Below are 105869 nucleotides of genomic sequence, written 5' to 3' on the forward strand. Positions count from 1 at the left end.
TGAACTTGTAAAGAATGAAGTGATATCAAATAGAAATGTCTCGAAAACGGTGGAAATATGAAATAATTGCCAACTGAGTAAAACTTCCGGCTATGCTTTCTTTTTAAGAGTAAAATATTGCCTATCTTATAATCGGACGATGATATATCGGATTTCAACTAAACTACTATTAAGAAGGTATTATTTCTTAAGAACCTTTAGATGCAAAAAATTCCCATTAAGCTCTTTAAATAACTATTGAAAGATGGACTTGAAACTGGCGACATTAACATATTATGTGCTGATTGCCTGACCGTTAAACTCGGAGCATGACTAGAGCTGCCATAGGAACCAAATAGTAGCAATCATGGGGAGAAATTATATTAATCAGCTAGGCTTTAAGCTCCCTCATGTATGGCTTGAGTTGAGCCTAACACATGGACTTTGATTTTTATGGGTGACGTGGACTACACATAGGCCCTTTTTGAGAAACACTGCAACAACCTTCTCTAATACCAGTCTGAAGTTTCAGAGTTTTAGCTCATATGTGGCCAAGCTAGGCTTTAAACTCCATACATGAGATTAATAATCTCAACACTGATCATTTGACATTCTTTTTTTCTTCTATTTTTTATATGTCATAAACAGCATAACACCTCTTGTAGAATTTATTAAAAAAAACCTTAAGAAGACGACTTGCAATTATTCAACTCCATGAACAAATTACTATTCACACTCATTCATTACCTCCTTCAACTCCATGACACCACTTTGACAAAGATAACCCCGACAAGCATTTCGACACGTTCTCCATGTATACCATAGTCTTGACTCTCTGCGAATAATACCTAAATCATAGATTTAAAGAGGTAAATGTGTATATTAAAACTAGATAAAAACATATGGGACTGAACAAAGACAATAATAAGCGGGGCTCTTACTTGATCACGCTTAAGAAGTTTGGCGTCCATAATTCGATATAATAAAGTCGGTGTAAATAGTACACAAATTCTGCAAGATAAGCCCTTAAGTTAAAAAGCTAAAAACAAAAGCAAATTCCCATTATGCACAAGCAGAGGTATGTAAATACCGAAGATCAAGAAACGATGCAACAACAAGAACACGAAATGCATTACTATTATTAAGCTTTGGGTAATGCCCATATAAATATGCCAAAGCCAATGCAATCGCTTCCCTGTTAATGTTATCATCATCAACTAGCATCATTTCTCTTTCAAAGGTAAAATTACAAAAATAAAGAAAGAGCACAACTACAAGCTGGAAATCTGCCCATTCGCAGAAAAGACCACCAAATTTACTAGATTTAATTTAAAAATATTATAAAGGGAAAAAAAAATCATACCTTTACAACAAATCGTAGTATAACACTGAACCAAGACTAGAAAGCTACTAAACAATTCGTGAATCGCAGGATTACTACACAATATTGGAATAAAACGAAGAAAGAAAGAGGTTAGTTTACTTAAAAAACGAAATTCATTAGTTTTAAATGAGAGCAGTGAGAGAGCACAAGCGTTAAAACCGTAGGTAATAAAAGGAAGAAAAAAGGGAAAGGAGTACTTACGACAGCAGTGGGAAAGCACGAGCATCGAAACCCTAGATTTTAAGAGATTTCAGAGAGGGTTAAGAGTGAGAGAGAGAGGAGCTTTTATTTTAGTTTGAAAGTTTTTTTATTTTCTTCCCATAATTTCCCTCGTTCCCAAATTTCTAATTTTTAGTTTATTTTTATTTTTTTTTTACATTGTTAACGTTTGCCTAACGATAAAATCTCGCGACCAAAAAACATAAAACCGTTAGGAATTAATTCAAATCTCACGGGCAATTAAACTAACACTTTATCATCATTCCTCACGGTAACAAAGTAGTAGGAATGCACTAACGGTAAAAAACTGTTACAAATTAAAAAATGTGTGCGTTACTAATATCCTTTTTTGGTGTAGTGATACCAAAGATAAAAATAGACCCACACCATAAATGTGAAACTTGTGTAGAATCCAAATTGATCAGATCATCCTTTCATTCCATTGAAAGAAGTATTGAACTTCTAGACTCAATATATACAGATATATGTGATCTTAAGTACGTACAAACTAGAGGTGGTAAAAAGTATTTCATTACTTTTATTGACGATAACACTAGATATAGTTATGTTTACTTGTTGAGAAGTAAAGATGAGGCAATTGAAGTGTTCAAACACTATAAAAATGAAGTTGAAAATAAACTAAGCAAAAAGATTAAGGCTATAAGGAGTGATAGAGGAGGTGAATATGAATCACCTTTTGAAGGTTTATGTTCTGAACATGGAATCATTCATCAAACTACGACTCCTTATTCACCTCAATCAAATGGTATTGCGGAACGCAAAAACCGAACTCTAAAAGAGATGATGAATGCTATGTTGTTAAGTTCGGTTTACCCAGAATTTGTGGGGAAGCTTTGCTTTTTCGCTAATTACATTCTCAACAAGATTCCTAACAAGAAGACGCTTAAAACACTATACGAAGTGTGGAAAGGTCATCAGACTTCCTACAAATTCTTAAAAGTGTGGGGGTGTCTTGCTAAAGTGGAAGTCCCTAAACCTAAGAAGGTGAAGATAGGACCCAAGACTATTGATTGTGTATTCATTGGATATACAAACAATAGTAGTGCATATCGTTTTATGGTTCATAAATTAGAAATTCAAGATATACATGTTAATACGACTATTGAGTTAATGAATGCTTCATTCTTTGAAAATATGTTTTCGTATAACATGTGTATAGAGCCAAGTTCAACAAAGAGAACTTTAGATGCTACAATTAGTAACCATCCTAAGCTACACAAAGCGAAATTGAGGAGGAACCTAGACGTAGCAAAAGGTCAAGGACGTCAACGTCTTTTGGACCTGATTTTCTAACATACTTGTTGGAAAATAATCCTCCAACGTTCAAGGAGGCAATGTCATCTCCAGAAGCTACTTATTGGAAAGAAGCAATAAATAGCGAGATTGAATCCATAATACAAAATCATACATGGGAATTGGTGGATTTACCACTAGGTTCCAAGACTTTGGGATATAAGTGGATATTCACAAAAAAATTTAAGACTGATGGATCAATCGACAAGTATAAAGCTAGATTTGTGGTTAAAGGCTTTAGACAAAAGGAAGGATTAGATTATTTTGACACTTATTCTCGGTTACAAGAATAACTTCCATAAGGATGCTAATAGCAATAGTATCAATACATGAATTTGAGATACATCAAATGGATGTAAAGATGTCATTCTTGAATGGTGAGTTAGATGAAAAAATATACATGGAACAACCCGAAGGGTTTATTGCTCCTGGACAAGAAAGGAAAGTTTGCAAGCTTGTTAAATCCTTATATGGATTAAAAGCAAGCACCTAAGCAATGGCATGAGAAATTTGACAATGCAATGTTATCAAACGGTTTCAAAATAAACGAGTGTGACAAGTGTGTCTATGTCAAAACACTCAAAGGGATGTGTCATTGTTTGTCTCTATATAGCGATATGCTAATTTTGGGTAGTAATATGGATGTCATAAAATCTACCAAACAAATGTTGTCTAGTAAGTTTGACATGAAAGATTTAGGTGTTACTGATGTTATCCTAGGAATTAAGATCTCTAGGGCCGGAGGATGAACTTGTTCTATCACAATCTCATTACATTGAGGCGATTCTTGAAAAGCTTAAGAAATATAACATCACACCAAAAGGTCACCGAGTTGGCGTAAATCTTCATTTAGCCAAAAATATTGGAGATAGCATATCTCAACTAGAATACTCTTGTATACTTGGCAGTTTAATGTATGTCATGAATTGTACACGGCCTGACATAGCATACTCTGTGAGCAAGTGACACTCACTCCTTTTTGTGTGTATGGTGTATGGATGATGTAGATAGATGATGATCGTTGAACAAATAGAAGCGTATCAAAACCTAATTATCCCTCAATAAGTAAAGGATGAGTAGGGTATCGTTCCACTTTTAAGTGTATGTTATGTGAAGGACAGGACTGGAAAGGAGGTTTAAGGGATTAAAAACTATGATTATAGAGATTTAGATTCTAATACTAAACTAAACTAAATTAACTAAACTACTGAGAATTTATAAGAGAGGGAATTCAAGATATTAGAATCCACCAATACTTTTAATCTATGACCTTCTGCTTCATGGTTGTTCTTACAAGTAGACTACAATTAGGCAATCGAGCAAGTGTTGATGCCCTTTTGGACGAAACATCGTTAACAATTAACTCTACTTAAGGTTGTTCCTATGTTTATGCTATTAATATCTTCTTTCCTTTTATGTAAGCTCGGGCAGCCATTCAATGTATTACCAAGAGCAACATCAAGGAGTACTTCCTAATAGGGCGGCCATTCAATGAATCACCACTTAAGGCAAACACAAAGAATACTTCCCCTAGGCAGCCACTCCTTGAGATACCCCTTCTAAGGCAACACAAAGAATACTTCCCTAACTCTAAAGAACTATACTACTAGAAGAAAAGTAAAGAACACTAACATGATATTAATATTGCAAAACATAAACCCTATTCTATACTTTCATCCCCTGGTGTGGGCAATTGAACGAATAACTACAAACATAAAGAACTAACCTGATTGAAGAACACAATGAACCAGAAGAATCATTAAACCTTAAGCACTGGCTTCATCTCCTCCCTTGAAGGAGAAGATTAGCCTTCCATAAAGAAGAAAGAACACGAAGAACGAGAAGAAGAAGAGTCGAAGAACATAAGACTAGAAAGACTAATTTATTAAGACTCAGCTAGTTAAAACCGATCTTTTATTATTAATTTCTCTCTGCCTCAAGTTCTGGAGACAAGAATATAAGTGAATTGACAAATTACATGAGGCACTTAGGTCCTCTATTTATAGGGGTTACAATGAGCTCTAGAAGCATTCCAAACCGCCATTTGTTTCCTAATACAAATAGACTTCTTCCAGAGTCCAACTTCATCTCCAAAACTGAGAAGGAATTGGCTACAGTGTTGATTCATGCGTCTGGACACACTATTCATGCATCCCAGACTTAATCAATGCGTCACGGATGCTTTCGATATATCGCCCCCAGACTTGATCAACGCGTGTCGGGCGCTTCGATCTATGCATCCCAGACGCGTAAGCCTATTTTGTCTCTTCTGCTCTATCATTTTATCCTCTTTTGCGGGCTTTGGTCTAAGCAACAAATCCTTTGGCCTTGGGCTTCCAAATAGGCTTTAAAATAGGTCCAAGTCGCATCTTTAATAGCTTCAATTCCTTGGCCTTTTCCATGATTGTCCACGGGCTTCCCATGTGATCCTTAATGCTCCGTATTGCTCTGTTTTACCCCATTTTCTCTAATATTCTACAAAACTCTCTTTTTCACCTGTATAATCTTAAAACATAACTTACAAGCACTATTAGTCCACTAAGATGGCTAAACAAGAGGCATAATCGAGGGTTAAATTGCACTTTTTGAGCACTTATCAGCAAGCTAAGTCGATATACAAGTAATCCTGGCAGAGATCATTGGACTGCCATACTAAGAGTTTTGGGATACTTAAAGTATACTCAAAATTTTGGTCTGCACTATACAAGATATCTAGCCGTTCTAGAAGGGTACTGCGATGCTAATTGGATATCTGACACTAAAGACTTACACTTGGAGGTGCAGCTGTTTCTTGGAAATCCTCAAAACAAACGTGCATAACGAGGTCCACTATGGAATCAGAATTCATAACATTGGACAAAGCTGGAGAAGAAGCAGAGTGGGTTCAAAATTTCTTAGAGGATATTCCAAACTGGGCTAAACACGTGCCGGCGTAGGTGTGTATACACTATGACGTACCTAATCTGCTATTGGTAGAGCCGTTAATGAGTAGCATGTATAGCGGGAAGTCTCGACACATACCGCCGAGACATAACACCGATTAGACAATTGCTCTCAAATGGAGTTATCTCAATCGACTATGTAAGGTCAAAAGATAACATTACGGATCCACTTTACAAAAGGTTTAACAAGAGAGCAAGTTGAAAGATTATCAAAGGGAATGAGCTTAAAGCCTTTGAGATAATCAACCAAGAGTCATCATAATGGAAAAACCAACCTAGTTGACTGGAGATCCTAAGATCTAGATTCAAAGGGTCAATTGAATTATGTTTGTGACTCAGTTAGCACTGGAGAGTAATATTATACTCTAACCCATTCCTATATAAGACAGTGTATATCTGCCGCGAGACCCAGGATAAGTCAAGCTTTAAATGATTTACTATATCTTGGAAAGTTATGTTATCCAAGTGGAGTATTGCGGGGATACTCTTTATAGAAATCACCTATGTTAGTGCGAAGTGGGACCGCTTTTATGAGAATTTTAAAGGCAAATGTCTCAAAAGCACTATCTAAAACAAAAAAGTGTTCAAGGCCAAAATGAACAAAAACGTGAGAACCAACAGTATTCGAGAAGGTACTACGTGAAGATGATTGTCTAGGTTTATACAAACGACTGACAGTTCAAGGACATTAATTGAAGTCTATTGATCGTCCAATTAAATCCGATCGTCTTTCACTAAGGCAAGTTCAAGGCCTCCCATGCTACTTGACCTGATGCGATATGATATCTTTTCATTTGTAAAAGAACAGAAATCCAATGTTTATGATAGAAGAAGCCAAATTTTCATTCATGTGGGGGATTGTTAGAAAAATGAATTTGCACAAATCCATTAAAATATGAATGAGTAGTTTGCCTCCCAAGTTACCCCACTTGAGATGAAATGAGTTTTTCTTGAAATAGTACGTAAAGTGAGAAAAACATTTTCAAAAGGATGCACTTGTTCAAAATAGTGCATTATGCCGAAAAGGTGCGACCTTTTGAAATGTGCATTGGTTCAAAACAGTGCATCATGCCGAAAAGGTGTGACCTTTCGAAATAGGCACTAGTTCAAAATAGTGCTTTATGCCGAAATGGTGTGTCTTTTCGAAACATGTGACTTTTCAAAGAGTTGCTTACTTTTTCCCAAGAGTCACTATGTTGTTTCGAAGAGGCACCACTCACCTATAAATAGTGGATGAATTTGGAGAGAAAGACACACTAGATCACACAGAGTTCTGATCTTTCTCTTCTCCCTCTGTTCTTAGTTAAATACTATGTTGTGTTCGCTGATTTTATAGAATTGAAGTGCTAGCTTTCTATAAAAGGAAATCCGTTCTATCTTGGGAGATAGTTTCCCATCAATCTTCAAGCACCGTGAGGTAGGGGTGGGCAATGGGCCGGGTCGAGCTAGCCCGGCCCTAAACATTTAAAGCCTTTCAATTATTGGGGGCGGTCCGCCTCTAAAGTCCCCAGGGGGCGGGTCATAAGTCTAAATTTCAAGCCACGACCCTACCCTAAGCCCTCTTTAATGGTTTAGGGCGGGTCGGGCCGGGCCTATATATTTTCTTCTTTTTCTTTTGCATCGGTTTTTAAAACTCATTTATATTACAAAAAATTTAAAAGATTTGCAAACTCAAAGTCCCACCACTTTGAAATTTGAATAACAACCAATCTAAAGTAATAATTCTTGATAAGTCTAACAATTTAAAATGCATATCCACAATCTAATAAACTGAAGTACATAGAGACTCATATTTATATTTCAAAATTACGGTTAAAATGCACAAGACACATTTTGGAATGAGCTTTCAATCGACATAAATCCGTTATTTCTTGTACTCAAATCTCACCAAAATTACATTTAACATTGAAGAACACAAAGACAAATAAGAGTATGGAATGAGTTTTTACTGACGTCAACCTATTTTTCATTAGGCTAGTGCCCAGTGCTCATTATTGTTCTTGGCGACTAGGTTAGACGGGGAGTTGTGAGGTGTACGTGAGTTGTGAGATAGAAACAATTAGGTTTACAAGTTTTTATGATATAAGACAAGTTATTAGAAGTACCCATACGGTAAGTGATAAATTACAAATGATAGTGTTATTTTAATTGAAAATATGTAACAAGGAGTTGGATAGTTTTAGTTGTATATTTTATAGTGAAATTATAACTAGGGCTTGGTTAGGGCTTAGTTAGGGTCGGGCCTATATTTCAGAACCTTAGCCCTGACCCTGCCTTAGAAGGCATTAGGGCCGGGTCGGCCCTGCCCTAAACTCTGTGAGGGCTTTAGTTGTAAGGGCTTTATAGGGCTTAGGGTCGGGTTGGTCAGGGCCGGGTTAGGGTCGTTAGGGCCAAATTCTCACCCCTACCGTGAGGGGGAAAATCTTTCTTAAGGACATAGTGTATCTACATTAGGCTCGGATTTAATTAAGAAGTACAAGACACTTACAAAACAAAATGTTTGTATAGTTTGGTAATTGGTAAAGAGTAAGTACAATTAAGTTGTATATTCCTAACAACACCAACATAAAAATCCCAGCAAATCACCTAGAATTGGAGTAAAGGTCTTGGCTGGTACACCCTCTTCGCTGCAAGAGTGAATGTAAGAAATGAAAGCTTTTCACCCAAAAAAATGATGAAATCATGAAACCATGAGGAGATATCTGAGAGCAAACTGTAAGCATCAGTGACAAATAATATTAATATACGTAGTTACCTGGAAACATAACCCAACATACTTACCTTTTGATTTCTAATTATTATTTTCATCAGTACAATAGGAAGTCCAGTGAGGACTTTGAACACCAAGTCCATATAATCCTTTACAACACTCTTTGCAAGAGTCACTTGCACCTCAAATCGGGAACATCACATCATTAGTGATTAGTGCAGTACATTTGGATGTATAAACAAAAAGGCATACAACTAAATCAGGACAAAGAAAAATCAATTGAATTTGAAGCTAGATGGATTGGCATTAGTACAACCTTCAATGAATTTGAAGCAGTAGAAAAACTGAACTTATACCATTTTGCAACTTGAAATAAGAGTTTGTAAAGTTTCGATCAAACATAAAAGGTATCCTTCAAGATAGTGTCCTTTATTAAACAACATTCTTAATGTATATGTAAATTTTCAAGTATTTCTCAGCCACTTCACTCTAGTATGAATATAACATTATTGACAATATTTCAACTTTTAACCTTTGATTATAATCAAATACAAGTCTCTACATATAACACTTTTCGTTTGATGGACACGTGTTAATGAAATATTCTAAAGTGTTTGGGAAAAAAAAAAAACATCCATGACACCGAAAAACATCCCAAGAAATCTTGCATTTTCATTGACTTCAACTTAGCACCATTACAACTAATGGTTATAAATAAAGAAATAATGTCATTTATTTCAATCTTGTATTTTATGACTTTATACATGCCCATTAACAACGTGAAGCGAAATACAACACACTCAAAATAATGTGTAAAATATGAAGAAATATATGAATTGAAAGGAATGGAAAGAAACATACTTAATCTCTTTTTGCAATTGAAATAAGTTTCCCTTGATCCAACACACTTATTGGATATGGATGGGGTCCTTTCACCTGCACATTCTCTATATGATTTCTTTCCAACCTAATGTAACAAACCAAACAAACAATCAAAAAAAGAAAAGGAAGGAAATTCTTATCAACCAAGGAGATATCATCAGTCTTTTGGGAGGGTTGGCAACTCAAAAGTACATCCCATGGACATTAGTAGTACTGTTCGTATACATCTATAGAAATACATGGATGTAAGCCAGATTATTTTAACTTGATAAAGCTTAGAAGTTAGACAAAACAAATCTAGAATGCTATTGGCCAACTACAGTACTTGCAGCAACTCTAATTAAGAAAGTGAGTAAATGCCAATTTATTTTCTAACCTGTACAATCTCTGTTAGGGACTGCATCATCTGTGTTGTGCTTTTGTCCCATCAAGGTAGCGCTTCAATACTTGCTTGTCTCCACCTCTAAAAACTATCAGTAATATGAAATTCCAAAGTATTAGTATTAGTATTAGTAGGCTTGCTACAATTGAAGTTTATCACCAAATAATTCAAATTAATATGTATATTGATTGGAATTATAAGGCAAGAGTAGAGAAGATTTTTTTTAGTAACTAATTGAAATACATTACTACTCAAGATACATTATATTGCATGTATATTGGTTTGAATTATTTGGTAAGAGTAGAGAAGATTTTTTTAATAACTAATTGAAATACATTACTACTCAAGATACATTAGATTGCATGGTTTTCAGTTAGTGCAATAAAAAACGATAGCACGTGAAGAGAATCTAAAATTGAATTTACCAATATACCAGTCAAATGCATATAGACCACCAAAAAAAGAATATACCAGTCAAAAGAGTACGAGGAAAATTACATTCAATAGAACTTCCATAGAGTCTGAAATAAGAGTGCACACCCTCCACTATTTTGAACAACTGGATAAATCAAACAAAGAAGATGACTCTATTTTATAGACATAGCTTATGGGTTGCCCCCTTGAAAGTACGCATATTTTCTACGTAAACACGGGCATAAGAAAAACAAACTTTCTCAAGGAAATCTAGCTATCTCCCTACATTTCGGTAAAATTACAAATTCTTGTTCTTTCTTATATCATATGTTTTGCTTTAGTCTCCACCAAGCCCCAAACTATCTAGTTCAAAAAGAAACCAAGAAGTTCTGAAATATGAAATAAAATATTGAATTAACACAAAGAACAAAATATGATTAAAGAAATTACCGAAGATAATTGAATGACTCGAGTGAGGTTCTGGGAAGAAATTATTTTGCAATGGAGAGTGATTTCAATCTTCAATCACACCACTTCTTAAGATGGATCTTCCCGGACCCCATACTGTTAGCATATTAACATATAATAAATAGGTCATTAATGTGGCTATTCATGAACCAATCTTATTCACAACGGATTCGAAGAAAAAAAAACATAGAAATAGATGAAATCAAGTGAAAATCATTACCTTTGTTTTAGCAACCTTGAAACTTGAAGTCTTCTAGTTGGAACACACTCAAAAATAAACTTCCCCTTTTTTAATTCCAACATTTGCTCTTGTTCTTTTTTAGATTTGAGGCAATCCTTGGTTTGTTTGATTTTGAGAGAGTTTGGGGTGTCTGACGTTGGGTTGTGGTTTTGTTTCTTTTTTGGTCGTTAATTACTAAAATAGCCCCTACATACAATGAAATAATGGCGTAGTTTTGTTTTCCTTTTTCCTTAACACATGAAAAGACAAATTTGATTTATATTAAATTAGAAAATATACCACAATCAGGATTATTTTGGTAAGACGAAAAGTATTTATTTTTCAAATAGGGACTTTTTTTTTTAAAAGTTTGGCTGATGTGGCTCTCTATGAGCATCGTGGGAGAACGAATATTAATGTAGGTAGGATGGTAATTAGACTTCAGAAAAAAGCAGTTTTGACCCTTCAACTTGGACATGATTATTAGTGGAGACCCTGAAGTTCCATTTAGGCAATTTAAACCCTGAACTTGAAGAACGCAAGCACGTTCGTTTGGGACACAAAATTCTAGTACCTGAAAGAGGATGTGGCAACTTATTTTCATGTATGGAATTTAATTTTAATGACGTGTAATCCAATCAAATTGAACCAGGTGATCGGGCAAGCGCTAAGGTGTCCTTTTAACCCACATCATCACTAGCTAAACCACATACTCCTCACGTGACACCCACAATCCCACAACATTACTCTCCAACGGATCTCTGTAATTAACTCATCTCCCATTTCTCTCCAACGATCCTCTTCTCCATTATAAAAAACGAAATTCTCCAAGTTTATTTCAATTGAATAGATTTTCTCAAACATTGAAAGTGTGTTTGTTATATTGTGTCTTTAATTGAAAGTGTGCGTAATTGTCTAATTCAAAATTGTTTTTTTTAAGTCAACTACAAATGTCTGTTGCTTCTGAGAACTCCGTCGGCGAGTATTGCTTTTGTGGGTATCACCCAGTGATGAGAGTTTCAAGGACATCACAAAATCCAGGGAGGAGATTCTTGGGATGTCGATTCTATCCTGCAAAATGTGGATTCTTCGATTGGATCGGTCCACCTATTGTAGCTGAAGTTGACCTTCAACAGATTGAACAACCGAAATTTTGGAGATTGCTCGGTGAGGGAAGATTTGATATTAAAATGTGGATAATTGTAATTCTCTTTGCTTACTTTGTCTGTACTTGGTTCAAGTGAAATCCTTTGTTTTGTTTGGTTTCTTTTTTGTTTGGAATTTGTGAATGGAAATATTTTATGTTTGTCTTTCAAATTCAATCATCCAACAACATTCATATATATAGATAAACCACATTAATAGATAAAAAGATTAATATATCAATTGAGAACAACACTACAACATAGACATGAAAAAAATGGAAAACAGAGCATGACAGGAACACATGACGTTCACTCACACCATATTACTACATCTCAAGAACTCCCAACACTTTCAGATACTTCATCATCATCTTCAGCTAATATGGGTTGCATGTGGTCAAGAAAGTTCATTTGATCAACATCTGGGTCACCAGTAATAGTTATGGTGAACTTAGTAACTGGTCTCTTTGATGATTTTCCTTTTTCTTTCTTGCTTGCATTGTTTCTATTTTTCTCTTTTGCTTTTTGCTCCTTTTCCTTCTTTCTCTACGAATGCAACTTCTTGCGATGCCTTACCCTTGCCCTTTCCACTATCCATGAGAAATGGTGTGAGTGAAGGTGCTTTTTATAGGACTTTGTTGATAAGGTATATATGGGAATTGCAGTGACTTAAGTTGTTGGAAAGTGCTTATAGCACTTTGGAAAAAGGAAATATCTGAGATCCGCTTATAGCACTTTAGAAGTTAATGGGTACATCTATTCACGAGGTGTATGCTCCCTGTTTTGGTCCCCTATGCAAGCCTGAAAAGGAAATAGTACATATCTAAAATAACATGCACACTACCAAAAATAGCTTGTTCTTGAATACTACCAAAAATCGATCACATGCATACTAGCAAAAATAGCTTGTTCTTGTCATTATAGTGACACAGACATAATGTTCATAAACATACATAGTTCCTTCAAAAAACCAACAACAAACACATAGTTCCCAACTGTGTACAAATAGTTATCAACTCTTATTTCTTAGGCTTATAGCCCCTACCACTAGGCTTCATTCCCAGTGCACGTTTATGTGCCCTGGTATTAAGTGAAACAGCTGGAGCTTCACTCTCTTGTGCACTTGAACTTTTTGATCTGGTATTCTTGGCTGGACTTGAAGCAGTATTAACTTGTGAAAAACAGTTGCTTTCACCTTGGATGCTCTGACTTTTCTTCCACTTGGCGGATTTGATGCAGTATGTGAAGCCAAAATTGGAGCTGCAGTACTGCTTGAGTGGGTCTCTCTTGTATCATTCAGATCTTTGCTATAGTACTACTTGAGGGTGCACTTGGGGCCTACACATGAGAAATGAATATTGCTAAGATACATGGAAAACACTCAATCATGTGGTGGTGAGACATATTTACCTTTTCCTTCCTTGATCTTTTTGGAGGTTTTGCTAGAGCCTTTGGAGGAGCAGTGGTGTTCTTTCCTTTTGCTTCTGACTCTCTTGTATCATTTGTTCTAGATGGTGTTGCAGTACTGGTTGAGGTTGCACCTGGGGCCTACACATGAGAAATTAATATTGCTAAGATACATTGAAACCGGGTTAACTTTCCGATCAGAAGAATCCTTGGCCAAGACCAGGTTATAGAACTAGAAAATAGCAAAGAGGTTACTTTAACTTTTAAATATGAGCGAGCAACTTTTTTCTGTTATTATTGCGGTCACATAGGCCATGATTATAATGAATGTGCTGCGTTCCTTGAAATCCCTGAAGTAAAAAAAGATGAAGGGTTGAGTTCAAGTTAAAAGCTTGCTTAGATGGTTTAACAAAACAAGAGCAAGAGCATACAAGTTAGGGAGAGGAATCCAAGATAGAGTTATCTTGGAATGGGATCCAGAGAAAGAAAGGCAAGAGAATGGAGTTCTATGGAGAGAGATAAATGAACAGAGAAATTTACAAGATCTGAGGAACAGAAATAAAAGTCCCTGGATCAAAGCGCCGGTGAAGGAGATAGATCCAGGGCAAGCCACGACAAAAAAGTCCATGGAACAGGACAAAGAAGGTACATTCAGCAAGGTCCCTACAAGCAACAGGAATCAGGGGAAAGAAATGGAAATATCGAATCAGGAAAGGACACCTGGTGAGGAATCACATATAAATATACATGGGGACCAAAACGCTATTACCGGAGTAAGAACACCTAGAAAACTAGATGATATGGAGATTATTCAGCCTATGGAGGAGCAGCTAGCAGCATGTGAGAAAGAACCAGCTGGACAAGAGATGTGGGTGGACTAGTTAGATACAAACCCAATTTCTATGGGCCCAACCATGGATAAAGATGTTACCATTAAGCCCATGGAACTTAACACGAGAGACAAACTGGAGAATCAACCAGAAAAAAAGCCCAATGACTCAACAAATATAGCAACAACCCACCAGAAAATAGAAAGTGAAAATGACATAGAGCTTGACCAAAAGCAACATCAGGTGAGTAGCAGCACAGACCTTGTAGATGAAATGCAACTGGAAATGCTACAAGAAACACCTATTGAAAGACAAGGAGTGTAACGCCCGTATTTTTAAATACGTATTTTTCTATTTATAAATTAATTAAATTATTTATTTCCAAAATTCGTCGGACCGGACTCGGGATACGTGGGCCTGGTTTTGGGCGAAGTCGGTGTGTTGGGCTTGGGTTTGGACCAAGTATATAAACACTTTTCTAGAAAATAGGGTTCATAAAATAATAAAAAAATTAAAAATGGAGGCAGAGATAAAAGCTGAATTCGACGGAGGTGGAGCCGACGGTTCCGGACTACTGGAGGATTCGTCGGGTTTTAATTGGTGAAGTAGCTATTTGGCTATTTCACGGATTTATGGTTTTCGTGTATCGGGTATATTGTTTAATGTTTATGTTTTATATATACTGCTCATGATATTGCTTTATTCGGCGTCATCGTGTTTTGTCGATTTTGAATATCGTATTTTGAGCTTTTAGATCGCCGAGCGATGGAAGCGTGGGTACCGGGTTCTTTGTTGATATAGTAAAACTTGTTGGGGTCGTGGGTTGATATCGGGCTGTCGAAGCTCGCCGTCTCGACAGCGTTCATGGCTGCCGATTGAAGCTCGAAGCTCCATCAATGGCGGTCGCGATTTCGGATCTAGAATTAGGATGATTTTTGGATTGTATGATTTTCGGTTTTTCGCATTTACTAAAGTTGTAGGGTTGTTGAAATGAGTCAAAACCGCTTAGGTTGGATTAAGGTGGCCGATTAGGATTTGTGGTGGCGGATTTTGGTGGTGGTGGAGGAGAGAATTGGAGAAGATGATGCCTTTGTTGGCGATTTCGGTTTGGGCCTTGGGCGAAAACCTTAAGTTTTGTTTTGGGCTTTAGTCTATTTTGTTAGTTGGGCGAAATTTCAAAGGTTTGGTTTGGGGCCAAATTTCTTTTATGTGGCGAAATTTTGGTGGGAGTTGGGCGAAATTTGATTAAATTTTAGGACCACATTAGTTAGGTTGGGCAGTTTCTCTTGGTTTTGTTTGGGCCCAATTTAATTAAGTTTTGGGACCGGTTCTAATATTAGTCTATGGCCCGTTTCATTTGTATTTTTAGACCGAACCCCTTAACTGTTTTTGGGCCCGTTTCTAATATTGCTTGGGCCAGTCCATAGGACTTAAAATAGATCCAATTGGGTCAGGTAAAATAAATAAGTGGACTTTTAGACTTTTCGGGTTAAGGTTTGGGCTTGGCGGTTAGGTCCAAACCAGACCGCGGGTCACGGAGCCCCGCAAGACTGCCTCTTAGCCATGAACCATGGCTATGACTCTGAACCTGTCAAACACGGAAACGCCAATTTGACTTTGACGGTTGACTTTGACTTTGACCATGACATGTTGACTTTGACTTTGACTAGGACAGTTTGACTTTGACCATGACATGTTGACTTTGACCAGGACAGTTTGACTTTGACCATGACATGTTGACTTTGACTTTGACCAGGACAGTTTGACTTTGACTAGGACATGTTGACTTTGACCAGGACATGTTGAGTTTGACCTTGACCATGAGGTGTTGACCGTTGGCTGTTGACTTTGACCGTTGACTTTGACTGTGAAATGTTGACTTTTCCAGTTTTTCATATGTTTGTTTATATGGATATATATAGTAATAAAATATTGTCCATATTGTATAACTTTTTGTTTGTCATTATCTAATTTAGATTTGGCGTGAGTAGTGTAAAAGATATATATATATATATTGGGCTTGGACTATGGGACATTTTTAATTACTACGTTTTATGTGTATATTTATATGGACATATAGTAATAAAATCTTTGTGGAAGCTAGTATATATTTGGTGGTCATTATCTAAGAAAGATTTGACCTTGATGTTGTGTATTTTTGACGCGTGATGATATTGAGATGTTGGGAGACATTATATTCCTAATCGTTATAATAAAATGTATGTGATAACGTTGAAGCATTATGACATGATATCATATGTTGGGATATTTATATTAATGCAATATCTTGGAGAAATGTATATACACTCCATTATTTTATATGTGAGATGCTAATATAGCATTGGTGAATATTTGCCACGGGGAGTGTGGTGTAGTGCAATAAGATATTGGCGTGAAAGTATGAAATATGGTTATGAGATATATTGAGATATTTCTAGAGATTGTGGCTTAGTGCAATAAGGTAATTGACACGCGACGTGATATAGTATAAATGTTTATGAGTCATAGATATATGACACTTGAATAAATTACGTAACGAAAATCCTAGAACCTGACTACCACAACTCATGTGATTTGCCCCGGGGTTTGATTAAAATTTGAATGGCCGGGCGACCTTCCGGGCGTTTGATTAAAATTTGAATGGCCTTTCGGCGCCCTCTCCGGCGAACCGAATAGTGGTTTGATTATTCCGTTAAGCAAAATAGAGCGATGATGCATAATATTTTATGCCGAATAGTGGCGGTGCTTACATAGATTTGGCTTCCGTGTGAGGATTTACGGTGTCGCGGCATCCCATTTCGGAGGTGGTTATACGAATGAGTGGCTCATTATGTAAGGGAGGCATGTGGATGTACATGTTCGGGCGTTGGTTTGCGATTGTGGTAGCGGAAACTAGGTAAGACATAGATCTGACGTGATTTTAGGGACACACAAAGAAAGTCTAAACTAATATAATTATGACAATATGTTGGTAAATAATATATCTCTAGATAGATGATTGTATATGTTTTTGGTTAGTAGTTTAGTTATAACCTAAAAGCCTCGTGGAGGAACTAAATGCCTTATTTATGATGCGTATAGTTTGTTGTGTGGTTAGTGGGAAGTTAAGGCGCCTCAGTGGAGGAACTACCTGCCTAGATTATTGTACTTAAGGATGTTGTATTAGTCGTGGAAAGTTAAGGCGCCTCGGTGGAGGAACTAACTGCCGTAGGGATTGTGTATATATATGTATAATTATATGTTATATTTTAGAGCTACTCACACCAGCATTGTTTATAATGCTGACCCGATTTGCATGTTTGCTTATCGGGGGTGTTCATTCAATGAACATAGTTGATAAGTTTTGACAGGTTTAATGTTGAAGAAGATTGGTTGCGGCTTGTGGTTTGCGTTAGCGTTGCATCTCAGGATGTGTCTTGTTTTTCTTTGAGGTGATATAGATTTTCAGTTGAGATAATGTTATTTGCATTTTCATTTGTAAATTATTTTTGAAAAAATGAATAGGAATTGTTGTTTAAGTTAAAAAATTTTATTGGTTTTAATTATCCATATTTAAACCTGTTTATGGGTTTTTGGAGTGGAGAGTCGTCACACCTCGGAGATCGAAGAGTCGGGGACAAATAATGTTTTTCAATTCACGTCGAAAATTCGAGTGTGACATGATTTGGTATCGAGCATTTGGTTAGCTTAGACTAGGGTGAGTCTAGGTGATTCTCGGATCGTGGTTTATGGGTAGTGTTTAAGAAGTTTTATTTTCAAAACTATTTCCGCTAGTTGTTTTATTTTTTACAAAAAAAAGAAGAGATATAGAAATAAAGAGAGAGTCAATATTTTTTTGATTGGTTTGTATGTGTGATATGTATATTTATATTAGTTACTCTGGTGGAATGGATAGTAAATGATTTTATTTTTCCTTATTATATGAGGAGTGGTTATATGTGTAATATATTAATTATTAACGGATTTGATCAAAATGATGTGTGTTGCTATAGTGTGATTTTATTGTTTGTGTTCATTTTCACGTGGAGTATGGATTAAGTACGACCACATGTCTGTGAATTTTGTATTGGAGTGTTATGTTATTATTCAATAAACTATGAGATACTTTAATATATATTGAATGAGCTGTATTATCTGGTGGTTTTGTGATGTACTGAGTAAGGAACTAATCGCCTCGGTTTTGGAGGAACTATCTCGCCTCACTCGTTCACGTTAATGGATGAATAGTATTTTAAAGTATAAGAGATTAATCTGTTAGAGAGGTGATTAGTTAGAAATAGATTGAATATAATAATAAAATATCGTGTATTCTTTTTGAGATGTGTATACCTGTATACACGCGTGTATTCTTTTGAGACGCGTGTATACTTGCGTACACGTATATTCTTTGAGATGTATATACTTGCGTATACACGTTGTTATATTATTGAATATAGGTGAACTATTACCGTGCGTAGGTGATGATTAAAATTGTTTTACCAAGAAAACATGCATGTGTAGGTTGTTTTCTAAAGGTCACGTTATTAATGATTAATTAATACAATGGTGATAATTGTTTTTACCTAGATTGGAATTTATGTAGATGATGTCTTAATATAATGATGATCGTATTTCAACAACAAACGGATTTTTATTTTGTCTTATAAGTGTGTCGTGCCTATGAATTATGACATGATTGACTAATATCGTTAAATTAGTTTCACATGATTTTGGCATATTCGAGTATTTATTCCTAATTGTTTTGTTTCAGTCTATATGATTTTTATACATGAATATGAAAAATTATTTTTTGATACGTGCTATATTTGATCCAGTTGCAAGCATGAATTAGGATTCAAGGGTGGTTTTAAAATTTAATTTTCTGAGAGCATGACTAAAATAAATATAGAGTTTTATTGTAGTATCAATGACATGAGTGATTTTTGTTTTAAGTGTATTAGGACACTGATTTTCTTTTATGCATGATATAAAAGACTCCATAATATTTTATACCGGGATGAACTTTCTCCATATTATTATTGATTAGTTACGTAGAATATTATTTTTTTCGTAGAGTTTGCTACGTGTCAATAAACTGCATGCTAAAAAGATATGATATATTTGTCTTGTGTTTAAGTGACAGTAATAATTTGTTTTAATATAGACAGTTAAACTGTAATAGGTTTTGTAATGGCATGAGGACATATATTCTGAAATTATTTAAAAATAATTAATACCAATGTTATCTTGTTTAAGTTTAATCAACGTGCATTATTGTATAGGTTCTAAGTTAATAACCAACGTTTTTGTTCGTATAGCTTTACTTTCGAATCTCGGGACGTGATTCTTTTGAGATGTGTATAGCTGTAACGCCCGTATTTTTAAATACGTATTTTTCTATTTATAAATTAATTAAATTATTTATTTCCAAAATTCGTCGGACCGGACTCGGGATACGTGGGCCTGGTTTTGGGCCCGAGTCGGTGTTGGGCTTGGGTTTCGGACCCAAGTATATAAACACTTTTTCTAGAAAATAGGGTTCATAAAATAATAAAAATATTAAAAATGGAGGCAGAGATAAAAGCTGAATTTCTGGAGGGTGGAGCGCGACGGTTCGGACTACGGAGGATTCGTCGGGTTTTAATTCAGGTGAGTAGCTATTTGGCTATTTCACCGGATTTATGGTTTTCGTGTATCGGGTATATTGTTTAATGTTTATGTTTATATATACTGCTCATGATATTGCTTTATTCGACGTCATCGTGTTTTGTCGATTTTGAATCTGGTTACCGAGCTTTTTAGGATCGAAGCGAATGTAAAACTGTAGACCGGGTTCACCGTTTTGTTGATATAGTAAAACTTGTTGGGAATTGGGTGGGTTGATATCGATTATGTTCCGGCTCCGTCTTCGGTTAAGCGCGTTCATGGCTGCCGATTGGTTTAATTTCGAAGCTCCATTGGTGTTTGATGTTTGGCGATTTTGTTGGATCTAGAATTAGGATGATTTTGGATTGTATGATTTTCGGTTTTCGGTTTTGATTTACTAAAGTTGTAGGGGTTGTTGAAATGAGTCAAACCGCTTAGGTTGGATTGGGTGGCGATTAGGATTTGTGGTGGCGGATTTTGGTGGTGGTGGAGGAGAGAATGGGAGAAGATGACGCTTGTTGGCGATTTCGGTTTGGGCCTTGGGCGAAACCTTAAGTTTTGTTTGGGCTTTAGTCTATTTTGTTAGTTGGGCGAAATTTCAAAGGTTTGGTTTGGGGCCAAATTTCTTTTATGTGGCGAAATTTGGTGGGAGTTGGGCGAAATTTGATTAAATTTTCGGACCACATTAGTTAGGTTGGGCGGTTTCTCTTGGTTTTGTTTGGGCCCAATTTAATTAAGTTTTGGGACCGGTTCTAATATTAGTCTATGGCCCGTTTCATTTGTATTTTTAGGCCGAACCCCTTAACTGTTTTTGGGCGGTTTAATATTGCTTGGGCGATCCATTGGGACTTAAAAAATAGATCCAATTCGGGTCGTAAAATAAATAAGTGGACTTTTAGACGGGTTCTAAGGTTTGGGCTTGGCGGTTAGGTCCAAACCAGGACCATGGTCATGAGCCCCTGCGACCTTTGCCACTTAGCCATGAACCATGGCTATGACTCTGAACTGTCAAACACGAAAGGTTTGAATTTGACTTTGACGGGTTGACTTTGACTTTGACCATGACATGTTGACTTTGACTTTGACTAGGACAGTTTGACTTTGACCATGACATGTTGACTTTGACCAGGACAGTTTGACTTTGACCATGACATGTTGACTTTGACTTTGACCAGGACAGTTTGACTTTGACTAGGACATGTTGACTTTGACCAGGACATGTTGAGTTTGACCTTGACCATGAGGTGTTGACCGTTGGCTGTTGACTTTGACCGTTGACTTTGACTGTGAAATGTTGACTTTTCCAGTTTTTCATATGTTTGTTTATATGGATATATATAGTAATAAAATATTGTCCATATTGTATAACTTTGTGTGTCATTATCTAATTTAGATTTGACGTGAGTAGTGTGTAAAGCATATATATATATTGGGCTTGGACTATGGACTGTTTAATTGTACTACGTTTTATGTGTATATTATATGGACACATATAGTAATAAAATGCTGTGGAAGCTAGTATATATTTGGTGGTCATTATCTAAGAAAGATTTGACCTTGATGTTGTGTATTTTTGACACGTGATGATATTGAGATGTTAGGAGACATTATATTCCTAATACGTTATAATAAAATGTATGTGATCACGTTGAAGCATTATGACATGATATCATATGTTGGGATATTTATATTAATGCAATATCTTGGAGAAATGTATATACACTCCATTATTTTATATGTGAGATGCTAATATAGCATTGGTGAATATTTGCCCACGGGAGTGTGGTGTAGTCAATAAGATATTGCACGTGAAAGTATGAAATATGGTTATGAGATATATTGAGATATTTCTAGAGATTGTGGCTTAGTGCAATAAGGTAATTGACACAAGACGTGATATAGTATAAATGTTTATGAGTCATAGATATATGACACTTGAATAAATTACGTAACGAAAATCCTAGAACCCCGACTACCACAACTCATGTGATTTGCCCTTCAGCGGGCGATTAAAATTTGAATGGCGGCCGGGCCTTTCCGGCGTTTGGTTAAAGTTTGAATGGCCTTCGGCGCCCTCCCTCGACCGAATAGTGGTTTGATTATTCCGTTCGCAAAATAGAACGATGATGCGCTAATATTTTATCTGCGAATAGTGGCGGTGCTTACATAGATTTGGCTTCCGTGTGAGGATTTACGGTGTCGCGGCATCATTTCAGTGGTGGTTACGCACCTGAGTGGCTCATTATGTAAGGGGAGGCATGTGGATGTACATGTTCGGGCGTTGGGTTGCGATCATGGTGGTGAGTGGAAACTAGGTAAGACATAGATCTGACGTGATTTTAGGGACACACAAAGAAAGTCTAAACTAATATAATTATGACAATATGTTGGTAAATAATATATCTCTAGATAGATGATTGTATATGTTTGGCTGGTTAGTAGTTTAGTTATAACCTAAGGAGCCTCGTGGAGGAACTAAATGCCTTATTTATGATGCGTATAGTTTGTTGTGTGGTTAGTGGGAAGTTAAAACCTCGATGGAGGAACTACGCCTAGATTATTGTACTTAAGGATGTTGTATTAGTCGTGGAAAGTTAAGGCGCCTCGGTGGAGGAACTAACTGCCGTAGGGATTGTGTATATATATGTATAATTATATGTTATATTTTAGAGCTACTCACACCAGGCATTGTTTATAATCTTGACCGATTTGCATGTTTGCTTATCGGGGTGTTCGATTCAATGAACATAGTTGATAAGTTTTGATGAGGTTTAATGTTGAAGAAGATTGGTTGCGGCTTGTGGTTTTGCGTTAAGCGTTGCATCTCGGGATGTGTCTTGTTTTTCTTTGAGGTGATATAGATTTTCAGTTGAGATAATGTTATTTGCATTTTACATTTTAAAATAACTATATGTACAATGTTTATGATTAAATTATGCATTTGATAATGATTATTTAAAAAGGTATTCATCAATGTGTCATGAATGACCCGCTGGTGTTACGATGTGTATTTTTCAATCTATGTTCACCTAGCAGATTCATTTCGAATGTGTCATGAATGACCGTTAGTGATATGCGATAAGTCAGCCTCCAATATGAGGACAAACTGTATTTTTCATCAATTAGACTTCAATGTCTTAAATAAGGTTTGATTATGAACTAAAATTTGACTAGTCGAGATAAATCCCGTTATTGTGATGTATAACCTCGCTTTGCAGGAGGGTAGATTTGCTAATCTTGCATGCAGGGGGACATAAATATCCTACCCTAAAACGACGACACCGCTTAAAGATAAGATGTATCAAACTCATATTTAATTAAATTATCATATGTGTATTTAATAAGTAGAATGTAAGTGGTATTTATATTGTGTTAATTTTAGAAATGGGAATGACAAATCAACCTATATGAGTTTTTGAAATGTATTTTTTAGATTTAAATCTTACTTTGGAAGAAACTACGCACCGCTTTGGAGAAAACGGACCAATTTTCTTCCAAGTTGAAATGATTGTAATAATTTTTATTTGTGAATGAAGAGTTGTTTTTTCGGTTTTAATTTGATATATTTTTTTTATATCGTTGTTTAGAAATGGGTTATTAGTGGTTTTGTTTCATCCCTGATTTTTGTAAGATGGGATAGAGGTGAAGATAATTCTTTATTTTAATTTTTCTTGAAAATTTTAGGTGTGACAAGAGGATTATACTATAATAATACTTCCAATACATAAGGCTTAGGAGTAAAAACATTGATTAGATTCTACTGGTGTGACTTCCCCGAGAAAGTTTCAAGCTAATCGTTTTATTTCTTGGCACTTCGTATGCCATGGATGCACTTTTGAACTTAAAGCAAGATGCTTGCCTTGAGTGCAGTGATTTGGTTTGCTGGAAGTCATCGACATCAGTTTGCTTACCTTTTTTTTTTTTCTGAATCCGACTTGATTTTTTGTATTAAGGCTGTATGGAAATTCGATGCTTTGAATTCGGAAATTCGTTCATTCTTTTTACATTCCAATCCGAGCAAAGCACAACTCTATGGAACCACAGACTAGCAAATCACTCGGTACTAGAGTCTAGAGGTGATTGTTCGTTCCAACTCTAATGGGGTATTTTGTTACTGTTATCCCAAATTTGAAGCCCGTATCTTGGTCCAAGCTATGTTTTGCTACTTTTTACATTTTGGGTTGGTCGTAATAAGGTTTCAGGTTGTGAACAGGCTCAAAGTTTTAACTAAAATGATGACAGTAAACTGGGCTGTAATTCCAATGCGATGTGTCAATTTTAAATTTAGGCATCGATCGCTCCCAAAGAACTCTCCATTGCAGCTGATGACAGAAACCCTCCACATTGTGTACATCAAACATGCAAATTTGCACACCTGTATGTGATTACGTGGAACAAGCAAAGAGACTCCACTTCGAAATAACATTTGGAAAACATGTACGCGCCAATTTTTTTACTTTTATACTTGTAGCTCGGAGGCTATAAATGTGCACTGGTCTATGTCAATACGTTGTCTGTTTTGTTTTGCAAACTTGAAGTGCACAATTTACTTTGCAAAATTTTCATTGTCATCATCTACTTAAACTTTTATTATGTGAAATGACCAACACACACATACAAAAAGAACCTAAACACTACAGTCTACTCTGCTTTGGAATTTGAATGCACACTCTAATTTTGCATTGATATATAGTTGAAGCCTTGAAGGTAATTTCGTGCAAATGAACTAGAAAAGCAGACTGCATGTACATTAGTTGAAGGCAATTTCGTGCAAATGGACTAGAAAACCAGACTGCATGTACATTAATTGTATTTGTACTTTCGTTGCACAAACATCTTTTTATTTCCTTTGACGATTAAGGGGACTACGACATCCCTAGCTTTCGATAATAAACCTATGATATAGAGTACTTAGTCCATCCTCTATTACAATGTTGCTAAGTCTTTTATCAAGAGGAGGATAGAATATCAACACATAGCTAGAACTATTACATTCATTCCAGTAAAAGGAGGCTAGATAATCAGCAGCCTTATTAGTCTCCTTCTAAATATATTTGAATTCAACATATTCAAAAGCAAAAACCAATTGAAAGATGGACTCTAGCACATTCATGATTCATATAGAACCATGGAGGTTCCTCCACTCTCTTGACATCTTGTACAACACAAATAATTTTGTGCTATTTCCACAATTCCACTTGTTTATAATGCAACATCTTGCAAGCTTGTAATCCATCCTTAATGGCTAACAGTTCTTGGTATACCATTTCATAGTAGTAATGGCTAATAGCAAGTTTTGGTTAACAACAATAATGAGATATTATAATAATTATCTGGATGAAATGCGGAGAAGATTGTTGAGTAGCGTGGAACATTCTAAAATTTCGTTCATGGCAAATAGCACTGGTCGACTGTATAGTAGCAAACATTAAGGCCCAAACATAGCAGGCTAGACCGCCTCCCATTAGTATTTTTAGTAACAACAAAGAGAATGATAAAACACATATTTTTTGCACCAATCCGTCTTGGGTCTGAATGCCAATCACACAAGGAGTGTCTCGGATGCACCCACTACTTCTGACTATGTGTCTCAGTTTCAAGAATGCTATCTTTAGCTTATTATCCCGCATCAGATGATTCCACGTCCCATCAGCAATAAGAGAGTCAAGACTCAAGAGTGCGTGGCGTCTAGCCCTCAAGTACATTTGCAATTCTGTGCCTTAAATAATAAATTGCAAAATTACCAGTTACTATGCAGCAATCATGGTTCCCATGAAAATGACCAACCCACATAAAGCTGTTTGAGGAAACGACACGTTTAACATTAAACTAAGCATCGGGAACACAAAAATCCACGTATCAGACCAGTCAACACCCCAACCGTTGGATCCTTTACATCTCAGTCACGTGACTTTCCAGAAAGGAGCCTTTTCCGGACGAATTGCTTGCCGTACTTATAAGTTTTGCCAATCTCCAGATAGCGACACCACTAAAATTTGATTTCTTTGGTACGGTGACGATGTTTGAGCCAATGAGAAGGCGACACATATTGCTCACGAAATGACCTGCCAGAGCTAATATTCGCAAAGCTTATTATTCGTATCTGATTAAGCTGACGTTTTTGTAATGACGTCTTACCCAAAAAAAATTAAAATAAAAAAAAGGTGAAGTTTTAGCAGGGTTACTATGACCTTTTGATAAGGTGCGCTGAATTTTGGATTTGCACTCATGCGACTTTGAAATAACGTGTCATGAAAAATAATACGGAAAGAAGCCATCATTTTGTATTTATTTATTTTTTATAAGCAAAAATGGAGTCACCCAACAGAAATAGATTTTTTTTTTTTTGGATAAGTTATTTTTATTAAATTGGTCAAATATACAAAAATGCCAGCCAACACAGGCAGATCACTGAGAGAGAGGACCTCAGTTACAAGACCAGCAAGCACTGACGGAAACAAATAACCATGTAAGTACTACTCTCTTGAGCTCCTCACCTCACGGTGATATCATACCAATGCATAACAACGGGACTAACACTTACAAAGGTCAATGAGGGATTTTATCAAAACTCGATCCCCTAGATGCTAGACTATGAGCTAGATTATTTAAGTTTATCGAAAAAAAAAATGAGCTAGATTATTTAATGATCCACTGATATATGAAGTTTTATAGTCATCCAACTTAAAATAAATATCTTGAGCAAGAGAGGTCGCTCTCTATGATAGCGGTCATGATCGCTTTTCCATGGCAAAAACTAAGTTCATACAATCTGTCAAGATCATCAATTTCTTGACCCTTCATTTTCCTAACTAGCTCTATTAATCTGAAGATGGCATAGCCTCTGTCTCTTCTGAATCTCGAGTACTATCGTGTCCTGATTTTAGAGAAATGCAATTTTTATGAGAATGAAAAATTAATAAGTTAATCCTAAAGCTAGCTACAAAAATTAGTTAAGAAACCACCGTATATTTTGAAATGAATGTACAAAAACTTTGAGAACAATTTTTTTGAAGCTCATTTTCTAAAGTTTTTGGATCTTGGTACATTTCCCTAAGGGTCTGTGGCAAGGATGGAGATAGTTTGAAAATCCATTAAATTACTTATTTTTTTGTGATAACCGTGTGTCTAGGCCGCCTTATGTGCACCTCGACTAATCCCTCGGACCTAATTAGAAATTCACCCAGGATCTTTGCCTAGTAGTCTTGAGGGAATCGAACTAGTGACTATTGGAGAACAAACCCAAGACCGGACCAATTACACTACAATAAAGTGGAAAAATTCCTTAATCTATAAGGCTTCACCCCTCCAAATTGTTTGAGGATGTACTACTACCCCCTCATATACCTTGCCCCCTAACCCAAATTCCTGGCTCTGTCCTTGGTTTGTAGGTTAAAAAGTTTTTTTAGGAATATATATATCAACAAACAAAAATTCTATAACTATTTAAGCTTTTTTAGAGTCATAGATTCCTAGTGTACAATAATTTATCTAAAGGGTTGTGTCTTACTTTACCCATAGTTTGGGATTTTGAAATTATTGAAATTTCGATAATCTAGAAAACCAAAATATTCCATTCCGTTCGAATCGTGAACACTGGTCTTACCACTGGATAGCCCAGATCGATACAACTTTTTCTCACAAGCTTCACACGTACTTTGATGTTTTGAAAACTATAGATCAAATAAACACCGAAAGCAAATGTGTTAATTAGTGAGTTTGGCCAAAATAAAATATGCTGCACACCTGTGCTGAAATTTGTCAAATTTAATGGAAGCTGTAGTATACATTAGTGGGATCATGTTGCTTGGCATTTTAGCTCGAGACCTTAAATCACGGCCCGAAAATGAGTTGTTTATTATTAATTTTAAGAAAAAAAATTTATCATCTTTGGCTGATTGCCCTATGAACTTCTGCCTCAATCACTCGAGCAACTCTTTCAATTATTTGTGTTTCTTTTCCTTTCTTCTTTTTTGTCCGATAAGACCGAATTCATTTTTCTATTTGTTGTATGTTTATATGAACATTATTTTATTCCATTTGTGCTTATACGAACATTATTATATTATTATTCATTTATTCAAAAAATTTAAGTAAAAAGCACTGAATTTGGACGAGTATCTTGTATTGGACTTGTTTCTCGTATTCTTGTTGCATTGTCACGATTTTGATTATTCAAATAAATAAACCGAGACAAGATTCACACGTACGTTGGTAAATTGTCCTTTTGGGTAGGGCTGGTCATCAGGGTTGATGCTCGTGATCAATTCGGTGCTCGGCTCGTTTTGGGCTAGGCTCGAACTTCAGCTCATTTAAAAATATGACTCAAATATGAGCATGTTTTAAAACTCGAGCTTGAAATCAAATAGCTTCATGACCTATTCGAAACTACTTCAGATTTTATATAATTTTGTTAAAATATAGGATAATTGTTATAATAGTGTGTTGAATTATAATAGTTTATCACATATTAATTGTAACAATAGTGTATTCACCTTATAATACTTGTTAGATAGAGGTTCATTGTTATTTTAGTGAATTGTAATCATACTCACGTATATCGTCAGATTATCTCTCCATATTATTTTGATATTTAGTAAGTATTATATATCTATTTTTGCTCACTTGTATCTAGAATATGTTCGAATTCAAACTTATGCACAAAACAAATCAAATAAATATTGAAAACTTGTGATGGAGTTCGAACATATAGCTCTGAACCGTCCGTCAAGATCCAGACTCGAGAGCTATTCCGGATACTTAATGAGCCAACTCGAGCCTCGATCGAAAAATTTGAGCTCGACTCGAGAAACACATGTGCTCGACTTGACTCGCTCGATGACCAGCCCTACTTTTGGGGTGGGGTATGAATTGAGTGTGATGTTTATGGGAATTGACTGGACTAAAACATTCACCAATTGCTCGCAGTTGCATGATTATATATTGGAAACTCTTATATATTTAAATTAAGGCAATTGAAATGGTATGACCGCATGATATAGAGTCGTTGTGCCAAACAACGTTTGCAATCAGTTTTTCAAACAAATCAGAGATGGGATTGTTCGATTGGACATCCTCTATAATTGTCTTTTGACATTTGCGGTGAAAAGAAGCTTAAAATTCACATTGTGTAAAGATGTCTTGGTCAACGAAAAATTTGTACTTTGAAGTATGAGAATGGGCTGAACGAAAGCATTTTGGGTAAATCCAGGTTAACCATACTAACCTTTACCGAAAAAAAAAAAAGGTTAACAAAGTCTAAGAGCTTCTTTCGTCAACTGTCACAACTCACAACTCATAATTAATGGGCTTATTGCCTAATGTAAAGTGAAGGTTCATAATAATACTGAATTAAATACGAACGTACTTGTGATGGAAGCATGAAAGTAACTGACCTAGATTTGTTAGATTAGCACAAAATGCTTACCAAACTAACGACGGATAAATGCTACTGTCAAAAATCGTCTGAAGACTGAAGTGTTTGGAGAGTTTAACAATCAGCAGTGTGACATTATGGCCTACACACCATACACAACATGTGCTCTTTAGATTTAGTGTTCACGTTGTTGGATATTTGGATCTTATTACTAGGTTCTTATAGTCCAATGAAACTCGACCAGATCAACGCCCAGTCATTTCCAAAATCTGGACCTATCAAGAGGTTTCAGTTCTTGTTTAAAAAAAAAAAAAAGAATCACCCCATTTGGTTTCTCTAGAAGTTGGAATAAGTATTGTAATCTAGAGATTATGATCATTAATAGGGTAGTAGTAGATATGAAGTTGAGAAGAAGAAACCTAAATTTGCAATTTGCATAAGACGCGTATACATTCGTTTTCTCTTGACCAAAAAAGAGAGTATACATTCGTTTTTGGGACTATGGATTTGGATATGCAATGACACTTGTAGGGCTGTATTACTGTAGGTTGTGTCAAATTTTATTTTCTTGTCCCTTTCAAACTAGTATTGCTAAATATCCTCGGCTACAGCTTTTCACTAATCTACTTTTAGGATAACAGATACAGGAAACCCCAGGGAAGCTCTATGTTTTGCGTTTACAGTGTTAAACTTGCCTACATCCTCGAGAAGTCGAGATTTACCAAGTGGCACTTTCATAACCTACTCATGGCACACTCAAAATAGTGAACCATTGGGGTTGCTTTTAAACCCACGAATTCATACTTATATAAGTCATCTGCTAAAGAAAAATTTGTTTACTTTTCATAGGGTATGTAGCATGAGTCTCTATGAAAGTTTGAAGCAGATTTATCTTGTTTTAGTCTCGTAAGTCGTAACAGTCATTGATCATAATAATGTACTTGTGAAGTCATCCTCCAAAAATAAATCTAGACCTTGCAAGTAGATAAGAATCTTATCAACTAAAATAATCCACAAGGGATAGATTGCTCACATTTTCCTTTGTATAAATATGCATACAGTATACCAATGGATTTGTGGGGACCTTATTATTGGCGTGCACATTTTTACATTGTCAAACCACATTAAATGCTGCATTCAGACATTTCCAATCAAAATTGCTAATTTTGGTGCTTTGGTTCCTATCTATTTAGAGGTTAGGCACTTCATTGATGTTAAAAATGACCTATGTATAGGACCACCAAAAGGAACTTAAATGCAATTGACCTCTTATGGTTAGGCTTTAGATATTGTTCTAGCACTCAGCATTTAAGGCTTCAACCCAAAAATGTTGTATTTATAGCCATCTTTGCGCGTTTTGGCAGCCATGGACAGAGAAAAACAGGGTGTTTTGCCTGTCGATATTTGTAACACACTAACACGACAGTCCAGAATCCAGACAATCTAGTTGGAAGAGGTCGTTTGAACAATGGTTTCGGACTAAAGATGTCATTAGGCAGCCGTGAGATATTTTTGAGGAACTTGATTCATTCGCTTATCTCAATCCTCAAGTACACTGTTTCTACGAAGGATGGACCCTTTTCTATGAGGCAACTACACCAAATCCACATTTGGAGTTTTGGACTCAAAGAGGGCACCCTCAAGTAATGCAGGGGTGGCTCAACCCAAACTGAAGTCTTAAGCGAAGATAAAATGTGAGGGTTTTCATTCCCAATTATTTGTTGCTGCCTCCAAAACTAATATTGTTGGTTACTTTACTTTCTTGCATGGTAAAATGGTGTATATTCAACACAGATCTAGAAGGACCGGCCATTAAAGAGGTTGGTGAAATTTAATAATATGTTATCACGATTCATGAAAGTCTTGAATAATGCAAGGACAAACATCTTGTGTTTTGTTTTCAGTGGAGTATCCGGATTCTCTATTCCTAGTACTAGCTAGTAGCATAGGGCATAGCTCCCATTTTTTTCACCAATTGGAACATCTAAATGATCTAATTTCCTTTCAAAATGGCAGATGATATTTAATTAAAAATTGGTTAATGTGGCCAAGCCTGAAACAGGACCTGGTCCAGCAATAGTCCAAGCCGCATGGTGAACAGAAAACATTAACTGTCGTCCATCACTGCACGCTTAAGTCTGGATCCACAGTAACCATACAATTAATTTCTTATATAATTGTTTTCTGTCTCAATTAGAGAGAAGAAGCCCATTTAGACTGGGGATGCAATCATGTAAACATAGCTATTAAGTCCCAAAAGTTGTACTCAGTCCTTCTCTACTCCTCTCTAAAGTGTGATGTCCCTGGTGAATTTATAGTAGTCCTAGACATTTTACAAGAACTTTGACATTTGACAATACATGAATACAATGCAATCCAGTATTGTATATATCACCTTGTTTTTTGCAAGGTGCCATTTTTCCCTTATCCAAGAGGTCTTGCATCTTACTTTCACGGACAACACAATTTCTTTTGTTCGTTAGTCCCAAATAAACCAATGAAGTAGACGATTTTGCCATGTTTTTTTTTTCTGCCTTAAAGATAAAAAGATACGTGCATCAACGAGAATTGGGATCAAATGTGAATATCGTTGTTTGAGTTTGACTGTTGACTAATTTATTTTTAGCTTACAAACAAGTCAATAAAGATTTGTAGGCCACTTCATAATCACCTCCTCTAATCTTATTAATTAACGTTAACAACAATCTTAAGGCGGGAGAATGACACAGAAATTCAAGTTCTTGCAGAGAAACCAAAAACACACGCGTACTCAAAACACATTAATCAATGCAACAGTTCTCAATATAATAAAAATTCATAAGTTCACCGTACACACTCTTCAGCTCTGGCTTTCATTTATTACTCAACACACCCCAACACTCCAAACTTGAAAAAAAATTCTCTCCCCTTTCTTCAACCATTTCCATTACCACCATTCACAGAGTTTTGATTCAGTACACCTGAGATGTACAACACAACTTGCTCCTCCCCACATCCAAACCGTCCATCTTTTGAATCAGACGAAATTTCATACTTCCTTCATAATCTCCTCAACTCACCATCTTCAACTTCTCTACTAACTTCCCAACTCCCAAAACCAGCCAGTCACTCACAGCATCTTCCTCTTTCTTCTTTCCATGAAGATAACAACCGTCCATCTCAACTAAACACTAGTACTAATGTTACTGATAATGAAACTGGTAGTGTTTCTTTGAAAAGAAGAAAACTTCCTATGATGGAAAGTGATTTTGATGATTTCGACTGTGAAAGCGAGGTAAATAACATTCTTTTTTACCATTTTAAAGCTATGGTGTTGTTTATATGTGAATTTGAGTGTTTTTTTGTAGGAGGGAGTTGATGGGTCAGAAGGGCCATCTTCAAAGTCAGCCCCTTCGAGGAATTCTTCGAAAAGAAGTAGAGCAGCTGAAGTTCATAATTTGTCAGAGAAGGTAATGATTGTTAGTTATGTTTTATGAAATTGGTGGTGATGATTTGGATTGGATGGGTTTTTTGTTTGGTTTGTGACAGAGGAGGAGAAGTAGGATTAATGAGAAAATGAAAGCTTTGCAGAATTTAATTCCTAATTCTAACAAGGTAACACCATCTTTTACGCGTTTTGGTTTTTTGGTAGAATTTTCGATTTTGATGTTCTGGTTTTGGTAGACTGATAAGGCGTCTATGCTGGATGAAGCTATTGAGTATCTAAAGCAGCTTCAGCTTCAAGTTCAAGTGAGTTGATTGTTTTTAGTATCTTTGAATTTCATGTTAATGCTTGGATATTCCTATTGCTGAATGCTAATAAAGTCGTGTTAACATCTTTGTTTAAGAGTTCTATGATGATTTTTATTTTAATTAAAAAAAAAAAAATGTATTAGGTGATTGACCTGGAAGAATTGGGATTATGTTGCAACTTTAGTTGGAAATGTTTATTTATATATACATATATAGACCCTTCTTTCTTTGATGCAAAATCAAATAATACTGAAAATCCCAGAACAAATTTGTGGGTCCTAAATCCTAGTAGTGGTCATTAGGGCCTCTTTAACCACAAAATAAATAATTGAATAACTTTTGGTTTGCAATGTTTAATGCTTCCAATTCCAACAAATGTATGCAGTTAACTGCAAAATTTTGATAAAAAACCGTCTCCATTATACCAAAATATGGTTGGTTAGCCTTGTGCACATAGAAGACAATGATTAGGGTACATCTTTTACTGCTTTGCATTATGCCAAGAAAGGCCTTTCATTTTGGGTAAATCAGGTAAATAATTAGTTCTGTATATAACTGTAGATGAATTCAAGATCTTATGAATCAAAACTTCCTTTTCGCATAGTCTGAAATTTTATTTATATTTGAGTGAGTGTACATGATAAATATTAGTATACCATTTTGGAGCTTATATACATTAAATTAGCCTGGGGCTCAAGCTGAGTGATGAGAAATATATCTAAGCAATGCTCCAAGTATATCTATACAATGCTCTGAGTGGTCTTCTAACCTTGTTTACGCTTTTCTCCCCCTCCAAATTATGTATCTTTGTTTTCTGAATCCATTGAGCTAGAAGAACATCCCATCCTACAGGCATATCCAAAGGACACTCTACTAAGATCCCGTTTGAAGCAAAAATTGTTTTTCTTAGTTACTAGAGGAAGTGAACTTCGTTAGTTGACCCCCACACCCGAACCAGAACCTTTGGGAGGCTCTAGAACTGTGGTACTCTATATGAGCTTTCCTACAATTCTTAAAAGCGTGTATGATATGCCACAATGGCAGTTGAGATTGAATCTTCCATTCTACTAGAGAAACATATTTGTAGAATCAATTGTAGTAGTGCTGTTTGAGTGATACTTCATGAACCCATATCCAATTCGAGAGTCTTCAGATATTACGATGAGTGGCTAAATTCAATAAACCTTTCAGTTGACTTTAAACTAGTTAAGCAAATATTAAGACAACCTTGCTCATTTTTAAGACGCCTTATGAAGTTTTTTATCGAGATAGTGACAGCAGTACCAGAGTAGTTAATGACAATATTGAGAGGTCTTTGTTGTTCACATTACAAGGATACCTCTTGAAAGAATAATTTGTCAATATAAGAACATATGCCATCCTTTTTTGTGAGGGTGAAATGTGAGTAATCTCTTTTAGTGTGAGAAATATTAAGAGCTCTTTCATACTTGATACCAGACTACTCCTTTAAAAGGACAAAGTGCATACTCATGTTTAGATGACTGGAACTATTATATTGAACTATTGAAGCTTGAGATGACAACCTACACAGAGATTTCTTTCCTTCCCTGTCAATCTGTCACTAAATCTGGAGATGAATCTTTTAGGCTAAGTTCCTTTTTGTCAAAAGAGCTAGTAGTCAGCAGAGATCATATGATCCCTGCCCTTCCGCCTTCTGTAATCCAAAACATGTAATTGACCTATCTACCCAATATTTTCCTAAGAGACCATATCATCAACATATGGATGAAAGGGTGTCGAACTGGAGCAATGCACTGGAAGATTCCACATGGTGCACTCACACACCTCTGGTTGACAAAATCTGAGGTTGAGGAACTTCTTCACGCTGGTAACCTATTGCCCATCCAAGGAAGGGTGTCATTGGTGAAGCATGCAATCTCAGGTCTCCCTTGCAGTGTGCTGTTTTATTAGCGGTGAAGGAACCCCTGACCAGCGCCCCCAAAAAGCAATGTTTTCCTCACAGTTTAAACAGGTTTACAAATTGACAAAGTATACTAACTATTTTTAAATATATTTTTGTTTTTCAATTGTTGGACCTTGGGTGGCTATGGGGAGAGTATTAAGCGTGACAGTATGGGATGGATTGTTACATGAAATTCAAAATATAGCTTGATCATTTACTGGCTTGAACACCCTTGATAGAAATTTTTTGGAGTAGAAAAGGTCTAATGCTATTAATACATGGCAGTATTTATATGTAGTTTGATTGTGTCATGATTTGCACTGCACCTATTAGCTACTTGGGGTGGTAGTTGCATTGAGTAGGTACACGAGCTTAGCGATTGATGTTTAACATAGTTGACTTGTTTATTGTTTGCTCAATTACTTTTTGTTTGGTTTTTAATCCCAATTGATTGTTGATTACTGGACAGATGTTGTCAATGAGGAACGGGTTTAGTTTGCATCCTATGTATCTACCTGGAGTACTACAGCCTCTGCAGCTGCCTCAAGTGGGCTTCAATGAAGGAAATGGATTGCCTCCTCAAATGACAATGCCTGCAAACCCGGAATCCTCAACTCAAGCTTCCTTTGGTCTATCCAACCAATGCACAACCTCAAACCAGCCAATAGTAATGCCAAGTATGAAAAATATCATCCCTTCAGAGAGGTCATATGGTTTGGATTCATCAGTTCAGGGTCACCAAGGCTCCTTTCAATTGTCTGCAACTCCTGAGGTAGGTATAAACAATTTTTCGGATACTGTCATATAAAGCCTTCGGTAACACCCATTTTTTGTGATGTAAAGGAGATGTACAGTGCAAATATGTTACGCCAACAGCAATTATATGCTAGTCAAGCTTCACATCATCCACCAGGTTGGTCTTCTTAGCCACTCGGTTCTATTTGGTTGAAAGGAAGAGCTTAGGAGTTTCTAGATTTTGATGGTCTCATGTATCACACACACACCCCCCCCCCCCCAACATGAATAACGCTGACACAAGAAGTACATTACTTGTGCATTTTCCTTTCGGACAGCTTAAACGTTTGAAGCTTACAATGCCTAATGCATTTCATTTGGGTGCCCTTTATTATTTTGGGTTTTCTTGATAGATTGATAATCCATCGCAGCTAAAATACATTTACAACGATCATGTGTCACAGGTAACAATAAGATGAAAACCATGACTACAGCGTCAGTTCTAGAGCACGGCAACTGTGTGGAAGCATCTTTATTGCAAGGGGAGATATCGGAAGGCATGCTTTCAAAGGGTGTAGATAATAGCCACACTCTTATCCAGCACTTGCATGGGTAAGATAATGTTGTAGACAAATATTTTTTTGCTGTGTTGATCAGACTATTTAATGCATCTTTTAAGAACCATTGTATTTTAATTGTACTAGCTTACAGTCAGGACTAAGTTTATCAAAAAACCAACCTGCAAGATGAGGAATGGGCTGAAGTTGTGAATCTGGCCTTCAAGATTTGATTAACTAATACAGACTGTTGTAAACATAACATCATTTGCCCATCTCTTCAGCTCCAGTTGCTTGCAATAACTTGGAGTATGTGTTTTGGAATCAGGAAGCTTCAAAGCAGAAAATTGAGATATGGATTCAAGTTTGTAAAGTAACTTGAGTAAAGTTAATTTACTTAGTGTAGTCTGCATTGTTTGGGCCAGTCTCCATTGTGTAGAGTTGTGTTGTCAAAACAGGTTCGACATTGTCTCTTACCTGAAACTTTGCAAGCTATCTATTTTGTACTTCCTAACAAAATGAAAAACATTGTTGCTACACCATTGATTGGTTCTGTTTTTAAGATTCCTTGTTTGCAAATAATTGGTTCTAATCGTATCAAATGGTTGATGCGAGAGTTTGGGCGGGACAATAACCCGAATATGTATCAGGTGTAGTTTTGTGGCTGATAGGCCCTGACTGTTAACCCACAGAAGTGAAAGACTAATAATGCAATTGGCATGCAGCAAATTACATAGAACCATTTGATAATCTTGAGGCTGTTCCGTTAGACTATTCAACACGTATACAATCATACCTGGTCACCTGGATAAGAGCATGGTCACTGGTTTATTAGATATAAACTATTGACCTGTGAAGGATTTCTTCTTTTAAGGGCATGGCTAGATGTTTGGATAGAAGCCGACTCAGAACTGCTGTTCATGCATTTGGTACACAATAACTACCATGGCCACTCTCATACAGATGGAAAAGGATCCTTCAAAAGATTTAAAAAATTGCCATCACCCCAATCTGGAGAGAAGCTAATTTTTCTGCAGACACAGCTGCAACGCTTGGATCCAGGCTCACTGATAGCCCAAGTAGAATTGAAGATGGAAGGCCCAATTGGATAACAAGATGGGAACATCCAGATTTACACTACTATAGGTTCAGTTAATTTTGATTTCGTTAATATTTGAGCACTGTTTAGTTGATGAACAAGTTCCAAATTGAGTGAGGCGTGAATTTGTCACAGCCCACTATCTTCGTACACTTCCAAGTTCCAAGTCTAACATATATATATGTCGCTTATCTAGCAAATATAAAAGGTAATTGATTTGTTTAATAGTACTATGCCTTAACCACTTTTCAGGGCATAACAGTGGCTACAGGTCAACATGAATGTATCATACATCCTTCATCCTTAAGGAGTATGTTGAGTCTAGCGCAACTATTGGACGAGTGAGCCTGCTTCATTTTGGAGATGATTCTAGTCATCCCATCGCATGGTAAATATGAACTCTTATGTTACTAAGAAACATTAGCTTTGTGACTGGTTCAAATTTGGGTAACCCAAGCTTAGGAGTTGGGAATATTGTGACTGAGCCTGCGCTGACCTTCCAACTAGCCCCCGCACCCTTATTCAGAATCGAGACCAGGTGAGTGGAGCTCAAAGTGTGGGCGAGGAAGCGAGGCCGATGTTGGGCTGGGGAAGCCACGTTGTAGGATGAAGCAGAAACCGCGTTTGGAAAGGTGATGATTACAAAAACGTCAGCCCACCCGAAAGAGAGAATCTGAGTCCGGAAACACAGAATTAAAGATGCCTCACGACAAGCATCCTATTTGTTGTTTTATTTCACTCTGCACCAAAAGCCAAAAACGGCTCTTACATTCAAATCATTACATTCTGTCTCCCTCTCTAACAGATAGATAGTTATTCTCTCTCCCTATGGCTCACCAAACAAACCTTTATTTTCGATATACAGAATATTGGACTTTCAAAAGAAAAATGTATACAGGATATAGAAAATATTTATGGGACAAATTCCTTCAAATCAGCTTAGCAGCTAATATGAATTTTCATTCTAATAAAGTTTCAACCAAGTCCTTTTAAAATGAGTGAAAAAAAATTCTCCAGATTAGTTAGACTGGATAGAATTAGGCATAGCATTCATATGAAAGTTGGAGTCCACGCGTGCTCCAACTATGTTCGAAAGCCGGGCTCTTTGATATTGATAATATTACGCGGTCACTATAAGTTCTAGAATTAAATTCTTATAAGAATGAAGACTGATACTACTCAATATATATCATACATTCAGACTCATACATTCAGTATCGAAACCAAAAAAAAAACATTCAGACTCATACATATGAAGGTTGCATGTGTGTCTATACAGCTGTGTGGAGTAGCACAGAAGGCAAGCATGGCAGGTTAAAGATATGGTAGGAGGCGTTTTCAAAAGGACAGTGGAGTTAGTTTTAGAATGATGATGATATCACAGAGCAAAGAGCTCGAGTAGCTTTTTGGAATCTGCAAGTCTGCAACGTCAAATGAGCAAGTTACAGTCTTACTTCTATTTCCTATTACAGCACACAAGAAGTTACTACTAATAAGAGAATGGATATAAACTCGGCTTATGTAGGTAAGCAGTTTCTAGTGTGTGTATCTGTTGTTTGGATTTCTTATCTTAAGATCAAAAAGAAAGTAGTGAGAAAGGGGTAGAGCCGCAGTTTTGAGTGCCAGATATCTTAACTGCCAAATCATGACAAGCCTACGTTTCTTAAATCGGCAAACATTGTCTTTCATACCCCTTCCCCTTGCACTCGAATTTAATATCAAATTCCAGTATATATATGCTACATATATACACTTAATAGTTTGCTTCACATTATAGCTTCTGCAGTTTAACAGCTTAACCTTGCATATTTGGTATGCAAAACTTTATCATTCTAAAAGTTGATTATGATGTACAGTATATGCATTCCCTAAAGGAAGTATATTTTTGTTCTAAATCGTAAGAAAAACATTAAAAGGCGACAATTCTTAAGAACGATACTTACTAACTAACTAAAATTATTTCAAATTTCTCAATAAAATTTCTTGTCAATCTTAAGATAAAAGGGAATCTTTGTTGAGAGTAATTGAAATATCAATATTCGACTGCATACAGTTCATACTAATCATTAGTACCACTGGCATTGTCAGACTTAGTTGTCAGTCTCTGGTGTTTTAAACGGATGAAGAAAATGTCTGAAACTCCTCAAAGTATAAAACTTAAGATTCTTTTACGCTGTAAAATTTAGTTTGAATGAATTTAAGGAGAGTATTACAATTTTCTTTTCAATATACATTATACAGCCAAATAATGTATGACATGAACACCTTATATCCTAGATCAGAGCCTTAAAATTTCAACTATTTTTTATTGAAGCTAGGGCACAGTCAATCTGAACACCTGATGGAAGCTAAGATTGAAGAAATTAACAACAATCATATCTCACAAAGTTGTATCAAGCGAAGACTCATTTAAGAATGCTTTGCAGCCAAAAAAATCTTATTTATGAAGGATTAAAGGGAATCCCCTTTTAGTAGTTTTGGAATTGAATTGTGTTATTTAGTTAGCCAAATATGTGAAGGGACCTACATAGAGAAATTTATGAGAACGCGTCGCTATCGGTTTTTGTAATGAAGCTAATAACGGCATTGTCTTATGATTGTATTTTGGGCTCTTTCTTGCAGTCTCTGCATCTCAACAACACTTGGCCACCTTTTTAAGCAAAACGTTCCCTCAAACACCCTTCCTCTCTTCTTAAGGCCTATAAAACCACCACCCCTATCTCTCTCTTTCCATCACTCTTAGCTGTTCTATCTTTCTTCAAAAGTTGAAATAACTATGAGTGATGAGTTAGGCCAAAGTAATTTTTTGTGGGAAAGCAATTCATGGGCTTTCTCAAATTCAGATAATTCAGGTGGTAGTAACGATCTAAAAGGCAAAAAATCACTACTTCCAAGCTCAAACAGTCTGACACCAACGCCCACTCCCACGCCGACAACCACACCATCAACACCGGCGGGTCCAAAGCGAAGCCGTAATGGGGATGCAAAGAATGGGAAAAGTAGTGGTGGCGGTGGTGAGGGTGGGGGTGAATCAGATCATGAGATACATATATGGACTGAGAGAGAAAGGAGGAAAAAGATGAGAAACATGTTTTCTAATCTTCATGCTTTGCTTCCTCAACTCCCTCCTAAGGTAAAACAAAGATAGAATTTCAAGCTTTAGCATAGATTCTGGTGACTCTATGTAGCAGCTCTCTATATTGCTGCTTGTTTTCAGTGAAAAAAGGGCTGTCACTTTCTTTGTGATTCCTAGAAATATGCTACATAACAAAGAGAATCTTCTGACTTGACACATAAGATATGAGGCTTAAATAGAAAAAAAAAAAACTTAGTGCTTTTATGTTCATTGAACATATAAAGTAAGATTTATATCTATTTCCTAGAGCTTATATATCTCCATGAAAATCCCTTTTTGCTACTTCATTAGCCCAAGTACTAATTCAAATCTTCTAATTTATAGACCCTTATGGTTCTAAAGAAAAAGGAAAGAACAAACTCTTCACAAAAGAGGAGGGGATCCAGGATGCTCGATCTACAAAAGATTGTAGCATGCAGCAGAACACAGATCTTCCTTTTCATTTCTGCTCCTTCTTTTGTTAGGAAAGCACTAATTATACTCTCATTCATTTTAGTTTTGTTAAATCTAGGTAAGCAATATCTAAGGTAGTATTTTTCTCATTAAAACAGTTTTTGAATTGACATTTTACAGCTTATAGAGGTCCGCTTTAGGAGACCCCTCCTCCTCTCTTCCCCCAACACACAGACACACACATCCAAAAAAAGTGGCATATATATACATATGATTGTCTTTGTGCTAGTATGATAGTATCCATCAAACCCTTCATAATTCCTCCCTTTTCTTGTTTTAAGCTTACTGGTCTGACACTAATAATCACTTACCACTCAAGCTTTCACTGAAACCGGTTGGGTTTTAGATGTAACTCCTTTATTTCTTTATTATTTATTTATTTTTCTAATGTGGTTATTAGTTTTCAACAAACAAAGAATAGTAATGGTTAGTGCTTTTTTAGATTGTCTTTCTGGTATGTTTTTATGTACATTTTTGACCATGTAAATCATTTGTTTCTATATATAGATACAGTGCATAACTTTAATTTCATTCTTTTGATCATCTACTGAAATTTATAGGCCGATAAATCCACAATTGTTGATGAAGCTATTAATTATATCAAGACCCTCCAGCTCACACTTCAGAAGTTGCAAAAGCAAAAACTAGAAAGGATCTGCGAGGGCTGCAGCCATTGACTATGATCCATCATTGATGGTGACACCAAATCTGCTAACCTATAATTCATCAAGAGAGGCATATTTGGCTGAGCAGGTTTCTTCTATGAATTTAGGCATGGTGGCAAATTCGTCCAACTCACTCCAAGTTGTGCCTAGCATTCCTATTTGCTTTCAGACATGGTCTTCTCCTAACGTTGTTTTGAATGTGTGTGGTGAGGATGCGCAAATTAGTGTTTGTGCTCCAAAGAAGTCAGGGCTCTTTACTACTATTGTGTGTGTACTAGAGAAGCATAAAATTGATGTGGTCACTGCTCAAATTTCCTCTGATCTCTACAAGAACATGTACACTATCCACGCCCATGTAAGTCCTATATCTTATTTTATTCTTCTCCTTTTGTGTCTGTGTATGGAAAAGTAGATATACAATGTCATTGAATACTCCGCGATATATACCAACAAATTACATGCATGGTGCTCACGATATAAACTATAGACCTTATGGTTTATAGGATTGTCAAGTTAAGATACATGTATAGCTTGGTCTAACTAAAAAGTTAGTGTTTACAACATTTTGTTTATTAGTTGTACCAACTTTCTAAATTCTATTTCGTGGTGTTTTGAACAGGCAACCAGTGTCTCTGATCAATTCCAGCAGGCATTACCGGTTGAGGAAACATTCAAGTTGGCAGTCGGAGAGATGATGTTTTGGATATCATCGTAATGATAGAAAGTAGCAATAGCCTTTACATCCATAGGGTGTAGTGATGAAGAGATTGTCTATTACCATTTCAAAGAGTGGGAAATTAGTAGTATACTGGTGAATGGTATGTGTGAGTTAATTCTCCACATAGTAGGAAGTCTCTTATCAGCTTTAAGTTTTAATCAAAAAAATAAAAATTGTGTCTTACGAAAAATACACATCAGTGTCATAATTATGACTACATTTACATTCTAGTCAAATTTGTTCGAGTTTCCATCTGAGTTTTCTGCTTCAGTTTCAACAACAATTTAACTTGGTGCAAGCAATAGTGAAACGCACAATCTAAAGGAAACACAGATGCATAATCACAAGGCTTGCCATAACAAGTAAGTAAGTAAAAGCATGCATAATCACACATTCACACTTACACGAGCAGCATTTATAAAGATAAGAAGATTGAGTCTCGAATAGCACCTCTATAGATTCAAAGTTCAAAGTTGAAGGCTCCAATAGTCCAGTGTATTGCCCATCTCCCTAAATACGTTTTTTAGTCTGAAGAATATCGCTTTGAAAAGTAAAACTGATGTTGAAATATATCGAAAATTTAGACACTCGTGGAAGAACGTGATGAAACGAAAACACGGATTTTTCGGAGACTGACTTGGAAAGTATCGTGTGCCCAACATTTATCCTGTCAAAATATCAATGCTATCATATTCTTTTTTGGGGGATTTTTTTACACATTGGTCCTACTACTAGTGGGGGCGTGAGCGGAGAATTAGAAGGGCACGGAGAGTGGAGAGGGAGACAAAGAGAAGAGATGAGGACAGACATAAACCAACCTAATCACAACGGTTCGCTCTACTCACTTGATTACTACTAGGTAATCACCCTGTCCTATGACAAGGCTTGTTAAATTTAGTTAGGAACTTTATCTTCATAGCCTGGACATCACTAAGTTAGGGATAACGGGATCTCTACTTTGCATGTTTCCAAATGTGTTGACTACTTGACTCAAGGAAAAGAGAAATGTAAAAATAAAAGACTGCCCATATAACTATGTTGAAAATTTACAAATTAAAAATATATATATATATTGACATTGAATAAAATATTCGTTAAATTTCACTATGTCTTAACTTTCTATATTAATGGGCCATTTCATAAACAAATCTTCAACAAAATGGATCATGATCATTTATCGCATGAACTTCTTGCTCTAAGTCGGTTATTGTGCAAAATCTTTGTCAAATATAATCTACTTGAGCTATGACCTCGCAACCCTAAAAATTCAAAACTAATAACATCACAATATCACTCATCACAAAGTCACTCCATTAACACTGTTAGAAAATTGAATTTGCACAAATCCATTAAAATATGAATGAGTAGTTTGTTTCCCAAGTTACCCACTTGAGATGAAATGGGTTTTTCTTGAAACAAGTATGTAAAGTGAGAAAAACTTTTTCAAAGGATGCACTTGTTCAAAAAAACAGCATTATGTAAAAAGGTCGACCTTTCGAAATGTGCACCGGTTCTTGCGGCATCATCTTTGAAAAGATGTGACCTTTTCGAAATAGGCACTAGTTTGAAACTTGATGCTTTTATGCCGAATGGTGTGTCTTTTTCAAACATGTGACTTTTCAAAGAGTTGCTTACTTTTTCCCAAGAGTCACCGTGTTGTTTCAAAGAGGCACCACTCACCTATAATAGTGGATGAATTTGGAGAGAAAGACACACCATATCACCTGCGAGTTACGATCTTTCTCTTCTCCTCCTGTTCTTAGTCAAATACTATGTTGTGTTCACCGATTCTATAGAATTGAAGTGCTAACTTTCTATAGAAGGAAATCCGTTCTATCTTGGGAGACAGTTTCCATCAACCTTCAAGCACCGCGTGAGGGGAAAATCTGTCTTAAGGACATATTGTATCTACACTAGGCTCGGATTTAATTAATTAAGAAGTACAAGACACTTACAAGACAAAAGGTTTGTATAGTTTGGTAATTGGTAAAGAGTAAGTACAATTAAGTTGTATATTCCTAACAACTTAAGACAGATTCCTTTTCCATCCTTTTCTTTACCGAATAGAATTTGTTTATGTTTTCTTCTCTTTTTTGGTTTAAGGGAATAATAAAGTGTAGTTGTATTTCAGAATATGGCAACACCACCAGTTACTCGTGCTGTTACTATTCCTATTGCTGTTTTCCATTATGTTCCTCAAGGGGAGAAGCCTGAAAAGTTCAATGGAACTGATTTCAAGCGCTGGCAATAGAAGATGCTCTTCTATCTGACCACCCTGAACTTGGCAAGGTTTCTATGGGATAAAGCTCCTGATGTAGTAAGTCCTGATGAAACCGACAAAGAGAAGGTTTTGGCCAAGGATGCTTGGTTTCATGCTGATTTCTTGTGTAGAAATTATGTCCTTAGTGGGTTGGCTGACTCATTATACAATGTATATAGTGTGTTCAAGACTGCTAAGGAACTTTGGGATTCGTTGGACAAGAAATACAAGAGTGAAGATGCTGGCATGAAGAAATTCATAGTTGGCGATTTCTTGATTTCAAAATGACGGATAGTAAGACCGCCATAAGCCAAGTCCAAGAACTTCAAGTAATCCTCCATGATGTCATTCTTTGAAGGAATGACCCTAGGAGAATCTTTCTAAGTGGCTCGCTATGATTGAGAAATTACCACCATCTTGGTAGGATTTTAAGAACTATCTTAAGCATAAACGCAAAAGATATGAATCTTGAAGAACCCGATTGTCCGGCCTAAGGATGAGGAAGATAACCGCCTATCCGAGAAAGAAGCGGCAACAATCCCATGGTGGCAAAGACCAATGTTGTGGAAGGATCAAGTGCTAAGGGAAAGAGGAAGCGCCAAGACAAAGCTCAAGGCGAAGAGAGTAGTACACCTACTAAGTTCAAGGGCAAGTGCTATAAATGTGGGAAGGCTGGACATAAGGCAAGTGAATGTCGCAAGCCAAAGAAGTATAAGAAGCAAAAGACTGAAGCAAATGTGACAATAGACACGCTTTCTGATAATGTTAATGACATGAACCTATATGTTGTGGTTTCTGAATGTCTCATGATTAGAAATGAAAGGGAATGGTGGGTGGATACTGGTGCTACTCGCAACATATACTCCAACAAGTCGATGTTCACCACTTATCATGCTGTGGAAAAGGAAGAACAACTCTTTATGGGAAACTCTTCTACGTCCAAGGTTGAAGGAAAATGAAAGGTGGTGATGAGGTTGACTTTTGGGAAGGAACTAACTCTGAATGAGGTGCTCTATGTGCCTGACATTCGCAAGAACTTGGTTTCTGGGTCGCTGCTAAGCAAGAATGACTTTAAGTTAGTCTTTGTTTCTGATAAATTTGTACTAACTAAGAATGATGTATTCGTGGGAAAGGGCTATCTTCAGGATGGGCTCTTTAGGATATCTTGTTTTACTATTGCGCCAAAGAGCACCAATAAAGTTGAATATTCTGTTTACTTGATTGAGTCTTCACATGTATGACATGGTAGATTAAGACATGTTAATTATGATACCTTGCGTAGATTAATTAATTTGGACTATATACACTATACCAAAACAGGACATTCCTAACGGTCAGAAACCGTTACTAAAAATATTTGTAACGGTTTTTTTAATCCACCGTTTTGGCGTTTCTAATTAGTTATTAATATTCAACGGTTTAAAACCGTTACAAAATTATTTATTGTAACAGTTTTTTTCCGTAACTAAAAATATTTGCTAACAGTTTTATTTTCTTAATTGTGTTACTCTTTTCTAACAATAGTAACGCTTTTATAGAGTTAGTAACGCTTTTTGACCATTACTCTTTTCTAACAACAGTAACAATTTTATAGAATTAGTAACGTTTTTTTGTGTTACTCTTTTCCAACAACAGTAACGGTTTTAGAAAGTTACTAACGTTTTTTTGTGTAATTGATTTATAGAATTAGTAACGTTTTGGTAACGGTTTTGTTGCTTAGTAAGTGTTACTTATTACAAAGCTTAGTTACGGTTTTTCACCATTACAAAACTATTTCATATGTAAAAAAAATAATTTCCCCCAAAACCACCCTTTTTGGGAGACTACTAACCTGCATAAAGATGCCCCCACTTATTGGGTATTCTACAATCGTCCATAACATAAACAAGAAATCTCACAAGTACATCCAATCACATAATCTTTTATTAAAATAACATCACCAAAACGTCTTTTCATAAATAGCACTTGCCACGAATGAAATATACATTGTTTTCCAAATCAATGGGACTTGTCCCTAAACTCAAGCTCTCACGTCATTTGTATAGAACTCCCACCTTCAATAGTTGCAAGCATCAGGAGATGACTTTGGGATAATATCATCAGAAAAGTCATTTTCATCATATACACCAATAGAAATAAATAATAAAGAGTCAGGCAGTAGAAAACAAATATGTATAGATATATACTTATATCTTATTCTTAAGTACATAATTCAGAAAAGAGAGTATGGTAGTAGACTAGTAGCAATAAAAGCATAGTATTGAAAGTTTATGTAACGCCCCAAAACCCTATAACCTTGTCAGACACCTTGACGAAAGACATAAAATTTTGGCAGAATCTCCTCTGTATTTTCAACATTTCATAGACATAATTAAATCCTGTCATAACCTGAAAATCAAATAATATACTTTAATTTCATAACATATATTAAAACCTCAGACCTCGGTCGTAAACCCAACTACTCAAATTCATATTGATTCGTAGAACCAACTACTTAACTATCTTGACCAATGCCAGTTAAGTCAAATAACTAATCCTCGAATCAAAAGGACACTATAAATTATATACCAAAATTAAAATAAAAACAACATATACATCACTTCCACTTATATTAGGGTTATTTATATACCAAAATTCAAATGAAAACAACATATACATCACTTCCACTTATATAAGTGTTATACACCTCTATTAGTTCCAACCAAAATACTACACTTGAATATATATACACCATACCTTCACACTACTCACATGTAAGAACCCATCTTCCAAAACAAAACTCATGAATATTCCAACATCCACATACAATTGTCACATATGAAACGAAAAGAAACCCACATAAGGATCTTACCTTTCATTAACTACTAGATCTCATGTTGTTGCTCTCCATCTACGTTCAATCACGAACACTAAAGCTAGTTCCCTAACAAAATAACTAAAAAGTAACATATCTGCGATTATACAATATAACTACATTCAACTTTACTTTTATCTTTAACCGAGTTAATTTCATAGGGTAGACACAACACAAAAAGTCAAAACCAAAGACATTAAACTTTATCAAAGACAAAGATCAAACCATGCTTGCTCAGTCAAAACCCACAAAATAATTACACCAAAAGAAATGACATTGTCATGCTAGCCTATTCATGATTATGCAAGTACAAGGTCAATCTAAAGGTAAAAAGAAAGATACACGAGAGAATGCTGGAAACATAATATATTAAAATTACCGGTTCCATGAGATAACATTCACATCTGCTTTATGTGCCTTAATAGAAACTGCATGTGTTTTTCCCGAACGGGTATCCTATATGGCAACATACCATCCACAAAACATGGCATAAAAACATCAGCTTCGGTAGGGCTCCACTGCTTGAAGGGATTTAGACAACTTTTAGAACGGAATAGACTTCAAATTGAGGACTTACGGCATTAAAACACCCACACAAAAAAAAGGAATAAGTTTTGCTAATCAAGTTAGAGTGTACCTAGAGATCCTCAACACTTCCGGCATGCCTAACAAAAGGAGTAGATTCTACTTTCCATGTTCCACTAGACAAAAACTCCCACAAATGAATAACCTTCTTGCAATCCCCTTCAGACATGAAAAAATAAGAAAGAAAATAGTAGCAGTGTTAGTTTTGAGTAGATTGTTTTGTGGCATCGTAATTCAAATACACTAGTATATTGCATTGCAGTGGGGGTATGGCGAGCGGGAAGATTTTTTAGGCGGGGTTCAAGAATATGAAATGTCCATCTTACTTAGGTTTAAACAGTTTTTATACTTTCATACATAGTTTAACTGGATGGGATTGGAATATCAATAAGCTACAAAGAAATCCACGAACATAGCTTAAGGAGTTTTCCAAAGACCATAACAAAACCAAAGATTAATGTTTCCAATTCCAATTTGGAGAAATTGGCCAAATGCACCAAAGATTACATGTGTGTGAATCGATTACCAAAGCGGGACCTTCAAGCAAATTAAATAAAGTCATAAAAGGGACCACAAAAATAAAATAAGCCTATTAGGAGAGATAGAGAGGGCACCTCCCTAGGCCTACAATGATGACATACCTTTATAATCCGGGTTAGCCCGCAATCACGATTGAAAAATACTTGATAAATACCAACATAATATTAAATTCACTTAGCCGAAAGATCAATGGCAAGTTCACAACCAAAACAAGAGATAACACATACCCTGAAATCACCAAGATCCTTGATATCTTACTCTCCACAAAAGTCCCACAAGATGTCCACGTTACGGTTCGCACACTCATCACTTGTGAATATATAATGATCAGGTATTACTATGATCTTTTGGTGATCCCATACCTGAAACCAAAGACAAAAAAGTTAAGGCATAATATAAAGAGATGAATAAGTTCAGTGGTGATAACTTCTTGATGGGTTCTATAATCAGAAATCACAAAATGAATGATCAATATCAAGTATAAGTAAGTTGCAACAACAACAAAAGGTATGAATTTCTGATGCAGTTAGTATGTGCACGGATGTGATACACTGGCACAAGTTATACACCTGTTTTTTTTATACATGTGTTGTAAGTAAGTGTGAGAAAGATAATGGGAGACATGTTGTAAGTAAGTGTGAGACGATCAAGCATGTCTCCAGCATTTCTGCTGGAGCTATCCATAGCATACATTCTTACCCCTTGCTCACTTCATGTGTGCTCCAAGACTGCATTGAACATAACCTGAATCGCGAGCAGTAGAAAACCACACACATATTAGTATGGCAGATGATGAGATTGGATTTGATAGGTGTTAATAATATAAAGAAACATGGATATACAAGCAACAGGAAGCACAACTGCTATGTACTACTTATAATTGATAAACCAAGAAGCGGCTGAGCATACTTGGCCACACATGTCAATGACTAGTTAGGAACCCAGAAATGAACATTCTGGGAGAAGAGAGAGAGAGAGAGAGAGACGTGATCAAACAATGGTGTGGGTATTTAGAAATGGTATTATGATATGCATCCCCCAACTGTCAAACAATCCATTAAACTACTAAAGGCACATTTGAAAGGCAACATATTAGATAGAGAAAAGCTATGAATCATTCATGTACTAATATTGAGTAATTTGAAGGCCGGGAAATCAATAGATAATGTGGCCTAGGCAGAAGCCAGTAACAGGATCACCAAATAAATAAACTTGAAAACATACTAGTGAACGATTTGAATGTCTACGCATCAGAGAAGGTGGCCATTGCCTGTTGGTCGAATAGAACACACAAAAACGGGATCTCTAGAAATACAAAGAAAACCCCGGTATTTCCTAGCAGCTCTAATTTTTCCCGAAGTATATATTCATTTAACAATCCCGTACGCCTTTTAATGCAACGAGTAACGGAACTAATCAGTTCATTATAAATAGAAAGAAGCTGAGAATTAGACAGCATCCAGCGGTGATCACCGAGCATCAGGCTTACACTTCTCATAAATTCAAATTGAAGAGAGTACCATAGACCATATACACCAAGAAATAATCAAGGATATAGAGAAAAATGAATAAAATATATACACATCCCTTTCTAAGGATAATATTATTTCTCTTTACCAGCTTGAACTTCCTTTCTCGGGTTGTTCTTTTAACAATGTAGCTTTCGTTAGCAATGTGTACAGTGCTAACTCAAACCTTTGAAAAATCAAAAAGTTGTCTGGATTAATCATTTCCAGAGAAATTACAGTTGTAGTTGATAAAATTCAAGTAAGAACCCGTTAATATGTTACCTTTTCTCCTCAAGTAGGAGCCCACAATTCATCGATGTGAGCAATGCATGCAAAGTTTGAGCAAAAAGTCACGGCAAGTTACCTATCGAGCCCTATGTTAACCATGCCGAATTTAACATTAATAGTTAGTATCCATACATTAATCAAATAACAAACCTGAACTTGTAAAGAATGAAGTGATATCAAATAGAAATGTCTCAAAAAACGTGGAAATATGAAATAATTGCCAACCGAGTAAAACTTCCGGCTATGCTTTCTTTTTTAAGAGTAAAATATTGCCTATCTTATAATCGGACGATGATATATCGGATTTCAACTAAACTACTATTAAGAAGGTATTATTTCTTAAGAACCTTTAGATGCAAAAAATTCCCATTAAGCTCTTTAAATAACTATTGAAAGATGGACTTGAAACTGGCGACATTAACATATTATGTGCTGATTGCCTGACCGTTAAACTCGGAGCATGACTAGAGCTGCCATAGGAACCAAATAGTAGCAATCATGGGGAGAAATTATATTAATCAGCTAGGCTTTAAGCTCCCTCATGTATGGCTTGAGTTGAGCCTAACACATGGACTTTGATTTTTTTATGGGTGACGTGGACTACACATAGGCCCTTTTGAGAAACACTTGCAACAACCTTCTCTAATACCCGGTCACAAGTTTGAGTTTTAGCTCATATGTGGCCAAGCTAGGCTTTAAACTCCATACATGAGATTAATAATCTCAACACCGATCATTTGACATTCTTTTTTTTTCTTCTATTTTTATATGTCATAAACAGGATAACACCTCTTGTAGAATTTATTAAAAAAAACCTTAAGAAGACGACTTGCAATTATTCAACTCCATGAACAAATTACTATTCACACTCATTCATTACCTCCTTCAACTCCATGACACCACTTTGACAAAGATAACCCCAGCAAGCATTTCTGACACGTTCTCCATGTATACCATAGTCTTGACTCTCTGCGAATAATACCTAAATCATAGATTTAAAGCAGGTAAATGTGTATATTAAAACTAGATAAAAACATATGGGACCTGAACAAAGACTATAATAAGCAGGCTCTTACTTGATACGCTAAGAAGTTTGACGTCCATAATTCCGATATAATAAAGTCAGTGTAAATAGTACACAAATTCTGCAAGATAAGCCCTTAAGTTAAAAAGCTAAAAACAAAAGCAAATTCCCATTATGCACAAGCAGAGGTATGTAAATACCTGAAGATCAAGAAACGATGCAACAACAAGAACACGAAATGCATTACTATTATTAAGCTTTGGGTAATGCCCATATAAATATGCCAAAGCCAATGCAATCGCTTCCCTGTTAATGTTATCATCATCAACTAGCATCATTTCTCTTTCAAAGGTAAAATTACAAAAATAAAGAAAGAGCACAACTACAAGCTGGAAATCTGCCCATTCGCAGAAAAGACCACCAAATTTACTAGATTTAATTTAAAAATATTATAAAGGGAAAAAAAAATCATACCTTTACAACAAATCGTAGTATAACACTGAACCAAGACTAGAAAGCTACTAAACAATTCGTGAATCGCAGGATTACTACACAATATTGGAATAAAACGAAGAAAGAAAGAGGTTAGTTTACTTAAAAAACGAAATTCATTAGTTTTAAATGACAGCAGTGAGAGAGCACAAGCGTTAAAACCGTAGGTAATAAAAGGAAGAAAAAAGGGAAAGGAGTACTTACGGACAGCAGTGGGAAAGCACGAGCATCGAAACCCTAGATTTTAAGAGATTTCAGAGAGGGTTAAGAGTGAGAGAGAGAGGAGCTTTTATTTTAGTTTGAAAGTTTTTTTATTTTCTTCCCATAATTTCCCTCGTTCCCAAATTTCTAATTTTTAGTTTATTTTTAATTTTTTTTTACATTGTTAACGTTTGCCTAACGATAAAATCTCGCGACCAAAAAACATAAAACCGTTAGGAATTAATTCAAATCTCACGGGCAATTAAACTAATACTTTATCATCATTCCTCACGGTAACAAAGTAGTAGGAATGCACTAACGGTAAAAAACTGTTACAAATTAAAAAATGTGTGCGTTACTAATATCCTGTTTTGGTGTAGTGATACCAAAGATAAAAATAGACCCACACCATAAATGTGAAACTTGTGTAGAATCCAAATTGATCAGATCATCCTTTCATTCCATTGAAAGAAGTATTGAACTTCTAGACTCAATATATACAGATATATGTGATCTTAAGTACGTACAAACTAGAGGTGGTAAAAAGTATTTCATTACTTTTATTGACGATAACACTAGATATAGTTATGTTTACTTGTTGAGAAGTAAAGATGAGGCAATTGAAGTGTTCAAACACTATAAAAATGAAGTTGAAAATAAACTAAGCAAAAAGATTAAGGCTATAAGGAGTGATAGAGGAGGTGAATATGAATCACCTTTTGAAGGTTTATGTTCTGAACATGGAATCATTCATCAAACTACGACTCCTTATTCACCTCAATCAAATGGTATTGCGGAACGCAAAAACCGAACTCTAAAAGAGATGATGAATGCTATGTTGTTAAGTTCTGGTTTACCCCAGAATTTGTGGGGGGAAGCTTTGCTTTCTGCTAATTACATTCTCAACAAGATTCCTAACAAGAAGACGCTTAAAACACTATACGAATTGTGGAAAGGTCATCAGACTTCCTACAAATTCTTAAAAGTGTGGGGGTGTCTTGCTAAAGTGGAAGTCCCTAAACCTAAGAAGGTGAAGATAGGACCCAAGACTATTGATTGTGTATTCATTGGATATACAAACAATAGTAGTGCATATCGTTTTATGGTTCATAAATTAGAAATTCAAGATATACATGTTAATACGACTATTGAGTTAATGAATGCTTCATTCTTTGAAAATATGTTTCCGTATAACATGTGTATAGAGCCAAGTTCAACAAAGAGAACTTTAGATGCTACAACTAGTAACCATCCTAAGCTACACAAAGCGAAATTGAGGAGGAACCTAGACGTAGCAAAAGGTCAAGGACGTCAACGTCTTTTGGACCTGATTTTCTAACATACTTGTTGGAAAATAATCCTCCAACGTTCAAGGAGGCAATGTCATCTCCAGAAGCTACTTATTGGAAAGAAGCAATAAATAGCGAGATTGAATCCATAATACAAAATCATACATGGGAATTGGTGGATTTACCACCAGGTTCCAAGACTTTGGGATATAAGTGGATATTCACAAAAAAATTTAAGACTGATGGATCAATCGACAAGTATAAAGCTAGATTTGTGGTTAAAGGCTTTAGACAAAAGGAAGGATTAGATTATTTTGACACTTATTCTCCAGTTACAAGAATAACTTCCATAAGGATGCTAATAGCAATAGTATCAATACATGAATTTGAGATACATCAAATGGATGTAAAGATGTCATTCTTGAATGGTGAGTTAGATGAAAAAATATACATGGAACAACCCGAAGGGTTTATTGCTCCTGGACAAGAAAGGAAAGTTTGCAAGCTTGTTAAATCCTTATATGGATTAAAGCAAGCACCTAAGCAATGGCATGAGAAATTTGACAATGCAATGTTATCAAACGGTTTCAAAATAAACGAGTGTGACAAGTGTGTCTATGTCAAAAACACTCAAAAGGGATGTGTCATTGTTTGTCTCTATATAGATGATATGCTAATTTTGGGTAGTAATATGGATGTCATAAAATCTACCAAACAAATGTTGTCTAGTAAGTTTGACATGAAAGATTTAGGTGTCGCTGATGTTATCCTAGGAATTAAGATCTCTAGGACGGAGGATGAACTTGTTCTATCACAATCTCATTACATTGAGACGATTCTTGAAAAGCTTAAGAAATATAACATCACACCAAAAAGGTCACCAGTTGACGTAAATCTTCATTTAGCCAAAAATATTGGAGATAGCATATCTCAACTAGAATACTCTTGTATACTTGGCAGTTTAATGTATGTCATGAATTGTACACGGCCTGACATAGCATACTCTGTGAGCAAGTGACACTCACTCCTTTTTGTGTGTATGGTGTATGGATGATGTAGATAGATGATGATCGTTGAACAAATAGAAGCGTATCAAAACCTAATTATCCCTCAATAAGTAAAGGATGAGTAGGTATCGTTCCACTTTTAAGTGTATGTTATGTGAAGGACGAATTTGGAAAGGAGGTTTAAAGGGATTAAAAACTATGATTATAGAGATTTATATTCTAATACTAAACTAAACTAAATTAACTAAACTCATCGAGAATTTATAAGAGGGGAATTCAAGATATTAGAATCCACCAATACTTTTAATCTATGACCTTCTGCTTCATGGTTGTTCTTACAAGTAGACTACAATTAGGCAATCGAGCAAGTGTTGATGCCCTCTTGGACGAAACATCGTTAACAATTAACTCTACTTAAGGTTGTTCCTATGTTTATGCTATTAATATCTTCTTTCCTTTTATGTAAGCTCGGGCAGCCATTCAATGTATTACCAAGAGCAACATCAAGGAGTACTTTCTAATAGGGCAGTCATTCAATGAATCACCACTTAAGGCAAACACAAAGAATACTTCCCCTAGGCAGCCATTCCCTGAGATACCCCTTCTAAGGCAACACAAAGAATACTTCCCTAACTCTAAAGAACTATACTACTAGAAGAAAAGTAAAGAACACTAACATGATATTAATATTGCAAAACATAAACCCTATTCTATACTTTCATCCCCTGGTGTGGGCAATTGAACTAATAACTATAAACATAAAGAACTAACCTGATTGAAGAACACCAATGAACCGGAAGAATCATTAAACCTTAAGATCGGGCTTCATCTCCTCCCTTGAAGGAGAAGATTAGCCTTCCATAAAGAAAGAAAGAACACGAAGAACGAGAAGAAGAAGGTCGAAGAACATAAGACTTAGAAAGACTAATTTATTAAGACTCAGCTAGTTAAAACTGATCTTTTATTATTAATTTCTCTCTGCCTCAAGTTCTGGAGACAAGAATATAAGTGAATTGACAAATTACATGAGGCACTTAGGTCCTCTATTTATAGGGGTTACAATGAGCTCTAGAAGCATTCCAAACCGCCATTTGTTTCCTAATACAAATAGACTTCTTCCAGAGTCCAACTTCATCTCCAAAACTGAGAAGGAATTGGCTACAGTGTTGATTCATGCATCTGGACACACTATTCATGCATCCCAGACTTAATCAATGCGTCTGGATGCTCGATATATGCGTCCCAGACTTGATCAATGCGTCTGGACGCTCGATCTATGCATCCCAGACGCGTAAGCCTATTTTGTCTCTTCTGCTCTATCATTTTATCCTCTTTTGCGGGCTTTGGTCTAAGCAACGAATCCTTTGGCCTTGGGCTTCCAAATAAGTCCAAGTCGCATCTTTAATAGCTTCAATTCCTTGGCCTTTTCCATGATTGTCCACGGGCTTCCCATGTGATCCTTAATGCTCCGTATTGCTCTGTTTTACCCCATTTTCTCTAATATTCTACAAAACTCTCTTTTTCACCTGTATAATCTTAAAACATAACTTACAAACACTATTAGTCCACTAAGATGGCTAAACAAGAGGCATAATCGAGGGTTAAATTGCACTTTTTGAGCACTTATCAGCAAGCTAAGTCGATATACAAGTAATCCTGGCAGAGATCATTGGACTGCCATACTAAGAGTTTTGGGATACTTAAAGTATACTCAAAATTTTGGTCTGCACTATACAAGATATCTAGCCGTTCTAGAAGGGTACTGCGATGCTAATTGGATATCTGACACTAAAGACTTACACTTGGAGGTGCAGCTGTTTCTTGGAAATCCTCAAAACAAACGTGCATAACGAGGTCCACTATGGAATCAGAATTCATAACATTGGACAAAGCTGGAGAAGAAGCAGAGTGGGTTCAAAATTTCTTAGAGGATATTCCAAACTGGGCTAAACCTGTGCCAGCAGTGTGTATACACTATGACAGCCAATCTGCTATTGGTAGAGCACAGAGTAGCATGTATAACGGGAAGTCTCGACACATACGTCGTAGACATAACACCGTTAGACAATTGCTCTCAAATGGAGTTATCTCAATCGACTATGTAAGGTCAAAAGATAACATTACGGATCCACTTACAAAAGGTTTAACAAGAGAGCAAGTTGAAAGATTATCAAAGGGAATGAGCTTAAAGCCTTTGAGATAATCAACCAAGAGTCATCATAATGGAAAAACCAACCTAGTTGACTGGAGATCCTAAGATCTAGATTCAAAGGGCCAACTGAATTATGTTTGTGACTCAGTTAGCACTGGAGAGTAATATTATACTCTAACCCATTCCTATATAAGACAGTGTATATCTGCCGCGAGACCCAGGATAAGTCAAGCTTTAAATGATTTACTATATCTTGGAAAGTTATGTTATCCAAGTAGAGTATTGCAGGATACTCTTTATAGAAATCACCTATGTTAGTGCGAAGTGGGACCGCTTTTATGAGAATTTTAAAGGCAAATGTCTCAAAAGCACTATCTAAAACCAAAAAGTGTTCAAGGCCAAAATGAACAAAAACGTGAGAACCAACAGTATTCGAGAAGGTACTACGTGAAGATGATTGTCTAGGTTTATACAAACGACTGACAGTTCAAGGACATTAATTGAAGTCTATTGATCGTCCAATTAAATCCGATCGTCTTTCACTAAGGCAAGTTCAAGGCCTCCCATGCTACTTGACCTGATGCGATATGATATCTTTTCATTTGTAAAAGAACAGAAATCCAATGTTTATGATAGAAGAAGCCAAATTTTCATTCATGTGGGGGATTGTTAGAAAAATAAATTTGCACAAATCCATTAAAATATGAATGAGTAGTTTGCCTCCCAAGTTACCCCACTTGAGATGAAATGAGTTTTTCTTGAAATAGTACGTAAAGTGAGAAAAACATTTTCAAAAGGATGCACTTGTTCAAAATAGTGCATTATGCCGAAAAGGTGCGACCTTTCGAAATGTGCATTGGTTCAAAACAGTGCATCATGCCGAAAAGGTGTGACCTTTCGAAATAGGCACTAGTTCAAAATAGTGCTTTATGCCGAAATGGTGTGTCTTTTCGAAACATGTGACTTTTCAAAGAGTTGCTTACTTTTTCCCAAGAGTCACTATGTTGTTTCGAAGAGGCACCACTCACCTATAAATAGTGGATAAATTTGGAGAGAAAGACACACTAGATCACACAGAGTTCTGATCTTTCTCTTCTCCCTCTGTTCTTAGTTAAATACTATGTTGTGTTCGCTGATTTTATAGAATTGAAGTGCTAGCTTTCTATAAAAGGAAATCCGTTCTATCTTGGGAGATAGTTTCCCATCAATCTTCAAGCACCGTGGTAGGGGGGGGGCAATGGGCGGTCGAGCTTGCCCGCCCTAAACATTTAAAAGCCTTTCAATTATTAGGGCGGGCCACCGCCCTAAAAGTCCCCATAGGGCGGGGTCATAAGTCTAAATTTCAAGCCCCTGACCCTACCCTAAGCCCTCTTTAACAGTTTAGGGCGGCCGGGCGGGCCTATATATTTTTCTTCTTTTACTTGCATCAGTTTTAAAACTCATTTATATTACAAAAAAATTTAAAAGATTTGCAAACTCAAAGTCCCACCACTTTGAAATTTGAATAACAACCAATCTAGTAATAATTCTTGATAAGTCTAACAATTTAAAATGCATATCCACAATCTAATAAACTGAAGTACATAGAGACTCATATTTATATTTCAAAATTACAGTTAAAATGCACAAGACACATTTTGGAATGAGCTTTCACTGACATAAATCCGTTATTTCTTGTACTCAAATCTCACCAAAATTACATTTAACATTGAAGAACACAAAGACAAATAAGAGTATGGAATGAGTTTTTACTGACGTCAACCTATTTTTCATTAGGCTAGTGCCCAGTGCTCATTATTGTTCTTGGCGACTAGGTTAGACGGGGAGTTGTGAGGTGTACGTGAGTTGTGAGATAGAAACAATTTAGATTTACAAGTTTTTATGATATAAGACAAGTTATTAGAAGTACCCATACGGTAAGTGATAAATTACAAATGATAGTGTTATTTTAATTGAAAATATGTAACAAGGAGTTGGATAGTTTTAGTTGTATATTTTATAGTGAAATTATAACTAGGGCTTGGTTAGGGCTTAGTTAGGGTCGGGCCTATATTTCAGAACCTTAGCCCTGACCCTGCCTTAGAAGGCATTAGGGCCGGGTCGGCCCTGCCCTAAACTCTGTGAGGGCTTTAGTTGTAAGGGTTTTATAGGGCTTAGGGTCGGGTTGGTCAGGGTCGTTAGGGCCAAATTCTCACCCCTACCGTGAGGGGGAAAATCTTTCTTAAGGACATAGTGTATCTACATTAGGCTCGGATTTAATTAAGAAGTACAAGACACTTACAAGACAAAATGTTTGTATAGTTTGGTAATTGGTAAAGAGTAAGTACAATTAAGTTGTATATTCCTAACAACACCAACATAAAAATCCCAGCAAATCACCTAGAATTGGAGTAAAGGTCTTGGCTGGTACACCCTCTTCGCTGCAAGAGTGAATGTAAGAAATGAAAGCTTTTCACCCAAAAAAATGATGAAATCATGAAACCATGAGGAGATATCTGAGAGCAAACTGTAAGCATCAGTGACAAATAATATTAATATACGTAGTTACCTGGAAACATAACCCAACATACTTACCTTTTGATTTCTAATTATTATTTTCATCAGTACAATAGGAAGTCCAGTGAGGACTTTGAACACCAAGTCCATATAATCCTTTACAACACTCTTTGCAAGAGTCACTTGCACCTCAAATCGGGAACATCACATCATTAGTGATTAGTGTCAGGTACATTTGGATGTATAAACAAAAAGGCATACAACTAAATCAGGACAAAGAAAAATCAATTGAATTTGAAGCTAGATGGATTGGCATTAGTACAACCTTCAATGAATTTGAAGCAGTAGAAAAACTGAACTTATACCATTTTGCAACTTGAAATAAGAGTTTGTAAAGTTTCGATCAAACATAAAAGGTATCCTTCAAGATAGTGTCCTTTATTAAACAACATTCTTAATGTATATGTAAATTTTCAGTATTTCTCAGCCACTTCACTCTAGTATGAATATAACATTATTGACAATATTTCAACTTTTAACCTTTGATTATAATCAAATACAAGTCTCTACATATAACACTTTTCGTTTGATGGACACGTGTTAATGAAATATTCTAAAGTGTTTGGGAAAAAAAACATCCATGACACCGAAAAACATCCCAAGAAATCTTGCATTTTCATTGACTTCAACTTAGCACCATTACAACTAATGGTTATAAATAAAGAAATAATGTCATTTATTTCAATCTTGTATTTTATGACTTTATACATGCCCATTAACAACGTGAACGAAATACAACACACTCAAAATAATGTGTAAAATATGAAGAAATATATGAATTGAAAGGAATGGAAAGAAACATACTTAATCTCTTTTGCAATTGAAATAAGTTTCCCTTGATCCAACACACTTATTGGATATGGATGGGGTCCTTTCACCTGCACATTCTCTATATGATTTCTTTCCAACCTAATGTAACAAACCAAACAAACAATCAAAAAAGAAAAGGCGAAGGAAATTCTTATCAACCAAGGAGATATCATCAGTCTTTTGGGGAGGGTTGGCAACTCAAAAGTACATCCCATGGACATTAGTAGTACTGTTCGTATACATCTATAGAAATACATGGATGTAAGCCAGATTATTTTAACTTGATAAAGCTTAGAAGTTAGACAAAACAAATCTAGAATGCTATTGGCCAACTACAGTACTTGCAGCAACTCTAATTAAGAAAGTGAGTAAATGCCAATTTATTTTCTAACCTGTACAATCTCTGTAGGGGACTGCATCATCCGGTGTTGTGCTTTTGTCCCATCAAGGTAGCGCTTCAATACTTGCTTGTCTCCACCTCTAAAAACTATCAGTAATATGAAATTCCAAAGTATTAGTATTAGTATTAGTAGGCTTGCTACAATTGAAGTTTATCACCAAATAATTCAAATTAATATGTATATTGATTGGAATTATAAGGCAAGAGTAGAGAAGATTTTTTTTAGTAACTAATTGAAATACATTACTACTCAAGATACATTATATTGCATGTATATTGGTTTGAATTATTTGGTAAGAGTAGAGAAGATTTTTTTAATAACTAATTGAAATACATTACTACTCAAGATACATTAGATTGCATGGTTTTCAGTTAGTGCAATAAAAAACGATAGCACGTGAAGAGAATCTAAAATTGAATTTACCAATATACCAGTCAAATGCATATAGACCACCAAAAAAAGAATATACCAGTCAAAAGAGTACGAGGAAAATTACATTCAATAGAACTTCCATAGAGTCTGAAATAAGAGTGCACACCCTCCACTATTTTGAACAACTAGATAAATCAAACAAAGAAGATGACTCTATTTTATAGACATAGCTTATGGGTTGCCCCCTTGAAAGTACGCATATTTTCTACGTAAACACGGGCATAAGAAAAACAAACTTTCTCAAGGAAATCTAGCTATCTCCCTACATTTCGGTAAAATTACAAATTCTTGTTCTTTCTTATATCATATGTTTTGCTTTAGTCTCCACCAAGCCCCAAACTATCTAGTTCAAAAAGAAACCAAGAAGTTTTGAAATATGAAATAAAATATTGAATTAACACAAAGAACAAAATATGATTAAAGAAATTACCGAAGATAATCGAATGACTCGAGTGAGGTTCTGGGAAGAAATTATTTTGCAATGGAGAGTGATTTCAATCTTCAATCACACCACTTCTTAAGATGGATCTTCCCGGACCCCATACTGTTAGCATATTAACATATAATAAATAGGTCATTAATGTGGCTATTCATGAACCAATCTTATTCACAACGGATTCGAAGAAAAAAAAAACATAGAAATAGATGAAATCAAGTGAAAATCATTACCTTTGTTTTAGCAACCTTGAAACTTGAAGTCTTCTAGTTGGAACACACTCAAAAATAAACTTCCCCTTTTTTAATTCCAACATTTGCTCTTGTTCTTTTTTAGATTTGAGGCAATCCTTGGTTTGTTTGATTTTGAGAGAGTTTGGGGTGTCTGACGTTGGGTTGTGGTTTTGTTTCTTTTTTGGTCGTTAATTACTAAAATAGCCCCTACATACAATGAAATAATGGCGTAGTTTTGTTTTCCTTTTTTCCCTTAACACATGAAAAGACAAATTTGATTTATATTAAATTAGAAAATATACCACAATCAGGATTATTTTGGTAAGACGAAAAGTATTTATTTTTCAAATAGGGACTTTTTTTTTTTTAAAGTTTGGCTGATGTGGCTCTCTATGAGCATCGTGGGAGAACGAATATTAATGTAGGTAGGATGGTAATTAGACTTCAGAAAAAAGCAGTTTTGACCCTTCAACTTGGACATGATTATTAGTGGAGACCCTGAAGTTCCATTTAGGCAATTTAAACCCTGAACTTGAAGAACGCAAGCACGTTCGTTTGGGACACAAAATTCTAGTACCTGAAAGAGGATGTGGCAACTTATTTTCATGTATGGAATTTAATTTTAATGACGTGTAATCCAATCAAATTGAACCAGGTGATCGGGCAAGCGCTAAGGTGTCCTTTTAACCCACATCATCACTAGCTAAACCACATACTCCTCACGTGACACCCACAATCCCACAACATTACTCTCCAACGGATCTCTGTAATTAACTCATCTCCCATTTCTCTCCAACGATCCTCTTCTCCATTATAAAAAAAAAAAATTCTCCAAGTTTATTTCAATTGAATAGATTTTCTCAAACATTGAAAGTGTGTTTGTTATATTGTGTCTTTAATTGAAAGTGTGCGTAATTGTCTAATTCAAAATTGTTTTTTTTAAGTCAACTACAAATGTCTGTTGCTTCTGAGAACTCCGTCGGCGAGTATTGCTTTTGTGGGTATCACCCAGTGATGAGAGTTTCAAGGACATCACAAAATCCAGGGAGGAGATTCTTGGGATGTCGATTCTATCCTGCAAAATGTGGATTCTTCGATTGGATCGGTCCACCTATTGTAGCTGAAGTTGACCTTCAACAGATTGAACAACTGAGGCTGGAGATTGCTCGACTGAGGGGAAGATTTGATATTAAAATGTGGATAATTGTAATTCTCTTTGCTTACTTTGTCTGTACTTGGTTCAAGTGAAATCCTTTGTTTTGTTTGGTTTCTTTTTTGTTTGGAATTTGTGAATGGAAATATTTTATGTTTGTCTTTCAAATTCAATCATCCAACAACATTCATATATATAGATAAACCACATTAATAGATAAAAAGATTAATATATCAATTGAGAACAACACTACAACATAGACATGAAAAAAATGGAAAACAGAGCATGACAGGAACACATGACGTTCACTCACACCATATTACTACATCTCAAGAACTCCCAACACTTTCAGATACTTCATCATCATCTTCAGCTAATATGGGTTGCATGTGGTCAAGAAAGTTCATTTGATCAACATCTGGGTCACCAGTAATAGTTATGGTGAACTTAGTAACTGGTCTCTTTGATGATTTTCCTTTTTCTTTCTTGCTTGCATTGTTTCTATTTTTCTCTTTTGCTTTTTGCTCCTTTTCCTTCTTCTTCTCTACGAATGCAACTTCTTGCGATGCCTTACCCTTGCCCTTTCCACTATCCATGAGAAATGGTGTGAGTGAAGGTGCTTTTTATAGGACTTTGTTGATAAGGTATATATGGGAATTGCAGTGACTTAAGTTGTTGGAAAGTGCTTATAGCACTTTGGAAAAAGGAAATATACAGGGTCTGCTTATAGCACTTTAGAAGTTAATGGGTACATCTATTCACGAGGTGTATGCTCCCTGTTTTGGTCCCCTATGCAAGCCTGAAAAGGAAATAGTACATATCTAAAATAACATGCACACTACCAAAAATAGCTTGTTCTTGAATACTACCAAAAATCGATCACATGCATACTAGCAAAAATAGCTTGTTCTTGTCATTATAGTGACACAGACATAATGTTTATAAACATACATAGTTCCTTCAAAAAACCAACAACAAACACATAGTTCCCAACTGTGTACAAATAGTTATCAACTCTTATTTCTTAGGCTTATAGCCCCTACCACTAGGCTTCATTCCCAGTGCACGTTTATGTGCCCTGGTATTAAGTGAAACAGCTGGAGCTTCACTCTCTTGTGCACTTGAACTTTTTGATCTGGTATTCTTGGCTGGACTTGAAGCAGTATTAACTTGTGAAAAACAGTTGCTTTCACCTTGGATGCTCTGACTTTTCTTCCACTTGGCGGATTTGATGCAGTATGTGAAGCCAAAATTGGAGCTGCAGTACTGCTTGAGTGGGTCTCTCTTGTATCTGTTCCAGATGCTGCTATAGTACTACTTGAGGGTGCACTTGGGGCCTACACATGAGAAATGAATATTGCTAAGATACATGGAAAACACTCAATCATGTGGTGGTGAGACATATTTACCTTTTCCTTCCTTGATCTTTTTGGAGGTTTTGCTAGAGCCTTTGGAGGAGCAGTGGTGTTCTTTCCCTTTGCTTCTGACTCTCTTGTATCATTTGTTCTAGATGGTGTTGCAGTACTGGTTGAGGTTGCACCTGGGGCCTACACATGAGAAATTAATATTGCTAAGATACATTGAAACCGGGTTAACTTTCCGATCAGAAGAATCCTTGGCCAAGACCAGGTTATAGAACTAGAAAATAGCAAAGAGGTTACTTTAACTTTTAAATATGAGCGAGCAACTTTTTTCTGTTATTATTGCGGTCACATAGGCCATGATTATAATGAATGTGCTGCGTTCCTTGAAATCCCTGAAGTAAAAAAAGATGAAGGGTTGAGTTCAAGTTAAAAGCTTGCTTAGATGGTTTAACAAAACAAGAGCAAGAGCATACAAGTTAGGGAGAGGAATCCAAGATAGAGTTATCTTGGAATGGGATCCGAGAAAAGAAAGGCAAGAGAATGGAGTTCTATGGAGAGAGATAAATGAACAGAGAAATTTACAAGATCGAGAGGAACAAATAAAAAGTCCCCGGATCAAAGCGCCCGGTGAAGGAGATAGATCCGTGGCAAAACACGACAAAAAAAGTCCATGGAACAGGGACAAAGAAGGTACATTCAACAAAGGTCCCTACAAGCAACAGAATCGAATCGGGGAAAGAAATGGAAATATCGAATCGAAAGGACACCGGTGAGGAATCACATATAAATATACATGGGGACCAAAACGCTGTTATCGAGTAAGAACACCTAGAAAACTAGATGATATGGAGATTATTCAAATTATGGAGGAGCAATTTAGCAAAGATGTGAGAAAAGAACCACCGCATAAAGAGATGTGGGTGGACTAGTTAGATACAAACCCAATTTCTATGGGCCCAACCATGGATAAAGATGTTACCATTAAGCCCATGGAACTTAACACGAGAGACAAACTGGAGAATCAACAAGAAAAAAAGCCCAATGACTCAACAAATATAGCAACAACCCACCAGAAAATAGAAAGTGAAAATGACATAGAGCTTGACCAAAAGCAACATCAGGTGAGTAGCAGCATAGACCTTGTAGATGAAATGCAACTGGAAATGCTACAAGAAACACCTATTGAAAGACAAGGAGAGTGTCTAAAAACATCAGCAATAGAGAAGGAGTTATATCACGAAGCAATACAAGTGGCAATGGAGGAAGACAAAGAGAAATATATAGAGCAACATGAAGAGATGCTTCCATAGAAATCTAAGGAACATGTTTCATATTCAGAGGGATCTAACTTTAGAGAGTCAACCACTTTCAGAGATACAAAACAGATCGAAAGGAAGCACCAAGACAGAAACAGCAGAAGCTAGAGTAGAAAGAAGTAACACAGAGAATCTCTCCAAGCAAGCACCAAGAGGTCAAAAGAGAAATCTGGAAGGGAGTCTAACACACTTCTCAGTGGTGAAGAAACGAAGAACAGAAAAGAAAGAATTGAAAAGGCAAGCAGTAAAGTCTACAAAGGAAGAGGATAGAATCACATACAAAAGACAGAAAAAGAATAGGCAAAAGCCTAAAGAATTAAGGGAGGCCTCAGTAGAACAAGATAGGGATACAAACAACAAACAAGATATGTAGGCTCAAGACAAAGAAGAGGATGCCCACAACAATGAATCAGAAGCAGCAGAATCAGCAGTAGTCACAACCGAAATCAGAAAAGAAGCAGATGACGAAAGTACCAGGCAAGTAACTAATGAAGCAAAGAAAGAAAGCCATATAAAGTATAGAGAGAGAACAGAAGAAACCTCAAATGCAAGCATAAAATATAGAGAAAACTCGGTCACTCAGGACGACACAAGCACTCAGAAAGTATAGAACAAGGATCCTAGTATGGGTGGGTTCATGGCTGCTGACCCTCATCAGCGACCTCTTCAGATATGATAGCCATGAACTGTCAAGGAATGGGTACCTCCTCTTTAGTTCATATCCTAAAGGACCTCATCCGTGCTCATGATCCGGATGTTCTTTGCTTGTCTGAAACAAAAGCAACATGAAAGAGAATGGAAACAGTTAGGAAACATATAAAGTATGAAGGAAATTATGTAGTTCCAGCAGAAGGCTGGAAAGGAGGACTTACAGTATTATGGGAGGAAGCATGCAATGTCAAAATTCTGGCAGCAACAAAGAATTACATCACAGGTAAAGTTACCAACCTAGGGTGTTTATCACCATGGGTGTTTACCTTTGTACATGGAGAACCTATTTCTCAAAATAGGAAGAAAGTATGGGATGATTTAACTAATGTGGCACAATACATAGTTGAACCCTGGATTCTTTTTGGGGACTTCAATGCTATAACAAGCTTGGATGAGAAGGAAGGAGGGCGCAAAGTAAGGAGTAGAAGCATGATAGAGTTTAATGACTTTATAAATGGTATTGGCTTGATAAACCTAGGTTACAGGGGTTCGAAATTCACATGGTGTAATAATAGAACCTATGGAAGTCACATACTAGAAAGGATTGATAGAGCATTAGCCTCTCCTTCATGGCTTGAACTCTTTCCAGAAGCAAAAGTAACCATAGTACCCAATGTCAATTCAGACCACCTGGCTCTTCATATCAGTTTACATAAGAATGAACCAGTACCTAAGAAGCCTTTCAGATTCTATGAGATGTGGTTAAGGGATGCAAACTGCAAAAATGTCATTGAGCAAGCATGGAATTCAGTAGAGGAAAATGAAAGCATGACACTAGTTGCAAATAAGCAAGATGCGACAAGGGAGAGTCTCAAGGTGTGGAATAAACGAGAGTTTGGCAATGTAGGACTAAAGATCAAGAATGTTAAGAAGCAGATAGAGAAGCAAATGTCTAGAGAGATGAATGAAAGAAAGTATCAGTGCATTTAAAGCTTAAATACAAAGTTGGTCGAGTTACTTGAAAAGGAAGCAAGCATGTGGAGGCAGAAGTCAGGGCAACACTGGGTCAAGGATTATGCAAGGAACACTAGGTTTTTTCACATATCCACAATGTACAGAAGAAGGAAAAATAAAATAGAGAAACTCAAGAATGATGAAGGCATCTGGAAAAAGGGTACAGAGGAAGTGAGTGAAGTAGTGAATACCTTCTTCTCAAATTTATTCAGCTCAGATAGTCTAGAAACTGATGGTACAATTATGGGACTTTTCAAGCCAGTTATAACTCAAAGGGAAAATGATATTTTGGGAGAAGTTCCTTCTGAAGTAGACATATGGAAAGTTGTCAACAAACTACATCCACTTAAGGCACCTGGCCCAGATGGATTTCAAGGGGTATTTTACCAAAGATGTTGGGATATAGTAGGGCCTCTGATCATCAAGACAGTCAAGGAATTCTTCATTTTTAACATGCTACCCTCTGATTTAAATGAAATTTTCATTACCTTGATTCCCAAAATCCCTTGCCCATATCACATTTCAAAATTCTGACCCATAAGTCTTTGTAAACCTATAAAATCATTTAAAAAATTCTTGCCAATAGATTAAAAGTCCACCTTCACAAAATAATCTCACCTTTTCAAGGAGCTTTTGTCAAAGGAAGATACATTGGGGACAATATAAGATTAGCTAGTGAGGTTTTCCATCTCATGAGAAGAATGAAGAAGAAGAAGCAAGGCTGGCTAGCACTTAAACTGGACATGAAAAAAGCTTTTGATAGGGTGAAGTGGAAGTTTCTATCCCAAGTGTTAGAATGACTTGGTTTCAGTAACAAATGGATCTCAATGATTAACAAGTGCCTAGAGACAGTATCCTACAGAGTGTTCTTAAATGGGTCACATTTGAGTCATATCTTCCCATAAAGGGGTCTCAGGCAAGGAGACCCCTTATCACCTTATCTTTTCATCCTAGTTACAAAAACACTGTCTAGATTACTGGGAAAGGTAGAAGAGGAAAAGAAGTTAAGTGGTTTCAAGATCAGAAAACAATCACCTGCAATCAACCATTTACTATATGCTGACGACTTGATTGTATTTAGCAAGGCTAGTTTTGAAGAAGCAAGTAATATGAAGGAGTTGCTCATGCAGTATTGCAATGCCATAGGTCAGGACGTTAACTGGAATAAATCTAGTGCATTTTTCAGCCCAAATGTCATCACAGACATCAAAGGATATTGCTCAAGAAATGGAAAGTACGAAAATTCTTGGATAAGGAGAAGTACTTGGGAGTGCCTATACTGCTGAGTAAAAAGAAAGGGGAAGACTTTGAATATTTAGTTGATAATCTGCAGAAAAAAGTTACTGGGTGGAAGGCCAAGATACTTTCCCAAGCCAGTAGAACTATACTGGTACAATCAGTAGATCAGACAATCCCAATATATGCCATGGGAGTCTATTCTTTACCAGTAAGCACATGTGAGAAGTTTGACCAAATAAATAGAGATTTTTGGTGGAATGGAAGTGAAAACTCCAATGCATGATACACTCTCAACTGGGACAAACTGTGTAGAGCTAAGATACATGGATGATTAGGTTTCAGAAAGGCTAGAGATATGAACATGACAATGCTTGCCAAGCATAGCTGGAGATTGATACAAGATGATGAGTCAATATGGGCAAGAACATTCAAAACTCTGTATAAGTGGGACTGTTTTGCTCCAAAGACAGCTCAGAAGAAAGAACCAAGATCTTATTTCTGGAAAGGTGTCAAGAACAGCTTAGAAGCTGTTCGAGAAGGCTTAGTATGGCAGCAGCATAAGATCCTTTACTGAACCTTGGATGATACTAAACAACAAGCCAACAACACTCTTTGACCATGTTAAAGCAGACCTCTCCTTCTCAGTAGTGGACAAGAGTGGATATGTAAAGGAATTAGTAGCAGAGGACAACACAAATTGGAACCAAGAAAGGCTGGGAGAATTGTTTCCCACGCCAATCAAGAAACACATCAACCTCATGTCAGTGAGGCCAGATACATAGGATCGGATTATATGGTGGAGAGATAGTAAAGGAAACCTCACAGTCAAATCAGCTTACAAGTTGCTCACAAAGGAAACTAAGAGAGGAGAAAGCTCAAAATGCAATTATTCCTCTATAAAAAGAATATGGAGTTTAGAACTTGATGCTAGTACTCAGCTATTCTTGTGGAAATTGTATATGGGAGGCTTAGCCACTGGGGATGTCATGTTGAGAAGACAATTTAAAGGAAATGTGAGCTGTGTTTTCTGCTGGAAGGAGATAGAAACAGATTACCATGTGTTTTTTGGCTGCGAATGGTCTAGAAGATTGTGGATGGGATCTATACTTGGCCAAAGAATGCAGAACGATGAAAAAGACGCCAGATTTGCACTCGATTCACTTATGAACTGGGGTATTTAGAAACAAGACTCTGAAGGTAAATATGCAAAAATATATGCAATTTGTCTGCTATCAGCAATATGGGCTTGCAGAAACAAGTTTAAGTTTGAAGGACAAGAAATAAGGGTTCAGGACATCTACAAGAATGTGTACACACACACACAGAGCAAGTCACTGAAGCATATAAGAAGGAAACATATACTCCCAGGAAGACTGCGACATTAGATACGATGGTTGAGTTCACAAAAACGTAACAAATGAAACATGAGAACTGGCATAGGATATATGGTGATGGAGCTTATGAGAAAGACACGGAAGAGGAGCAAAGAACATCAATATGTAAAGGACAGGATGGGAGGCTAATTGGAGCAGTATACAACAAGTTTAAATATCAAAATGCAATGCAAGCAGAATGCAGAAGAGTAAAGCTTGCGATTATATTGGCACAGAAACTACAGATTAAGAACATGGTGATACTAAGAGACAATCAAAGGCTCGTGAAGACTTTGGCAGCAGGAGAAAGCACCCTTGTGTGGGATTCTGAAGAGGACTATAACAGGCTCAAGAACACTATGTGAGAATATAATGAGAACTATCCATCAGTGATTGTTAAATTCTTTTGGTTGAACAGAGATAGTAATAGAGACGCTAACTAGCTAGCAAAGTGGGCCAATAAGTATGCAGGGATTAGCCCCCCACCTTGTTGGTTGCAGAATTCTATAATGCCACTTTTTAAAGTTTAAGTAAGAATGGAAGTTGAATATTGAAAAAAACACACGATATATCGCGATATGTAAGATAAATTTGCAAAATATCAAAATATCATGAGTAAAATTATTAAAAGTGAGAAATAGAGATGGGTAATAATGTAATATTAGTTTGGAAAACTGATGCCGAATTGCTCTCCCATTCGATCATCTTTCCCACTTCTCCTTTTCACTCCTTTTATGTTATCTTCTCTTGATTTCTAATCAATCAATGGAAATTCCCCTCTCTTCCATTAATGCGTTTGAGGATATGGGCATTGAAAAATTAAGTTGTGAATATGAGGTGAGAAATTGCAAGAGATGTCTCCTTGTTAGAAGAAGATTTTTTATGTATCTTTTTTAGATTTATTGTGATCGATTTCACTTTTATATGGCTGTTATAATCATGGAGAATGAGGGTTGTAGTAGATTTGTTCCTCATTAATTGTGTTTTGCGAGTCCTCAATATTAATTTGAGCATTTCAATTCTGATAGTGTTTAAAAGTGTAAACAATGTGATCAATTTTATCCCATTGTATTGTAATATGGTATTGAACGCCTATAAAAAAAAAATGGTATTGAGCAATTGAGTTTTGATTGATAGGGAGGGGTTCTAGGGACATATTTTATCTTGACACTTAAACAAACTTAAAATCGTTAGGACATTTATAAGTTTTGGATTAGGCTAATTTTTTGTAGATATGATCTCCTAACTATTCTAAATATTGTCACAAATAATAATAAAAATAAAAAAATTCTAAACTTGCCAAATATAGTATAAAAAATGGTGAAAATAAATGGTCTACAATTAGCTAAATTTTGTAAATTGTTAACTACATTTGGCAAGTTTAGAATTTTTTGATTTTTTTGATTATTTGTGACAATATTTAGAATAGTTAGGAGATCATATCTACAAAAAATTGGTCTAATCCAAAACTTATAAATGTCCTAACGATTTTGAGTTTGTTTACGTGTCAAGATAAAATATGTCCCTAGAATCCCTCCTTTGATTGATATCTCCGTAATTTTCACAGATTGTAGATCATTGTTTTGACCTTTCCATCCAAAACCTCATCTTTTTGCCGACAGTTTGCGGTATATTATGATATATTGGACAACTTGCCTGTAAACCAGAGTTGCCAAATCTCATCTTATCAACCGATATTTAAAGGTATATTTTAAAATATTGGTTTTTAACACTTATGATATTTTGATCTGGCATGGCATTTTGTACTATGCCAACCACTATATGCTGGATTTGGGGGCATTATCAGGCATGTTGAAGGAAATATTGTCATCATGTACCATGGAGGGTCAAAACATAGGTTTATACTGTACTAGGAACTGAGAGGTATTGAAGTAGGACTACAAGCAGCTAGAATGGTTGGAATACAACATCTCAACGTCAGTTCAGACTTTATGAGGGCTATAAACATTTTGAAGGAGCAAGAAGTTACACCTTGGTACTGCCATAATATTTTGTAAGCAATTAAAGGACATGCTCAAGAATTCAAAAGTTTAAACTTTAGTCATACCTACAAAGAAGGTAATACAGTAATAGACTATATAGCTAAAGCAGGAGATCTAACTGATGAACATGTGATGTTTTGTATCAATCCAGTTGATGAGAAACTAAGAGCATCTTTAATGGTGAGACCTGAAAAACACCAAATTTTTTTTGAGCAAACCAATACCAATCTAAATAAACACCAAACAATTTCAGTGGAAACATCAAAGAGTGAGTACCAAATGTACGTCGCGGTGTTTCCAAAACCGCGCCAAATAAAGTCCAACACAGCCACTGCTTTCTGAACACCGCGAGAGAAAAGCCCACAATAAAGACTTGTTTTTGTTCAGAAATAAGAAAATGTTTTTTGTCCACGCGGTGTTGGGAAAGCTGCGTGGTGTTTCGAATACTACGTCGTACATTTGGTTCAACACCAAATCAAGCACCAAATTCCAGCCAATTTAGTGTTTGGTTTGTGTAGACACCCCATTTTTGCACCTCAGGCATAATTCATTCATGATTTTGCCTTAAATTAAATTTGATCATATAAGATGATTTGCTTTCTAGAGTCTTCTTTTCTATATCAAACTTCTTTCTATTCATCTTTTTTTAGCGTCTTTAGACTCTCCTCATCATGTTCTAGCTATGGCTGAAGTTTCGTTGCTTTCTGAGTTTTGAGATGAAAATGACCAAAATGCCCCCCAGAACCCTTTGGAGCCCAAATCTCGTTTTTCCACTCTTTCTTTGGATGAGATTATTTCATATTTGAATTCCCTTGAAAAATCCTTCGAAATGAGTACAAAGCTTGCCTAGGTTACTTTTGGATTTCGAAACCCTAATCTTGCCCTATCCCGCTTTGATTAGTTATGCGCCTTTGTTGAGTGCAACAATTTTTGGAGTAAGATTTCGACCCAAGGGTATTTTAAAAGTTCATGAACCTTCCTAATGGATTAATTAACAATTTTTTGTGAAGAAGAGTTTGCCTAATTTTGACCCGGTCAAAGGGAATTTCTTGATTTGAAAATATGGTCAAAGTGGGCCTTTTTGTGGATTTTGGACCCGTGCTCATGGACTGTGGATCCAGCTCGAGTTGGACCTTTTTATTAGGGTTTCTAGCCCATTTTCAAGCCTCTAAAAACCTAGATAACCTTCCTTAATTGTTTGATTTGATTTGATCCCTAAAATCAAGAATATTCTAGAGAATATGCCATTTTGGAGCCAAGTTTGGAAACCCTGGATTATGGGCTCATTAAGGACGTGTAGGGCTTGATTTTTTGCCCTAATCCATCTGAAATATCCAAAAACCAAGGGCCAAGATCGCACCCCTTATCCCACCTCTTGAATCAAGGGCCAGATTTAGGAGGTGCAACCAAAAAGAGATCAAGCCATTGGATTTTTCTTCATCAACACTCAGCCATTGGATCAAACTCATTACCATATTGAAATCCATCCCAAAAAGCTATAAATATGGGTCTCATTCACCCATAAAAAATAATCTAGAGCAAGCTAGAGCTAGGAATTCGGAGTTAATAATCTGGACCTAGTTATTCAGAGCTAATAGCCTTCTTTTCTTCAGTGTTCTTCATTTTTTCTTTCTAGTTCTTCATTTTTAGCCTTCTTTTCTTCTTGTCGATCTTGAGTAGAAACTTCTTTTCACCAAAAGTTGTTTTTTTCCTCAAATCACCTGTTTCAATCCAAAAATGACAATTGTCAATTCAAGATCAAGTTTATCATCAATCAATCAATCAATCTACAATCAAGTATGAGGCAACATTCCAAACAAGGTGACATCTTTCTTTTCTCTTTTATTTCCTTTAGCATTGCGTTATTTTATTTTTTTAGTTTTATTATAGCATATAGTTATTAGTTTTTAATCCAACTTGGTAGATTAATTTTTCAAGCTTTCTTCGTTTGCCTATCTTAACACGTTACACCTCAATAGAAGTAAAATTTGGTTTTACCAGCGATTGTGGGTGCCTAACACCTTCCCCAAGATCGTATCCTTGACTCCCGAACCCAATAATCATCTAGTTTCGAGGGCTAGTCCTTCACATAGGTTTTACTCAACTTTTCCTTAATAAAGTTAGTGGCGACTCTAAAATCAATTGCATAGACTTAGGTACACATTTTTGTGCTTACAGTTTTTTGGCGACTCCGCTGGGGAACTCCCTAGAGAGTCAGACTTACGTTTTCTTTTGAGGTGTTTCAGTTAAGATAGGAAAGAAGAAGGCTTATCCGGAAGCCAGTTGGAATAGAAAGCCAGGGTTAAGGTTATCTCGTGCAACCGTTAACTCCCTTTTTGAAATGGAGAATCTACCAGCTAATTCTCCTCAAGGGTCTCTTCCAGTAGCGTCTCAGCCAATGGCTAGTTCCCCGCTTATCTCTCAAGGTGAACAATCACTGTCTAGCAATGGACAACCACCCCAAGGAGGTGGTCAGAGTCCAACATCACCCCCTCCTGGATCGGAAGACTTATTAAAGCAAACTGTGGAAAGGATGGTCCAAGAAGTACTATCCAAACTTATGAACCAGGGGCAAGGACAACAATCTCAAGGGCAATCCGTTCCATCACTACCACCACCAAGGTTTGATCTTAACCTACCTACTCCACAAGCTCAGTTGCCTACTAGGAACTTTACACACCAATCCACCCAGCTACAACTTCCTATATCACCTCAGACTCCAAACCAACCAATCTCTCATATCGACTCAACCTACATGGCTCAACCCACCATTCACCATTCATACTATAACCCAAACCAACATACATCCACACCCATGTTCACCCCAAATATATCCCAACCCATGAGCTCTACACCATTCATGTTCCCTCCTTCATACGTCACACAAACACCACAACCTACCACCTACATGAACACCCAAAACCAAAATCCTATAAGCCAAGATCAATACCAAGGCCCAGTGGTAGACAGATTGAAAAAGATTGAGGAAGCACTGACAAAGATCAAAGCGGACGAGTTTGACTTGGATAGTCTTTGTCCATATCCACAAATTAGGGTTCCACATGGTTTCGAATTCCCAAAGATGGAGAGATATGACGGAACTGGGTGTCCTAAAGCCCATGTGAAAATGTACGCTAGCTACTTGCAGCCTATGGGGATCGGGCCAGAACTATTGGTCCAATTATTCCGAGGAGTTTAAAGGGTGCGCAATCGACTTGGTGGATGAACACAGACGCTTCGAAGATGAAGAACGGGCTGAACTTGCAACAGACTTTTTGACCCATTTTTCATACAATACGCACATCCGGATGGGTCGAAGACAATTGGAGCACTCAAGCAAGGTCCGGTTGAGACATTCACGAATATGTAACCCGGTGGAGGACCAAGGCAGCTCGAGATTCTAGACAGGCCATCGAGACGCGAACGATTGAATGGTGGTAAAAGTTTGAACTCGAGAATATGCAAATCGATTGAGTCTCGGCTATCATCCATCTTTTCGAGCTTTTGGTTTCGGCGGGGACTCAAATTGAAGATGCTTTTAGCTTGTGGAAGTATGAACTTCAATTGTATCGTTAGGTTCAAATGATGCTTTCGAAAGAAGAAGCCACCTTCGCCTTGTCGATAAGCCGAAGGACACACATGCCGCCACACAAGTACAGTCTCAGCCACACACACAGATCCAGGCAGAAGTGACAACTCATCCTTTTTCCAATCAAGTCATTTTCCCTCCAAGACAGCAAGACAGGGGTTTTCCCAGGCAACAGAGGCATTTCACAGAATTGGGCTTCCCATTACAAGTTGTATTGAGGGCTTTAGTCCAACAGGGCCTGATTACGTTAATGCAGCCGAGGCCTCCTCCAAATCCGGTGCCATTCTGGTACGACGCTTCAAAACATTGTGACTTCCATCAGGCTCCAGGTCACACGACGGAGAGGTGCATGCTCCTTAAACATCTTATCCAAAACTTAATTGATGAGGGTAAGATAGATACGTCCAGTCTTGGCACTCCCAATATATCGACAAATCCATTACCAGTGCATAATGGAAGAGTTAATACTTTGGAAGCTGTCAAGAAGGATCCGCATCGTTCATCATTCCGATCAGACAGACGTCCAATGTTAGCACCACAAGGCCAGTTAATCTTCAAGATGCCGTCAGAAGATGCATGGAGCAAATAAAGCCTAAAGGTATCCAATTAAATGAGGTGGTAGCACCATTTCTTCATACTCCACAGATTCAAAAACCGTTCAAGTTGACTAGAGAGCACCTGGAATCCTTTATGATGCAGAGGCCCATTACAAAATGGGTAGATCCTTTGAATACATCTCAATCTGGGGCATCACAAGTGTGGGGGAGAACCTCGAGGACCCATGATTAGCCGAGAATCCAACTCGGCAGCAGGTGATCCCAACTCCGATCACAATCCCCAAAGTCCGGTTTGTGCCGGCTAAGAGTCCGCGATACCGAGGGAGGTTCTAGGGAAAAATTAATTGAGCAGAAAAAGTACGGATGACTTCGACAATCTCACTACATCAGTTGAAGCAATTAGAACCTAGTTTGGCAGAGGAATGTGTTGAGACTCACGGTTTGACAAGAGGAGGAAGGATATACAAGCCACCACACTTACAGAAGGATCAGGTCTTGGCCCAACAGCCTGACCCGCCCACGGCTACTGAACCAGAAAAGCAAGAGGGTAATGAAGTAATCCAACAATTGCAGAAAACCAAGTCCAATATTTCCATATGGGGCTTACTCATGGCGTCACCCCAACATAGGCAAGCAGTTCTTCAAACCTTGAACCAAGCTCATGTTCCAAATTTCCATCATCCGGCCCGAACGATTTGGCGCGTACTATCGCTTCCCTCAGGAAGACAAACTCCATAACATTTTCTGATGATGATCTGACCGCAGACGGAGTAACTCACACGAAAGCATTGACTATTACGGTGCATTGCAACAACCATAAGGTACCATTTGTACTGATTGACAATGGATCCGGTTTGAATATCTGCCCAGTCAATTCTGCGAAAGCTATTGGAATCATGCCAGAAGACTTCACTTTCACTAAGGATACAGCCAGAGCAGTTCATGGGTTTGATAATCAGAGAAGAGAAGTCCTTGGCGAGTTTACAACCGACGTCCAAATAGGTCCAGTCACGTTCAAAGTCACATTCTTGGCTATGGACATCGAGGCTAATTACAATTTCCTTTTGGCGTGACCATGGCTACACCAGGGCGGCGCAATTCCTCTACACTTCACGAAAGCTTAAGTTCTTATGGCAAGGGAAGATTATCGCATCACCGGTGATTCGGGATGATCCGGATTCTTCGAAAGAGCATAAGGTAATACCAATGATTGAAGAAAAGTGTAACTACTGCTGAAGAACCATTAGGGATTGTGGAGTTTAGAGCACCCGACAAGGAGAAGCTCCCCACCCGTTTTGCAATGGAAATCCCAAGGCGACTCGGTTGTTCGCGGAGCGAACTATTTTCCGTGACTTGGATTGGGAAAAAACCAAAAGCGGCATCTTAGAACCGGCCGCGATTCCTAGTCAAGATGATCGAAAAGGACTAGGCTATCTTGAGGAGGTTGTGGAAGGATGTCGAGAATTGTTTATCAATTCTAGTGCCACGGTGAATCATCTCAGATTGGCTCTACCTGATCTAGGGGCAGAGATTGAGGCTATTATTGATTCCAATATATTTTGGGGCGAAGACGACGACCCAGATCCAAACTCAGAAGTTACTATTTCAGAGCGAGATGTTAATTCCTATTCAGGATATCGCCAACTTAGGTTGGATAATGAGGTTAGACAGTTTAATTGGATAAATGAGGTTGGATCGACATCCTCCTCGGTATATGGACTATACTCCATCTTTTACTTTGGCCAGTTCCCCCGGGTTAGATGCTGACCCAGGAGACGAGACTGTCACTCCTTATCATGTCCAGTTGGACCCTCAGACCATACTTGATTTGGATGATTTGTTGAATATGGAATCTCTTATTGACCGAGTTTCAGTGGATGTTGAGAACATGCCACTTCGACTCCCGCCTTAATATGAAATTTGGGAAAGGTTTCTAGATACTTTAGATTACGATGAGGATCCATTCATTGATGGACACTATGATGATTGGGGAACCCAAATATCCATGACCGATCCGGTCCCCAATGACATAGTCCTCTTTTGAGCCTTCGGATGAATCGATATGGCCCAAAAAAAGCCCGTGAGACTTTCTGTTTCAACCCATGTATATAATCATATTTCAAAAATCCAAAAATTCAAATATTTCAAAAATCCAAAAATTCAAATATTTGAAAATCCAAAAAATTCAAATATTTTAAAAATCCAAAAAATCAAAAAGTTTTAAAACTCCCCATGATTTGATTTACCCCTTGCCTTAGGGCAAGATGATTGATGATTTGTGCGGTTATGACCCCTTTTCCCAAACGATGAAGAAGAAATGGACAATGAAGTTCTTTGAGTCCATTCTTCCTCACTTAACATTATGAAGACCGATCGGCGCCCCGGTCATTGAGGAAACAGACAATTAATCTTAGCACCACGGAAGAACCACGCCGATGTGAAGATTGGTACAACTCTAACCCTCTCTCGAAAGCAGTAAAACCCGATTGAATTGCTAAAGGAATACAAAGACGCGTGTTTGCTTGGTCCTATGATGATATGCAGGGGCGACACCAATATAGTAGTTCACAAGTTGCCACTATCTCCGAGAAAGAAACCGGTTAAGCGGCGAGGAGGCTTAGACCGGAATGGATGCTGAAGATTAGAGAGGAAGTAATCAAGCAATACAATGCTGGTTTTCTGATGGTAACTCACTATCCTACTTGGTTGGCTAACATCGTCCCAGTCACCAAGAAAGATGGTCGAGTAAGGATGTGCGTCGATTACAGAGATCTTAATAAGGCAAGCCCGAAGGATGACTTCCCGTTGCCTAGCATTGATATGCTGGTAGATAACACTGCTGGTCATGAACTATTATCATTCATGGACGGATTCTCTGGATATAACCAAATCAAGATGGCAGAAGAAGACAGAGAGAAGACCTCGTTTATCACCCCATGGGGGACCTTTTGCTACAAAGTTATGCCATTTGGTTTGAAGAACGCGGGAGCTACGTACCAAAGGGCCATGACTGCTTTACTCCACGACATGATGCATGTGGAAGTAGAGGTGTATGTGGATGATATGATTGTTAAGTCATGGAGTCGAGATGACCACTATGTGAATCTGAAGAAGTTGTTTGAACGGCTTCGTAAGTTCAAGTTACGGTTAAATCCTCAGAAGTGTGTTTTTGGAGCCACGTCCGGAAAGTTGCTTGGTTTCATGGTTAGCAAAAGGGGCATTGAAGTTGATCAGGCTAAGGTCAAAGCCATTGTGGAAATGCCCGCACCCGCTACGGAGAAGGAAGTCAGAGGATTCTTAGGGCGACTTCAGTATATCAGCAGATTCATTGCACAGCTCACGCCCATTTGTGAGCCTATCTTCAAGTTGCTAAGGAAGGGTCAACCTAAGGAATGGAATGAGGAGTGTCAAAGGGCCTTCGACAAGATTAAGCAATATTTGTTGAAGCCGCCGGTACTTGTTCCCCCGACCCCTGGCAAACCATTGTTACTTTACATCTCCATCCACGAAACTTCTATGGGAGCGATGCTTGGACAACTATGGAGACAGATTGTTGCAAATGCGTTAGAAAGTGTCATAAGTGTCGATTCACGAATTTGATCGCGGCGCCGCCGCCGAGTTAAACCCATTTTCTGCGCCTTGGCCGCTTCTCGTTTGGGGGCTCGATGTCATTGGCAAGTTAAATCCTTCAAAGATCCAAATCCGGACCGCGGCTTTGTCCTTGTTGCCATTGATTACTTCACTAAATGGGTCGAAGCTATATCTTTAAGTAGTGTCCGCGGCATTGAATGTGGCGAAGTTCTTCGCGCACCAACATTATTTGCGGTATGGGATACCGCGTGAGGTTATCATCACGATAATGGTACATGCTTCAAGGGGAAGGAGTTTAATGCTATACTGCGCCGGTTCAAAATTGGCGACATTTGTCTTCACCCTACGCACCTCGGACTAATGGGGCGGTTTGAAGCGGCAAACAAGACACTTGTCGAGGATTGTAGAAGATGACGAGACATACAAAGACTGGCATGAGAAGTTACCATATGCACTATGGGCTTATCGAACTTCGGTTAAATGCGACCATACGAGGTCTACTCCTATGCACTAGTCTATGGAATGGAGGCCGTTTGCCGGCCGAAGTAGAAATGCCTACTCTACGTGTTTTGCAGGAGGGTGCCAGTTTAGAGGAGGAATGGATAAGCCAGAGTGGAATCTTTGAACCTAATCACAGAAAAGCGACTTAAAGCTACGGCTCATGCACGAGCTTACCGACAAAAGAATCGCCCGAGAGCATTTAATAAGAAAGTTAGCCCCAGAGATTTGAAGGAAGGGTATTTGGTCCTCGAAAGAAATTAGGCCTAAACATCCGCCGCAATCCCACGAGGGAAGTTCGGACCTAATTGGGAGGGGCCCTTCATTATTAAGAAGATTCTACAGGGAAAGGCTGTGATCCTCACCGATCTTGACGGTGTTGAGTTCTCCAATCCTACCAATGCCGACCGGTTAAAGAGGTACTTTTGTGACCCAACCTTGTTTTTTTCGACAAAAAGAGTATAGTGGAAATCTTAGAGAAATGATGGGACGAGGCCCTTTTTCCGATATATTAGCCTAAAAAGCCCACCCAATGTCATGTTTCCTCTAGAAGCCATTTTGAGCCTTGGCCTTTTCTTTCATCCCCACGATTTGACCTATGTCCTTTAGGAAACTAGTTTTACCCTTAGCCTACCCATAGATACCCCCAATCCCATTTTATAGAACTTGTCATGATCGGGGAAAATCATTTTCATCACCAATTATTGATCGTTAAGTATCTACTATGGTCCCAATCTACAATATGCTATGATTACCCCAATGGTTACCCCAAAGAGAAAAAAAAAAAAAAAAAAATCATCAAAGGGCGTAAAAATCCATGCAAAGGCAAGATAAAATCAATTCAAAGGGTGGTTCATAGGAAGTTTAGGATACTTTATCATTTTCGTTTACAAGTGACAAGTTCTACCCTAAATTAAAAAAAATCCTTATTCTTTTGACCCACTACCTAAGCCTACATTATAGTCCCATGAAAGTCCGGCTCTTGATCTTTAGATCCACTATGTCTCCTAGTTGAGAAAGGTTCAAGGTAAAAAGGGTTTGGCATTGGAAGATACACCAATACAAAGTGATCCATTCAGAGGTTATCAAGGCCAGAAAGGGATGTTTTCGGAAGTGTCTCTAAGAAGTTGTCCTATCGTCTTTATGATCATTGTGAGTGGTGGAAAGGATTTATGGTTGGTTTTCAAAGATATAGTGGTTTGAGCGGTGGAAAGGATTTATGTTTGGTTTTCAGCATATAGTGGAGATCATGCAATCAGATAGGGAAAAGGGTGGTGTGTGCTTACTACGTTTGGTGCTAAGATTAATCGTACTCCTATCCTGAGGTCGTTCTCGTGAGGACCTTCTTGTCGGTAACTCGTTCCCACACCTTTACTTATTATTCAATCATTTGTGGTATTTTTTGTTCTGCGGAAAAAAAAAAAAATGTTTTGTTTTACATTGTTTTCAAAAAAAAAAAAAAAAAAAAAAAAGATTTGTTTTCGAAAACTTGGTTTGCTTGGGATGGCTTATGATGAAAAATCTAGGATGACACTACAAGCATGTAGAAAATTCTGAAGCCGATATATCCTAACTGAACCATGCACTTTTTGTACTAACATAGCATTCAAATAATTTGGTTTATACATCCATCATAATCTGACCACTCATGCATATTCTAATAACATAGTTGCATTATAGTTTTATGTATATATATTATGTATATTATACTAACCTGTCATTGGAGAGAAATAATGCCCGTGCCTATTCTTTGCCGATAAACTGTTTTCCTTAAAGATCAAGTGCTGTCGATGACTACAAATTCCAAAAGTACGGTGAAAGAATAGTTGCTGCCATTGGCAAATCAGGTAATTAAATGAGATTTGAATCACAGAGTTTGAGCTTACCATTGGCAGGCATCAGCAACGAGACACCGTAGTCACTTTGTTACTGTGTTTTGCTTGGACGGTCAACAGGTATGATTTCCTAATCCCACCTTGTTTATATAGCATGAGGATTTGCATATAAGTTAACTTGTATTATATGAGAAAAAAAAAAAGGAATTGGCTTACCGCGCGTGGTGCTGCGCTTCATGAGCTTTATTGGCTTGCTGGACGTCGGCTAAGGTACGCCTCTCTATCTTCATTCGTCTGTTTATATAGAGTTTGTGTGCTTGATCAAAATTGGAAAGTACATGGGTCGGTGGTTTTTGTTTACAAAAAGGGAACCGTGTACAAAAAAAGAATTGGTCGTTTTTGAGAAAAGACAAATCAGTTTGACTCTTCAAAGATTCCCTTCCTTTTAAACCGAAACTGTTTTTATAAAATGATACGGTGCAAGCACCAGATAAGGAAGGTCGGGTACCCCTTGCCCATTTTGGCATAAGGTTCGGTCCTGTTCAATCAGTTTTGGACCCGTTTGATCCGGTTGGCCCAGGTTGACCCGGTTGGTCTAGATTGACCCGGGTTTGAACTGTTTGACCCGGTTCTCACCAGTTGACCCGGTTTTGATCGGTTTTCACCAGTTGACCCGGTTTTGACCGGTTTTCACCAATTGACCCGATTTTGACCAGTTTTGACAGTTGACCAAGTTTGACCAAAAAAAAAAAAAATCCAAGAACTTTTCAAAAATAAAAAAATGATGAATATTAGTACCATAGGGTTCTTACCCTCCAGTATGAGAAAATATTCATCAAGTTTTGTTTTCACCACCGCACTATTGGTAACCATTTGATCATTAATATCATTTCGGTAACTCCATTTTGTCTTAACATTAAAATTGTTCATGGAAACGATGTCGGTTTTCGACGAATTTCATGGATGGATCGGCTGAACTCATAGTGACGATCTTTTCCAACCCAAGTATACTTGAGCGTAATTGATTGATTGATTGATTGAACTTGAATATCATCATCCCCAAAGATCCATCTTTCATCTCCAAAGACATCTCTTATCTTCCCTAGCGGTGTTAGATGCGTAATGTCTTCGTCCATCTTCTTTAGAATCTCCTATCCCCATGGATCTTCTTGCTCTCCCGTTGAGTCTTTCCTTTTCGTCGGTGTTTGGTTATCACCATTATATGAGAATCTTTAATCCAAGTCAAAATCATGAATGAATTGATCTATCCATTTGATTTCACCCGGTTTTCCAAAATGAATTTGAAAATATCAGATTTCAAAAAAATTTGTCCCTCGATTTCAAAAAGTTGTTCATCATTTTTCGAAAATATTTTTCAATCAACCAATATCATGTTACTGCGGTGTAAGTCCGTCCGATGCTTCCGCTAGCATTGATATTTTTGTCTTGTGGTATAAGTCCGTCCGATGCTTCCACGGATAATCCAGATCACCATGTTGCGTGGTATAAGTCCGTTCGATGCATCCACCATTCAATCATCGATTTTAAGCCCTCACAAACAACTTGAAAAAAATCAAGGATTTCAAATATCTAGGAAAAAGCCCTATTTCAAAAATATTTTTCAAATGAATTTTCAAAAATTGCATGAGATCTTTTGGTGGAGCTTGACAAAAATGGTTTGTCTCCATGGCTTTGCCGCTCGGTTCAAGCAACCTCCGCAAAAGAGGGGCAAATAGACACCCCATTTTGCACCCTCGGGCATAATTCATTCATGATTTTGCGCTTAAATTAAATTTGATCATATAAGATGATTTGCTTTCAGAGTCTTCTTTTTCATATCAAACTTCTTTCTATTCATCTTTTTTTAGCGTCTTTAGACTCTCCTCATCATGTTCTAGCTATGGCTGAAGTTTTCGTTGCTTTCTACGAGTTTTGAGATGAAAATGACCAAAATGCCCCCAGAACCCTTTGGAGCCCAAATCTCGTTTTTCCACTCTTTCTTTGGATGAAATTATTTCATATTTGAATTCCCCTTGAAAAATCCTTCAAATGAGTACAAGCTTGCCTAGGTTACTTTTGGATTTCTAAACCCTAATCTTGCCCTATCCCCCCGTTTTACCACCGCTGCGCCTTTGTTGAGTGCAACAATTTTTTGGAGTAAGATTTCGACCCAAGGGTATTTTTAAAAGTTCATGAACCTTCCTAATGGATTAATTAACAATTTTTGTGAAGAAGAGTTTGCCTAATTTTGACCCGTCAAAGGGAATTTCGCGATTTTGAAAATATGGTCAAAGTGGGCCTTTTTGTGGATTTTGGACCCGTGCTCATGGACTGTGGATCCAGCTCGAGTTGGACCTTTTTATTAGGGTTTCTAGCCCATTTTCAAGCCTCTAAAAACCTAGATAACCTTCCTTAATTGTTTGATTTGATTTGATCCCTAAAATCAAGAATATTCTGAGAATATGCCATTTTGGAGCCAAGTTTGGAAACCCTGGATTATGGGCTCATTAAGGACGTGTAGGGCTTGATTTTTTTGCCCTAATCCATCTGAAATATCCAAAACCAAGGGCCAAGATCGCACCCCTTATCCCACTCTTGAATCGAGGGCCGATTTAGGAGGTGCAACCAAAAAGAGATCGAAGCCATTGGATTTTCTTCATCAACACTTTCGACCATTGGATCAAACTCATTACCATATTGAAATCCATCCCAAAGCTATAAATATGGGTCTCATTCACCCATAAAAATAATCTAGAGCAAGCTAGAGCTAGGAATTGGAGTTAATAATCTGACCTAGTTATTCAGAGCTAATAGTCTTCTTTTCTTCAGTGTTCTTCATTTTTTCTTTCTAGTTCTTCATTTTTAGCCTTCTTTTCTTCTTGTCGATCTTGAGTAGAAACTTCTTTTCACCAAAAGTTGTTTTTTTCCTCAAATCACCTGTTTCAATCCAAAAATGACAATTGTCAATTCAAGATCAAGTTTATCATCAATCAATCAATCTACAATCAAGTATGAGGCAACATTCCAAACAAGGTGACATCTTTCTTTTCTCTTTTATTTCCTTTAGCATTGCGTATTAGGTTATTTTTTTTAGTTTTATTATAGCATATAGTTATTAGTTTTTAATCCAACTTGGTAGATTAATTTTTCAAGCTTTCTTCGTTTGCCTATCTTAACACGTTACACCTCAATAGAAGTAAAATTTGGTTTTACCAGGGCGATTGTGGAGGTGCCTAACACCTTCCCATCGTACCTTGACTCCCGAACCCAATAATCATCTAGTTTCGAGGGCTAGTCCTTCACATAGGTTTTACTCAACTTTTCCTTAATAAAGTTAGTGGCGACTCTAAAATCAATTGCATAGACTTAGGTACACATTTTTGTGCTTACAGTTTGGTATTCAAGAGGTCTCACCATTAAAGATGAAAAACACTAAATTTTCAAGAATTTGATATTTGGTGCTCAAGAGGTCTCACTATTAAAGATGCTCTAAATGTAATGATTGATGAGGATGCTAGAGGTGTAATAATTGATAGAGTTTAAGAAATACCTGTTTGGGTCGGTCATAACCCATAACTTAAAGAAAAAAAAACATATAGACCTGATCTACTTTTAGATTTTAGAGTTTGATGTTTTGATCGATATTGGTATTTTGCTCTAGGGCGATAGCTGCATAAATTGGGGTTTGGTTATAAAAAAAAGTAAAAAAAAAAACACAACTCAAGTGTGCACGAGTTACTCAGTCAAGAATAACACGAATCGCCCTCCACAAGGTCCACAAGGATCCATAGGTGGCACTGAAATACAAATGGCATTTCAAATTACTAATTCTACCTTGCCACTTGACGATCGGGTTCCACCATGTCCTTCCATGAATCCATGTATTGGGCTTGATCAGGTTAAAATGGTAAGTAAAGTAATCTTGAAACAACAAAAAAGAAAATATGTTGTCTGATTAATTATGTTGCGGAATGCTTGCAACTGCACGGGACCACGATCAATACATGTGGTCAAGTCAATGCTACACTTAGGTGATGACATTTTAGTGTCTTTATTATTATTATTTTTTTTTGATAAAGGTGTCCTTATTAATTCGAATTATGCTAAGTTCGCCACAATAGGAGGTACAAGATCAAGGTGCTTTATCCTTTAGGCTTCAGTGTATTTGTCTAACAGTTCATTATGTATTTATCTGTCGGTCCAAAGTACACTCAGGCACTCGGTAATGGGCTCAAGCATGCATATTGAAGTTTTGACTTGGGGACCAAAATTGGAGTTACATAAATTGGAATTGGGGTCAACCTACATGTCTGCATTTCCAAAGGCTGAAGCAAACCAATATGCCAGGCAGGAAAATATGAAATACATCCTCATATAGTCATGTTTGGTGTGAATCTTTACAGGCCTAAATTGGAATGGAAATGTGAGTTGTATTTGATTTTGACTGAGTTCGGTTAGATGCAAATTGCCTACGTATCAAGTTTTTAAGCCAAACTTGAATCAAGTCAGACGTAGTTTCTCTTCTCTTTATATAGGCAAGATGTCCGCGCTTCATCCTCTCCTGCGTCAGGTCAAGTTTGGGACTTTATGTCATTTAATAAACCATGATGGCGAGTTATGGTGAAGTAATAGCGTGCGCATCTGAAGCTCCGGTCTTAATGACGCTAGTTGGGGCATACGTTACTATCCATTGAAGTATGAGCTAGTGTGGACCTTCTGGAGGTCGTTGCCTAGGTCGAACTGGTGAAGGCGATCTCTACGGAGAGATCATGCCACTAGTGCGAGTCGTTGCCAGGCAATCTGGGATTGCGGGTTGAGTCCAAGCGACCTGGAGATGTAAGCGAATGAGATCAACTGATAGCTCTGTATGTGCTGGACTCGTGTCTGATATCCATTGGATGTGGATATTACTCTCACACACAACCCCATCTCAGTAGGTCGCTATAACCAAAATAGCGATCTGCTGAGAGAGAACGGGGGAACGTGTATGGCACATGCGAGGGTGTGGGCAGTTTTGAATGTGAATAGCAACCGCTTCGGTTTAGGGTGGTTGAAATTATCACGTACTTGAAAAGACAACACATAAGAAGACGTGTCGATCTAGGTTTTGGTGTAATGATGGTTTGCATTGGGAACTGAACGGGCGGCTTGTATAAGACATTTTTGGAAACTAAAGAGTTTATGTTTGGCACATTTTCTTCACATTCTTAGAGCAGTTGAGCATCCAAGTTAGTTATCTTGCCATTTTTGCTTCTCTTGCTTTCATAGATAGCATTTTCGTGTTAGGGTTGTAATCTTTCTAGCGTAAAGGATGTCTAACTCTGATGATACACGTTCTGATGAGGTTATAGAGATAGGATCTGAAGATAGGATGGAGGACGAGGTTTCTGGGTCTGTTGTTGCAATTTCGAGCGGTGACCTTGTAGAGGACGGTTCTTCTTCTAGTAGTTTACCACCTAGGGTTGTAAATAGAAGTGCGGTCACGAACTTTGAAGATATTAGGTTAAGGTTTGAGATTAACATCCCCGACCTGGAGATACACGACTTGGATAATGTGGATAACGTGTTTAGCAGTAGTTTTTTACCGATAAATAGGGGGGTCGTTGTATGTGTGGGATAACTGAGGGCGGGGTTACGCTTGCCATTCTCAAAATTGACTTGTGATGTGTTGAACTTCAGTGGGAAGGCTCCTTGTTAGTTAGTTGGGAACAGTTGGAGGCTGTTTAGGGTTTTTGATCTGTTGAACGAGTCGGGGGAATATGATATTAGGCTCGATGATGTGCTCGAGAACTTCGCTATGAAGCGATCTCGGTTGAACAATTTTAGTTTACAAACTATGTCAAGTAAGTCGTCTGTTCTGAATGGGGTGAGTAACGAGTCTTGGGAGCAAAGATCATTGTTGTTGAGGGGGAACTACTGTGTGGTTGGAAGTAGTTTGAGATGTAGGAGTTGTAATTTTGATGGTATGTGTGTACTAGTGTTTGTACTTGTGTTAATTTCTTATCTCATTTTCCTGCTGGTTCTGATATTTGGTTTGTGTTCTTTTTACAGACGTTGTTATCTCAAACCGAGGGAAGAGCTAAAGAGATATTATTATTAGCAACAGTTGTTTGCCATTAGTAATAGCCTGTTATGGTGTAGTGAATGGAGTCGTTATGAGTAGATTCAATGATCTCAGAGCGATTCGTTGTGATTGTCAGCTCGAAAGGAATGACGGCCTGCATCATGAGTAGCATAGTGAGAACGGGGGGATTCACCAGCAGATATTAAAGGTACATGGATTACGTAAGCCTATAGAATAATTTCTAGCTGCATTGGACACTAGCTTTTGTTCTTTTCAATCTTCTTTTTCAAGTTCTCCAGTATTGTGATACGAGCCCAAAATTGTAGGTTTAACCATTTAACAATATTGCTGTTAGACCAATTATGTGATTAATAATATAGGTTTATTACTAATTACGTACTTTTGAGTATTTCAGGCTTTAGAATTGAATAAATGTAAATTCGTTACTAATTAGACGCTAAAAGGAGCTAAAGGGATTGCTATGAAAGTTCTATAAAGAAAGCTCAAGTTTCATGGAGAAAAAGTCCTTAAAAAGCCCAAGTCAAAGCTGTTAAGTGAAAGTCAAACAAGATTAGAAAGCTGAAGAAAAGTCAACATAACTTCAAAATGTCATATCTTTGGACTCAGACCTCGGATTTGGGCCCATTTTATATCAAAATGACTGGCTCAGAAAGCTCTTTCCAATGGTCTAGACCTTGATTCGATCAGAGCAGCATAAGTTAGTGAAAACTCGCTCTATAGTAACACGACCAGAATGGGAAGTCTTGGATTCAACAAATTGGGTTTTGGGCTCGATTTTTCGGCCCAAAACATGACTCCTCAGCCCATGCACGAATTTGGGGATCTAGCTCTTTTATATCAAGAGACAAAAGCTTAGCTCTTAAGATATCTAGATCTAAACCTATTCTAGTTCATAAAATTTAGTTTTGTAATATAGAATTAGTTTTAATTGATTAAATTAGTTTATATAGATTAATCTAGTTAGTTGTCAATTTTATTAGTTGTGAGAACAAGTTTTGAATTTTAGAATAAATTACTTAGTTATATTTCAATATTTAAATTCGAATTCAATCTTTCATTCATAGATTTAGTTATTTTAAATTGATAATTAGTATTCATAATCTTAGTTCTAAATTAGTTTAATTTTTAATTGTAATCCATGTTTGAATCTTAGACTATTGTTAATTTAGATTAAGAAAGTTTAATTAGTTATTCAATAATGACTTGTTTTCTTGTTCTTGTGTTAGAAATGATAGTCTAATGAATTCTAGCTAAACCTCCATTAGAGGGGTTTGATGAAGCTTGGATGAAGACTTGATGTGCTAGTTAGAATTATTGCATTTAAGAGTTCACTCTAGTAGGTTAGTTGATTCGCCATGAGAATGGGTTGAACTTCCTCACATGCTAATTATTAGTTGGCAGAGATTACCATGAATAATTAGGGATCACAATTAATCTTAATTGGTTATGATTGCAATAATCTACACTAGCATATTAGGAATTTATTTAAGTGAAATCAAATCCACCTAATCTCTTCTCCATATTTTTCTCTATATTTTATTCAATTCATATTCAATTGCATAGTTAAATTAGTATAAGTTAAATTCATATATTTAGTTTCATAGTATAAATTCACTTCTATAAATATTACTCTCACCATTGTTCCCTTGTTTAATTGATTTCTTTATGTCTTGGTAGTTTAGGAGTGGAACGATTCCGTACTCTATATGTTGCATAAATCTATATGTGAGGGTAGGAAATAAATAATTGATACCATAAGAATAAGGTTAGAGTAATCTAATTGAGTTTTTACGGGTTATCAAATGGCGCAGCTGCCATCTTAAACTCTTTCAGGACAAGAATTCAATTGCTTGAATCCAAGGGGCAATTCCCCATTCTCGACCCACCCACCATTTTAATTTTTCTTTCTTGTTTCTCATATTTTTGTTACTGTTCATGCTTGAAATTCACTGTTTTAATCCGCCCTCCCTTTTGCCTTGCACAAAGCGCGCCGCGCTCCCTTAAGATTGTGGAATCATAGTGACGAATACTGCGGTAAAGGCATTTCTAAATTTTCGAAAATTCTAAATATTTTCAGACATAATATCTAAGGTGTTATTAATTTATTGGAATATTTTCAGAATTTTCTTAATTGTTTTACCTTGTGAACAAATATGATCTTTACAGTGCTACATTTCAGTTTTCAAACCGTAAGTTCTTAAAAAAAGATGAGTAAGGTTACTTAGGAAGTTCCAAAAATTCTAAACCTTTTACAGGATTATCTATCCTAAGTCAGGAGTTTGCAGTAAAACTTTTACGAGTTTGTGATTTGTTTTGACCTCCTAACTAGTGGAGTGTTCCCAGTGTATTTCTGCAGTTTTGCAACACTTAATTTCTGGAACAATAGCTGATAAAGAAGATTTGTAGAACTCCAATTTCTCTAAATTTTTTATAGAAAAACGCATGATCTGTCAGAAGTCTCCAGTAAACTTTTGGAGATTTTTGGTTCTGTTTTGATTGGCTAACCATTCGTTTGTTTGTATTGTGTACGAAAACTGTTTTGCAAACTTTGCAGGGCAATAAAAGGACTTTCATAGCTCTAATTGTTCTGATATTTTACAGGCTACTTACTGGACATCTTAACAACCTACTGTAAAAATTTCAAATTTTTTGGAGAGCGCAACCCGCGCCTTAACAAGGCAAAGTTTGAGCGCGACCCGCGCTTAAAACACTGTAACTCGAGCTAGGACGGAGCACGACCCGCACCCATACAAGGCAAATTCTGAGCGCCCCCCGCGTTCAACTCACTGAAAATTGCCTCAGGAACGAGCGCGACCTGCGCTCTTCACAAGCAAATTATGAGCGCACCCCACGCCCTCTTCTAGAGCAGCCCGATTTTCACAGGTCAGTTCAAACTTCCATTTCTTCAAGTTATTTGGTGTTTCTAACTTCTTCAATACACTGAGATTGCGTATACAAGATGCTATTCATACGCGTATCAAGGAGGCATTCAGGTACTCCTTCTTCCACTCCTCGCCTCTTCTGTCAGAGGAGTTTCAATTCTAGTATAATTAGGCTTGTTTATTGTAAACGTCAACGTACATGCCTATCTAGAAATTTATAGTTAGAGTTTTCGTTGCATATTAATTGTCCTATAATATATTTATAAAACCAATATGGCATATCAATATGTAGACCAACAATCATATGATTATTATGCAAACCCTTCACCATGTTAATACTGTGGTAGTCCTTACTATTGGGTTTCTCAGTGCCCATCATACTAAGAGTTTGGGCCTACTATAGGATATAATAATAATTATAAACCGCAATTTTCAAACATTCATAGTAATCCATACAATCAAGAGTTTTCTAGTCATCCAAACTATACATGGAGTCAACCAGTGTCGTCTACTTCTAGTTCCATGATGAGTGTGTACAATGAACCAAACACTTTTCCGTGCATAATTTGTTCAGATCCAGACCACACCGCCCATTCATGTCCCATATTTATTCAACCTCAATCTATCCCATCACAATACGAGATCAACCAGAGTCACTCAAACGCTAATAACTATGACTATCAAACACCATACCAACAAGACATTTCCACCATACCAGAAATTACCCACCCATCTAGTTCACCACCCTTCCCAGACCGAATTTCTCAAACTATGCTTCAGAACCTAACTATGCTTCAGAACATAGCCCAGATGATTTCTATGATCCCCTCACCTAACAAAGAACTTTTAACCTTGCCAGAGATCGACCCACAAGTAGAACAACCTATTCCCATAACCACACCATTCGACCTAGTTAAGACCTATCCTAAATTTCATGAACCATTACCTACCCATGACCCCCCCCCCCCCCCCATTAACCATTATGTTGACTCCACACCCCACCTGGATGAGGAAATTCTTGCAGACGACTCTTTAGGACTAGTTTTGGATGACCACTCAAATTTGAGCGATGCCTCCGAGGAACCTCCCACTATCCATCTGACGATGAATATAATGATGACACTTTAGAAGATATTTATAAAGGTGTGACGAAGGAAGAATTTGATAATTATTAGCATTCTCTTAATATGGACCCTCCTGTTGAGCATGTTCAGGCCTTTGTGTTTGCTAACCACACTCGGCTGGATGATTCCTCGACACATTCGAATGATGCCATTGAGGATACTTATAGTGTTTTAAAGGAAGAGGTTGAGGAAATAGAGATTAACAATTCTAATATAAGGCATGAACAAGGTCATGTGCAGGAATTAAAGGAAGTAACTTCTTTATCGCAATGTGAATCTCAATTTAATTTAGTTTGGCAACTGAGAAAATAACAATGGAAGAAATAGATGAATTTCTTAAAGATAAAGCCACGAACCACAACTTTATGGATTCAACTAAGCTAGATGAAGACTTCTATGATTTCTTAAGAGCGTGTGAGGATTCACCACTTGAGTTATCACCTCCTAAAATCCAACCATCTATCACAACTAAACCATCCATTCACCCACCATTTAAGAGGAACCTCGAATTTGCACTTGAGCCTATTGCCTCAGAGACCCTTTATAATTTTTTCAACCCTCACAGTGAAGAGTGTTTGCCTAACACACAATCCCATGAGTACATCATTCCTGTAGTTGAGAAGCAAGCTTTGACCGAGTGTAGTGCGAAACCTAGTTTGTCTTATTTTTCCTCATTTGAGCCTCATGAAAGACATCAGGATCCAAACTTCATTCCTTTCTCACCTAAAGTATTGCTAATTCATCTTTTGGGTTATTCCAACTTTTGAACGCAGCTACAACATGATGGTTTGCATATGTTCTTTGATGGGTTGCATAAGTTTTCTTTCATTCTTCTACATTATTGCTTCCAATTATATAACTTCATTCTGTTTGGAGGTGCATTTAGTATCATGTTTTTATGGCTAGACCCCCAACTCTTTCAACTATTAGTTTATAGTTGACCACACATCATCTATTTTATGCCACCCCAGTTTCTTGCTTGTTTAGGGGTGTGCATAGTCTAGGGGAATCTGACTTAAAACGACCCCATATTAAGCCTAGGGGAATCTGACTTTAAAAGACCCACGTTTAAAACAAATTTTCTAAACTCTATTCTATAAAATTTGTTTGGGAGTGGGGTGTTTGGTTTTTCCATTCTTGATCACTCAACTTCCTATTCTTATCCCTTCCTCATCTCGTAGCTAGATTTCTTGTTGTTTGAAGTTTTGATGTTGTTTTTATTGTTTTTAGTAGATTGGATGTTAAAGTTTGAATTCAGTAGTTAATTTTGAATTCGGTAGTTAATTATATTTGAATTTCAATGTTAATTTAATTTGGTTCTTTTCAAGTTATGCGTTGATTTTAGTGTTAATCCCACCTTCCCGAATTGTTTGGGGGTGGTATTATTTCTTCTAACATGATTTTTATATGATCCACAATTTTAGAAGTAGTTTTGCAGTGATTGTTGGGAATGTTGCCGATATTGGCATGCCTATGATTAGATTTTGTGGTAGGATGAAAATTCAAAGAGTTAGGAAGTTACTATTCTAAATTCGATCTAAAAGATATTAAGTTTGTTTTAGAATAATGAATATGGGTTGTTTCCGTTTTAAGTTTTGGAAATATTTTGTTTCCGGCAATTGCCTTAAAACTTTTTGGCAACTTCCCGATTCGTTTTGGAAACTCAAAACCTATATAAACTTCATTCATTCTCCACACAAAATTCACATCTCTCACTTTCATCTCTCACCTTTCACTCCCAAGTTTTCTTTCTTTTTCTGTTTCACTTTTCTTCGGCTCTCGTGAGTGCGCTGCGCTTCGATTGGCGCCACTCGTTACCCAAAACACTTTGTCGATCCATTTGCTCTCGAAAGCGACTGCGCCAAAATACTCTTGTAAAGTCCAGTTTTCACTAGAGCGCGACCACGCCCTCCCAAGACCAAAACTGAGCGCGACCCGTGCCCAAAACACTGTGAGTCCAAATTCTCCAGAGCGCGACCTACGCCCATACAAGGCTTAGTTAGAGTGCACCCCACGCCCTGACCTCCTTAGGCACGAAAAATTCCAATTTTTTGTGGGTTGTTTCAGGATCGTTCCAACTGTTCTAGAGAGTAGTTTTGTGATGACATCACTTATAGTCATATCGGAGCAGTCTTTCAAAGACTTGTTGGGAAGCGAGACTTATGGACATTGGTTTCGCTACAGGATCTTGCAGTTAGGATGGAGGCATCTACTAGTAAGTGAAGACGACTCGTATTTACCTCAGCTTACTAAATTTTTTACAATAATGTTAGTTTCTATTGTAACCAGGATGGAGAACAAGAATTCTCTATCGTGGTTGATGACACGCCACTAGAATTCAATAAGTATTTGGTAGCGTTAGTTTCGGGAATACCAATACCTGATCCTATTCACACGTGGGGATATATGACCCATAATGCATACCTCTATGACTATACATATTTCCATGAGTATTATGAGGGAGGGGTGTTCCGTATAATGGACCAAGGGAGTTATAACATAGCCCTTGGTAGCCTGTCCCTCAATGTAGGCACCACCATGTTATCCATCCTGATGAATATTTTAGGGGATTGGCAGTTTACTTTAGCAAATAGTATCACGGGTGACGTTTTCCTTGCTTTAGTTGAGGGATGTCGCCGATATGACATTCCCCGAGTATTAGTGGCTAGCCTTAAGAGAGCCCAAAGCATGCGGTATAAGTATCTTCTTATGTCTGTTTTGGTTTGCCGCATCATGCACAGTTGTCTACCTGAATTATGTACCCAGTTCACGGATTGGAAAAGGGTTGAAGTCATGAGACCCACCAATTGGGTGGTTTGCTCATTTCGAGTAAAGACTTGGCCGGGATGGCAGGTGCAACCTCATTTGGTTGCTCCTTACACCCCATCAGACATAGTAACACTCGACAGGTTAGCACGTGTTGATGACACACGACGACGGGCTTGGCAAGTTATCATGGCATGGCAGGATGCGAAGGAACCTCATTTCTTTATAGAAGAGGTTGACAACGATTAAATGCGGGAGAGGAGGTAAGTTTTAGTTTCAGTTAGTGTCTGCTTATGTCCTAAGCAATTTAATTCTTGTTAACCCCATAACGGGTGGAACTCCTATAGAGCTACGTCAGTTTTTTATTTTCTATATTAGTATGTTTAACCTTATTTTGCAAATGTTCCAGAATTTCACACATTTTCATAGTATTTTTCTACCTTTTTTATTTAAATATTTTGAGGACAAAGCATGCTTCTTGTTTGGGGGTAGCATAGAAACACGTGTAATTAAGGCATCTGTTAGGATATAGATATATATAAATATGCACTTGTTTTCTAGTAAAAAATTGAAAATTTTAAAAATATAAATAAAAAGTTATGCTATACACTTAGGAATATTGGTATTGTTTTCTTTCTCTATGCTCTTAATAATCTAGAAGTCTCACGTAGCTTTTGCATTAGAATAGTTTTAGAAACTTAGGTTAATATATAGGTAATAATCTTTGCATCTATCTATAAATATATTATATGAGTATCTATGATTGTTTGGTAGTAAGTTTCTGAAATCTAGGCTAGAGTACTTATTTTACAAATTCTGTGAGAATATAGCCTAAAGCTTTATATGAGTGAAATATTTGAGAAATGACACAAGGGAGAAGTAAAATCCGGATAGAGAAATCACAAGTCCACTTACTTGATCACTATACCATATCCTAAGCGATAATTTAGGCCCTCTTTGGATCGATATAGCCAGAAATTCAAACCTTATGAAATTATTTTATGCTAGTCACCCCTCTGAGCCTTTCTTTAGCCTTTCATAAACCACAATTCCTTTACCCTTTTACAAAACAAATAAAAATAAAAATCAGCCTACCCATTCTTTGAATGAGTCTGAGAATAGAGATGAAGAATAGAAAAGAGAAAGACCTTTGAAATCAAGAATTTGTTAGTCACTTCAAATAAAAAAAGAAAGTTTCCATCCAAATAAAAAAATAGAAAAAGAAAATAAAGAGTTAGAACTCCAAAAATATAATCAAAGGAGTCAAAAGCCAAAGAAAAAGAAAAATATGAGTAAGGATGGAAACAAAGTGTAGAAGCAAAAGTAAAGAACAAGATTTTCTCTAGTTACATAATATGAAGACTCTATTATCTCAGACTTGTCCTTTTTGAATATCCATTTCCTTCCTTCTTAAACCATCTCCTAATCCCCGCAACATCTAATAAAGACCTCTAGCTCAATTAGGAATATGTTAGTATGATAGTAAGTGGCAGATGTGTTTGATCGACTCCGGCTTTCTTGTGTGTCATTGAGATTGTAAGGTAAAGTGTGCCCACTTACTTAACCTGGAGTAAAAAACTTGAGCGGAAAAATCAGAGTGGTTTTTGTCTTGACATTTATGTGAGGACTTACTTAAGGACGTTATTCCGAGTTTTCAGAAACGGACATACTAGTGCATTTCATAGTATTACTCATTGTATATATGTTTATTCATAGATGATTGATTATTATGTATATATTAGCTTAGGTTTCGACTTGATTATTCTGTATCCATTGCTAGTGAGATGTATAGATAATTGAGACATAAATAAAGAAACAATAGTTTTATTTCTTAGTCGTCGTAGTATATATGAAGTTTGTGAGTACCTTCACTGGAAAACTCTCATAAGGTTATAACTCGTTCACTAGGGAATTCCTAGTGGTTTAAGGCTTTGTTGCATATGGTCAATGCAATCACACTCGGCGAAACGATACTAGTTAGAACTCCATTTTTGGTCACTTATTCTAATTTCTCATATTTGCTTGAGGATAAACAAAATGCTGTTTGGGGGTGGTTTGATAAGAGTCCAAAACTGTAGTTTTAACCCTTTAACAATATTGATGTTAGACCAATTATGTGATTAATAATATAGGTTTATCACTATTTACGTGCTTTTGAGTATTTCAGGCTTTGGAGTTGAATAAATATAAATTCGTTACTAATTAGGCGCTAAAAGGAGCTAAAGGGATTGCTATGAAAGTTCTATAAAGAAAGCCCAAGTTTCATGGAGAAAAAGCCTTTAAAAAACCCAAGTCAAAGATGTTAAGTGAAAGTCAAACCGAATTAGAAAGCTGAAGAAAAGTCAACCGAACTTCAAAAGGCCATATCTTTGGACTCAGATCTTGGATCTGGGCCCATTTTATATCAAAATGACTGGCTCAGAAAGCTCTTTCAAATGGTATAGACCTTGACTCGATCAAAGTAGTATAAGTTAGTGAAAACTCGCACTACAGTAATACGACCAGAATGAGAAGTCTTAGATTCAACAAATTGGGTTTTGGGCTCGATTTTTCGGCCCAAAACATGACTCCTCAGCCCATGCACGAATTTAGGGATCTAGCTCTTCTATATCAAGAGACAAAAGCTTAGCTCTTAAGCTATCTAGATCTAAACCTAGATCTAGTTCATAAAATTTAGTTTTGTAATATAGAATTAGTTTTAATTGATTAAATTAGTTTATATAGATTAATCTAGTTAGTTGTCAATTTTATTAGTTGTGAGAACAAGTTTTGAATTTTAGAATAAATTACTTAGTTATATTTCAATATTTAAATTTGAATCCAATCTTTCATTCATAGATTTAATTGTTTTAAATTGATAATTAGTATTCATAATCTTAGTTCTAAATTAGTTTAAATTTCAATTGTAATCCATGTTTGAATCTTAGACTATTGTTAATTTAGATTAAGAAAGTTTAATTGGTTATTCAATAATGACTTGTTTTTACTGTTCTTGTGTTAGAAATGATAGTCTAATGAATTCTAGCTAAACCTCCATTAGAGTGGTTTGATGAAGCTTGGATGAAGACTTGATGTGTTAGTTAGAATTATTGCATTTAAGAGTTCACTCTAGTATGTTAGTTGATTTGCCATGAGAATGGGTTGAACTTCCTCACATGCTAATTATTAGTTGGCAGAGATTGCCATGAATAATTAGGGATCACAATTAATCTTAATTGGTTATGATTGTAATAATCTACACTAGCATATTAGGAATTTATTTAAGTGAAATCAAATCCCCCTAATCTTTTCTCCATATTCTTCTCTATATTTTATTCAATTCATATTCAATTGCTTAGTTAAATTAGTATAAGTTAAATTCATATATTTAGTTTCATAGTATAAATCCACCTCTATAAATATTACTCTCACCATTGTTCCCTTGTGTTGATTAATTGATTTCTTTATGTCTTGGTAGTTTAGGAGTGGAACGATTCCGTACTCTATATGTTGCATAAATCTATATGTGAGAGTAGAAAATAAATAATTGATACCGTAAGAATAAGGTTAGAGTAATCTAATTGAGTTTTTACGGGTTATCATATTGCTTTGTTATTGGCTTCTACTTGGCCATTGGTTTAAGCGTACTGGGGGGGGGGGGGTGAAAAAGGCATGGACAATCTTCCACTTGGCTAGAAACTCCTTTACTGTTTTACCCTTGAACTGGGATCCATTGTCCATTACCAATGTGTGGGGAGTCCAAATCTGGTAATGATATTGGTCCAGATGAAGCTTCTGACATTAAATTCTTTGACATGAACTAGGGGGATCGCTTCCACCCACTTGGTGAAGTAATCAGTTGCCACTAGGACGAACCGGAAACCTGTGTTTTTTTGTGGAATGAATGGACTCATGATGTCCAAACCCCACATATGAAATGGCCAAAGGCTGGCAATGTTGATGAGTTCTCTACCTGGTTGGATGATATTATGGCCAAATGTTTAGTGATAAGATACTCTTTAACTAACTAGCAAACACTGATTTAGAGATGCGTAAATAGTAGATATATGATGGAAAAACAGTAAATATAATACTCTCAATATCATATAAATAATGAGGAGTAGTCATGTTCGTACTACTCTAGTCATACACTACTTGGATGCAAGTTTAGATTAGAAATATGCTTTACTAGTAAGAGTCAAAATAATAGATTTGAGGGTGAAAACAGTAAATTTAAATGACAAAAGAGGATATTAGAAAGGGTTTAATCCGCCACGCGATTCGATTGACTATTAGTTAGTATCGAATCGTTTGTGTTAATCTCTAGTGAAGACCAAGTCCTCTCAGATCGAGGTTTTACTACCATGAGAGTGTAGCTCCACCACAAATCTCTTTAGTAGTGGCTCTATACTCTAGTTCTCCGTTATAAACTCTATCTCTAGTTACGCATAACAAAGAACTTAAAGTTTTTTTATGCAAAACAATAAAAACTAATATCTACTCATTCTCACATGGCTTCATAAACCTCCTCTAATGGAGGTTTAGCCTTGTGTCATTGGAATAATTACACTAAAACAATAATAATAAGACATAATTGAAAAGACAATTGAATTGAAAAACAAAGATTTTTATTGATGGGAATTAATGGTGGCTGCAAACTAACATTATTCTAAACTAAAGAAAAGTAAACCTAATTAAAACTAAACTAAACTAATTATTAACTAAGGGGTTAAGAAAAGAATAGCTAGAAGAGGAGAGCTTAAGTTTAGCCTTAACCCTTTTTATATATGAGAGGGTTAGGGTTACATTTTCGTGCATGGGCAAAAAAGGGGGACTTTGGGCCTCTAATGTGAGCCCAAAGTCCATTAGGTCAAGTCTAAAGAGGCCATAACTATTGAAAATGACTTCTATGCCCTTTTCGTCTACTTTTACAGCTTTGATTGGGGAAAGGCTGGGTCCATTGGAAAGCTGATTTCGAGCCGGTCGCTCTAACATAAAGTAGGCCTAATTCTGAGGCTCGAATCTAAAGATACGGCTTGTTGAAATTCTGTTAACTTTTTTGTTCTCTTTCTACCCGGATTGACTTTGACTTCCTATCTTTAACTGAGCTTGAAAAAGGTTTTTCTCCATGATTCTTGGGCTTTAAACATAGAACTTCCTCAACAATCATCTTAACTCATTTTTCATGCAAAAGTGGTGTTTTTAGTCACCTAATCAACTTCAAGTCCTGAAATGTACAAAAACACGTAAATAGTACTAACTCTCATTTAGTATAAATATAATTGGCCTAAATAAAATATTATTAAGGGGTTTAAAACACACTTTTGGGTGCTTATCATTTTGCACTTAATGCATTTTAGTACATATTTCTTGGCATCGATCTGCATTCTGGGCTAAAATATCCTTGTGAGATTGCTTTGTGAGCCAAAGAGCGACCTCCTACGTGATTTTTGCAATCTCCCTCGTGGATCTTTGCGAAAATCATTTGACTCTATTATGGGATTATACACCTCAGATGTGGCCCTCCGACGAACTTTCTGAAAAGTTTGTCGTTTACTAGGCAGTAGCGACCTTACTGGTATTGAACCTGTTTGGACTTGGCGCGATCTAGTGGTGTCTTGCCAAGCTAGATATACTCTATGATTAGTTGCATCCATGTTTGACTCATCTGAGTGTCAGAAAGTGGGCATAGGTCGCTGATTTCTATGACGTGCTCATTTTGGTAAGCAGGTCTATCAATTACTTCGATGAGAAGTTTCATAGGGTCACAGTTCGTTGTTTGGGTCGCGAGGTACGCCAAGCTGTTAGCATGGCGGTTCTCTTCCTGTAGGAAATGGTGTATGATGACTTTCTTGAAAGAAGACAGTAATTGATTTACAACTTGAAGGTACTTAGAAAGGTTACCTTGATTGGTGGTATACTCGTTGGTGACCTGGCGAATGACTAGTTGTGAATCGCTAAAGACCTTGAGCTCCTGAACTTTGAGTTCTAACGCCATACGGAGCCCCATGATCAGGGCTTCGTACTCAGCTTCATTGTTGGAGGTCGCAAAATCAATGCGAACTGACTTTTCTACCATAGTGCCATTTGGTGACACTAAGACTACTCGGACTCCGCTACCACCTGGATTGCTAGTTCCATCCACGAAGAGGGACCATACTGAAGCGTCATGTTGTTTAGAGGTCGAGATGTTGACCTCTGGTTCCCAGCTTAGGTCGTCAACTGGGAAATCTGCTAAGAAATCGGCAACGACCTAACCCTTCTGAGATGTTCTCGAGGTGAACTCAATGTGGTGTTCACCGAGTTCTTCTGCCCATACTGCCATTCGAGTTGTTTTGTTGGCTTTAAGAAAGATCTTTTTTAATGGGAGGTCGGTGAGCACTTTGATTGGGTGCGCTTGGAAGTATGGCCTAAACTTTCTTGTTGAGTAAAGTAATGCCAGTACTGCCTTTTCAATATGGGAGTACTTCTTCTCAGTTGGCAATAATGTCTTGCTTGTGAAGTAGATCGGTTTTTCTACGTTCTGTTCTTCTTTGAAGAGAACTGAACTGATAGCGAAGTCAAACACAGGTAAGTATACCCCCAGTGTTTCACCATCAATCGGTTTTGCTAGTACAGGTGGTATTGACAAGTAGTCCTTGATAGTAGAGAACGCTTGGTGGCATTACTCGTTCCATGAGAACTGTTAACCCTTCTTGAGAATTTGTAGGAAAGGTCGGCATTTGTCTGATGCTCTCGAAATGAATCGGTTTAGAGCTGCCACCATTCCTGACAATTTATATATATGCTTCTTTGTTTTTGGGTCGGGCATGTCCAAGAATGCTTGAATCTAATCTGGGTTAGCTTCTATCCCGCGTTGTGAGACCTGATATCCCATAAATTTCCCAGAGGACGCTCCAAAGAGGCATTTCTCAGGGTTAAGTTTCATCTGAGTTCACCGCAATCTGGAAAATGCTTGTGTGAGATGATCTAAGTGATCTCTAATTTTTTTGCTTTTGGAGACCATGTCGTCTATGTAAACTTCCATGGTGTCTCATAGCATGTCTTAGAACATATTGGTTACAAGTCATTGGTAGGTCGCTCCAGCGTTCTTGAGGCCGAACGGGAGGACGTTGTAACAGTAAATTCCTTGCTCTGTTACGAATGAGGTTTTCTCTTGGTATTCTTCTGCCAGTGGGATTTGGTTGTAGCCACTGTAGGCATCCATGAACGACAGGAGTTCGTGTCCACATGTCTGGTCCACAAGTCGGTCGATTCTTGGTAAGGGAAAACTATCCATAGGAGTTTCTTGATTTAGGTTGGTAAAGTCCACGCAAAGGCGAACTGCTATTCTTTTTTGGGACTGTTACTATGTTTGCGACTCACTCAGGGTAATCGACCTTCCTAATGAAGCCAACTATTTTGAGATTTTTGACTTCTTCATTGATTATTTTTGAAATCTAAGGGATAACTTTCGAGGTCATTGGCGAACTAGTTTAGCATTTGGGTTAACATTTAACTTATGACACGCAACATTGGGATCAATTCCAGGGACATCGATGTACCACCAAGCAATAACATCTTTATTCAATGATAAAAAGCTTACAAGTTGTGCCTTGAGAGTAGGATCAAGGTTATCGCCTACATAGATGAACTTAGGGTCATCCTCTGTTCCCAGGTTGAACTTTTCCTTCAGTTCGGGCTGAGCAGCGACCTCTGGGGTCTTGGTCTCTTGAGGTGCCTCTTTGACCTGAAGTGGTGGGGCGACCTCTGGGGTCTTGGCTTCTGGAGGGACGTGTTTGACCAAGCCCCTAGTGTTCTCCTTTGTCAGTTTGCTTCGAGGGATCTTGGTCAGGGTCTTGACCTCAGAGATGAAGTCTTATGCCAGCTTGGTTTTGGCGATCTCTCCCTTGTTTTTTAGTGAAGCCCGGCTTCTTGGCTGAGAGGATCTGATTACAATTGTGAGCATCGAGCTGGTTGCTTCTGAGCTTCATCACGCCTCTGGGGCCAGGGATGCGTAAAACCTGATGGAGTGTTGATGGCACTGCTTGCATCTTGTGGATCCAATGGTGTCCTAAAATAGCAGTATAGGACGAGTTGGCATCTAGAACGCTGAAGCGCGTGTTGATGCTGACTTTGTCCTCATGTGACCACTGAGACAGGAAGGATAATGTCACCAATTGGGTCAACTTGAGATCCATTGAAGTCATAGAGGGGGGCTATTGGATCTATCATTACCGACTTGGGCAGGTTCATCTCCTTGATAGTCTGATAGAACAGAATGTCGCATGAGCTGCTTGGGTCAATCAGGACACGCTTTACTGTCTAGCCGCTGATTTTGACATGGACAACCAGAGCGTCATTATGCGGGAGGCAAACCTTGTTGAGATTGGCCTTAGTGAAGGTGATGTCTCTTGAGCTGCAACCAGTTGTATGTGGGGCAGGAGCCGCTTATGAGGAGAACTGGTAAACTTCTTGTAGAGCACCTACCCGTCTCCTTTTCTCCTTTGTGGACATGACAGAGTCGTCCTGAAAGGTGATTATAATGATCGTCCTGTTATTATCTCTATCAGATGAGTGCTGGCGGCACTCATGACGAGATCGCTCATTTGAGCGTCCTCGAGCATGAGAGCATTCTCTGTTAGTGTTGCGTTGTGGAGTTCGGCTTCGTTCTCTACGAGCCATGAGCTTGTGGCGCAGGTTGCCATCGGCAATATCAGTGTAGTGTTTGATATGCCCTGCCTCAATGAGGTCTAGGAGGTAGTGCTTAAGCCCCCGGAATTCGTTAGTCTCATGGTACTTTGCTTTATGGAAAGCGCAGTACGACTTTCCTGGTGTGTCCTCTGGCCGTTTTACCTCAGGTCGGTAGTAGGTCACTGTTTTTATTTTCTTTAATATATAGCTTAGAGATCTTGTCATCACAAACTCAAGTTTTGTGTGCGTCCTGGCACTAGATTTATGTCCTTGTGGTCTAGGTCACTACTTTGAGGATGGGGCAGCTTATGAGATTGCTGTGACTTCCCCTTGTTCGTCTTCGTGGTCTAAAGCTTCTTGTAGCTTTATATACTTGTACACGCGAGTGTATAGGTCTTCCAATTTTTCAAGATGCTCCTTCATTAGCGTCTGTATAGCCAGGTGTGCTTTTGGATGGCCTTGGTGAACCCCAAGGTGGCGAAGGACTCCTTAAGGTCGCTGTCCATTGACAGTAACTCGGTCTTGAATCGTCCTAAGAAGAAGCGGATTGACTCGTCGCTCTTCTAGGATAGCAGAAAGAGTGAGTCGAGGTCAGCTTTCTTACATCTGTTGTGGACGTAATGGCTAGCGAATTGATTGGTTAGCTTCTCAAAGCTATCAATGGAGTTCGTTTCCAGTGAGTAGAACCAGTCTAGAGCTCCATTTTTCAGGCTTGCAGGAAACAAGCGGCATTACAAGTGGTTGAACTCATATGCACTATAGAGTGCGAGGTTTTGAATGTAGCGAGCTACGTGCTGACCAAGGCACGTGCTGTCATCATACATTGAGAATCGTGGTTGGATTAAATCTTGAGGGTAGGGTTTACTGAGTACCTCCGCTGTGAATAGGGACACTCAATACATTTTCAGCATCTTCTGGACGATCTGAGTGGCGTCCTTCTTCACGGTACTATGCTCGATACACTGGGATAGCTCGTTGATTTGTTGGGTCACCTTGTTTATGTCGTCCTCAGTGGTGACTCCGTTTGGGTTCTGGGTTGCCACTTGGTATTTTTAGTGTGGCGTTTTCCAGTCGTAGGGTGTTGATGCTGTCATTCATGGCTCCCATATGGGTGACCATACTCTTCATTTGCTCCTGGAGGCTTTTCATGCTTCGTGGGCTTGAGGTTTTTTAGATCGGAACTTGATAGTTTTCTCAAGTAATCAAGCCACAGACGGCAACAATGTAAATGCTCGATTTGGTGTGAATCTTTACAGGCCTAAATTGGAATGGGAATGTGAGTTGTATTTGATTTTGACTGAGTTCGGTTAGATGCGAACTGCCTACGAATCAAGTTCTTTAGCCAAACTTGAATCAAATCAGACGTAGTTTATTTTCTCTTTATATACGCAAGATGCTCGTGCTTCCTCCTCTCCCGCGTCAGGTCAAGTTCGGGACTTTATGTCATTTAATGAGCCATGAATCCATGATGGCGAGTTGTGGTGAAGTAATGGCGTGCGTGTAGGAACCATTATTTCAGAATAACTATTTCTACAAACCGCGAACACCACGCGCAGTGGAATTAATGGGTGTCCACGATTTGTGATTGAGAACATACCTTTTAGATCCAATTTTGATAACTCTGAGAATCCAAGCTTTATGAATCTGAATCAACAATCAACCCCTTGATCTTCTGTTGTATTCCTTTAGAATAGATTGGACGTTGTGTGGACAACGGTCTACCAATCCCCTTCTTTCTCACAAAGCTAGATCCAATTTTGGATCTATCTTTCCTTGCCTCTTTTTCTATTCAGATGAATAGTGAATTTCGGCCAGAGAGAGAGTATTCTATTTATAGGCTACAATAGGGACCATGAGGAGAAATTAGGGTTGGGCCTCCTGATGGGTTTGGGCTTCCCATGTTCGCCCCAAACACACGACCCAAGTCCGTTAACAAATGACTTATTCCACTAATGGCCATTGTTGCACTACCGCCCTAATCCCAAATTATGTGTCAGCGTTTATGGGCTCTATATTATATGCTAGTTGATCTCTCCGTGTTTAAGATATCGAATGTCCATTGATTAAGTCAAGTTACTGACAACTACATTAATCAACTTCTTATGTCCTTGAGTAGTACCACTCAACCTCATTGTCATATCGGAATAAATCCACCTGCAGGGTTTACATAACAATCTTTTTGAGCTCCATCAACCCGACTTCTTGCGGGACACAGATTCCTTCTATAATCAACAGCACACCTTACATACAATATCATTACCCAATCCATCGAGTTTGTTGATTCACAAATGAATCTCACTCATTGATGATTTAAAGCAATGTACAATGTATGTAAGTGCATGTTATTATATCCCACTACACCATAACAGGAATTTTGTTACAGAGACATTTGAGGTTTTGTGACATCAAAATGGCGTCAGAAACTTTGTGATGGCAATTAAGCGTCAGTTTTCATTTTTTAGCGTCACCATAAATCAAAAATTTATTTTATTTTTTTAAAGTAATTGCTGGAAAAAATACTGACGGCATATGGGCGTGAAAAGTATGAATATAGTAGTTAATAAAAAATTAAAACGTGCCACGAGATCAGGCGTCAATCTCAAAAGACATCGGGTTTTTTTATCAATCTCAACTCAACACAAGAAAGAGAGAAACCCTTTCATCTCAACGCCTAAATCTGTTCGTTCAATTCGTCCCTCTATGATTCTCCCAAGCATAAAAAACGTAGTTTTGTTTCTTCCATCTTCATATTCCCTAATTTTGACGAAGGTGAAATAAAGGACGCATTTTTAT

The 105869-nt window shown here is 37.1% G+C and overlaps 3 protein-coding genes and 2 long non-coding RNA genes across 5 annotated transcripts; 4 read left to right on the plus strand and 1 right to left on the minus strand.

The window, feature by feature from the left end:
* The first annotated feature begins 31956 nt into the window (after positions 1–31956).
* LOC147492141 (uncharacterized) lies at positions 31957–36787 on the plus strand. Its single transcript, XM_086565463.1, has 8 exons — positions 31957–32571; positions 32645–32746; positions 32826–32891; positions 32961–33026; positions 35423–35725; positions 35797–35866; positions 36153–36300; positions 36393–36787. Exons 1-8 carry the CDS (start codon positions 32263–32265, stop codon positions 36436–36438), a joined length of 1110 nt encoding a protein of 369 aa, XP_086421589.1. The 5' UTR covers positions 31957–32262; the 3' UTR covers positions 36439–36787.
* Positions 36788–39594: 2807 nt separating this feature from the next.
* Positions 39595–42800, plus strand: LOC147492142 (transcription factor bHLH95-like). The gene is given in 4 exon segments (XM_086565464.1): positions 39595–40477; positions 41494–41595; positions 41597–41953; positions 42218–42800. Coding segments are annotated over 4 exon segments (912 nt in total). The 5' UTR covers positions 39595–40120; the 3' UTR covers positions 42314–42800.
* Positions 42801–66012: 23212 nt separating this feature from the next.
* Positions 66013–66858, plus strand: LOC147492143 (uncharacterized). Its single transcript, XM_086567418.1, has one exon. It carries the CDS (start codon positions 66013–66015, stop codon positions 66856–66858), a length of 846 nt encoding a protein of 281 aa, XP_086423544.1.
* Positions 66859–68415: 1557 nt separating this feature from the next.
* LOC147492144 (uncharacterized) lies at positions 68416–69945 on the plus strand. The gene is made up of 3 exons (XR_015198081.1): positions 68416–68504; positions 68641–68928; positions 69035–69945. It is a non-coding gene; the product is annotated as an uncharacterized LOC147492144 (long non-coding RNA).
* A 3006-nt stretch (positions 69946–72951) lies between these two features.
* Positions 72952–81958, minus strand: LOC147492145 (uncharacterized). Its single transcript, XR_015198082.1, has 4 exons — positions 81784–81958; positions 81619–81707; positions 81447–81526; positions 72952–73218 (listed from the first exon to the last, which is right to left on the minus strand). It is a non-coding gene; the product is annotated as an uncharacterized LOC147492145 (long non-coding RNA).
* Between the last annotated feature and the right edge of the window lie 23911 nt (positions 81959–105869).

This window comes from Coptis chinensis, chromosome 6, assembly GCF_015680905.1.
Source record: "Coptis chinensis isolate HL-2020 chromosome 6, ASM1568090v1, whole genome shotgun sequence".
NCBI lineage: Eukaryota > Viridiplantae > Streptophyta > Magnoliopsida > Ranunculales > Ranunculaceae > Coptis > Coptis chinensis.

Bases quoted from the DNA above. Each gene is read 5' to 3' on its own strand.
- LOC147492141 (XM_086565463.1), top strand. From the start codon at position 32,263: ATGTACAACACAACTTGCTCCTCCCCACATCCAAACCGTCCATCTTTT. The intron at 32,892-32,960 runs GTAACACCATCT...TGGTTTTGGTAG, and splicing joins TAATTCCTAATTCTAACAAG to ACTGATAAGGCGTCTATGCT. The intron at 36,301-36,392 runs GTAAGATAATGT...TAATTGTACTAG, and splicing joins CTTATCCAGCACTTGCATGG to CTTACAGTCAGGACTAAGTT.
- LOC147492143 (XM_086567418.1), top strand. From the start codon at position 66,013: ATGGAAACAGTTAGGAAACATATAAAGTATGAAGGAAATTATGTAGTT.